Source organism: Xenopus tropicalis, chromosome 5 (assembly GCF_000004195.4).
Source record: "Xenopus tropicalis strain Nigerian chromosome 5, UCB_Xtro_10.0, whole genome shotgun sequence".
In the NCBI taxonomy this organism is placed as follows: domain Eukaryota; kingdom Metazoa; phylum Chordata; class Amphibia; order Anura; family Pipidae; genus Xenopus; species Xenopus tropicalis.
Window position 1 is genome coordinate 159,630,834 of NC_030681.2, and position 144,179 is coordinate 159,775,012.

A 144,179-nucleotide genomic window follows, 5' to 3' on the forward strand; every position below is an offset into this window, starting at 1 on the left:
TGGTGGTGGGTGGGGCAGAGACTCCCAGAAACGGCCTCATATCCAGCGGAGTTTTGAAACACTTGACGCTGATATCGTGCAGGCTCCCACAAAACGCCTCCTAATCCAGGAGGAAGTCACTGGTGCGACTCTCGGCGAGAGACTCCACGAAACCCCGATTACCCAGGATTGGAAACACTGGCTGCTACTCGTACAGAGACTGCGCCACAAACCCTCATATCCAGGAGACAACACTGTGCGTCTCGGCGAGACTCCAAGAACCCTCATATCCAGGAGGACACATGCGCTCATTCGCAGAGACTCGCACAAACACCTCATACCAGCGAGGAAACCTGGCCGCTCTCTTCGCAGAGACTCCCACAAAACCCTCAATACCAGGAGTTTGAAACACTGCGCTTCTCTAGAGACTCCACATTAACCCTCATATTCCAGGAGGAACAATCTGCGCTCCTCGAGAGACTACTCACAAACAGCTCATATCCAGCGAGGAAAAACTGCCGCTCTCGCAGAGACTGACGCACAAATCCTCATATCCGAGGAGGAAACACTGCGCTCTCGAGAAGACTACACAACCCTCATATCCAGGAGTAAAAACTTCTGGCGCTCCGTCGCAGAGACTCCCAGAAACCTCAATCCAGGAGAAACACGTGCGCTCTCTCAGAGACTCCACAAAGACGCTTTATCGCAGGAGGAAGCATGGCGCTCTTCGCATGAGACTCCCAGAAACCCGTCATATCCAGGGAGTTTGAAAAACTCGGCGGACTCTCGGCAGAGACTCCCACAAATCCATCCTATCCAGGAGGAAGCAACTGCGCTCTCCTCGCAGAGACTCCCACAAACCTGCCTTATCCATGGGTGTAGGAGAACATCTGCGCTCTCTCAGAGACTCCCAGCAAACCTCCTTATCCAGGAGGAAGGCACTTGGCTTCTCGGCAGCAGACTGCCACAACGCGCCTCAATACCCAGGAGTTTGATAAGACAGCTGAGCGCTCGTCGCAGAGACTCCAGAAACTCCTCATTATCCAGGAGGAAAACACTGCGGCCTTACTCGCAGAGCTCGCACAAACCCTCATAGCCAGGAAGGAAGCGACTGCGCTCTCGCAGAGACTTCCGCACAAACCCTCATAGTCCCAGGAGAAACACTAGCGCTGTCTTCAGAGACTCCCAAGCCTCATGATTAAGGAGGAAACATGCGCTCTCTCAGAAGACTCCCAAACCTCATATCAGAGGAAACACTGCGCTCTTCTTCAGAGAACGTCCAAAACCTCAGTATTTCCAAGAAAATCACTCGTCTCGCAAGACGACTCACAAACCTCATATCCAGGAGGAAAACACTGCGCCTCTCTCAGAGACTCCCACAAACCCTGGCCTATCCAGTGAGGAAGGCGCTCTGCGGCTCTTTGGTCAAGAGACTGGCCCAGAAGGATCCTTCATATCAGGAGGAAGTCAACGTGGCGCTCTCATCAGAGAGCTCTCCACAAGCGTCTCAATATCCGGAGGAAGCACTGGCGCTCTCTCAGAAGACTGTCCCACAAGAACCTAATATCCAGGAGGAAGCTGCGCTCTCGCGAGATCCCGAAGCCCTCATATCCGGATGGAATGCACTCGGCGCTATCTCAGAGACTCCTCCACAACTCCCTCATACTCAGGAGGAACACTGCGCTCGTCGCAGAGATGCCCACAAACCTCATATCCTAGTGAGTTTGTGAAACTACTTGGGCGGCGCGTCTCGCGAGAGACTCTCCGAGGACTAGTAGCAAGAAATGGGTCTCTGAAACCCACATGTAACGGACCATGTACTTACCTTGGTCTCCGCGTATGCAGGATCCTCGATTCGTCGCTGTTGGTTCGCTTTGTGCGATGGGTTATTTGATGGGGTCTGTGGGTCCCGTGTCCACAGGCGGATGTGACACTTCAGGTAGCCCTTTGAGCTGGCCGGCGTACGTGTCATCAGGGGTGGAGTAGGAGGGGCCAACTTGTGGTGGGGTTGCTCGCTGGGGGCGAGAAAGGGGAAAACGTAAATCAATTTGTGGAATACTGGCTTCCTGCAGTAGTGTCCCTCTTGAACACCGGATAGAACTCTAATGCTTATTGGACCTATTCCCTACATTGGACTGTACAGGTTGTTAGAAGCCCTATTGGCTCTCACACCTTTCTAGGTACTAATGCCTCAAGTTCCTATTGGTCATCATGCTTAGTATTATTTTCGCTCTCCAAGTTCCTATTGGTCGTCATGCTTAGTATTATTTTCGCTCTCCAAGTTCCTATTGGTCGTCATGCTTAGTATTATTTTCGCTCTCCAAGTTCCTATTGGTCGTCATGCTTAGTATTATTTTGACTCTCAAAGTTCCTATTGGTTGTCATGCTTAGTATTATTTTCGCTCTCCAAGTTCCTATTGGTTGTCCTGCTTAGTATTATTTTCGCTCTCCAAGTTCCTATTGGTCGTCATGCTTAGTATTATTTTGACTCTCCAAGTTCCTATTGGTTGTCCTGCTTAGTATTATTTTCGCTCTCCAAGTTCCTATTGGTCGTCATGCTTAGTATTATTTTCGCTCTCCAAGTTCCTATTGGTCGTCATGCTTAGTATTATTTTGACTCTCAAAGTTCCTATTGGTTGTCATGCTTAGTATTATTTTCGCTCTCCAAGTTCCTATTGGTTGTCCTGCTTAGTATTATTTTCGCTCTCCAAGTTCCTATTGGTCGTCATGCTTAGTATTATTTTGACTCTCAAAGTTCCTATTGGTCGTCATGCTTAGTATTATTTTGACTCTCCAAGTTCCTATTGGTTGTCATGCTTAGTATTATTTTGACTCTCCAAGTTCCTATTGGTCGTCATGCTTAGTATTATTTTGACTCTCCAAGTTCCTATTGGTCGTCATGCTTAGTATTATTTTGACTCTCCAAGTTCCTATTGGTCGTCATGCTTAGTATTATTTTGACTCTCCAAGTTCCTATTGGCCGTCGTGCTTAGTATTATTTTCGCTCCCTAAGTTCGCTATTGGTCGTGCATACTTAGTATTGATTTTACACGTTGCGCACGTTCCTATCTGGTTGGTTCGTGCAGTAAGAATTATTGTTCGCGTCCTAAGTTCCGTATAGTTCAGATGGCCAACAAACTACGTAGCTGGTAGTGAGTGGCCGCATGGGGTACTAGTGTTCCATGGCCAACTGGCTTCCACATGGTTGTCACCCAATGGTGAAGAATTGTGGCCCATTTCCGACACTTGACTGGTCTCTTCCCTCATCTCTGTGCTACTTATGGAGGTAGGCCGGTTATGAATATGTTAGATAAGCATATACAGCGTGACTGCCTTGTAGTGTTCAGATCTTACCGGGCTGCGTGATAACAGTGAACATAGCTTAAAAGGAGCCCACTAGAGGTTTCCGCTCCGGGACAGTTTTTGGAATGGATCGAGCCTAGATGGGACATCACAATGGAAATGGACAATGAGGGTGTAAGAACGATGCCGCCCCCGGTACTTTTAAAAGGGCAACTTACAGCAGCCTTTCATCATGAGAAGGGCTCGTACGGAACATACTGTCTGCCTGTTGCTTTCATTAAGCAATATCTATGCCTCTTGTTATCTTTTTGTTCATTTCCCAGTCTGTTGCTCAAGCCAATACCTGGTTACTAGGGGAAGTGGGACCCTAGCAACAAAGAGCATTGTCTTAAAGGGGTGGTTCACCTTTACATTAACTATTAGAATGGCCGATTCTAAGCAACTTTTCAATTGGTCTTCATTATTTATTTGTTATAGTTATTGAATGATTTGCCTTCTTCTTCTGCCTCATTGCAGCTTTCAAATGGGGGTCACTGACCCCGGCAGCCAAACCCTATTGCTCTGTGAGGGTCCAGTTTTATTGTTATTGTTACTTTTTATTCCTTATTTCTATTGGACAGGCCTACCAATTCATAATACCAGTTCTTCATTCAACCAGTGCTGGTTATAAGGTAATATGAGCCTAGCAACAGATACCCTGCTGGAACTTTACTGTCTTCCTGGTAGTCTCCTTTATTTCAGGCCTCAGTATTTCATTCTGTAGGCATAATTAAGGAACCCCCCCGTCAGGCTGCTGTACAGAGACTGTAGATAACAGTAGATAAATGTGGCTGCTATGGAAGCGACTCCCTGGAAATCCAATCGATGGAGATAAAACCCCAAGGAGGTGCCGGGGGGGGGCTATATACAGAGTGGGGGGCAATCACTCAGGGAAAAGCCACTTACCGACAGCTTGATTATCTTGTCAAACATCACGTCGGGGGGGACGTGGAAATCGAAGACAAAGTACTGAAAGGAGAGAATAGGGATTAGAAACTGGGTTTATTGGGCTGGGGGGGGGGCTGTTTAGTGCCTCTGGGTACTGGGAATGCCAGGGGGGCTGTAAGGTGCCACCCAGTCACTAGTATTTAGTGGTGGGCTGGGGGAGGACTGGTTTGTGGCCGTCTGGTATGGGAATTGGGCGCGGGGGGGCTGAAGGGTGCCAGCAATCAGTCTACTGTTTGTTGGGCTGGGGGAAGGTTCCGGGTGCCTTCTGGGGTTATGGGAAGTGGGGCCGGGGGGAGCTGTAAGGTGCCGACGCAGACAGTCATATTTTTATTGGGAGGCTGGGGGGGGGGTGTTTGTGCCTTCTGGGGTACTGGGGAATGCAGGGGGGCTGTAAGTGCCACATGACAGTCCTTATTTTTATTAGTGGCTCGGGGGGGGCTGTTTGTGCCCTCTGGTACTGGAATTGCCAAGGGGGGGGCTGTAAGGTGCGTACAGAATGCAGTTCACTGATGTGATAATTGTGGGGCTCTGGGGGTGGTGAGCTGTGTTAGTGTCTCCTGTCTGGATTACGTGGAATTAGTGGGTGCCAGGGGGGGATTGTAAGTGCCACAGGACAGTCACTATTTATTGGCTGGGGAGGGTGGGGGGCCTGGTCTTGTGCTCTGGGGTTAATTGGGATAATTTCCAGTGGGGGCTGTAAGTGTGGCGCACTCAGACAGTGTCAGCGTATTTCTAGTTGGGGCCATGGGGGGGCTGTTGTGTGGCTCTGGGTCTGGGAATTGTTGTCCAGGGGGGGCTGTTGAAGGTGCACAGACAGTCACTATTTAGGTTTGGGGTCTGGGGGGGGCTGTTGTGTTTGCCTCTGGGTAACTTGGGAATAGTGCCAGGGGGGCTGTAGGTGCCTACACAGTCACTATTTATTGGGCTGGGGGGGGGGGCTGGTTTGTTGCTCTGGGACTGGGGAATCGCCAGGGGGGCTGTAAGGGTACCACAAGCCGTCACGTTATTTATGTGGGCTGGGCGGGGGGGCTGTTTGTGCGCTCTGGGTACTGTGGAAATGCCAGGGGGGGCTGTGAAGGTGCCAAAGAACAGTACTATTTTGTGGACTGGGGGGGGCTGTTTGTGCTCTGGGTATGGGAAAAAAAAAATGCAGGGGGGGGCGTGGTAAGGTGCCAAGACAGTCACTATTTATTTGGGCTGGGGGGGGGCTGTTTGTGGCCTTGGTACTCGGGAATCCAGGGGGGCTGTAAGGTGCCACCAGACAGTCCTATTTATTGGGAATCTGGGGGGGGCTGGTTTGGTGCCTCTGGTACTGGGAATGCAGGGGGGCTGTAAGGTGCCACAGCCAGTCACTATTAATTGGGCTGGGGGGTGTTTGTGCTTGGGTACTGGAAAAAAAAATGGCGGCCCAGGGGGGTGTAGGTGCAACAGACAGTCCTATTTATGGGTGGGGGGGGTGGTTTGTGCCTCTGGGTACTGGGGAATGCAGGGGGGGGCTGTAAGGTCGCCACACGACAGTCACTGATTTATTTGGGGCCTGAGGGGGGGGCTGTGTTGTGCTTGGGTACTGGGAATGCAGGGGGGGCTGTAGGTGCACAGGACGTTCATGACTTTATTGGGGGTGGTTGGGGGGCTGTTTGTGCCTCTGGGGTACTGGAATGCGGGGGGGCTGTTAAGGTGCACAGGACAGTGACTATTTTTGGTGATGAGGAGGCTGTTGTGTGCTCTGGGTACGTGTGAATGTATGCGGGGGGAGTTGGTAAGTGTGCCGACGAGACAGGGTCACTATTTATTGGGCTGTGGGGGGCTGTTGTTGTGCCTCTGGGTACTAGGAGAATGCAGGGGGCTGTAAGGTGCCAAGACAGTCACTATTTATGGTGGGAGGCTGTTTGTTGCCTCTAGGGTATGGGGATGCCGGGGGGGCTGTAAGGTGCACAGACAGTCACTGGTTTATTGGGTTGGGGAGGGCTGTTTGGTGCCTCTGGGTACTGTGGAATGCCGGGGGGGCTGTGATAGGGTGCACAGACAGTCACTATTTATTGGGTGGGGGGGGCTGTTTTGTGCCTCTGGGTACTGGGATTGAGAAGGGGGGTGTAAGGTGCCCACAACAGTCAATAATTTATTGGGCTGGGGGGGGGGGCTGGTTTTGTGCCTCTGGGTACTGGGCGATGCCGGGGGGGGATTAAGGTGCGCACAGACAGTCACTATTTATTGGCTGTGGGGGGGGGCTGTTTGTGCCTCTGGTACTGGAATGCAGGGGGGTGTAAGGTGCCACAGGACCAGTCAATATTTTATTGGGCTGGGGGGGCTGTTTGTGCTTCTGGGTACTGGGAAAGCCAGGGGGGCTGTAAGGTGCACAGACGTCACTAATTTATTGGGCTGGGGGGGGGGGGGCTGTTTGTCGTGGCTCTGGGTAATGGGAATTAGCAGGGGGAGCTGTAAAGGTACGGACAGATCAGTTTCACTATTTATTGGGGCTGGGGTGTGGGGGCTGTTTGTGTCTTGGGTCTGGGAATGCCAGGGGGGGCTGTAAAGGTGCCCAGACAGTCACTTTTATTTGTCTGGGGGGGTGTTTGTCCTCTGGAGTACTGGGAATGCTAAGGGGGGCTGTAAGGTGGCCACAGAACAGTCGACTATTTGATTGGGCTGGGGGGGGGGGCTGTTGTTTGTGCTCTGGGTGGACTGGGAATGCAGGGGGGCCTGTAAGAGTGCCACATGAACGTCCTATTTTTTGGGGCGTGGGGGGGGTGTTTGTGCTCTGGGTAACTGGGGAATGCAGGGCTGTAAGGTGCCAAGACACGTCACTATTTATTGGCTGGGGGGGTGTTGTGCCTCTGGGTACTGGAATGCCAGGGGGGGCTGAAGGTGCCACAGACAGTACTATTTGAATTGGGCTGGGGGGGGCTGTTTGTGCCTCTGGTATTGGGATGGCAGGGGGCTGTAAAGGTGCCACGACGTCTATTTATTGGGGGCTGGGGGGCTGTTTGGTGCCTCTGGGTACTGGGAATGCCGGGGGGGGCTGTAAGGTGCCACAGACAGTCACTATTTATCTAGGCGCTGGTGGGGGGGGGCTTGTTATTGTGCTACTGGGTATCTGGAATGCCAGGGTGGTGGCCTGTAAGGTGCGCACAGACAGGTGCAATCTATTGTATTGGGGTCTGGGGGGCTGTTATGTGCCTCTGTACTGGGAATCCAGGGGGGGGGGCCTGTAAGGTGCCACGACATCACTACTTTAATTGGGCTGGGGGGGCTTTTGTGCGCTTGGGTACGTGGGATGCGAGGGGGGCTGGTAAAGGTGCCTACATACAGTCACTATTTATTGGGTTGGTCTGGGGGGGGCTGGTTATGTGGTGCTTTGGTTACGTTTCTGAAGGTTATGTGTTGGGCGAATTGGACTGCTCAGAGGAGGCTGCCAGTGGGGCTGTAAGAGGTGCCAAAGAACATCACTATTTATTGGGCTGGGGGGGTTTTGTGCCTCTGGGTACTGGGAAGCCAGGGGGGGGTCTTGTAGGTGGCTCAAGTTACAGTCACTATTTATTGGGCTGGGGGGGCTGTTTGTGCTCATGGGTATGGGAATGCCAGGGGGGCTGTGAAGGTGGGGGGGGGGCTGGTTTTTGTGCTGCTGGGTATGGGAATGCCGAGGGGGGCTGTAGAGGTATCCACAGACAGTCACTATTTATGGGGGCTGTGTGGGGGGGGGCGTTTGTTGCCTTGGGTATCTGTGGGAATTCCAGGGGGGGCTGTGAAGGGTGCCATCAGCAGTCGACTATTTATTGGGGTCTGGGGGGGCTGTTTGTATGGCTCTGGGATGGGAATGCCAGGGGGGGCTGTTAAGGTGCCACAGACAGTCACTTTTTTGGCTGGGGGGCTGTTTGTGCCTCTGGTACTGGGAAAATGCAGGGGGGGCTGTAAGGTGCCACAGAACAGTCACATATTTATGGGGCTGGGGGGGGTGTTGGTGCCTCTGTGGGTACTGGGAATGCCAGGGGGGTGTAAGGGTGGCACAGATTCAGTCACTTATTTAGTTGGGACTGGGGGGGGATTATTATTTGTGCCTCTGGGGTACTGGGGAAGGCAGGGGGGCTGTAGAGTGCACAGGAAGTCCTAATTTATTTGGCTGGTGGGGAGGGGTGGCTGTTTTGTGCTCTGGTAAAGTGGGAGATGCCAGGGGGGGGTCTGTTTGAGGTGCCACAGCGAACGAGTCACTATTTATTGGGCTGTGTCGGGGGGCTGTTTGTGCCGTGGTACTGTGGGATGCCAAGAGGGGGGCTGGGTTAGGTGTCACAGACAGTCACTATTATTGGGACTGGGGGGGGTGTTTGTGCCTTGGGTACGGGAATTGCGGGGGGGCTGGGTATAGTGCCAAGACGTCATTATTTATTGGGCTGGGGAGGCTGGTTTGTGCTCTGGGTACTAGGGAATGCCGGGGGGGGCGTGGTGACAGTGTGCGCCTACAGACAGTCCACTATTTATTGGGCTGGGGGGGGGGCTGTTATGTGGCCTCTCGGGTACGGGGAATGCCAGGGGGGCTGTATAGGTACCACAGACAGTCACTATAGTTTATTAGGGCATGGGGGGGGCGAGGGCTGTTTTGTGCCTCTGGGTTACTGGAATTGCCAAGGGGGGCTGTAAAAAGGTGGCCACAGACAGTCAACTATTTATTGGGCCTGGGGGGGTGTTTTGTGCCTCTGGGTACTCTGGGATGCCAGGGCTTGTGTCACGCACAAGTACACTATTTATTGGACTGGAGGGGGGAGCTGTTTGTGCTCTGGGTCTAAACGGGAATGCAGGGGGGATATAAGGTGCCACAAGACCGTCACTATTTATTCGGGCTGGGGGGGCCTGTTGTGCTCTGATACTCCGGGAGAGTGCCAGGGGGCTGTAGGTGCCAAAACGGAGACAGTCAAAATATTTATTGGGCCTGGGGGGGGGTCGGGGGGGGGGGCTGTTGTTGCCTCTGGGTACTGGGACTGCCAGGGGGTGGGGCATGTAACGGTTGGCCACACTAAAAAAAAAAAGAAAAGGTCCGACTATTTATTTGGCTGGGGGGTGGGGGGGGGGGGGGGGCTGTTTGGTGCCTTCTGGGTATTGGGAAAATTCCAGGGGGGCTGTAAGGGGTGCCACAGAGTCACTATTTATATTGGGCTTGTGTGGGGGGGGGGGGGGCTGTTTGTGCCTCATGGGTACCTGAGGGAATGCCAGGGGGTTCTGTAAGGTTGCCCACAGACAGTCACTTATTTAATTTGCTGGGGGGAGGGGGGGTGGCTGTTTGTGCTCTGGGTCTGGGAATTCCAGGGGGGGGCTGTAAGGGTGCCACAGAGTCACTAATTATTGGGTCTGAGGGTGGGGGGGGGGCTGTTTTTTTTTGTGCCTTACTGGGTACTGGGAATGCCAGGGGGGGCTGTAAAAGGTGCCACAGACAGTCACTATTTATTTTGGGCTGGGGGGTGGGCTGTTGTTCGCCTCCTGGGTACTGGGAATTGCCCAGGGGGGCTGTAAGGTGCCACAGACAGTTTCACTATTTATGGCTGGGGGGGGGGGGGCTTGTTTTGTTTGGGCCTCCTTGGGTAACTGGGAATGCCAGGGGGTGTAAGGTGCCCACAGACAGTCACTATTTTTGGGCTGGGGGGGGGCTGTTTTTTGTGCCTCTGGGTACTGGGAATGCCGGGGGGGCTGTAAGGTGCCACAGACAGTCACTATTTATTGGGGGGGGGGGGGGGGGCTGTTTGTGCCTCTGGGTACTGGGAATGCCAGGGGGGCTGTAAGGTGCCAGGGCAGGGACAGTCACTATTTATTGGGCTGTGGGGGGGCTGTTTTGTGCCTCTGGTATGGGAATGCCAGGGGGGCTGTAAGGTGCACAAGAGTCACTATTTATTGGGCTGGGGGGGGCGGGCTGTTTTGTGCCTCTGGGTACTGGGAATCCAGGGGGGCTGTAAGGTGCCACAGAGTCACTATTTATTGGGCTGGGGGGGGGGGCTGTTTGTGCCTCTGGTACTGGGAATGCCCAGGGGGCTGTAAAGGTGCCCACAGACAGTCATATTTTTATTGGGGCTGGGGGGGGGCTGTTTGTGCCTCTGGGTACTGGGAATGCCAGGGGGGGCTGTAAGGTGCCACAGACAGTCACTATTTACATTGGCTCTGGGGGGGGGGGCTGTTTGTGCCTCTGGGTACTGGGAATGCCAGGGGGGGCTGTAAGGTGCCCACAGACAGTCACTATTTATTGGGCTGGGGGGGGGGGGCTGTTTGTGCTCTGGGTTGGAATGCCAGGGGGGCTGGGGTTGCCAATCATATTTATTGGCTGGGGGGGGGGGCACTGGGAAGCCAGGGGGGCTGTAAGGTGCCACAGACAGTCACTATTTATTGGGCTGGGGGGGGGCTGTTTGTGCCTCTGGGTACTGGGGAATGCCAGGGGGGCTGTAAGGTGCCACAGACAGTCACTATTTATTGGGGCTGGGGGGGTGTTTGTGCTCTGGGTACTGGGGAATGCCAGGGGGGCTGTAAGGTGCCACAGACAGTCACTATTTATTGGGCTGGGGGGGCTGTTTGTGCCTCTGGGTACTGGGAATGCCCAGGGGGGGCTGTAAGGTGCCACAGACAGTCAACTATTTATTGGGCTGGGGGGGGGGGCTGTTTGTGCCTCTGGGTACTGGGAATGCCAGGGGGGCTGTAAGGTGCACAGACAGTCACTATTTATTGGGCTGGGGGGGGGGCTGTTTGTGCCTCTGGGTACTGGGAATGCAGGGGGCTGTAAGGTGCCACAGAGTCACTATTTAATTGGGCTGGGGGGGGGGGCTGTTTGTGCCTCTGGGTACTGGGGAATGCCAGGGGGCTGTAAGGTTGCCACAAGACAGCGTCACTATTTATTGGGCTTGGGGGGGGGGGGGTTTTGTGCCTCTGGTAACTGGGAATGCCAGGGGGGGCTGGTAAGGGTGCCACAGACAGGGTCACTATTTATTGGGGACTGGGGGGGGAGGGGGAGGGGGGTGTTTTGGTGCCTCCTGGTACTGGGAATGCCAGGGAATGCCAGGGGGGCCTGTAAGGTGCCACAGACGTCACTATTTATTGGGCTGGGGGGGGGGCTGTTTGTGCCTCTGGGTACTGGGAATTCCCTAGGGGGGCTGTAGGTGCCACAGACAGTCACTATTTTTTTGGCTGGGGGGGGGGCTGTTTGTGCCTCTGGGTACTGGGAATGCAGGGGGCTGTAAGGTGCCACAGACAGTCACTATTTATTGGGCTGGGGGGGGGGGGCTGTTTGTGCCTCTGGGTACTGGGAAATGCCAGGGGGGCTGTAAGGTGCCCAACAGACAGTCACTATTTATTGGGCCTGGGGGGGGGCTGTTTGTGCCTCTGGGTACTGGGAATGCCAGGGGGGCTGTAAGGGTGCCACAGACAGTCACTATTTATTTGGGCTGGGGGGGGGGGCTGTTTGTGCCTCTGGGTACTGGGAATGCCAAGGGGGCTGTAGGTGGCCACAGACAGTCACTATTTATTGGGCTGGGGGGCTGTTTGTGCCTCTGGGTACTGGAATGCAAGGGGGCTGTAAGGTGCCACAGACAGTCACTATTTATTGGGCTGGGGGGGGCTGTTTTGTGCCTCTGGGTACTGGGAATGCCAGGGGGGGCTGTAAGGTGCCACCAGACAGTCAACTATATTTTATTTGGGCTGGGGGGGGGGGGGCTGTTTGTGCCTCTGGGTACTGGGAATGCCAGGGGGGGTGTAAGGTGCCACAGACAGTCACTATTTTATTGGGGCTGGGGGGGCTGTTTGTGCCTCTCTGGGTACTGGGAATGCAGGGGGGCTGTAAGGTGCCACAGACAGTCACTATTTATTGGGCTGGGGGGGGCTGTTTTGTGCCTCTGGGTACTGGGAATGCCAGGGGGGGCTGTAAGGTGCCACAGACAGTCACTATTTATTGGGCTGGGGGGGGGGCTGTTTGTGTGCCTGGTAACTGGGAAAATGCCAGGGGGGGGGCTGTAAGGTGCCACAGACAGTCACTATTTATTGGGCTGGGGGGGGGCTGTTTGTGCCTCTGGGTACTGGGAATGCCAGGGGGGCTGTAAGGTGCCACAGACAGTCACTATTTATTGGGCTGGGGGGGGGGCTGTTTGTGCCCTCTGGGGTACTGGGATGCCAGGGGGGGCTGTAAGGTTGCCACAGACAGTCACTATTTATTTGGCTGGGGGGGCTGTTTGTGCCTACTGGGTACTGGGAATGCCAGGGGGGGCTGTAAGGTGCCACAAGACAGTCACTATTTAATTTGGGGCTGGGGGGGGCTGTTTGGCCTCTGGTAACTGGGAATGCCAGGGGGGCTGTAAAGGTCCACAGACAGTCAACTATTTATCTGGGCTGGGGGGGGGGGGGGGCTGTTTTGTGCCTCTGGTACTGGGAATGCCAGGGGGCTGTAAGGTGCACAGACAGTCACATATTTATTTGGGCTGGGGGGGGCTGTTTGTGCCTCTCTGGTACTGGGAATGCCCAGGGGGGCTGTAAGGTGCCAACAGACAGTCACTATTTTTGGGCTGGGGGGCTGTTTGTGCCTCTGGGTACTGGGAATGCCAGGGGGGCTGTAAGGTGCCACAGACAGTCACTATTTATTGGGCTGGGGGGGCTGTTTTGTGCCTCTGGGTACTGGGAATGCCAGGGGGCTGTAAGGTGCCACAGACAGTCACTATTTTATTGGCTGGGGGGGGCTGTGTTTGTGCCCTCTGGTACTGGGAATGCCAGGGGGCTGTAAGGTGCCACAGACAGTCACTATTTATTGGGCTGGGGGGGCTGTTTGTGCCTCTGGGTACTGGGAATGCCAGGGGGGCTGTAAGGTGCCACAGACAGTCACTATTTATTGGGCTGGGGGGGCTTGTTTTGTGCCCTCTGGGTACGTGGGAATGCCAGGGGGGCTGTAAGGTGCCACACAACAGTCACTATTTATTGGGCTGGGGGGCTGTTTGTGCCTCTGGGGTACTGGAATGCCAGCGGGGCTGTAAGGTGCCACAGACAGTCACTATTTATTGGGCTGGGGGGCTGTTTGTGCCTCTGGGTACTGGAATGCAGGGGGGCTGTAAGGTGCCACAGACAGTCCACTATTTATTGGGCTGGGGGGGGGGGCTGTTGTTGCCTCTGGGGTACTGGGAAATGCCCATAGGGGGGGCTTGTAAGGTGCCACAGACAGTCACCATATTTATGGGCTGGGGGGGGGGGGGGGCGCTGTTTGTGCCTCTTGGGTACTGGGAATGCCAGGGGGGCGGGCGTGCCTGTAAGGTGCCACAGACAGTCACTATTTATTGGGCTGTGGGGGGGGCTGTTTTGTGCTCTGGGTACTGGGAATGCCGGGGGGGGCTGTAAGGTGGCCACAGACATGTCTATTTATTGGGCTGGGGGGGGGGGGCTGTTTGTGCCTCTGGGTACTGGAATGCCAGGGGGCTGTAAGGTGCCACAGACAGTCACTATTTATTGGGCTGGGGGGGTCTGTTGTGCCTCTGGGTACTGGGAATGCCAGGGGGGGCTGTAAGGTGCCACAGTCAGTCACTATTTATTGGGCTGGGGGGGCTGTTTGTGCTCTGGGTACTGGAATGCCGGGGGGGCTGTAAGGTGCACCACAGACAGTCACATTTTAATTATTGGGCTGGGGGGGGCTGTTTGTGGCCCTCTGGGTACTGGGAATGCCAAGGGGGGCTGTAAGGTGGGCCACAGACAGTCACTATTTTATTGGACTGGGCGGGTGTTTGTGCCTCTGGTACTGGGAATGCCAGGGGGGCTGTAAGGTGCCACAGACAGTCACTATTATTGGGCTGGGGGGGCTGTTTGTGCCTCTGGGTACTGGGAATGCCAGGGGGCTGTAAGGTGCCACAGACGGAGTCACTATTTATTGGGCTGGGGGGGCTGTTTTGTGCCCCTGGGTACTACGGGCAATGCCAGGGGAGGGGCTGTAAGGTGCCACAGACAGTCAGCTATTTAATTGGGCTGGGGGGGGGGGCTGTTGTGCCTCTGGGTACTGGGGAATGCCAGGGGGCCTGTAAGGTGCCACAGGACAGTCACTATTTATTGGGCTGGGGGGGGAGGCTGTTTGTGCCTCTGGTAACTGGGAATGGCAGGGGGCGGCTGTAGAGGTCCACAGACAGTCACTATTATTAGGCTCGGGGGGGGGGCGGGGGCTGTTTGGTGCCTACTGGGTATGGGGAAAATGCCAGGGGGGCTGTAAGTTGCCGCACAGACAGTCCACTATTTTATTTTATTGGGCTGGGGGGGGGGAGCGGGGTGGGGGGCTGTTTGGTGCCTCGTGGGGTACTGGGAAAAAATGCCCAGGGGGGGCTGTAAAAGGTGGGTGCCAGCAGACAGTCACTATTTATTGGGGCTGGGGGAAGGGGGCTGTTTGTGCCTCTGGCTACTGGGAATGCCCGGGGGGGCTGTAAGGTGCCACAGACAAGTCACTAATTGTATGGGGCTGGGGGGGGGGGCTGTTTGTGCCTCTGGGTACTGGGAATGCCAAGGGGCTGTAAGGTGCCACAGACATCACTATTTTTATTGGCTGGGGGGGGGGGGGCTGTTTTGTGCCTCTGGTACTGGGAATGAATGCCGGGGGGGGCTGTAAGGTTGCCACAGACAGTCAACTATTTATTGGCTGGGGGGGGAGGGGGGGGGGGCTGTTGTGCTCTGGGTACTCGGGAAATGCCCGGGCGGGTCTGTAAAAAGGTGCCACAGACAGTCACTATTTAATTGGGCTGGGGGGGGGGCTGTTTGTTCTACTGGGTACTGGAAATGCCAGGGGGGGACTGTAAGGTGCCAACAGACAGGCACTATTTTATTGGGCTGGGGGCCGGGGGGGGGGGGGGGGGGGGGGCTGTTTTGTGCCTCTGGGTACTGGGAAATGCAAGGGGGGGCTGTAAGGTGCCACATTGTAGAAGACCAGTCACTATTTATTTGGGCTGGGGGGGGGGGCTGTTTGTGCCTCTGGGTACTGGGAGAATTCCAGGGGGGCTGTAAGGTGCCACAGACAGTCACTTTTTATGGCTGGGGGGGCTGTTTGTGCCTCTGGGTACTGGAAATGCCAGGGGGGCTGTAAAAGGTGCCACAAACAGTCACTAATTTATTGGGCTGGGGGGGGGGCTGTTTGTGGCCTCTGGGTACTGGGAATGCCAGGGGGGCTGTAGTGCCACAGACAGTCAGCTATTTATTTGGGTGGGCTGGGGGGGGGGGCTGTTTGTCCTCTGGTACTGGGAATGCCAGGAGGGATGCTGTAAGGTGCCCCAGACAGTCATCTATTATGGCGGGGGGGCTGTTTGTTGCCTCTGGGGTATGGAATGCCAGGGGGGGCTGTAAAGGTGGCCACATGACAGTCACTATTTTATTGATTGCGGCTGGGGGGGCTGTTTGTGCCTACTGGGTCGGGAATGCGCCGGGGGGCCTGTAAGGTGCCAACAGACACGTCCACGTATTTATTATTGGGCTGGGGGGGGGTGGCTGTTTTGTGCCTCGTGGGTTAACTGGGAATTGCCGAGGGGGGTCTGTTATAAAGTGCCAAGACAGGCCAGTCACTATTTATTGGCTGGGGGGGGGGGGCTGTATTGTTGGTTGTGCCTTTTCTGGGTACCGGGAATTCCAGGGGGGGGGCTGTAAGGTGCCAAAGACAGTCAACTCTATTTTATTGGGGGGCGGGGGTGTGGGGGGGCCTGTTTGTGTGTGCTCTCTGGGTACTGGGAGTGCCAGTGGGGCTGTAAGGTGCCAGACGTCACTGATATTTATTGGCTGGGGGGCCGGCTGTTTGTGGGCCTCTTGGGGTAACTGGGAATGCCAGGGGGGCCTGTAAGGTGCCAACAGACAAGTCACTATTTATTAATTTGATTTCTATATTCTGGGGGCTGGGGCTGTTATGTGTGCTCTGGGTACTGGGAAATGCCAAGGGGGGCTGTAAAGGGTGCCACAGACAGAGTCAACCTATTTATTTGGGGCTTGGGGGGGGGCTGTTTGTTGGCCTCTGGGTACTGGGAATGCCAAGGGGGGCTGTGAAGGTGCCAGCAGCAGACAGTCACTATTTATTGGGCTTGGGGGGGGGGGGCTGTTTGTGCCTCTGGGTACTCCTTTGGGGAAATGCGGGGGCTGTAAGGTGCCACAGACAGTCACAATATTATTTGGCTGGGGGGGGGACTGTTTGTGCCTCTGGGTAACTGGGAATTTGCCAGGGGGCTGTAAGGGTGCCACAGACAGTCCCTATTTTCTATTGGGGACTGAGGGGGGGCTGTTTGTGCCTCTGGGGTAACTGGGAAAAATGCCAGGGGGCGGTCTGTAAAGGTCCACACAGACCAGTCACTATTTATTGGGTGCTGGGGGGGGGGCTGTTTGTGCCTCTGGGTACTGGGAAATGCCAGGGGGCTGTAGGTGCCACAAGACAGTCACCTATTTATTGGGCTGGGGGGGCAGTGTTTGTGCCTTGGGTAACTGGAATGCCAGGGGGGGCGCTGTAAAGGTGGCCACAAACCAGTCATATTTTATTGGCCTGGGGGGGGTGTTTTGTGCCCTGAACTGGGTAACTGGGGATATGCCCCCAGTGGGGGCTGTAAAGAGGCTGGCGCCCACAGACAGCTCACAATTTATTTTGGGGATAGCAGCTGAGGGGGGGGCGATGTTTTGTGGGCCGTCTGGGTACCTCGGGAATGCAGGGGGCTGTAAGGTGCCACAGACAATACAGTTCACTTATTTATATTGGGAGGCGTGGGGGGGGCTGTTTGGCTGCTTCTGGGTAACTGGGAATGCCAGGGGGGGGGCTGTAAGGTTTGTGCACAGACAGTCACTATTTAGTTGGGGACTGGGGGGCTGTTTGTGCCTCCTGCTGGGTACTGTGGGAAAGATGCCAGGGGGGGCTGTAAAGGTGGCCAGCAGACAGTCGACTATTTATGGGGCTGGGGGGGGGGTGGCTGGTTTGTGCCTCTGGGTTACTGGGGAATGCCAGGGGAGGGGGAGGCTGTAAGTGCCACAGACAGATCACTATTTAATTTGGGGCTGGGGGGGGCTGTTTGTGCCACTGGGTACTGGGAATGCCAGGGGGGCTGTAAGGTGCCACAGACAGTCACTATTTATTGGGCTGGGGGGGCTGTTTGTGCCTCTGGGTACTGGGGATGTCGGGACGGTGGCACTTACCTCATTGTAGTAGGGGCAGTTAGTGGATTCCTTCATGGACGTGTACTTCTTCTCGTCCCCCACCTCCACACACACCACCGGGTCCATGTTCAGTCCCACCAGCTGCCGGGCCTCTATGACGGTGATGCTCACCTGGGGAAGGGAAGGGACTGAAGGAACCGGAGTGGGAATAAAGGGGAATAAATAGAGGGAAGGAGGAATAACTTGGGGTTCAGAGAAATGGAAGGTGGAACCTGCTCATCTATTCAGGCCATTCCCTGACTGAGAATGATCAGAATGTACCATCTTACTTACGGGGGAGCGTGTGTCTAAGGCTGGCCAAGCACGGGCTGATATTAGCCGCAGCCTATTGGCCTCCCCATCCGTCCCTTCAAAGGATCAACCACCAATGGATCTGCATAGGCCTCCATTATGACCCAATCATTGGCCTAAAAGCCTCATCTAACCCAAAATTTAGATGGACAAATCAGACAAAGGTTCACCCATTTGTTGGCCTTGGGAAACCAGATCATCTTTACCCATAAGCCCAGCTTAACCCTAGGGTTGTCTTTACTGGGTCCTGTGTTTTCATTGCTACTGGTCCATATGGGCTGCCCGGACCCTATCAGCCTGAGATCAGACTATCAATGTTCCAGCTGGGGCCATGTTTTGCTTTTTTCCCCTACTGGGTTCTATGGTTACTGGTCCATTTGGGCTGCCCGGACCCTATCAGCCTGAGATCAGACTATCAATGTTCCAGCTGGGGCCATTTGCTTTCTTCCCCTACTGGGTTCTATGGTTCCTGGTCCATATGGGCTGCCCGGACTCTGAGATCAGACTATCAATGTTCCACCTGGGGCCATTTGCTTTCTTCCCCTACTGGGTTCTATGTTTACTGGTCCATATGATGTCCTTATGAAGGTAAAGAAAGAGACAATCCAGGAAAAGCATGTGAAGAGGAAGTGAAGAGAAGATGAATGTCCTGGATGGAACATTCCATCTACATCTACACGGGCTTCCCATGACCTACTTGGTAATCCATTGGCCGCCCAGCACTTGGCTCCATTTTGATATCAGGTTTGGACCTATAGAGGCAAGAGACATGAGACAATAATGAGGTTTATATTCTCCGCTCATCAACGGTGTCTTATGTAGTCATTCACTTCCTTACTGAGGAACATCTCAGCCTATGGTGGCTGCTCATAGGCTGCTCTTGACATATCTAGAAGCCCAGCCAGTAGCCAAAGTGGGCAAGGTTTGGACAGAAACACTCCTATAGACAGTACAGGACATTACTCTACCCGGAACCTTCCTAGTGGTTTCTGGTCTCCAATTATGTCCCCATAATAACCGTCACCTTTTATTGGACACATTGGTGGTGACGGCTGTAACGGAGGCCAGAGAGATGGTGTCGGGGTCCAGACCTCCAGCCAATCTGATTGCTTTCCTGTCCAAGTCTTCTGTCTCCAGCACAGCAGGTTCATCTGCAAGGAACCCCAACACCCCCCAATTAGTTGGTCTTTACCACAATTACTGGTTGGCTTGTGTTCTAAGACCCACCGGTCAATCAGACTTGGCCAATGCGTCCCATTACCTTGCTTTCTGCTCTCGTCCTTGGGCGGACGCGTCTTCCCAAGCTTCATGGCTGAAAATACCCCTTTGCCAACTCTGCAAATAAGAGGTAACCTTCTATTAGACAGTGTTCTGTGTGGGGTTGGTACTGGCCAAAGGGGCGTGGCCATAGACTGGGCATCACTTGACCAGCCTTGGAATCTATGGTCAACTGGATGCTGAGTATGGAGGAGGAGAGGAGCCTGGGTAGAGGTGGTATAGGGGGTCCATAAGGCTCATGTGATGCAGTCTGGGAATAGCCAAGTGCCCAAGGGGGGCATTAAGGGCCAGAAATCATCATGCAGCAATGGCATTGGGCAACTGGCAGCGGGAAAGGCCAGTAAGGGCCACCATTAGGGCAACAGAGAAGAATAGTAAGGAGAGATCTCTATGGGTTACTGGTGATGCAGCCATTGGCCGCCCAATAACTCCGGCAGCAGAACATATTGCGGACCTGCCGAGCCCAATGGAAGGAAAGCTGATCCCCGGGCCACCTGTACGTATCTATTACCAGAGTGACGAGCGTTTAATGAAATCCTGTCACATGTCCCTCATTAGCCGCCTGGCCGCCATTACTGATTCATGGTGTGGGGGCACAGTGATCTCTGGGCTACGAGCCGCTCCCTCGGCCAAACAATGGGCTTAGCCATAGAAATCCCTTGTCTATGTCCTCTGCAGGCTTAATGGCACTTACAGGGTTAATTCAGTTGCTCTGCTGTAGGCGGGGTCATAAGTCAGTGACACCCATACAGCCTGCCTTCCCCCCACCCCCAGAGTCATGTGACTTGGTCAGAGCAACATCACAAGACCTTCCTCCTCCTACTAAATTTATTTTCAGCCAAGTGTCGCACAAATGCCCACTAGGTGGAGCTATCAATATATATATATATATACAGGTATCGGATCCCTTATCCGGAAACCTATTATACAGAAAGTTCTCAATTACAGAAAGCCCATCTCCCATAGACTCCATTTTTAATCAAATAATTCACCTTTTTAAAAATGATTCCCTTTTCTCTGTAATAATAAAACAGTACCTGTACTTGATCCCAACTAAGATATAATTACCCCTTATTGGGGCAGAACAGCCCTATTGGGGTTATTTCATGGTTAAATGATTCCCTTTTCTCTGTAATAATAAAACAGTACCTGTACTTGATCCCAACTAAGATATAATTACCCCTTATTGGGGCAGAACAGCCCTATTGGGTTATTTAATGGTTAAATGATTCCCTTTTCTCTGTAATAATAAAACAGTACCTGTACTTGATCCCAACTAAGATATAATTACCCCTTATTGGGCCAGAACAGCCCTATTGGGTTTATTTAATGGTTAAATGATTCCCTTTTCTCTGTAATAATAAAACAGTACCTGTACTTGATCCCAACTAAGATATAATTACCCCTTATTGGGGCCAGAACAGCCCTATTGGGGTTATTTCATGGTTAAATGATTCCCTTTCTCTGTAATAATAAAACAGTACCTGTACTTGATCCCACTAAGATATAATTACCCCTATTGGGGCAGAAACAGCCCTATTGGGTTTATTTAATGGTTAAATGATTCCCTTTTCTTGTAATAATAAAACAGTAACCTGTACTTGATCCCAACTAAGATATAATTACCCCTTATTGGGGCAGAACAGCCCTATTGGGTTTATTAATGCGTTAATGATTCCCTTTTCTCTGTAATAATAAAACAGTACCTGTACTTGATCCCAACTAAGATATAATTACCCCTTATTGGGGGCAGAACAGCCCCTATTGGGTTTATTTAATGGTTAAATGATTCCCTTTTCTCTGTAATAATAAAACAGTACCTGTACTTGATCCCAACTAAGATATAATTACCCCTTATTGGGGCAGAACAGCCCTATTGGGTTTATTTCATGGTTAAATGATTCCCTTTTCTCTGTAATAATAAAACAGTACCTGTACTTGATCCCAACTAAGATATAATTACCCCTTATTGGGGCAGAACAGCCCTATTGGGTTTATTTAATGGTTTAAATGATTCCCTTTTCTCTGTAATAATAAAAACAGTACCTGTACTTGATCCCAACTAAGATATAAATTACCCCTTATTGGGGCAGAACAGCCCTATTGGTTTATTTAATGGTTAAATGATTCCCTTTTCTCTGTAATAATAAAACAGAACCTGTACTTGATCCCAACTAAGATATAATTACCCCTTATTGGGCAGAACAGCCCTATTGGTTTATTTAATGTTAAATGATTCCTTTTCTCTGTAAAATAAAAACAGTACCTGTACTTGATCCCAACTAAGATATAATTACCCCTTATTGGGGCAGAACAGCCCTATTGGTTTATTTAATGGTTAAATGGTTCCCTTTTCTCTGTAATAATAAAACAGTACCTGTACTTGATCCCAACTAAGATATAATTACCCCTTATTGGGCAGAACAGCCCTTATTGGTTTAATTAATGGTTAAATGATTCCCTTTTCTCTGTAATAATAAAACAGAACCTGTACTTGATCCCAACTAAGATATAATTACCCCTTATTGGGCAGAACAGCCCTATTGGGTTTATTTAATGGTTAAATGATTCCCTTTTCTCTGTAATAATAAAACAGTACCTGTACTTGATCCCAACTAAGATATAATTACCCCTTATTGGGGCAGAACAGCCCTATTGGGTTTATTTAATGGTTAAATCATTTTTTTAGTAGACTTAAGGAAGGAGATCTGAATTACAGAATTATCCCTTATACAGTAAAACCCCTGGTCCCGAGCATTCTGGATAATATATTATATATATATGTATGTATAAATATACTGTATATACTGTCTATATATATATATATATATATATATATATATATAAACGCCCAGTAGGTGGCGCTATTCCTTTAATTAGTAAGGGAACCATCAATATCATTAAACAATAAAGCAGGGCAGGACTGCTGCTTTGTACAATAAAAGCATTAGATAACACTTGCCTATACAGGCACAACAATGACCGTAACACTGGTAAAGTTTTATCAAATTTCCAGACACAAGTTAAAGAAAGTTCTAGTAACAGAGAAAGAGGGAGGGTCAGTGGCCCTCGGGGCCCCACACAGGGGCCGCAGCAGTAACAACTGGGACCCCCCAACGTGCAGCCAACAGAACTACAACAATATCCATTCATTAAGCACGTTCAGCCGGTCTGGTATGTGCTGCATTGTTTCAGGAGTCAGAACCAGCAGTGCAGAGAATACAAACAGCCAGACAGATACAGCTTTCAATAGCAATTGGTTAGACTTCCCCTTTAATCCCGGCACACTGGGATTAGTCTCTGTTTGGGTAGCTTGCCAGGATTTAATCGTAAGCTCCCGTGCCCCAGGCCGCAGAGATCACATATAAATAACAACTTTCAGACTTAGGAGGTAAAAAAGTTAAAGGGGAAGTTAAATGGGAACAACTGCCATTCTCAGCTACCGGTGCAGGCAGCATTATCCCAATGTTATTCTCTCTCAGTCTAAGGACCTGGGGTACAGCCTAATTACCCCCCCAGCCATTTGCCCCCTGCCTATCAGCACAATGCCCCCCTTACCTGTGTCAGCTCTTCATTCAGCAAAGTGCCCCCCAGCAGCTCTCGGAGTAATTAGTCCCCAGAGGAGCTTTATCCCATGATGCCGCAGTTTGGGGCCTGTGAGGGAATGAGTGAGGGGCCCGGGAGTTGCCGGGGAGGAGGAGTGTGGCAACGGCTGCCAGCTGATACCCCTATCAATATTGGATGAGGGCGAGTGAACCTGAGACAGGGGGCACCGGACTGTAACGAGGGGCTTCTGGGAAGGAGCAGGGAGGGATCCAAACCCCAAGGGGCACCCAGTAGGGGTAATTAGAGTGTCAGCTCTTCTCCTCCCCAGTGTAAAGCCGGGGGAATGGGGTTTTATTAGCACCAAACTGGGATCTGGGCTGGAGCTTTGGGCTCAGTATCCGGTTCCCTCCGACATATTAAATATTAAGAGGCAGCGGCACAAAGGCGGCTCCGGTTTCCCCTGTTCTATGAGCCTTTTGTGCTCCAGCAGCCAAAGGGGCCGGGTACGTTCTGCCCATCTGCCCCACTACCTGCTAAAGGGGAACTAACCCGCCCAGAGCAGGGCAATTCTATCTGCCCCAGTACCTGCTAAAGGGGAACCAACCCGCCCAGAGCAGGGCAATTCTATCTGCCCCAGTACCTGCTAAAGGGGAACTAACCCGTACTTCCTAATGTTCCCTTTCAGCCCCCTCCCCATTCCATTACTGTATTAGTCCCACCGGCCCTGCTGGGAGGCTGTTCCCTGTACCTACCCCCCTTTCTGTAAAGTAGCACTTCCTTATGTTCCCTTTCAGCCCCCTCCCCATTCCATTACTGTATTAGTCCCACCGGCCCTGCTGGGAGGCTGTTCCCTGTACCTACCCCCCTTTCTGTAAAGTAGCACTTCCCTATGTTCCCTTTCAGCCCCCTCCCCATTCCATTACTGTATTAGTCCCACCGGCCCTGCCTGGGAGGCTGTTCCCTGTACCTACCCCCCTTTCTGTAAAGTAGCATCTTCCTTATGTTCCCTTTCAGCCTTCCCCCCCTATTCCTTTACTGTATTAGCCCCACCGGCCCTGCTGGGAGGCTGTTCCCTGTACCTACCCGCCTTTCTGTAAAGTAGCACTTCCTTATGTTCCCTTTCAGCCTCCCCCCCCATTCCTTTACTGTATTAGTCCCACCGGCCCTGCTGGGAGGCTGTTCCCTGTACCTACCCCCCTTTCTGTAAGAGTAGCACTTCCTTATGTTCCCTTTCAGCCTCCCCCCCCTATTCCTTTACTGTATAGCCCCACCGGCCCGCTGGGAGGCTGTTCCTGTACCTACCCGCCTTTCTGTAAAGTAGCACTTCCTTATGTTCCCTTTCAGCCCCCCCCCCCATTCCTTTACTGTATTAGTCCCACCGGGCCCTGCTGGGAGGCTTGTCCCTGTACCTACTCCCCTTTCTGTAAAGTAGCACTTCCTTATGTTCCCTTTCAGCCCCCCCCCCCCCATTCCTTTACTGTATTAGTCCCACCGGCCCTGCTTGGGAGCTGTTCCCTGTACCTACCCCCCTTTCTGTAAAGTAGCACTTCCTTATGTTCCCTTTCAGCCCCCCCCCCCTATTCCTTTACTGTATTAGTCCCACCGGCCCTGCTGGGAGGCTGTTCCCTGTACCTACCCCCCTTTCTGTAAAGTAGCACTTCCTTATGTTCCCTTTCAGCCCCCCCCCTGAATGTAAAGGCAATTTTTACAGTTAAGAATAGAAAAGTTACACAGTGTGTGGGTCACACTCAGTGAGTAGAGAGAGGTGAGTCCCACTCAGTGAGTAGAGAGAGGTGAGTCCCACTCAGTGAGTAGAGAGGCGAGTCACACTCAGTGAGTAGAGAGAGGTGAGTCCCACTCAGTGAGTAGAGAGGCGAGTCACACTCAGTGAGTAGAAAGAGGTGAGTCCCACTCAGTGAGTAGAGAGGTGAGTCACACTCAGTGAGTAGAGAGGTGAGTCACACTCAGTGAGTAGAAAGAGGTGAGTCACACTCAGTGAGTAGAGAGGTGAGTCCCAATCAGTGAGTAGAGTGAGTCAGTGAGTAGAGAGGTGAGTCACACTCAGTGAGTAGAGAGGTGAGTCACACTCAGTGAGTAGAGAGGTGAGTCACACTCAGTGAGTAGAGAGGTGAGTCACACTCAGTGAGTAGAGAGGTGAGTCACACTCAGTGAGTAGAGAGGTGAGTCCCACTCAGTGAGTAGAGAGGTGAGTCCCACTCAGTGAGTAGAGAGGTGAGTCCCACTCAGTGAGTAGAGAGGTGAGTCCCACTCAGTGAGTAGAGAGGTGAGTCACACTCAGTGAGTAGAGAGGTGAGTCCCACTCAGTGAGTAGAGAGGTGAGTCACACTCAGTGAGTAGAGAGGTGAGTCCCACTCAGTGATTAGAGAGGTGAGTCACACTCAGTGAGTAGAGAGGTGAGTCCCACTCAGTGAGTAGAGAGGTGAGTCACACTCAGTGAGTAGAGAGGTGAGTCCCACTCAGTGAGTAGAGAGGTGAGTCACACTCAGTGAGTAGAGAGGTGAGTCCCACTCAGTGAGTAGAGAGGTGAGTCACACTCAGTGAGTAGAGAGGTGAGTCACACTCAGTGAGTAGGGGGGTACCATGCAGCCACACAGCACCTACTTTTCCTTCCCTTCCTTGGTGCCTTTATTCTTCTCCTTGTTTTTGCTGCTGGGTCAGCGCCGCAGGGACAAACAGAACAAACGGATCAGAACCAGGGGGCACAGAGTAACTATATCCATATGTGTGTCCCCTTGTGCCCCGGGGGTAATGTACCTGTGTATAATGTACCCCCGGGCTGGGTATTAGGGAATGTACCTGTGTATAATGTACCCCCAGCTGGGTATTAGGGAATGTACCTGCGTATAATGTACCCCCGGGCTGGGTATTAGGGAATGTACCTGCGTATAATGTACCCGGGCTGGGTATTAGGGAATGTACCTGTGTATAATGTACCCCCGGCTGGGTATTAGGGAATGTACCTGTGTATAATGTACCCCCGGGCTGGGTATTAGGGAATGTACCTGTGTATAATGTACCCCCAGCTGGGTATTAGGGAATGTACCTGCGTATAATGTACCCCCAGCTGGGTATTAGGGAATGTACCTGTGTATAATGTACCCCCGGGCTGGTTATAGGGAATGTACCTGCGTATAATGTACCCCCGGGCGGTATTAGGGAATGTACCTGTGTATAATGTACCCCCGGGCTGGGGTATAGAATTGTACCTGTGTATAATGTCCCCCGGGCTGGGTATTAGGGAATGTACCTGCATATAATGTACCCCCGGGCTGGGTATTAGGGAATGTACCTGCATATAATGTACCCCGGGCTGGGTATTAGGGAATGTACCTGCGTATAATGTACCCCCGGGCTGGGTATTAGGGAATGTACCTGTGTATAATGTACCCCCTGGCGTATTAGGGAATGTACCTGCGTATAATGTACCCCCGGGCTGGGTATTAGGGGAAATGTACCTGCGTATAATGTACCCCGGGTGGGTATTAGGGAATGTACCTGTGTATAATGTACCCCAGCTGGGTATTAGGGAATGTACCTGCGTATAATGTACCCCCAGCTGGGTATTAGGGAATGTACCTGCGTATAATGTACCCCCAGCTGGGTATTAGGGAATGTACCTGTGTATAATGTACCCCCCTGGGTATTAGGGAATGTACCTGCGTATAATGTACCCCCAAGCTGGGTATTAGGGAATGTACCTGCGTATAATGTACCCCCGGGCTGGGTATTAGGGAATGTACCTGTGTATAATGTACCCCCGGGCTGGGTATTAGGGAATGTACCTGTGTATAATGTACCCCCGGGCTGGGTATTAGGGAATGTACCTGCGTATAATGTACCCCCGGGCTGGGTATTAGGGAATGTACCTGCGTATAATGTACCCCCGGGCTGGGTATTAGGGAATGTACCTGCGTATAATGTACCCCCGGGCTGGGTATTAGGGAATGTACCTGTGTATAATTACCCCCGGGCTGGTATTAGGGAATGTACCTGTGTATAATGTACCCCCCGGCTGGGTATTAGGGAATGTACCTGCGTATAATGTACCCCCGGGCTGGGTATTAGGGAATGTACCTGCGTATAATGTACCCCGCTGGGTATTAGGAATGTACCTGTGTATAATGTACCCCCGGGCTGGGTATTAGGGAATGTACCTGTGTATAATGTACCCCCGGGCTGGGTATTAGGGAATGTACCTGCGTATAATGTACCCCCGGGCTGGGTATTAGGGAATGTACCTGCGTATAATGTACCCCCGGGCTGGGTATTAGGGAATGTACCTGTGTATAATGTACCCCCGGGCTGGGTATTAGGGAATGTACCTGCGTATAATGTACCCCCGGGCTGGGTATTAGGGAATGTACCTGCGTATAATGTACCCCGGCTGGGTATTAGGGAATGTACCTGCGTATAATGTACCCCCGGCTGGGTATTAGGGAATGTACCTGCGTATAATGTACCCCCAGGGGGGTATTAGGGAATGTACCTGTGTATAATGTACCCGGGCTGGGTATTAGGGAATGTACCTGCGTATAATGTACCCCCGGGCTGGGTATTAGGGAATGTACCTGCGTATAATGTACCCCCGGGCTGGGTATTAGGGAATGTACCTGCGTATAATGTACCCCCGGGTGGTATTAGGGAATTACCTGTGTATAATGTACCCCCGGGCTGGGTATGTGAGGGAATGTACCTGTGTATAATGTACCCGCCGGGCTGGGTATTAGGGAATGTACCTGTGTATAATGTACCCCCGGGGGCTGGGTATTAGGGAATGTACCTGCGTATAATGTACCCCCAGCTGGGTATTAGGGAATGTACCTGTGTATAATGTACCCCCGGGCTGGGTATTAGGGAATGTACCTGCGTATAATGTACCCCCGGGCTGGGTATTAGGGAATGTACCTGTGTATAATGTACCCCCGGGCTGGGTATTAGGGAATGTACCTGCGTATAATGTACCCCCGGGCCTGCGTAGGTATAGGTGAATTTACGCTGTGATAATGTACCCCCAGCGGGGATGGTATTAGGAATGTACCGGGTCTGGTTGCATAATGTACCCCGGTGGCGTGCTGGTGCAGCGAGTGTGATCCTAGTAATTAGGGAGGAGTTTTAATGTAGCCTGGTGTTGTCTATAAGTGTTTACCCCTTCGGGGCTGCGGCTATGTAGGGAACTGTACCGTGCATATAATGTACCCCCGCGGCTGGTATGTAGGGAAACTGGTACCTGGCATTAATGTTACCCTCCGGTTCTGGGATTTCTGTATTAGGGAATGACCTGTGTGATTATAATTGTACCCCCGGTCGTGTGTCGGATTCTCCGATCGTGTTGATGATGTACTTAGGTATTGAAGATTGATTGTGGTGGTGGTTTCTGGCTTCTGCTGGATGTTTATGTGTTATTATTATTCGTGATGTGAATGTGTACGCTGTGAAGTGTTCGTGTGCGTTTCGGTATTTGATTAGTGATATGATCGAGTTGTTGATGAAGTGTTGTATTGTGACCTCGTATGGGCATCTGGGAATTAGGTAGAGATGATGAGTTAGCCTGCCCTGTTATTAAATTCTGTGGTGTACGGCGTGGTCTCATGGGTAGTGTCGTCTTGTCTATTAGGTGTGGAAGATCGTACCTGGTGTTATCAATGTACCCCCGGCCTGCGCTATATAGAGATACGCTGGTGATTGTATATACCTGAGCGTCATATATGTACTCACCTCTGTGCTGAGCTTAATAGGGTGGTTTATTTGAGGGAATTTAGCCTGTTCTAAGAAGTACCCCCGGTGTCTGGGTGTTCGTGTGTTTATTTAGTATGTGGAATTGGTTGGTACCTGGAGTCTTAGGAGATATTACCGCCGCGGCTGGTGGTATTAGGAATGACCCTGTGTATAATGCTACGCCCCGGTCTGGGTACTTTATGTGAATTGACCTGTTGTTTATAATGTGTACCCCTAGTCTTGAGTGGCGGGTATAGGAATGGTACCTGATGTGTGTAATGTACCGCCGCGGCTGGATGTTATTATGGGTTGTTGTAAACCTGTTAGTGGGGTTAATTTTTATAATGTACCCCCGGCTGACTGGTCATTCTCTCGGTGTTGAGTTTATGTGTTCATGGTTACAGTGGCTCGACGGATCGATCGTGTATTAGGGAATGTACCGTGTATAATGGTACCCTCCGGGGTGGGTATTAGGAATATGTTGGTACCTGTGATGAATGTTCCTGGGCTTTAACGCGCCAGCGTTTCTGAGGTGGCGCTAGTTACTATTATCTGGTGTCGCTGTGGTATTAGGAAGTTGTACCTGTGATAATGTACCCCGGACTGCGTATTAAGGAAGTGTACCTGTGTATAATGTATACCTCCCTGGGTGGCTGTCTGGTTATAGCGTGAGATGACTACTGCGTATAATGTGATCCCCCGGCTGTGTGTATTAGGGAATGTACGTGGTTCAGAGAAGTGTACCCCCGGCTGGCGTATTAGGAAGTGTTTACCTGCGTATAATGTACCCCCGGGCTGGGTATTAGGAATGTACCTGTGTATAATGTACCCCCGGGCTGGGTATTAGGGAATGTACCTGTGTATAATGACCCCCCGGGTTGTGGGTATTAGGGAATGTACCTGTGTATAATGTACCCCCGGGCTGGGTATTAGGGAATGTACCTGTGTATAATGTACCCCGGGCTGGGTATTAGGAATTGTACCTGCGTATAATGTACCTCCCGGGGTCTGTGGCAGAATACTCTTCTGGTGCTCTTGCTATTTAGTGTGGTTACTGTTAGTATCCGATAGGTAGTGTGGTAGTGTCGGTTCTTGAGTACGTTGTCGTTCGCTGATAGACGTTATCCTCCCATGTGGTCTGTGTCTTATGTCTGATCCTGGGCTATTAGTGGGTAATCTGATGATACCGCGTGTGATATTAAGGTGAGAGTACCGCTGCCGGTGACATGTTATGCTTATGTAGGCAGTGTAGATGTACCTCGGCATGGTATGTGATTAGAGAAGCTGGTACCCCTCATTGGGTTTTGGTCATAATATAGGATAACGTTTCTTGACCTGTGGTGTATCTAATGTACCCCTGTGGTAATGGCATGAAGGTGTCTTTTGGCATTGTGATCGCGCTTGTGGAGTGTATTAGGATTGTACCTCGTGTTGTCTATAAGGTGCTTACCGCGTCGTCCCTTGGGGCTGGGTTAATTAGGAATGTACCTGTGATAATGATCACCCGCCCTGCGGGGTGTCGGGAATTAGGAACTGTACCTGTTGTGTATATATGTACCCCTCGGGCGCTTGGGGTTATCTACCGGAAGTGTACCTGGTGTTATGAATTACCCCCGGGCTGGGTATTAGGGAAGTGTACCTGCTTTATAATGTACCCCGCGGCTGGGTATTAGGAAATGTACCTGTTGTATAATGTACCCCCGGCTGGGTATTAGGGCAAGTACCGTGTTATAATTACCCCGTGGGTATAGGAATGGTGTGTACCTTGATAATGCTACCCGCCGGGTCTGGGTATTAGTAAGGAGAATCGTGACCTGTGTATAATGTACCCCGCTGGGTATAGGGGAATGTAACCTGCGTGTATAAATGTACCCCCGGGCGCGGTATTAGGAATTACCTGTGCTATAAGTGTACCCCCCCCGGGCTGGGTAGTTAGGGAATGTACCCTGTGTGAGTGTTATAATGACCCCCGGTGTGGGTGATTAGGAATGTACCTGTGGATAATGTGACCCCGGGCTGGGGTATTAGGGAAGTAACCGGTGGTATAAGCACCCCCGGGCTGTCTGGGTGTGTTACTAGGGGAACGTATACCGTGTATAATGTACCCCCGGGTGGTTATTAGGAATTACCGTGCACTTATAATCTGTTGCCCCGGGCTGTGGCTGTATTAGGGAATGTACCTGTGTAGGTAATTGGGTACCGCCTGCTGGGGTGTGATCGTAATCCGATCGTCGTGTAGTAGGGTATAGGGATGTACCGTTGATGTCGTATAATGGTACCCCGGGTGTCTGGGTATTAGGGAATTACGCAATGCATATAATTGCTACGGACTTTTCTCCTTTCCTTTATGATCCTGCTCTCTGAACCAAGGACAACTAGCGTTACAGGCTAGCGCTTGGTGTGGCAGAATAGGGAAAGGGGCAAGTAACCAAACACCAAGCATCCATGCAATATTGCTGTACCTACTTGTTACCACCCCGCTGGAGTCTACTTTCGCCTTACAGTCCCCTCTGTATAATAAACTCCTTATTATGCCTGCCTGAGAGCACTCAAGCGATCACGAGTCTCACTAATCTTAGATTCATATTGGTCATCCTGAGCACCAGAGACTATTGCCGCATGTGGGTCGGATTAGGGTAATTATCACAAAGCCGTCGCCTCTCTTCCTGTTCACATGTAGTGACTCCCCAGAGCCCACGAGGGGCAGTTACTGAATCCCTGGTCCATTTACAGGTACAAAAGCCAACAGGTAGAACATAACCCAGTTATATATGTGTGTGATAGTCCTGTGGCACGTGGGTAGGTAGGTATGAGTAGATACGCGGGTAGGTATATAGGTAGATACGCGGGTAGGTCTATAGGTAGATACGCGGGTAGGTCTATAGGTAGATACGCGGGTAGGTATATAGGTAGATACACGGGTAGGTCTATAGGTAGATACGCGGGTAGGTCTATAGGTAGATACGCGGGTAGGTCTATAGGTAGATACGCGGGTAGGTCTATAGGTAGATACGCGGGTAGGTCTATCAGCAGATACACGTTGAGCGAGGGTAGGTATATAGGTAGATACGCAGGTAGGTCTATAGGTAGATACACGGGTAGGTCTATAGGCTGATACGCGGGTAGGTATATAGGTAGATACGCGGGTAGGTCTATAGGCAGATACGTGGGTAGGTCTATAGGCAGATACACGGGTAGGTATATAGGTAGATACGCGGGTAGGTATATAGGTAGATACGCGGGTAGGTATATAGGTAGATACACGGGTAGGTCTATAGGTAGATACGCGGGTAGGTCTATAGGTAGATACGCGGGTAGGTATATAGGCAGATACACAGGTAGGTCTATAGGCAGATACGCGAGCAGGTCTATAGGTAGATACGCGGGTAGGTATGTGGGTGGATATGTAGGTGGCATACATCCAAACATTTGAAAAATGTAAAGAGGGGAAAAAATTGTGACCACACCCACTTTTGTGACCACACCCCCTAAATACCACTCCCATTTGACTAAATCTGGCAGGTTATATAAAGTTTGAACACATTTCTGGGGGTTTTGGGGTCTTGTTTTATGTGTTATTACAGCTTTTCTTATGAAGGTGAAGTTGCCCTTTAAACTGTGAGTCTCAGTTCCCCCAAGAGACCTGTTTAGCTTATTAGTTACACTTGTATCTCAGTGCAGGTGTAGCTTGTTGAGTTTCTGGGCTCTCTGTCAAAAGCTACTTTTTTAATTAAGTTTGAGAAACATTGTATCTAAGTGCAGGTGCAGCTTGTTGAGTTTCTGGGCTCTCTGTCAAAATTCTGATCCCAGAATATATAAACTTCACACATCACACAGGGTCAAACTTCTTATTGGTCTTTATTGGCCAATCAGTGCCCCCAAACACAATGCAACTCCTGAATAGATTCACCCCCCCCCCTTAGTCACATGGTACCTGGGCTCCTCGTCGCCTCTGCTGGGGAAAGAGCAGACACAGTGAGATGAGCAGAGTTGCCATATTGCTTTCCCCGCACCCCCACAGCACACAGACTGCCTGTAATATACCCCCCCAGCACCCCCCCACAGCACACAGACTGCCTGTAATGTACCCCCACAGCACCCCCCCACAGCACACAGACTGCCTGTAATATACCCCCCAGCACCCCCCCACAGCACACAGACTGCCTGTAATGTACCCCCACAGCACCCCCCACAGCACACAGACTGCCTGTAATATACCCCCCCAGCACCCCCCCACAGCACACAGACTGCCTGTAATGTACCCCCACAGCACCCCCCCACAGCACACAGACTGCCTGTAATGTACCCCCCCCAGCACCCGCCCCACAGCACACAGACTGCCTGTAATGTACCCCCCCAGCACCCCCCCCACAGCACACAGACTGCCTGTAATATACCCCCCCAGCACCCCCCCACAGCACACAGACTGCCTGTAATGTACCCCCCCAGCACCCCCCCACAGCACCACAGACTGCCTGTAATATACCCCCCAGGCACCCCCCACAGCACACAGACTGCCTGTAATGTACCCCCCCAGCACCCCCCCACAGCACACAGACTGCCTGTAATATACCCCCCAGCACCCCCCACAGCACACAAACTGCCTGTAATGTACCCCCACAGCACCCCCCCACAGCACACAGACTGCCTGTAATGTACCCCCCAGCACCCCCCCACAGCACACAGACTGCCTGTAATGTACCCGCCCCAGCACCCCCCACAGCACACAGACTGCCTGTAATGTACCCCCCCAGCACCCCCCACAGCACCACAGACTGCCTGGTAATGTACCCCCCAGCATCCCCCCACAGCACACAGACTGCCTGTAATGTACCCCCCCAGCCAGCACCCCCACAGCACACAGACTGCCTGTAATATACCCCCCCAGCACCCCCCCCACAGCACACAGACTGCCTGTATGTACCCCCCCCAGCACCCCCCCACAGCACACAGACTGCCTTAATATACCCCCCCAGCACCCCCCCACAGCACACAGACTGCCTGTAATGTACCCCCCAGCACCCCCCCCACAGCACACAGACTGCCTGTAATATACCCCCCCAGCACCCCCCACAGCATACAGACTGCCTGTAATGTACCCCCCCAGCACCCCCCACAGCATACAGACTGCCTGTTAATGTACCCCCCCAGCACCCCCCACAGCACACAGACTGCCTGTAATATACCCCCCCAGCACCCCCCACAGCACACAGACTGCCTGTAATGTACCCCCCCAGCACCCCCCACAGCACACAGACTGCCTGTAATATACCCCCCAGCACCCCCCCACAGCACACAGACTGCCTGTAATGTACCCCCCCAGCACCCCCCCACAGCACACAGACTGCCTGTAATATACCCCCCCAGCACCCCCCCACAGCACACAAACTGCCTGTAATGTACCCCACAGCACCCCCCCACAGCACACAGGACTGCCTGTAATGTACCCCCCCAGCACCCCCCCACAGCACACAGACTGCCTGTAATGTACCCCCCCAGCACCCCCCCACAGCACACAGACTGCCTGTAATGTACCCCCCAAGCACCCCCCCACAGCACACAGACTGCCTGTAATGTACCCCCCAGCACCCCCCCACAGCACACAGACTGCCTGTAATATACCCCCCCAGCACCCCCCCCACAGCACACAGACTGCCTGTAATGTACCCCCCCCAAGCACCCCCCCACAGCACACAGACTGCCTGTAATATACCCCCCCAGCACCCCCCCACAGCACACAGACTGCCTGTAATGTACCCCCAGCACCCCCCCCACAGCACACAGACTGCCTGTAATATACCCCCCAGCACCCCCCCACAGCATACAGACTGCCTGTAATGTACCCCCCCAGCACCCCCCCACAGCATACAGACTGCCTGTAATGTACCCCCCCAGCACCCCCCCACAGCACACAGACTGCCTGTAATATACCCCCCAGCACCCCCCCACAGCACCCCCCCCCACAGCACACAGACTGCCTGTAATGTACCCCCCAGCACCCCCCCACAGCATACAGACTACCTGTAATGTACCCCCCAGCACCCCCCCACAGCATACAGACTGCCTGTAATGTACCCCCCCAGCACCCCCCCACAGCACACAGACTGCCTGTAATATACCCCCCCAGCACCCCCCCACAGCACACAGACTGCCTGTAATATACCCCCCAGCACCCCCCCACAGCACAGCACACAGACTGCCTGTAATATACCCCCCAGCACCCCCCACAGCACACAGACTGCCTGTTAATGTACCCCCCCAGCACCCCCCCCACAGCACACAGACTGCCTGTAATATACCCCCCAGCACCCCCCACAGCACACAGACTGCCTGTAATATACCCCCCCAGCACCCCCCCACAGCACAGCACACAGACTGCCTGTAATATACCCCCCAGCACCCCCCCACAGCACACAGACTGCCTGTAATATACCCCCCCAGCACCCCCCCACAGCACACAGACTGCCTGTAATGTACCCCCCCAGCACCCCCCCACAGCACAGCACACAGACTGCCTGCAATGTACCCCAGCACCCCCCCCACAGCACACAGACTGCCTGTAATATACCCCCAGCACCCCCCCACAGCACCCCCCCCCACAGCACAGCACACAGACTGCCTGTAATATACCCCCCAGCACCCCCCACAGCACACAGACTGCCTGTAATATACCCCCCCAGCACCCCCCCACAGCACAGCACACAGACTGCCTGCAATGTACCCCCCCCAGCACCCCCCCCCCCAGCACCCCCCCAGCACCCCCCCACAGCACCCCCCCCACAGCACAGCACACAGACTGCCTGTAATATACCCCCTGCCCCCCCCCACAGCACACAGACTGCCTGCAATGTACCCCCCCAGCACCCCCCCACAGCACAGCACACAGGACTGCCTGTAATATACCCCCTGCCCCCCCCCCCACAGCACACAGACTGCCTGCAATGTACCCCCCCAGCACCCCCCCACAGCACAGCACACAGACTGCCTGTAATATACCCCCTGCCCCCCCCCCCACAGCACACAGACTGCCTGTAATATACCCCCAGCACCCCCCACAGCACCCCCCCCACAGCACAGCACACAGACTGCCTGCAATATACCCCCCCAGCACCCCCCCACAGCACAGCACACAGGACTGCCTGCAATGTACCCCCTGCCCCCCCCCCACAGCACACAGACTGCCTGTAATATACCCCCAGCACCCCCCCACAGCACCCCCCCCACAGCACAGCACACAGACTGCCTGCAATATACCCCCCAGCACCCCCCACAGCACAGCACACAGACTGCCTGCAATGTACCCCCCCAGCACCCCCCCCGCACCCCACAAACTGCCTGTAACAGACACTGACGTGCAGAAATATTATTATTTGGGTTGACTTCCCCTTTAAAGTGAGTGTCATTAGTGAGGGCGGGGCCAGCACTTGCCTTGGGACCGCCTTATATCCGTCGTTCATCTTACTGCGCATGTCCGACACCTTGCTGTGTGCCCCCCGGGGGGGTGGGAGAGAAGAGAGCACAATATTATCCTCTTGGTACCAGTCCCTGTTGGTTCTGGGAGGGACGGGTCAGTACAAAGGCAATGGGTCCTGTTATTAGACATAAGGGCACCCATGGCGGCTGCTGATTGGCTGGAGGGGGACTTGGAGGAATTTTTTTTAATACTAAAATTGGAATTTTTCTTAAATTATGTCAGACAGTTCTGATTGGCCATTCAGCACTGGAGGGCGGAGCTTATGATGATACATATCCATTATCTCCACCCATATAGCAAACTGCTCAGGCTCCATTTCTGTTGGTCTGTGACATCACCAGGGGGTGGAGCATTAAGGGGAGGGGCCATACACAAGGCTGGGAGGCAAATGGAGCTCTGCTCCTTATAATGTAGTGGTGTTACGGGGGTCACAGGAACAACCATTTTGCCCCTGGGGCATTAAAGCGGGAGAGTCACCTTTAAGTTAACTATTAGTATATTACAGAATGGCCAATTCTGTGCAACTTTTCAATTGGTCTTCATTATTTATTTGTTATAGTTCTTGCATTATTTGCCTTCTTCTTCTAACTGGGGGTCACTGACCCCGGCAACAAACCCTATTGCTCTGTGAGGCTCCAGTTTTATTGTTATTGTTACTTTTTATTCCTTTCTTTTCTATTCAGCCCCTCCCTCTATTCATATACCAGTCTCTTATCCAAACTACTCCCTGGTTGCTAAGGTAACTTGGACCCTAGCGATCAAATCGCTGCTGAACTGAAAATGAAATAACTAAAATAAATAAATAAATAAATAATGAAGACCAATTGCAAATTGTCTCAGAATATCACTCTCTACCTCATACTAACAGTTACACCCCCCCCATTGTGACCTCAGCCCAGCAGTGACGTCACTATTATCAGTTCCTATAGGAAAAGGATAGGGGCAGGAATATTTACCCAGCAAGGCGCTTATTCTCCTCCTGGCGATCATCATCGTGGCTGTGCGGGTACAAAACATTGGGTGTGAGTGGGACATTTCTGGGGGGCATAGCCGGGGGCACATTGCCAAATCCTGTGCCTATTCCCTATGCTGAATGTGTCCCAATGACTGGTGCCCAATTATATCCCATCAAACCCTTTATCTGCACAAACCCCGCCCACTACCAAAGCAACCCCAGAGCTGCGACCAATACAGGAGATGCTGCGCCCCCATTGTGGCGTCACCTCATTGGCCCCAGTGCTGTCAGTCATGCATTTAAAGCGACGGCGCAGTCACACACATGCACAGGGCAAATCCATGAAGGAATACAGAGATAGGATGAAAGAGGAAAAAGTGCCCCCCTGGGTACAAATGTGCCATACAATAGTATCTTGGGGGTTAGAGTTGGCACCTGGGGGCATTGGGGGTTCCTTAAATACATGTGTCCCTTGGTTAGTGCCCCCGTCATTCATTCTCCTGCCCCCCCCCCCATCACTATGGGAACGACAGGGGCATTTCCTTAGGGAGCGGCAGTTTGGTTTCCCAGGCAACCAGTGATCCCTTGCACATGAGAGCGGTTCCCACGGCGGCGATGGATTCAGCGGAATGTTCTGCCGTCTCTCCCCTCCCTGCGCGGATACATTATTTATCTGAGTGAATAATTCAGGCGTTTACCTGCGGAACAGATCTAATATTTATCCTTCTGTCTGCCCCGCATGTCAGTATCCCTACACAGCGACCTGGAACTGCCCCCCCGGGGGCAAATATACACAGCAGGGGTTAAAGGTCACATATAAAAGACAGTAATGCTGCCCCCAATGGGAGGCAAATAGGGAAACTGCCCTGGGACAATTACACCTGCACCTGAAGGCATGGGGCACAGCAGGTACAGGGGGCAAGTTACTGACTGGGGGGCAAGTTACTGACTGGGGGGCAAAATGCAGTAGGACATGAGGGTTGCACTAGGGAAAAGATGGAGACACTAGGACAAAAGTATGGCAGAAGGGCAGAATGGAGACTGTGGGGCAAATAGACAGTAGGAAAAGATGGAGCCATTAGGACAAGCTGGAGACAGTAGGGCAAGATGGAGACAGTAGGGTAAGATGGAGACAGTAGGGCAAGATGGAGACAGTAGGGCAAGTTGGAGACAGTAGGGCAAGTTGGAGACAGTAGGGCAAGATGGAGACAGTAGGGCAAGATGGAGACAGTAGGACAAGATGGAGACAGTAGGGTAAGATGGGGACAGTAGGACAAGATGGAGACAGTAGGACAAGATGAAGACAGTAGGACAAGCTGGAGACAGTAGGGTAAGATGGTGAAAGTAGGACAAGATGGAGACAGTAGAGAATAATGGAGACAGTAGGGCAAGATGGAGACAGTAGGACAAGATGGAGACAGTAGGACAAGATGGGGACAGTAGGGCAAGATGGAGACTGTAGGGCAAGATGGAGACAGTAGGGCAAGATTGAGACAGTAGGGCAAGATGGAGACAGTAGGGCAAGATTGAGACAGTAGGGCAAGATGGAGACAGTAGGGCAAGATGGAGACAGTAGGGCAAGATGGAGACAGTAGGACAAGATGGAGACAGTAGGGCAAGATGGAGACAGTAGGACAAGATGGAGACAGTAGGACAAGATGGAGACAGTAGGACAAGATGGAGACAGTAGGGCAAGATGGAGACAGTAGGACAAGATGGAGACAGTAGGACAAGATGGGGACAGTAGGGTAAGATGGAGACAGTAGGACAAGATGGAGACAGTAGGGTAAGATGGAGACAGTAGGACACGATGGAGACTGCAGGGCATGAGAGTGTCAGTACTCAGGTTGTACTCACAGTACAGCTGGAGGGACACAGGTTGGATAAAACCAATAATACTAAGATCTCTGCCCTGAGCCCATTCAGCCAGTCTGTATCTGCAGCTCAGCTCTTTAGCTCCCCCTGCTGCCCCATCTAGGGAAATGCCACAAGATGGAGACAGTAGAGAATAATGGAGACAGTAGGGCAAGATGGAGACAGTAGGGCAAGATGGAGACAGTAGGGCAAGATGGAGACAGTAGGGCAAGATGGAGACAGTAGGGCAAGATGGAGACAGTAGGGCAAGATGGGGACAGTAGGGCAAGATGGAGATGGTAGGACAAGATGGAGACAGTAGGACAAGATGGGGACAGTAGGGCAAGATGGAGACAGTAGGGCAAGATGGAGACAGTAGGGCAAGATGGAGACAGTAGGACAAGATGGGGACAGTAGGGCAAGATGGAGACAGTAGGGCAAGATGGAGACAGTAGGGCAAGATGGAGACAGTAGGACAAGATGGGGACAGTAGGGCAAGATGGAGACAGTAGGGCAAGATGGAGACAGTAGGGCAAGATGGAGACAGTAGGGCAAGATGGAGACAGTAGGGCAAGATGGAGACAGTAGGACAAGATGGAGACAGTAGGGTAAGATGGGGACAGTAGGGCAAGATGGAGACAGTAGGGCAAGATGGAGACAGTAGGGCAAGATGGAGACAGTAGAGAATAATGGAGACAGTAGGGCAAGATGGAGACAGTAGGGCAAGATGGAGACAGTAGGACAAGATGGGGACAGTAGGGCAAGATGGAGACAGTAGGGCAAGATGGAGACAGTAGGGTAAGATGGAGACAGTAGGACACGATGGAGACTGCAGGGCATGAGAGTGTCAGTACTCAGGTTGTACTCACAGTACAGCTGGAGGGACACAGGTTGGATAAAACCAATAATACTAAGATCTCTGCCCTGAGCCCATTCAGCCAGTCTGTATCTGCAGCTCAGCTCTTTAGCTCCCCCTGCTGCCCCATCTAGGGAAATGTCACAAGATGGAGACAGTAGAGAATAATGGAGACAGTAGGGCAAGATGGAGACAGTAGGACAAGATGGAGACAGTAGGACAAGATGGGGACAGTAGGGCAAGATGGAGACAGTAGGGCAAGATGGAGACAGTAGGGCAAGATGGAGACAGTAGGACAAGATGGAGACAGTAGGGTAAGATGGGGACAGTAGGGCAAGATGGAGACAGTAGGGCAAGATGGAGACAGTAGGGCAAGATGGAGACAGTAGGGTAAGATGGGGACAGTAGGGTAAGATGGAGACAGTAGGGCAAGATGGGGACAGTAGGGCAAGATGGAGACAGTAGGACAAGATGGAGACAGTAGGAGAAGATGGAGACAGTAGGACAAGATGGGGACAGTAGGGCAAGATGGAGACAGTAGGACAAGATGGGGACAGTAGGGCAAGATGGAGACAGTAGGGCAAGATGGAGACAGTAGGGCAAGATGGAGACAGTAGGGCAAGATGGAGACAGTAGGGCAAGATGGAGACAGTAGGACAAGATGGAGACAGTAGGGTAAGATGGAGACAGTAGGGCAAGATGGGGACAGTAGGGCAAGATGGTGAAAGTAGGACAAGATGGAGACAGTAGAGAATAATGGAGACAGTAGGGCAAGATGGAGACAGTAGGACAAGATGGAGACAGTAGGACAAGATGGGGACAATAGGGCAAGATGGAGACAGTAGGGCAAGATGGAGACAGTAGGGCAAGATGGAGACAGTAGGGCAAGATGGAGACAGTAGGGCAAGATGGAGACAGTAGGGCAAGATGGAGACAATAGGGCAAGATGGAGACAGTAGGGCAAGATGGAGACAGTAGGACAAGATGGAGACAGTAGGGTAAGATGGAGACAGTAGGACACGATGGAGACTGCAGGGCATGAGAGTGTCAGTACTCAGGTTGTACTCACAGTACAGCCGGAGGGACACAGGTTGGATAAAACCAATAATACTAAGATCTCTGCCCTGAGCCCATTCAGCCAGTCTGTATCTGCAGCTCAGCTCTTTAGCTCCCCCTGCTGCCCTATCTAGGGAAATGCCACATGAATGATATATCTTTTTGCTCTTTGCCCAGTTGTTCCATCTTGCAGGTCACATGAAGAAAACATGGGGAAAGGGGGCATAATTGGCAGGGAAAGGGGGCATAATTGGAAAGGGGGCATAACTCTCAGGGAAAGGGGGCATAATTGGCAGGGAAAGGGGGCATAATTGGCAGGGAAAGGGGGCATAATTGGAAAGGGGGCATAACTCTCAGGGAAAGGGGGCATAATTGGCAGGGAAAGGGGGTATAACTAATAAGTATAAATACCCCACCTTTCTCCTGACACTTCAGGACCAGTTCTAATGCAGTGCTGACATTATTTGGGGTAAAATGTCCCACTGATGGTACTGAGGCCTGTGAGGGGGAGAGGGGGGTAAGTGTAGGAGAGCAGAGCAGACAGAGGGGGCGCCACAGCACACCATGCACATCACCCCTGTGCAGCACTGCTACCTGGAGAGCAGCGAACACTGGCTGTTATTATCCCCCTCGCCCACATCTTCTTCGCTGTTATAGTAATCCCCCTCTTCTTCATTCCTAGGGGCAGCAACACAGAGAAAGGCATGAGCGCCCCCTTCAGGAGTGTGGGGCTCAAACAGTTACCCCCTGGTTCCAAGAGCCCCCCTTGAGGAATGTAGGACCCCCAGTTATAGCAACGACTCCCGTTCTGTATTGCTGGGCACATTGGGAAGGCAAGAGCCCCCCTTGAGGAACGTAGGACCCCCAGTTATAGCAATGACTCCCGTTCTGTATTGCTGGGCACATTGGGAAGGCAAGAGCCCCCCTTGAGGAATGTAGGACCCCTAGTTATAGCAATGACTCCTGTTCTGTATTGCTGGGCACATTGGGAAGGCAAGAGCCCCCCTTGAGGAATGTAGGACCCCTAGTTATAGCAATGACTCCTGTTCTGTATTGCTGGGCACATTGGGAAGGCAAGAGCCCCCCTTGAGGAATGTAGGACCCCTAGTTATAGCAATGACTCCTGTTCTGTATTGCTGGGCACATTGGGAAGGCAAGAGCCCCCCTTGAGGAATGTAGGACCCCCAGTTATAGCAACGACTCCCGTTCTGTATTGCTGGGCACATTGGGAAGGCAAGAGCCCCCCTTGAGGAATGTAGGACCCCCAGTTATAGCAACGACTCCTGTTCTGTATTGCTGGGCACATTGGGAAGGCAAGAGCCCCCCTTGAGGAATGTAGGACCCCCAGTTATAGCAACGACTCCCGTTCTGTATTGCTGGGCACATTGGGAAGGCAAGAGCCCCCCTTGAGGAATGTAGGACCCCCAGTTATAGCAACGACTCCTGTTCTGTATTGCTGGGCACTTTGGGAAGGCAAGAGCCCCCCTTGAGGAATGTAGGACCCCCAGTTATAGCAATGACTCCTGTTCTGTATTGCTGGGCACATTGGGAAGACAAGAGCCCCCCTTGAGGAATGTAGGACCCCCAGTTATAGCAATGACTCCTGTTCTGTATTGCTGGGCACATTGGGAAGGCAAGAGCCCCCCTTGAGGAATGTAGGACCCCCAGTTATAGCAACGACTCCCGTTCTGTATTGCTGGGCACATTGGGAAGGCAAGAGCCCCCCTTGAGGAATGTAGGACCCCCAGTTATAGCAATGACTCCTGTTCTGTATTGCTGGGCACATTGGGAAGGCAAGAGCCCCCCTTGAGGAATGTAGGACCCCCAGTTATAGCAACGACTCCCGTTCTGTATTGCTGGGCACATTGGGAAGGCAAGAGCCCCCCTTGAGGAATGTAGGACCCCCAGTTATAGCAACGACTCCTGTTCTGTATTGCTGGGCACTTTGGGAAGGCAAGAGCCCCCCTTGAGGAATGTAGGACCCCCAGTTATAGCAATGACTCCTGTTCTGTATTGCTGGGCACATTGGGAAGACAAGAGCCCCCCTTGAGGAATGTAGGACCCCCAGTTATAGCAATGACTCCTGTTCTGTATTGCTGGGCACACTGGGGAGACAAGAGCCCCCCTTGAGGAACGTAGGACCCCCAGTTATAGCAATAACTCCCGTTCTGTATTGCTGGGCACATTGGGAAGACAAGAGCCCCCCTTGAGGAATGTAGGACCCCCAGTTATAGCAATGACTCCTGTTCTGTATTGCTGGGCACATTGGGAAGGCAAGAGCCCCCCTTGAGGAACGTAGGACCCCCAGTTATAGCAATGACTCCCGTTCTGTATTGCTGGGCACATTGGGAAGGCAAGAGCCCCCCTTGAGGAATGTAGGACCCCCAGTTATAGCAACGACTCCTGTTCTGTATTGCTGGGCACATTGGGAAGGCAAGAGCCCCCCTTGAGGAATGTAGGACCCCCAGTTATAGCAATGACTCCTGTTCTGTATTGCTGGGCACTTTGGGAAGGCAAGAGCCCCCCTTGAGGAATGTAGGACCCCCAGTTATAGCAATGACTCCTGTTCTGTATTGCTGGGCACTTTGGGAAGGCAAGAGCCCCCCTTGAGGAATGTAGGACCCCCAGTTATAGCAATGACTCCTGTTCTGTATTGCTGGGCACACTGGGGAGACAAGAGCCCCCCTTGAGGAACGTAGGACCCCCAGTTATAGCAACGACTCCTGTTCTGTATTGCTGGGCACATTGGGAAGGCAAGAGCCCCCCTTGAGGAATGTAGGACCCCCAGTTATAGCAACGACTCCTGTTCTGTATTGCTGGGCACTTTGGGAAGGCAAGAGCCCCCCTTGAGGAACGTAGGACCCCCAGTTATAGCAACGACTCCTGTTCTGTATTGCTGGGCACTTTGGGAAGGCAAGAGCCCCCCTTGAGGAATGTAGGACCCCCAGTTATAGCAATGACTCCTGTTCTGTATTGCTGGGCACATTGGGAAGGCAAGAGCCCCCCTTGAGGAACGTAGGACCCCCAGTTATAGCAATGACTCCCGTTCTGTATTGCTGGGCACATTGGGAAGGCAAGAGCCCCCCTTGAGGAATGTAGGACCCCCAGTTATAGCAATGACTCCTGTTCTGTATTGCTGGGCACATTGGGAAGGCAAGAGCCCCCCTTGAGGAACGTAGGACCCCCAGTTATAGCAACGACTCCTGTTCTGTATTGCTGGGCACATTGGGAAGGCAAGAGCCCCCCTTGAGGAACGTAGGACCCCCAGTTATAGCAACGACTCCTGTTCTGTATTGCTGGGCACATTGGTAAGGCAAGAGCCCCCCTTGAGGAATGTAGGACCCCCAGTTATAGCAACGACTCCTGTTCTGTATTGCTGGGCACATTGGTAAGGCAAGAGCCCCCCTTGAGGAATGTAGGACCCCCAGTTATAGCAACGACTCCTGTTCTGTATTGCTGGGCACATTGGTAAGGCAAGAGCCCCCCTTGAGGAATGTAGGACCCCCAGTTATAGCAACGACTCCTGTTCTGTATTGCTGGGCACATTGGGAAGGCAAGAGCCCCCCTTGAGGAACGTAGGACCCCCAGTTATAGCAACGACTCCTGTTCTGTATTGCTGGGCACGAGAGCTTCACATAAGGGAAGATACTGCCCCCTGCAGGCCATGTGTTGGTACAGAACCAAGAAACAGAGGGCGATATAGAAAGCACCTATCTCATTCTCACATCTTTGTCGAAAAGAACAAAAAAGTCAAAGTTTCCCTTTAATTTGAGCAAAGATTTATATTCCTGGCAGCGAGCAGAACATTAAGGTTCTGGCCCAGAGATCCGTATGGAAAGTGCTGCCTGTAATTAACTCTCAGCATTGGTCAGTTCTCTTAACGAGCGGCACTCAGGGCTCATTAGCTTCCCAGCTGTATATTGTGTATATACTGGTCTGTACTGTGTGTATACTGGTCTGTACTGTGTGTATACTGGTCTGTACTGTGTGTATATACTGGTCTGTACTGTGTGTATTCTGGTCTGTACTGTGTATATACTGGTCTGTACTGTGTATATACTGGTCTGTACTGTGTGTATACTGGTCTGTACTGTGTATATACTGGTCTGTACTGTGTATATACTGGTCTGTACTGTGTATATACTGGTCTGTACTGTGTATATACTGGTCTGTGCTGTGTATATACTGGTCTGTACTCTGTGTATACTGGTCTGTACTCTGTGTATACGGGTCTGTACTGTGTGTATACTGGTCTGTACTGTGTGTATACTGGTCTGTACTGTGTGTATACTGGTCTGTACTGTGTATATACTGGTCTGTACTGTGTATATACTGGTCTGTACTGTGTATATACTGGTCTGTACTGTGTATATACTGGTCTGTGCTGTGTATATACTGGTCTGTGCTGTGTATATACTGGTCTGTACTCTGTGTATACTGGTCTGTACTCTGTGTATACGGGTCTGTACTGTGTGTATACTGGTCTGTACTGTGTATATACTGGTCTGTACTCTGTGTATACGGGTCTGTACTGTGTGTATACTGGTCTGTACTGTGTGTATACTGGTCTGTACTGTGTGTATACGGGTCTGTACTGTGTGTATACTGGTCTGTACTGTGTGTATACTGGTCTGTACTGTGTGTATACTGGTCTGTACTGTGTGTATACTGGTCTGTACTGTGTGTATACTGGTCTGTACTGTGTATATTCTGGTCTGTACTGTGTGTATACTGGTCTGTACTGTGTGTATACTGGTCTGTACTGTGTGTATACGGGTCTGTACTGTGTGTATATACTGGTCTGTACTGTGTGTATTCTGGTCTGTACTGTGTGTATACTGGTCTGTACTGTGTGTATACTGGTCTGTACTGTGTGTATTCTGGTCTGTACTGTGTGTATACTGGTCTGTACTGTGTATATACTGGTCTGTACTGTGTATATACTGGTCTGTACTGTGTGTATTCTGGTCTGTACTGTGTATATACTGGTCTGTACTGTGTATATACTGGTCTGTACTGTGTATATACTGGTCTGTACTGTGTGTATACTGGTCTGTACTGTGTGTATACTGGTCTGTACTGTGTGTATTCTGGTCTGTACTGTGTGTATTCTGGTCTGTACTGTGTATATACTGGTCTGTACTCTGTGTATTCTGGTCTGTACTGTGTGTATACTGGTCTGTACCCTGTGTATTCTGGTCTGTACTGTGTGTATACGGGTCTGTACTGTGTGTATACGGGTCTGTACTGTGTGTATACGGGTCTGTACTGTGTATATACTGGTCTGTACTGTGTGTATTCTGGTCTGTACTGTGTGTATACTGGTCTGTACTGTGTATATACTGGTCTGTACTGTGTATATACTGGTCTGTACTGTGTGTATACTGGTCTGTACTGTGTGTATTCTGGTCTGTACTGTGTGTATACTGGTCTGTACTGTGTATATACTGGTCTGTACTGTGTATATACTGGTCTGTACTGTGTGTATTCTGGTCTGTACTGTGTATATACTGGTCTGTACTGTGTATATACTGGTCTGTACTGTGTATATACTGGTCTGTACTGTGTATATACTGGTCTGTACTGTGTATATACTGGTCTGTACTCTGTGTATTCTGGTCTGTACTGTGTGTATACACAGACAGGCAGCCCCCCAGCCCCTCTGGGAGTTCCTCGCACAGACAGGCAGCCCCCCAGCCCCTCTGGGAGTTCCTCACACAGACAGGCAGCCCCCCCAGCCCCTCTGGGAGTTCCTCACACAGACAGGCAGCCCCCCCAGCCCCTCTGGGAGTTCCTCACACAGACAGGCAGCCCCCCCAGCCCCTCTGGGAGTTCCTCACACACACAGGCAGCCCCCCAGCCCCTCTGGGAGTTCCTCACACAGACAGGCAGCCCCCCCCAGCCCCTCTGGGAGTTCCTCACACAGACAGGCAGCACCCCCGGCCCCTCTGGGAGTTCCTCACACAGACAGGCAGCCCCCCAGCCCCTCTGGGAGTTCCTCACACAGACAGGCAGCCCCCCCCAGCCCCTCTGGGAGTTCCTCACACAGACAGGCAGCCCCCCAGCCCCTCTGGGAGTTCCTCACACAGACAGGCAGCCCCCCCCCCAGCCCCTCTGGGAGTTCCTCACACAGACAGGCAGCCCCCCCAGCCCCTCTGGGAGTTCCTCACACAGACAGGCAGCCCCCCAGCCCCTCTGGGAGTTCCTCACACAGACAGGCAGCCCCCCGGCCCCTCTGGGAGTTCCTCACACAGACAGGCAGCCCCCCCCCAGCCCCTCTGGGAGTTCCTCACACAGACAGGCAGCCCCCCAGCCCCTCTGGGAGTTCCTCACACAGACAGGCAGCCCCCTAGCCCCTCTGGGAGTTCCTCACACAGACAGGCAGCCCCCCCAGCCCCTCTGGGAGTTCCTCACACAGACAGGCAGCGCCCCCAGCCCCTCTGGGAGTTCCTCACACAGACAGGCAGCCCCCCAGCCCCTCTGGGAGTTCCTCTCACAGACAGACAGCCCCCCAGCCCCTCTGGGAGTTCCTCACACAGACAGACAGCCCCCCAGCCCCTCTGGGAGTTCCTCACACAGACAGGCAGCCCCCCCAGCCCCTCTGGGAGTTCCTCACACAGACAGGCAGCCCCCCCAGCCCCTCTGGGAGTTCCTCACACAGACAGGCAGCACCCCCAGCCCCTCTGGGAGTTCCTCACACAGACAGGCAGCCCCCCAGCCCCTCTGGGAGTTCCTCACACAGACAGGCAGCCCCCCAGCCCCTCTGGGAGTTCCTCACACAGACAGGCAGCCCCCCAGCCCCTCTGGGAGTTCCTCACACAGACAGGCAGCCCCCCCCCCAGCCCCTCTGGGAGTTCCTCACACAGACAGGCAGCCCCCCAGCCCCTCTGGGAGTTCCTCACACAGACAGGCAGCCCCCCCCCCAGCCCCTCTGGGAGTTCCTCACACAGACAGGCAGCCCCCCAGCCCCTCTGGGAGTTCCTCACACAGACAGGCAGCCCCCCGGCCCCTCTGGGAGTTCCTCACACAGACAGGCAGCCCCCCCCCAGCCCCTCTGGGAGTTCCTCACACAGACAGGCAGCCCCCCAGCCCCTCTGGGAGTTCCTCACACAGACAGGCAGCCCCCCCAGCCCCTCTGGGAGTTCCTCACACAGACAGGCAGCCCCCCCAGCCCCTCTGGGAGTTCCTCACACAGACAGGCAGCACCCCCAGCCCCTCTGGGAGTTCCTCACACAGACAGGCAGCCCCCCAGCCCCTCTGGGAGTTCCTCACACAGACAGGCAGCCCCCCAGCCCCTCTGGGAGTTCCTCACACAGACAGGCAGCCCCCCCAGCCCCTCTGGGAGTTCCTCACACAGACAGGCAGCCCCCCAGCCCCTCTGGGAGTTCCTCACACAGACAGGCAGCCCCCCAGCCCCTCTGGGAGTTCCTCACACAGACAGGCAGCCCCCCAGCCCCTCTGGGAGTTCCTCACACAGACAGGCAGCCCCCCAGCCCCTCTGGGAGTTCCTCACACAGACAGGCAGCCCCCCCCCAGCCCCTCTGGGAGTTCCTCACACAGACAGGCAGCCCCCCAGCCCCTCTGGGAGTTCCTCACACAGACAGGCAGCCCCCCCAGCCCTCTGGGAGTTCCTCACACAGACAGGCAGCCCCCCAGCCCCTCTGGGAGTTCCTCACACAGACAGCCCCCCCCAGCCCCTCTGGGAGTTCCTCACACAGACAGGCAGCCCCCCAGCCCCTCTGGGAGTTCCTCACACAGACAGGCAGCCCCCCAGCCCCTCTGGGAGTTCCTCACACAGACAGGCAGCCCCCCAGCCCCTCTGGGAGTTCCTCACACAGACAGGCAGCCCCCCAGCCCCTCTGGGAGTTCCTCACACAGACAGGCAGCCCCCCAGCCCCTCTGGGAGTTCCTCACACAGACAGGCAGCCCCCCCCCAGCCCCTCTGGGAGTTCCTCACACAGACAGGCAGCCCCCCAGCCCCTCTGGGAGTTCCTCACACAGACAGGCAGCCCCCCAGCCCCTCTGGGAGTTCCTCACACAGACAGGCAGCCTTCCAGCCCCTCTGGGAGTTCCTCACACAGACAGGCAGCCCTCCAGCCCCTCTGGGAGTTCCTCACACAGACAGCCCCCCCCAACCCCTCTGGGAGTTCCTCACACAGACAGGCAGCCCCCCAGCCCCTCTGGGAGTTCCTCACACAGACAGGCAGCCCCCCCCCAGCCCCTCTGGGAGTTCCTCACACAGACAGGCAGCCCCCCAGCCACCCTGTATCTCACTGTATCAGGGGTGCCGTCGGGTCAGTAGGTGCCGCTCAGTTACTCCGTTACATTCATTGATCCGACCCGGGCGAGTAGCGCTCTTTTATTTATCTCTTCCGACAGCCAAAATAGCAAATCAATGCTCCCGACACTCAGCACCATTTGTATTTCTCTGGATAAACGGCTCAAAAATCACAATTTTATTGAAGTCAAGAGATGTCCAATCAATAACCTCCCTCCCCCGCAGCCTCGTTAGCTCTCCCTCTCCCAGAAACCCAAATTCTACATTCATGGACCTGGAGGAGAAGTGACTTCAGCTGCATTTATTCAGGAGTCAGAACCAGCAGTGCAGAGAATATAAACAGGTCAGGTAGCTTTTTAGGCCGCATTCTGTTTTGGGAATTAACAAAGAGATACCATAAAACTATGGCACATAGGGATTCCCCTGTACTAAGCACAATTCAGCAGGAACAGCCCCCTAAGTTTGCCCATAGCCTGTACAGAGAGATACCATCAAACTATGGCACATAGGGATTCCCCTGTACTAAGCACAATTCAGCAGGAACAGCCCCCTAAGTTTGCTCATAGCCTGTACAGAGAGATACCATAAAACTATGGCACATAGGGATTCCCCTGTACTAAGCACAATTCAGCAGGAACAGCCCCCTAAGTTTGCTCATAGCCTGTACAGAGAGATACCATAAAACTATGGCACATAGGGATTCCCCTGTACTAAGCACAATTCAGCAGGAACAGCCCCCTAAGTTTGCCCATAGCCTGTACAGAGAGATACCATCAAACTATGGCACATAGGGATTCCCCTGTACTAAGCACAATTCAGCAGGAACAGCCCCCTAAGTTTGCTCATAGCCTGTACAGAGAGATACCATAAAACTATGGCACATAGGGATTCCCCTGTACTAAGCACAATTCAGCAGGAACAGCCCCCTAAGTTTGCTCATAGCCTGTACAGAGAGATACCATAAAACTATGGCACATAGGGATTCCCCTGTACTAAGCACAATTCAGCAGGAACAGCCCCCTAAGTTTGCCCATAGCCTGCACAGAGAGATACCATCAAACTATGGCACATAGGGATTCCCCTGTACTAAGCACAATTCAGCAGGAACAGCCCCCTAAGTTTGCCCATAGCCTGTACAGAGAGATACCATAAAACTATGGCACATAGGGATTCCCCTGTACTAAGCACAATTCAGCAGGAACAGCCCCCTAAGTTTGCCCATAGCCTGTACAGAGAGATACCATAAAACTATGGCACATAGGGATTCCCCTGTACTAAGCACAATTCAGCAGGAACAGCCCCCAAAGTTTGCCCATAGCCTGTACAGAGAGATACCATAAAACTATGGCACATAGGGATTCCCCTGTACTAAGCACAATTCAGCAGGAACAGCCCCCTAAGTTTGCCCATAGCCTGTACAGAGAGATACCATAAAACTATGGCACATAGGGATTCCCCTGTACTAAGCACAATTCAGCAGGAACAGCCCCCTAAGTTTGCTCATAGGTTGCTCTGTTTGTTTGTTGGATTTGGTATCCAGAGAGGGAAACACTGTGTAACAGACACATTATTTCATATTTGCTGTTATACTGGGATCTCAAGCAGGAACACCATGGAACTGAATGGAATGTTCTAGAAAGCACCAACTTACCTTTTAAAGGCTCTCTCCCCTGAGTGCAAGCTCTGTGATCTCCCGGGGGACACGGCTGAATTGTGGCTCTGGCCGGAGAGCAGACTTTCCGTCTCAAAGTGGAAATTCCCAACTGCCTCGCTCTGCAGGTTGGTACCGTCCATAAATTCTCCATCGTTCCAGGCACCGACGGAACCGTCCATGGTCTGGTACCGGAGCTCAATGCTGACGCTCGTCTGGCAAAGAAATACAAATATAATTATCAAATGATAATAACTGGGAGTTACTGGGCCCCTAAGCAAAATGTTTGGGGCCCTTTAGTCCCTGGGGAGGAGATCTGCCTAATGGTATATACTAATATTGTGCAGCAGTAAGGGCCCCAACGGGGGGGCATATGTGCACCCCTCCAAACATTCACTATATTTGTGCCCAAAATACAGGCCCTTTGCTTGGAAACTGCATTATTAGGGCAGATCTTCGTCTAGTGCCCCCTAGAGGGCAAGTTATGAGTTGGAAAGTGAGGGTTTGGGAAGCAGAGGGACCACTGGGAATTGTCCTGTTACTATGGTGGGCTACTCTGACCCTGGCAGTTCAGTCTTAACCAACAGTTCCTTCTGGTTGCTAGGGTAAGTGACGCCAGCAACCACAAAGGACATTGTTAGGAAAGTGCTCATCCCCTGTGCTGGAATTCCCATAGACTTGCACTGAGAGCAATGACAAAAACTTTTTTGGACCTTATTCCTTTTTATACCCCCCCCCCCCCACACCCACTGCCATGATGTGATCTCCAACGCTCATGTACCATCGTGTCTAATTCCAATTAAAGTGAGGGGAGGAAACGAGATCCATAAAGCCCAATAACCGCCACAAAATGTCATATTTCATGTTCTCTCCCCGTTCCCTCATTATTTTCCGGCAGACGCGTTCAGCCCCCGGCGGCACTAATGGGATTTCCATAAGGACAGAATTCTTTTAATGAAGCACAATATTAGCATTTAAATACAATGTAATTGGTGCAATGTGTCAGAGCCGACGGGGTGTCGTTTATTCTGAGCTCCCGGTCGGATCACAGTGGGGTGTATAGAGGGACCCCAGACTCACGGAGTTGTGATTTAATGCAAAAAACTTCAAAAAATCAAATGTTTCATCCAGTATCTGTTACTGAGTTCTGGCCCATATACCGAATGCCTGTACATACTGGATACGTAAAGAGCTGTTACTATGGAAACAATAAGGGAGCTGAACATCAGCCTGCGGGGGGGTCTCGTCTCTCTGGGGCGGTCCGGCTGCTTCTCTTTAAAGAGGAGGTTCACCTTTACATTAAATTTCAGTATATTATAGAATATCCTATTCCTAGCGACTTTGCAATTGGTCTTCATTATTTATTTTTTTGTCGTTTTCATTTTTCCAGCTTTCAAATGGGGGTCACTGACCCCGGCAGCCAAACCCTATTGCTCTGTGAGGCTCCAGTTTTATTGTTAGTGTTACTTTTTATTCCTTATCTTTCTATTCAGCCCCTCCCCTATTCATATATCAGCCTCTCTTTCAAACAGCTCCCTGGTTGCTAAGGTAATTTGAGCCCTAGCAACAGTATATCTGCCCCCGGCAGCCAAACCCTATTGCTCTGTGAGGCTCCAGTTTTATTGTTATTGTTACTTTTTATTCCTTATCTTTCTATTCAGCCCCTCCCCTATTCATATTCCTGTCTCTCATTCAACCAACTGGCTGGTTGTTAAGATATAGACGACCCTAGCAACCAGATAGCTGCTGAAACGCCAAACTGGAGAGCTGCTGAACAAAAAAACGAAATAACTGAGCCGGTTCTGAAACCCTGAGGCTGAAGAAACAGAAACTGACCCCCCCCCCCCCCCCCGACTGGGGCAGCAGGAAATGCATGGGGATGTGCAAATAAAGGGGAAGCAAAATGGGAAAGGTGCTAGGGAATCCCAACATTTCAATAATGGAAAGAGGGACATTGGCCACGCCCCCTAAATACCACTCCCATTTTACTAAATTTGGAAGGTTATTTAAGTTTGAACACATTTCTGGGGGTTTTGGGGTCGTTTTATGTGTTATTACAGTTTTACTAATGAAGGTTAAGTTGCCCTTTAAGCTGTGAGTCTCAGTTCCCCCAAGAGACCTGTTTAGCTTATTAGTTACACTTGTATCTCAGTGCAGGTGTGGCTTGTTAAAGTTCTGGGCTCTCTGCCAAAAGCCCACTTATTTAATTAAGTTTGGGAAACATTGTATCTAAGTGCAGGTGTAGATTGTTAAGATTTCTGGGCTTTCTGCCAAAAGCTACTTTTTTTTAATTACGCTTGAGAAACATTGTATCTAAGTGCAGTTGTAACTTGTTAAGATTTCTGGGCTTTCTGCCAAAAAAAACTATTTTTTTAATTACATTTGAAAAACATTGTATCTAAGTGCAGGCGTAGCTTGTTAAGATTTCTGGGCTGTCTGCCAAAAGCTACTTATTTAATTAAGTTTGAGAAACATTGTATCTAAGTGCAGGTGTAGCTTGTTAAGATTTCTGGGCTGCCTGCCAAAAGCTACTTTTTTAATTAAGTTTGAGAAGTAATTGTTTCTAAGTGCAGGTGTAGCTTGTTAAGATTTCTGGGCTGTCTGCCGAAAGCTACCTATTTAATTAAGTTTGAGAAACATTGTATCTTTTTCAGTGTTCAGTGCAGGAGATCAAAGGGTAATGTGGGACTTTTCAGTCTGAGCTGTTAAAAGAGGGGCTGTTCTATGAAATTGGGGCAGTTGGGAGGTATGAGTTCCAGAACAGATAACTGGGAAGGGCAGAGGAGGAGAGAAATGATTGGCTGGAGAATAAGCCCCATTATCCCAGGTGGCACATAATGGGCGGGGCGGTACCTACCCGGATTGCCGAGTTATTGTCATCGATGAGTGTGTCTGTCACTTCCAGCTGGGCCTCCTCCACCACCTGCTGCAGAACCATCCGGAACGTCCCGATCAGCCTGGCACCGAAACGAAGGAACACACAGTAAGCACCGGTTCTGGTTCTAAGTGGTTCTCCTGGCACCACCCGTGGATCACTGGGCCGAGGGCTGGAGGGAATTCTGAATTTGCCCAGACTGGGGCAGTTATTTTCTTATTGGCTCAACCAATTCAGCTATGACGGCCACGTTGAAGCTCAGACTGTTACCCCAGATACAGTCATATCTACTGGTTCCAGAACAGGACCAGAAGTACCAGAACCAGTAGTAGCAGTATCAGAACCAGTAGTAGCAGTATCAGAACCAGTAGTACCAGTATCAGAACCAGTAGTACCAGTATCAGAACCAGTAGTACCAGTATCAGAACCAGTAGTATCAGTACCAGAACCAGTAGTATCAGTACCAGAACCAGTAGTATCAGTACCAGAACCAGTAGTATCAGTACCAGAACCAGTAGTATCAGTACCAGAACCAGTAGTATCAGTACCAGAACCAGTAGTACCAGTATCAGAACCAGTAGTACCAGTACCAGAACCAGTAGTATCAGTACCAGAACCAGTTCCCCTTTTGAGGATGCTCCCTGAGTCCCTACCAGCAGTCTGTAACCCTTTCAGGCTGGGAGTAAAGGCTTCAGAGAGATGAGTGCAGCCAATAAAACATCCCCTTGGAGAGAACAAGCAAGGGGGGTGCAACGAGTTACGACAAGGGGGGGGGGGAAGAATGTAAAATCTACATTTTAGAAAAAAATTAACCGTTAAAAAAAAAAAAATATATATATTATTAGATATTGTGTAGTACTTGAATATAACAAGTGAGTGTGAAGTTGAACTTCCCCTTTAATTTGCTGTTCTGTGGGAGGAAGAGAAAGGAAGGTGGGACTGAAATATACAGGGTGGCACTCAGATTCACAGTGCCTGGGGGCAGGGGCAATAGATGCCAGTCGGTGCGTTGCGCTGGGTGGGTACTTGGTGCTGTGCCATGGTATAAGCCTGGTTTATCTGGGTACTGTGTGCCCCACTGCAGGGCATGAGAGGCAATAGGGGCATTTATCAAGTGCAGGGTGCAAAATGCAAAAAGTGGGTGCTACTTTCCAGCACTGCCCCATTCAGCAGGATGATACGTGGGCGGGGGGCGACACTGAGCTGTACCCCTTCCCACCCCCTGTCTGTCGCCCAATTTGTGCCCCATACAGTAACTCAGGTTAGGGAGCAATGGCGGGTACAGCCCAGAGCCGAGCCCTGTGCTTACTGCCATATGGAGCTTTATTTGGCCCCAGGCCAAGCTCTCTTTTGCCCCCCATTAGTGTTATTGCACTTGTGTCTGGGGTATCTGTAAATGACCCCCACTCAGAACTACAGCAGAGGTACAGGGGTCTGAGCCAACCCAAGGAGCAGTGACACTGTGGGGGGGTCTGGGTAATGCAATGGGGGGGATACTGGGGTGGGCAAACCATATCAGTGGCATTGGGTCAATTGCCAGGGTCTTAGGGGGCAAATAATTGTATTGGCAAAGTGCTTGTAACCTACAATGGTAGGAGCAAAGTACTATGGGATACCGAGGGGGGGGGCAGAGTATTTGAGATGTTCTGGGGTCTGAGCACTGAAGGAAGGAGTCTTCAGTTTGGGGGGTACTTCAGGGACACGGAGAATTCTGTAGGTTTACTAGCACCCTACAAGTATGGCACCCTATAATCATTTGTTCCAAAGGGAGGGTGTTATGTCTGGGGGCGGAGCCTTTGAGTCGAGAGCATATGGACAGGCAGAAGGAATGAGACACCAGATCCAAAATAACAACAACAGGAATAGTCTGGGTGATAAAATATTAATTGCCCCCCCCCCCCCCCCCCCACCAGGGTTTCTTATCAGGTGCTCATCAGAGAGTCAGAGAGAGTCAGAGAGCAACGCCCACTCCGCCAACTCCGCCCACATCTAATGCTGTATTTTGATTGGTTGTTTCAGCCTTAAATACAGCTGAGTCAGGAGTCACACTATCAGGCAGATCTGGAATGATGTTGCTTAGCCTCCCGCAGTCACTAGCCAATGTGGCCACCGGCCAATCAAATTACGGAAATACAGTTTATGGGCAAGTCTTGCAGAGGATGATGGGAAAGGTACTGCAGCTGCTGGAGCCCCGGGGGCCCACTGGCCCAGACCATGGCCGCTGCATGGAATCTGGAAGTCAATGATTGGTGGGTTTGGCCATAAAGCTGATAGTTGTGCCGCTGGTGTCAGACAGTTTCCATTCAAGTAAATGCCAGGCTGGGCGGCCGGGTTTGGGCACTACCCCTGTGCCAGGGCCTTTAGTGCACCATTGTTATTAATTGCACCATAAAGGTGCCCTGGGTTCTGCTGAGCACAATGAGCAGAGCTGGAACTAATTAGCGCCCTGCTGATTGATAGGCGCCGCCCCCTGCTGATTGATAGGCCCCGCCCCCACCGCCACACAAGTCCCTATCCCCTTTCCTATCTGTTTTATTGTAAATAATTCAGCTTTATTCATTGTAACACGGAGTTAATATCAGATGTCGCTGGGGCCGCGCGGCTTTATTATCGGCTCCATCTCAGCCTCCTCGGGTTTCCCCTGTCTGATCCGAGCGCCGTTATTCATTGGCGCCGCTGTCTCCCGGGGCATCGGGCAGGAATACGGGCAGATCTCCAGCTCACACTCAATGAAACGACTTTATAGCCATCAAACGTGGCTTCAGAAAACAACTCTAGGGCCTGGGGTATCACTTTGGCCTGGGGTATGAGCAGGGCCGCCATCAGATATCACGGGGCCCCTCACAACAACATTTTCTGTTGTACAGTACAAAGGATACACAGACATTGGTAGCCAGGGCCCCCTAAAACATTGGTAGCCAGGGCCCCCCTAAAACATTGGTAGCCAGGGACCCCCTAAAACATTGGTAGCCAGGGCCCCTCTAAAACATTGGTAGCCAGGGCCCCCCAGCATCCTCCAGTTACCCCTCTCCCGGTCCTCCAGCTCCCCCCCAGAGTCCTTCCCAGCATCCTCCAGCTCCCACCCCCCCCAAGCATCGTCCGGCTTCCCCCCAGCTCCCACCAGAAACCTCCAGCTCCCCCCCAGAGTCCTTCCCAGCATCCTCAAGCTCCCACCCCACCCAAGAATCCTCCGGCTTCCCCCCAGCTCCCACCAGAATCATCCAGCTCCCCGCTGCATCTGCACAGCACCCTCCCAGCGTCCTCCTGCGGCTCCCCCCAGTATCCTCCAGCTCCACCCCCAGTGACTTCCTCCGGCTCCCCCCCTTCACCCCAGCTACTTCCTCTGGCTCCCCTGCGGCTTCCTCCCCTACACCCCAGCTACTTCCTCCGGCTCCCCTCCCTCCAACCCAGCTACCTCCTCCGGCTCCCCTACGGCTTCCCCCCCTCTACCCCAGCTACCTCCTCTGGCTCCCCTCCCTCCACCCCAGCTACCTCCTCCGGCTCCCCTCCCTCCACCCCAGCTACCTCCTCCGGCTCCCCTCCCTCCAACACAGCTACCTCCTCCGGCTCCCCTACGGCTTCCCCCCCTCTACCCCAGCTACCTCCTCTGGCTCCCCTCCCTCCACCCCAGCTACCTCCTCCGGCTCCCCTACGGCTTCCCCCCTCTACCCCAGCTACCTCCTCTGGCTCCCCTCCCTCCACCCCAGCTACCTCCTCCGGCTCCCCTCCCTCCACCTCAGCTACCTCCACTGGCTCCCCTACGGCTTCCCCCCCTCCACCCCAGCTACTTCCTCCGGCTCCCCTGCGGCTTCCCCCCCTGCACCCCAGCTACTTCCTCCGGCTCCCCTGCGGCTTCCCCCCCTGCACCCCAGCTACTTCCTCCGGCTCCCCTGCGGCTTCCCCCCCTCCACCCCAGCTACTTCCTCCAGCTCCCCCACCGGCGACTTCCTTCATCCTCGTCTGGAGTTCTTTAAAGGGGGCCCGAGCTAAAAAAGTGTATCATGGCCGGGCCCCCTTTAAAGCAACCATCGTCCGGGCCCAGGACATCTGTCCCCCCTGTGCCCCCCTGATGGCAGCCCTGGGTGTGAGTTAGAGATATCTCTGGCTACGGCCCTATAGCGCAGGCCAAGTTGGACAGAGAGAGAATGGCCAATACTATAAATGGGGCGATAGGTCGGGTCGGCAGGTACAACCGAGGGTTAATGGGGCGCCGGGTTCTGACCTGTTAGTGAAGACTTTGCTGTAGTTAAACACTTGGATCTCCAGCATTTCATTCCCATCGATGTTACTGGCAATCGGCCATCGGAACGTCTGTGGGGAAGAGAATCGATGGGTTAATAAATGATATTTATAGGGGGAAGGGCAAAAAAGAGAAAAACTGCACCTCAAAAATGTGGGCGGGTTGGGTATTTCCTTATTGCTCCACTTTGGGGCCACAGCCCCCCCAATTCCATTGGCTGACCCCATTGTGCCCCCCCAGGAATGGCGCCTCCAGCTGTAATACCCTATCCCTCGCTGCTTATTGGCTCTACAGCTCCCATGTGATCTGCCCAGCAGAACCAACTCCATCAATATTTCCAGTTATTTTCCCTGAGTGCCCCCCCCCGCCCAATAACCCCCAGCGCTATATATCTCCAGTACACACACCTATATATACGGCAGGGATTAGAGCCCTGAATGCCAAGGGGATTTACTCGGCTGAGAGAGAGAAAAGGTCAACTTATTGCTCTGTGGCTCTTAATTAAATGATGGGAGAATTAAGAAAACTCGTTATTCTTGGAAGATAACGAGCCTGACGCAAAGGTTCCTTTAATGAACTCACACAGTCGTTTATCAGATATTATTCAAGTACTGGGGACATTGCTTTATACAGTCGGCTCGGTACCGGCCCAATACTGAGCCCAATAACAGTTATTAAAGGGCACAATGAATCTACAGCCGAACTGCTGGGATATTAATGGAAAAGGAAGGCCAATTCCGGGTAGGTGGGAGTTGTAGTTTAACAACAGCATCATAAATGCTTTATACTCACACCCCTACATTAGCTCTATCTGCCCTGGCACAGCTTCCAGAGAGGAGGCCCAGTCAGTGCAGCCAATGGATAACAGCGCCACCCATAGGATAAAGGTGACATTGCTGAACTTCCACTCTCCTGCACCCACATATCCAGCGGGGGGGGGGGGGGGGGGTTAGTGGGGTAGGGAGACCTCACATCAGTAATTATAAGGAATTGCTGGTTTGCAGCAGGCAAGTCAGTGTCAGGAGTCTTATAGGGTAGGATATAGGGGGCAGGTAGGGTAGGGTATAGGGGGCAGGTAGGGTAGGATATAGGGGGCAGGTAGGGTAGGATATAGGGGGCAGGTAGGGTAGGGTATAGGGGGCAGGTAGGGTAGGGTATAGGGGGCAGGTAGGGTAGGATATAGGGGCAGGTAGGGTAGGATATAGGGGGCAGGTAGGGTAGGATATAGGGGGCAGGTAGGGTAGGATATAGGGGGCAGGTAGGGTAGGATATAGGGGGCAGGTAGGGTAGGATATAGGGGGCAGGTAGGGTAGGGTATAGGGGGCAGGTAGGGTAGGGTATAGGGGGCAGGTAGGGTAGGGTATAGGGGGCAGGTAGGGTAGGATATAGGGGGCAGGTAGGGTAGGATATAGGGGGCAGGTAGGGTAGGGTATAGGGGGCAGGTAGGGTAGGGTATAGGGGGCAGGTAGGGTAGGATATAGGGGGCAGGTAGGGTAGGATATAGGGGGCAGGTAGGGGTAGGGTAATAGGGGGCAGGTAGGGTAGGATATAGGGGCAGGTAGGGTAGGATATGGGGGCAGGTAGGTAGGGTTAGGGGCAGGTAGGGTAGGATATAGGGGGCGGGTAGGATAGGATATAGGGGGCGGGTAGGGTAGGGTAGGGTATAGGGGGCAGGTAGGGTAGGATATAGGGGGCGGGTAGGATAGGATATAGGGGGCGGGTAGGGTAGGGTAGGGTATAGGGGGCAGGTAGGGTAGGATATAGGGGGCGGGTAGGATATAGGGGGCAAGTAGGATAGGGTATAGGGGGGGGCGGGTAGGGTAGGATATAGGGGGCAGTTGGGCAGTTAGGATAGGATATAGGGGGCAGACACAGGGTGTTTATGGGGCCAGTCACTGAGAGGAGGGTACAGCAGACAAGGGGCCACTAATATAAAGCTCTGAACCCCCCAGGCTGGGGCTAATTAGTCTCCTCTCTGGGCAGCAGAATTGTGTGACTAACAAAGCCAAATACAGACACAAAGCAAGTAAAATCCCCTAAAGGATTAATTTATATTTAATCTCCAGCGTGAAACAGCGACAGCGGGGAGAATGGCCCGGAACGCTTGGCATTCGCTGCACGTCTGATCCTTCAGCAACAACGGCACCTTGTGGGGAGCGTCGGGCAGAACCCCCCCGGGTATGGGGCCCCTCTCACTAACTGCACCAATTCTCTATGGGTAACGGGTCTCTTACCCCTCCCTCTCTGCCCCCCCCCCCGGGTATGGGGCCCATTTGGCCCAATGCTGGGATATTTACCCCCCCAGTAATACCCCGCTTACTTGGCCTTTAGATATTCAGCAGCCCCTCTGTCACAGCTGTGGCCCCCGTAGCACCCACGATATGAGAGGCCACGTCACTGGGAGCAGCTGGGCCCCCAGTTCACTCTCAGCCACTTAATTAATGTCATTGCTGTGCGGATCCAATTTAGTCAGAAAGCTCGATGTTCTGCTGAAATTCACTGGGAAGGTTGTACACTAATTGGCTGCCAGAGGGAAATCAGACTTTGTAGCGCAACTAATAAAGGTGGCCATACACGGGCCGACTATAGCTGCCGATATCGGTCCCTTGGACCGATTCGGCAGCTAATCGGCCCGTGTATGGGGAGAGCAGATCGGCCTGGCCGACCGATATCTGGCCTGAAATTGGCCAGATCTCGATCGGCCAGGTTAGAAAATCTGGTCGGATCGGGGACCGCATCGGCTCGTTGATGCGGTCCCCGATCCGACTGCCCCATTGCCGCCCACATAATCCGATCGTCTGGCCCCAGGGCCAAACGATCGGATTATTATTTTTTTTACCTAAATGGTCCCCGATATCGCCCACCCGTAGGTGGGGATATCGGGGGAAGATCCGCTCGCTTGGCGACATCGCCAAGCGAGCGGATCTGCTGGTGTATGGCCAGCTTAACACTATGGCACATAGGGATTCCCCTGTACTAAGCACAATTCAGCAGGAACAGCCCCCTAAGTTTGCCCATAGCCTGTACAGAGAGATACCATAAAACTATGGCACATAGGGATTCCCCTGTACTAAGCACAATTCAGCAGGAACAGCCCCCTAAGTTTGCCCATAGCCTGTACAGAGAGATACCATAACACTATGGCACATAGGGATTCCCCTGTACTAAGCACAATTCAGCAGGAACAGCCCCCTAAGTTTGCCCATAGCCTGTACAGAGAGATACCATAAAACTATGGCACATAGGGATTCCCCTGTACTAAGCACAATTCAGCAGGAACAGCCCCCTAAGTTTGCCCATAGCCTGTACAGAGAGATACCATAACACTATGGCACATAGGGATTCCCCTGTACTAAGCACAATTCAGCAGGAACAGCCCCCTAAGTTGCCCATAGCCTGTACAGAGAGATACCATAAAACTATGGCACATAGGGATTCCCCTGTACTAAGCACAATTCAGCAGGAACAGCCCCCTAAGTTTGCCCATAGCCTGTACAGAGAGATACCATAAAACTATGGCACATAGGGATTCCCCTGTACTAAGCACAATTCAGCAGGAACAGCCCCCTAAGTTTGCTCATAGCCTGTACAGAGAGATACCATAAAACTATGGCACATAGGGATTCCCCTGTACTAAGCACAATTCAGCAGGAACAGCCCCCTAAGTTTGCTCATAGCCTGTACAGAGATATACCATAACACTATGGCACATAGGGATTCCCCTGTACTAAGCACAATTCAGCAGGAACAGCCCCCTAAGTTTGCTCATAGCCTGTACAGAGAGATACCATAAAACTATGGCATATAGGGATTCCCCTGTACTAAGCACAATTCAGCAGGAACAGCCCCCTAAGTTTGCCCATAGCCTGTACAGAGAGATACCATAAAACTATGGCACATAGTGATTCCCCTGTACTAAGCACAATTCAGCAGGAACAGCCCCCTAAGTTTGCTTATAGCCTATTAGCCTGTACAGACCTTTAATACAGGATTATGATACAGAAGAGGTAGGTGCTGCTAGTAACTGTGCACAAAAACTCCTTGGAAATGTCTCTCAGTAGCTGCTACAGACACAACTGCTGCTGCGCTGCCTGCAGGCTGCCCTCTCTCTGTTCCCCAGGGTGCCGGGTGCCTTCTGAGCAGATATTGAAGCTGCATCCCTTTCCTGCGTTGTTATTCTCTCATTCAGTTGCAGTGGGACTGAGCATGGTAACCCCCGGCTTGCTGTGATTCTGTTTGTACTGTGCGCTGCCCCCTGGCACGGGACCCCCTGTATTACACACAGATCTATATCTAGCTCCGGACTGCACAGCCTTATTGCTTGTCTCAGAGAGCAGGGGGGAGCAGTGAGAGGATTATGGGTAATAAGCCTGAATCTAAGCCTGCCACCATAATGGCACAGCCATTTTTTGTTGAAGGTTTTTGTGAAAACCAAGAGATCCATGCAACTGAAACCCCGCCTACTGCAGCGCCTCACAAACCAAGAGATCCATGCAACTGAAACCCCGCCTACTGCAGCGCCTCACAAACCAAGAGATCCATGCAACTGAAACCCCGCCTACTGCAGCGCCTCACAAACCAAGAGATCCATGCAACTGAAACCCCGCCTACTGCAGCGCCTCACAAACCAAGAGATCCATGCAACTGAAACCCCGCCAACTGCAGCGCCTCACAAACCAAGAGATCCATGCAACTGAAACCCCGCCTACTGCAGCGCCTCACAAACCAAGAGATCCATGCAACTGAAACCCCGCCTACTGCAGCGCCTCACAAACCAAGAGATCCATGCAACTGAAACTCCTCCTACTGCAGCGCCTCACAAACCAAGAGATCCATGCAACTGAAACCCCGCCTACTGCAGCGCCTCACAAACCAAGAGATCCATGCAACTGAAACCCCGCCTACTGCAGCGCCTCACAAACCAAGAGATCCATGCAACTGAAACCCCGCCTACTGCAGCGCCTCACAAACCAAGAGATCCATGCAACTGAAACCCGCCTACTGCAGCGCCTCACAAACCAAGAGATCCATGCAACTGAAACTCCTCCTACTGCAGCGCCTCACAAACCAAGAGATCCATGCAACTGAAACTCCTCCTACTGCAGCACCTCACAAACCAAGAGATCCATGAAACTGAAACCCCGCCTACTGCAGCGCCTCACAACCAAGAGATCCATGCAACTGAAACCCCGCCTACTGCAGCACCTCACAAACCAAGAGATCCATGCAACTGAAACCCCACCTACTGCAGCGCCTCACAAACCAAGAGATCCATGCAACTGAAACCCGCCTACTGCAGCGCCTCACAAACCAAGGGTTCCATGCAACTGAAACCCCGCCTACTGCAGCGCCTCACAAACCAAGAGATCCATGCAACTGAAACCCCGCCTACTGCAGCGCCTCACAAACCAAGAGATCCATGCAACTGAAACTCCTCCTACTGCAGCGCCTCACAAACCAAGAGATCCATGCAACTGAAACCCCGCCTACTGCAGCGCCTCACAAACCAAGAGATCCATACAACTGAAACCCCGCCTACTGCAGCGCCTCACAAACCAAGAGATCCATGCAACTGAAACCCCGCCTACTGCAGCGCCTCACAAACCAAGAGATCCATGTAACTGAAACTCCTCCTACTGCAGCGCCTCACAAACCAAGAGATCCATGCAACTGAAACCCCGCCTACTGCAGCGCCTCACAAACCAAGAGATCCATGCAACTGAAACCCCGCCTACTGCAGCGCCTCACAAACCAAGAGATTCATGCAACTGAAACCCCGCCTACTGCAGCGCCTCACAAACCAAGAGATCCATGCAACTGAAACCCCGCCTACTGCAGCGCCTCACAAACCAAGAGATCCATGCAACTGAAACTCCTCCTACTGCAGCACCTCACAAACCAAGAGATCCATGAAACTGAAACCCCGCCTACTGCAGCGCCTCACAAACCAAGAGATCCATGCAACTGAAACCCCGCCTACTGCAGCACCTCACAAACCAAGAGATCCATGCAACTGAAACCCCGCCTACTGCAGCACCTCACAAACCAAGAGATCCATGCAACTGAAACACGCCTACTGCAAGCGCCTCACAAACCAAGAGATCCATGCAACTGAAACCCCGCCTACTGCAGCACCTCACAAACCAAGAGATCCATGCAACTGAAACACGCCTACTGCAGCGCCTCACAAACCAAGGGTTCCATGCAACTGAAACCCCGCCTACTGCAGCGCCTCACAAACCAAGAGATCCATGCAACTGAAACTCCTCCTACTGCAGCGCCTCACAACCAAAGAGATCCATGCAACTGAAACCCCGCCTACTGCAGCGCCTCACAGAAACCAAGAGATCCATGCAACTGAAACTCCTCCTACTGCAGCGCCTCACAAACCAAGAGATCCATGCAACTGAAACCCCGCCTACTGCAGCGCCTCACAAACCAAGAGATCCATGCAACGAAACCCCGCCTAACTGCAAGCGCCTGCACAAACCAGGATCCATGCAATTCTGAAACTCCTCACTCTGCAGCGCCTTCACAAACCAAGAGATCCATGCAACTGAAACCCCGGCCTACTGCAGCCGCCTCACAAACCAAGAGATCCATGCAACTGAACCCCGCCTACTGCAGCGCCTCACAAACCAAGAGATCCATGCAAACTGAAACCCCCCTACTGCACGCCTCACAAACAAGAGATCCATGCAACTGAAACCGCCTACTGCAGCGCACTCACAAACCAAGAGATCCATGCAACTGAAACCCCGCCTACTGCAGCACCTCACAAACCAAGAGATCCATGCAACTGAAACCCTGCCTACTGCAGCACCTCACAAACCAAGAGATCCATGCAACTGAAACCCGCCTACTGCAGCGCCTCACAAACCAAGAGATCCATGCAACTGAAACCCCGCCTACTGCAGCGCCTCACAAACCCAAGAGATCCATGCAACTGAAACCCCGCTACTGCAGCACCTCACAAACAAGAGATTCCATGCAACTGAAACCCCGCCTACTGCAGCGCCTCACAAAACCAAGAGATCCATGCAACTGAAACCCCGCCTACTGCAGCGCCTCACAAACCAAGGTTCCATGCAACTGAAACCCCGCCTACTGCAGCGCCTCACAAACCAAGAGATCCATGCAACTGAAACCCCGCCTACTGCAGCGCCTCACAAACCAAAAAGATCCATGCAACTGAAACCCCGCCTACTGCAGCGCCTCACAAACCAAGAGATTCATGCAACTGAAACCCCGCCTACTGCAGCAACTCACAAACCAAGAGATCCATGCAACTGAAACCCCGCCTACTGCAGCGCCTCACAAACCAAAAGATCCATGCAACTGAAACCCCGCCTACTGCAGCACCTCACAAACCAAGAGATCCATGCAACTGAAACCCCGCCTACTGCAGCGCCTCACAAACCAAGAGATTCATGCAACTGAAACCCCGCCTACTGCAGCAACTCACAAAACCAAGAGATTCATGCAGCTGAAAACCCCGCCTACTGCAGCGCCTCACAAACCAAGAGATCCATGCAACTGAAACCCCGCCTACTGCAGCGCCTCACAAACCAAAAGATCCATGCAACTGAAACCCCGCCTACTGCAGCGCCTCACAAACCAAGAGATCCATGGAACTGAAACCCCGCCTACTGCAGCACCTCACAAACCAAGAGATCCATGCAACTGAAACTCCTCCTATGCAGCGCCTCACAAACCAAGAGATCCATGCAACTGAAACCCCGCCTACTGCAGCCGCCTCACAAACCAAGAGATCCATGCAACTGAAACCCCGCCTACTGCAGCACCTCACAACCAAGAGATCCATGCAACTGAAACTCCTCCTATTGCAGCGCCTCACAAACCAAGAGATCCATGCAACTGAAACCCCGCCTACTGAAGCACCTCACAAACCAAGAGATCCATGCAACTGAAACCCCGCCTACTGCAGTGCCTCACAAACCAAGGAGATCCATGCAACTGAAACTCCTCCTATTGCAGCGCCTCACAAACCAAGAGATCCATGCAACTGAAACTCCTCCTACTTGCAGCGCCTCACAAAACCAAGAGATCCATGCAACGGAAACCCCGCCTACTGCAGCGCCTCACAAACCAAGAGATCCATGCAACTGAAACTCCTCCTACTGCAGCGCCTCACAAAACAAAGAGATCCATGCAACTGAAACCCCGCCACTGCAGTGCCTCACAAACCAAGAGATCCATGCAACTGAAACTCCTCCTATTGCAGCGCCTCACAAACCAAGAGATCCATGGCAACTGAAACTCCTCCTACTGCAGCGCCTCACAAACCAAGAGATCCATGCAACGGAAACCCCCGCCTACTGCAGCGCCTCACAAACCAAGAGATCCATGCAACTGAAACTCCGCCTACTGCAGCGCCTCACAAACCAAGAGATCCATGCAACGGAAAAATCCCGCCTACTGCAGCGCCTCACAAACCAAGAGATCCATGCAACTGAAACTCCTCCTACTGCAGCGCATCACAAACCAAGAGATCCATGCACCTGAAGTCCCGCCTACTGCAGCACCTCACAAACCAAGAGATCCATGCAACTGAAACCCCCGCTACTGCAGCGCCTCACAAACCAAGAGATCCATGCAACTGAAACCCCGCCTACTGCAGCGCCTCACAAACCAAGAGATCCATGCAACTGAAACTCCGCCTACTGCAGCGCCTCACAAACCAAGAGATCCATGCAACTGAAACCCCGCCTACTGCAGCGCCTCACAAACCAAGAGATCCATGCAACTGAAACTCCTCCTATTGCAGCGCCTCACAAACCAAGAGATCCATGCAACTGAAACTCCTCCAACTGCAGCACCTCACAAACCAAGAGATCCATGCAACTGAAACTCCTCCTACTGCAGCGCCTCACAAACCAAGAGATCCATGCAACTGAAACTCCTCCTATTGCAGCGCCTCACAAACCAAGAGATCCATGCAACTGAAACTCCTCCTACTGCAGCGCCTCACAAACCAAGAGATCCATGCAACTGAAACTCCTCCTATTGCAGCGCCTCACAAACCAAGAGATCCATGCAACTGAAACTCCTCCAACTGCAGCACCTCACAAACCAAGAGATCCATGCAACTGAAACCCCGCCTACTGCAGCGCCTCACAAACCAATGAGATCCATGCAACTGAAACTCCTCCTATTGCAGCGCCTCACAAACCAAGAGATCCATGCAACTGAAACTCCTCCTACTGCAGCGCCTCACAAATCAAGAGATCCATGCAACTGAAACTCCTCCTACTGCAGCGCCTCACAAACCAAGAGATCCATGCAACTGAAACTCCTCCTATTGCAGCGCCTCACAAACCAAGAGATCCATGCAACTGAAGTCCCGCCTACTGCAGCGCCTCACAAACCAAGAGATCCATGCAACTGAAACTCCTCCTACTGCAGCGCCTCACAAACCAAGAGATCCATGCAACTGAAACTCCTCCTACTGCAGCGCCTCACAAACCAAGAGATCCATGCAACTGAAGTCCCGCCTACTGCAGCGATCTACAAATATACCATTGAACAGAAACCCCGCCTACTGCAATGCTTTACACACCAGCACAACACTATGTATCACATTAAACAAACCTCTCATTTGCTCTGATTGATCTCTTTCTGTTCTGTACTCTTGACCTCTCCTGTAGTCAGGAGTCAGAACCAGCACTGCAGATAACCAAACTACTGTCAGGAGCAAATACACTCACAAATAACTGTAAAACTGTAAAATGAGAGCGGTTATTGTTCCCCATGCTAGCTCCCAGGGGATGCTGGGAAATGTAGTTCAACGACAGCCCTAATATCTTGCAGGCAAAGCCTCTCTCCATTTCTCTATGGTTTGGAACCTGCAGTTTCCCGAATGGATCAATTTGCAGTTCATTAGCGCTGGAGCTGCCGTAGTGCCGGCTCATGAAACATTAAGCGCTCGTTTACTAAACAAAAGGCACGGGAGTGAGTGACTCAGTAGCCGGCGCAATTACATCTGCCCCTCGCTGTGTGACTGATGCCCCTGTCACATTCCCCATTTTCCCTCTCCCAAAGTAAAAAGACTTAACGAAGGGGAACTAAAATCATTACCAATAAACATGCCCATATTTCCCCATTAGCGATTGGTTCGTTATGGCGGATGGAACTGCTAATCAGCACTTTGTGCCGCCGCTCGATCCTCAGCCCCAGGGGGGTGGTAATTTATGAGGGTGTGGGTTAAATAAACATTGATCGAAGGGAGAACGCACAGTGATAAGCACTGGTACTCTCTATTACTCTATCTCTGCTGCTATTGGCTGCTTATTTACATAATGCAAATATTGCTCCCAGAATCCATTGGCACTATAGGCTACTGGAATGAAAGAGCCCTGGGACTGAGCCTGCAAAGCATTGTGGGTATTGGCTGAGGAGAGCAGCAGCTACACTGATTCTAGAGCCAGAGGCAACATAAGTTGTAGCTACATTAAAGGGAAACTAAACCCCCAGAATGAATACGTAACCAACAGACAGATTATATTATGTTATGTGACCCATTAAAGAATCTCCCCAAACTGGAATATATATATCAGTAAATATTGCCCTTTTACATCCTTTCCCTTCAGCCGCCATTTTGTGATCGGCTGTGATCACCTGACAGGAAGTGATGCAGCTCTAACTGTAACAGGAAGTAGTGTGGGAGTAAAAGACAGAACTCTGCCCATTCATTGGCTGATGGGGCCTAGCATGTATGTGTGCCTTGGCTTGTTTGTGTGCACTGTGAATCCTATGATCCCAGGGGGCGGCCCTTAGTACTTAAAATGGCAGTTTTCTATTTAGGATTAACCAATGGCATTACATATTTATATTTTTATAGAGACCTACATTGTTTGGGGGTATAGTTTCCCTTTAAAGGGGAACTGTCACCCTAAAAAATAATATCAAATCCTTTTCTATCATGTTAGTTGAGCAAAATAAACTTTACTTACTCTATATAAATTATTTCATTTTTATTCCCTTCAGTGTTGGAATTCACAATCACAGCCAGCCGGCCGGCGCCATTTTGTGAACACTGTTATTAAGGCGGAGCTTTGTATCACCCCAAAATCATCTAGGAAGTGCTGAATGGAAAGTGAAAGTAATAGTAATTAAAAATCTGAGCTGTCAATCATATATTGCCTGCCCCGCCTCTATGCCGCAGGCATAGAGGCGGGGCAGGCAATATATGATTGACAGCTCAGATTTTTAAATCCATTTACAACAGGTATGGGCGATTTAATAAAAAAAAAGAATTTGGGTTCCATGTTTCATTTTTAGGGCCATGATCAGTGGTGGGAGTCTATGGATTCTGTATAGTGTGGGAATACTATAGAAATGGATCGTTTTATTGCCCAATGGGATCATTACAAGCTGCACATATACAGCCCTATATATATATATATATATATATATAATATTGAATTTTTTTTTTTAAACTTTGCTAATAGCAATACAGTTCCCCCCCAGGCCGGCATATAATCTGTTTGTATTACTTAATATCAGTAGATTTTGTGATTGACTACAGAGGTGCCGACCCGTTACCGACTGGTGATCAGAACCAGCGAGCGCCCTTAGTGCTACTGAGGATCCAATATAAAGGCAGCGTTTCCGCTCAGTGCCTGGGAGCCCAAACAGCCAAAGTGCTTACTCAGTTCTCTGTGCGGCTGGGAGAGAGCAGGAAATAATGATAATAGTATGTGCCGGATGCTGAGTGCAAAGCCTGGGCTGCTTAATAATAAATGATTTAACCCGTATGTAAGAAACAGCCCCAATCTCCCTGTGATCCGGCTCTCCCCTTCCTGCTTGTATAAGGGCATTGGCACTTATTGCCCCGACCCTTCCCTGTACAATCAAGTTTCCAAGTCATAATCATTAAACATTAGAACTGCTTTCAGCTAACCTATTGTTTCTCCTACCCCCATGTAACTGGAGGAGTCCCAAGCCGGACTTGGATTTCTTACTATTGAGTGCTATTCTGATACCTACTGGGAGCTGCTATCTTGCTCCCTTCCCATTGTTCTGCTGATTGGCTGCTGGGGGTGAGGGGGGGGTATCACTCCAACTTGCAGCGCAGCAGTAAAGTGTGCCTGAGTCTGAGATTTCAGAAGGAGCCAGCGCTACACATTAGAACTGCTTTCAGCTAACCTATTGTTTCTCCTACTCCCATGTAACTGGAGGAGTCCCAAGCCGGACTTGGATTTCTTACTATTGAGTGCTATTCTGATACCTACTGGGAGCTGCTATCTTGCTCCCTTCCCATTGTTCTGCTGATCGGCTGCTGGGGGGGGGGGGGATATCACTCCAACTTGCAGCGCAGCAGCAAAGTGTGCCTGAGTCTGAGCTTTCAGCCAGCACTACACAGTAGAACTGCTTCCAGCTAACCTATTGTTTCTCCTACTCCCATGTAACTGGAGGAGTCCCAAGCCGGACTTGGATTTCTTACTATTGAGTGCTATTCTGATACCTACTGGGAGCTGCTATCTTGCTCCCTTCCCATTGTTCTGCTGATCGGCTGCTGGGGGTGAGGGGGGGTATCACTCCAACTTGCAGCGCAGCAGTAAAGTGTGCCTGAGTCTGAGATTTCAGAAGGAGCCAGCGCTACACATTAGAACTGCTTTCAGCTAACCTATTGTTTCTCCTACTCCCATGTAACTGGAGGAGTCCCAAGCCGGACTTGGATTTCTTACTATTGAGTGCTATTCTGATACCTACTGGGAGCTGCTATCTTGCTCCCTTCCCATTGTTCTGCTGATCGGCTGCTGGGGGTGAGGGGGGGGGGATATCACTCCAACTTGCAGCGCAGCAGTAAAGTGTGCCTGAGTCTGAGCTTTCAGCCAGCGCTACACATTAGAACTGCTTTCAGCTAACCTATTGTTTCTCCTACTCCCATGTAACTGGAGGAGTCCCAGAGCCAAATACTGAAGTCAGGGATTCGCTATTGCAGAACTACAGTTCCCAGTGTTGCAGAGGATGCTGGGAGTTACAGTAAATGAGCTTATACATGATGCTTTACTGGGTGTTAGAGCCCCCCCGGCGTTACATAACGCTCAGCCCCACAGCTCATTATTATTCCGCTATTGACTCAGCTTTGAATATTTCAGCCCAGATCTGAGGCGCCGGCCCCCCCTTCCCTGCCGCTCCCGTAAGATCAAGGCAAACAGCAGCTGCTCTCGTGGCTCCTACTTGTCACACGTGGTGCCGCCTTGGTGCCATCCTGGCCACTAGGGACCTTGCCTTGTATTTAAAAATCTGAGCCGTCAATCATATATTGCTTGCCCCGCCTCTATGCCGCAGGCATAGAGGCGGAGCAAGCAATATATGATTGACGGCTCAGATTTTTAATTACTTTCACTTTCCATTGAGCACTTCCTAAATAGCACCCAGATGGCAAATGTATAAGATTATGGGCTGACACAAAGCTCCGCCTTAATAACTGTGTACACAAAATGGCGCCGACCTGCTGGCTGTGACTGTAAATCCCAAAACTAAAGGAAAACGAAATTAAATAATTTATACAGTGTAAGTAAAGTTTATTTTCCTCTACTAACCTGATACCAAAGGATTTCTTAAGGTGACAGTTCCCCTTTAATACATACTGTCAGTATATACAGGCGCCACCCTGTGGATTCTCAGCTGTAGGTGGCATTTAAAGACTCCCCAATGTTCAGCTAAAACCCAAAGGATCCCCCAATTTATACACCCCCCCCCCATGAGACTGCGGAGCAATTACCCAGGGCCCCAATAACTCTGTAGGGCCACAGAGCATAGAAAGAGCTCGGTAAATTTTAACTAGGGGTGCACCGAACCCACTTTTTTGGGTTCGGACGAACCCCTGAACCCACCCGCACCCACCCATTCGGCCGAATCCCGAACCCACCCATTCTGGCAAATCCCGAACCCACCCATTCTGGCAAATCCCGAACCCACCCATTCTGGCAAATCCCGAACCCACCCATTCTGGCAAATCCCGAACCCACCCATTCTGGCAAATCCCGAACCCACCCATTCGGCCAAATCCCGAACCCACCCATTCGGCCAAATCCCGAACCCACCCATTCTGGCAAATCCCGAACCCACCCATTCGGCCAAATCCCGAACCCACCCATTCGGCCAAATCCCGAACCCACCCATTCTGGCAAATCCCGAACCCACCCATTCTGGCAAATCCTGAACCCACCCATTCGGCCAAATCCCGAACCCACCCATTCTGGCAAATCCCGAACCCACCCATTCTGGCAAATCCCGAACCCACCCATTCTGGCAAATCCCGAACCCACCCATTCTGGCAAATCCCGAACCCACCCATTCTGGCAAATCCCGAACCCACCCATTCGGCCAAATCCCGAACCCACCCATTCGGCCAAATCCCGAACCCACCCATTCTGGCAAATCCCGAATCCACCCATTCGGCCAAATCCCGAACCCACCCATTCGGCCAAATCCCGAACCCACCCATTCTGGCAAATCCCGAACCCACCCATTCGGCCAAATCCCGAACCCACCCATTCGGCCAAATCCCGAACCCACCCATTCTGGCAAATCCCGAACCCACCCATTCTGGCAAATCCCGAACCCACCCATTCGGCCAAATCCCGAACCCACCCATTCGGCCAAATCCCGAACCCACCCATTCGGCCGAATCCTGAACCAAATCCGAATCCTAATTAACATTTGTTAATTAGGATCGGAAGGGGTTAAAAATCGGCACGTGCTGCATTGAAATTTTTTTACCCCTGACCATTAACCCTTTCCAAATGCTAATTAGCATATGCTAATTTATGCTAACTAGGATTCGGTTCGGCCGGGTCCGCGGATTCGGGGCCAAATCCGGGATTGGGTGCATCCCTACTTTTAACACTTGATTTATCAACGGTTGAGTTTCGAGTTTGAAACTCGAATATTCGAGTATTCGACTTTTTTTTTATTACATGGGATTGCCACTTTAAAAAATAAGCGAGCGTTCGGTATACGAGTTTAATCAATTTAGAAAAACAAACTCGCATTCACAAATTGGAAAATGGATAAATAAGCCCCTTAATTACAACTAGCGATGCGCGAATGTTTTCGCCAGGCGTGGATTCGCAGCGAATTTCTGCATTGCGACATCGGCGAATTGTTTTCGAGAAACTTCGCCGCAAGGAAAAATTTGTCGCAAACAAAAAAATGGGAGTGGTCATGCCAAGAATGGGCGTGGTCACGGCAAATCGGGCACGGTCGCATCAAAATTGGGCGCACTCATGTCAAAAAAAGACGCGGGTGACAAAAAAAGTCGATTTTTCACCGTTTCACAAATTTTCTTGTTGTTTCATGAATTTTATGACAAAGCGAAACGGGATTCACTCATCACTAATTACAAGTCCTCACTAAATACAATTATTGTTCCGCTGCCTCCATCATGCCAACCAATAAGCAGGCAGCTCTCACTTTAATCATATTGCCGCTTGTGCAGAGAAACTCCAGGGAGCAGTAATGCAACCCATGGGAAAATGAAAATAAAGGGCAAGTGCAACTAATTTATTATTTATGTGGGTTCAGCTGAGTGCTGTCCATATCTCCAAGCCCTGCTCCATATCAGAACTGATCAGAACATTCTGTCGTTGTGATAAGAACATCCCAGAACCAGCCTAGTTCTCTCTGTCTCCTCTGCAGGGTCAGACTGACCAATGAGGCACACTCCTGGATTTCCCAGGTATCAGTGGGGCCATCTGTTCCCCTATGTTTAAGCTGCGGAGAACCATTGAGCCCTATGGAGGCTTAGAATTGAGGAATAGAATAGTCAGTGACAGCCTGGCTTTGGCACATTTTCAAGGGGAAGTTAAATGCATAATTGTTTTTTATTTCACACACATTCAAAGGGATGTAGATGCAATCATTGTTTTCTATATCACCCAGTTTCAAGGGGAAGTTAATCTCATCACTTTGTAAGCTCTACGGGGCAGGGACCTCCTTCCTACTGTGTCTCATACCACATGGCACTTACTCCCTGTGTATTTATACTTATTTATTGTATTTATAATAACACTTGTCCTCCCTGTGTGTAATTGTGTATATTGTAAGATTGTACAGCACTGAGAACCCTTGTGGCACTTTATAAATAAAGTTATACATACATACATCATTGTTTTCTATTTCACCCAGTTTGAAAGGGAAGTTGTTTTCTATTTCACCCACTTTCAAGGGGAAGTTAATCCCATCATTGTTTTCTATTTCACCCACTTTCAAGGGGAGGTTAATCCCATCATTGTTTTCTATTTCACCCAGTTTGAAAGGGAAGTTGTTTTCTATTTCACCCACTTTCAAGGGGAAGTTAATCCCATCATTGTTTTCTATTTCACCCACTTTCAAAGGGAGGTTAATCCCATCATTGTTTTCTATTTCACCCAGTTTGAAAGGGAAGTTGTTTTCTATTTCACCCACTTTCAAGGGGAAGTTAATCCCATCATTGTTTTCTATTTCACCCACTTTCAAGGGGAAGTTAATCCCATCATTGTTTTCTATTTCACCCAGTTTGAAAGGGAAGTTGTTTTCTATTTCACCCACTTTCAAGGGGAAGTTAATCCCATCATTGTTTTCTATTTCACCCACTTTCAAAGGGAGGTTAATCCCATCATTGTTTTCTATTTCACCCAGTTTGAAAGGGAAGTTGTTTTCTATTTCACCCACTTTCAAGGGGAAGTTAATCCCATCATTGTTTTCTATTTCACCCAGTTTCAAGGGGAAGTTAATCCCATCATTGTTTTCTATTTCACCCACTTTCAAAGGGAGGTTAATCCCATCATTGTTTTCTATTTCACCCAGTTTGAAAGGGAAGTTGTTTTCTATTTCACCCACTTTCAAGGGGAAGTTAATCCCATCATTGTTTTCTATTTCACCCAGTTTCAAGGGAAAGTTAATCCCATCATTATTTCCTATATCACCCACTTTCAAAGGGAAGCTGTTTTCTATTTCACCCAGTTTCAAGGGAAAGTTAATCCCATCATTGTTTTCTATTTCACCCACTTTCAAAGGGAGGTTAATCCCATCATTGTTTTCTATTTCACCCAGTTTGAAAGGGAAGTTGTTTTCTATTTCACCCACTTTCAAGGGGAAGTTAATCCCATCATTGTTTTCTATTTCACCCAGTTTCAAGGGGAAGTTAATCCCATCATTGTTTTCTATTTCACCCACTTTCAAAGGGAAGTTGTTTTCTATTTCACTCACTTTCAAGGGGAAGTTAATCCCATCATTGTTTTCTATTTCACCCACTTTCTAGGGGAGGTTAATCCCATCATTGTTTTCTATATCACCCAGTTTCAAAGGGAAGTTAACCCCATCATTGTTTTCTGTTTCACTCAGTTTCAAGTGAAACGTAAACACATTATTGCATTCCAGTGCACCTAAAATGGCTGCTGGAGCACTTCCTGTTTGGGAAAAATAAAGAGGATTCATGGAAACGAACAGCCGTTTCAATTTCATGAATTTCTCTAATTTTTTGCCTCCAAGTTTATACGAGTTTCAATAGCTTGGGGCAATAGCAAATTGATATAATGGGGGGGGGGGATAACAATGAAAGATCCTAAAGTCAAACCCATTGTACTGTACCTCATCGAACCGGGCCTCATCCTCACAGTTCTCCAGCACCCGCGTGTAGAACGACAGTCCTGTAATGACACAATGACACTTGTTAATGGGACGTATGTGTGTGTGGGGGGGATGTTCCTACAGAATCATTCCTACAGAATGTTCCGTCCATTATCACATGATCACCGTCACCTTAGCGACCAGAATTATAATTAGATGTATATATACACATACAGCACCCACTCATTATACACCCCCCTCTAACAAACACACACGAGGGTAAATAAAGGAATAACCTGAGGGCCCGCGGCAGTGGCCCTACCTACCTTGATTTTCTATCTAGATACAGGTAAAGCACCCGTTATCCAGAATGCTCAGGACCAAGGGTATTCCAGATAAGGGGTCTTTCCGTAACTTAGATCTCCATACCTTAAGTCTACTAAAAAATCAATAAACCGTTAAATAAACCCAATAGGGCTGTTCTGCCCCCAATAAGGGGTAATTATATCTTAGTTGGGATCAAGTACAGGTACTGTTTTATTATTACAGAGAAAAGGGAATCATTTAACCATTAAATAAACCCAATAGGACTGTTCTGCCCCAATAAGGGGTAATTATATCTTAGTTGGGATCAAGTACAGGTACTGTTTTATTATTACAGAGAAAAGGGAATCATTTAACCATTAAATAAACCCAATAGGGCTGTTCTGCCCCAATAAGGGGTAATTATATCTTAGTTGGGATCAAGTACAGGTACTGTTTTATTATTACAGAGAAAAGGGAATCATTTAACCATTAAATAAACCCAATAGGGCTGTTCTGCCCCAATAAGGGGTAATTATATCTTAGTTGGGATCAAGTACAGGTACTGTTTTATTATTACAGAGAAAAGGGAATCATTTAACCATTAAATAAACCCAATAGGGCTGTTCTGCCCCAATAAGGGGTAATTATATCTTAGTTGGGATCAAGTACAGGTACTGTTTTATTATTACAGAGAAAAGGGAATCATTTAACCATTAAATAAACCCAATAGGACTGTTCTGCCCCAATAAGGGGTAATTATATTTTAGTTGGGATCAAGTACAGGTACTGTTTTATTATTACAGAGAAAAGGGAATCATTTAACCATTAAATAAACCCAATAGGACTGTTCTGCCCCAATAAGGGGTAATTATATCTTAGTTGGGATCAAGTACAGGTACTGTTTTATTATTACAGAGAAAAGGGAATCATTTAACCATTAAATAAACCCAATAGGGCTGTTCTGCCCCAATAAGGGGTAATTATATTTTAGTTGGGATCAAGTACAGGTACTGTTTTATTATTACAGAGAAAGGGAATCAGTTTGAAAATCCTGAATTATTTGATTAAAATGGAGTCTATGGGAGACGGGCTTTCTGGATAATGGGTTTCCGGATAAGGGATCCCATACCTGTATTATGTTTTATTTGTACCATTTGTAATATGTTTCTGCCCCAATGCTATGCTGCGTGTCTGTGTATGACAATCTCTATAGATCTCAGCACAACATGGGAAATTAAAAAGGCCAAGGAAGCTGAGCAGGCAATAAGGCGGCTCCGTATTATATATATTGGGGCAATTAAGGAGCCAGTGTGTTGTGTACATAAATCTGCAGCCGGGGCAATCTCACATTAATTGGCCGTTTGTGGGAAATCCATGGCAGATCATCTCAACTCACACCATTAATTTCATGCTTTATGTTGCCTTGACCCGTATTCCGGCACCACATTTACCCTTCCAGCCTGTGTTACCCCGAGGGAGGAATTCCCCTTCCCACCCCCATGCCTTTCCCCATATAATTAGCAGGAAACACTGGCGCTGCTATCTGTCTCCGCAAACCCACATAAAGGGCAGTTTTACTTCCCGGCTTCATTAGTAAAAAAGCTTGAAGTAGAAATGTTCCGTAACAGCAGCGATTCCATTTCAGCAACAGCTTTATTTGTCAGATATGGCTAATCCTGCTGTAATGGGGCCAAACACAAACCGTATCCCTCTCTGCCACCCTAGGGGCAACTGTCACCTGCTGAAATAATTAATTCTGAATTAAACAGAATAATGTGCTGCAGTTATTCTGCAATATTCCAATATAACTCTGGCATAACTCTGGCTACATCTGTTGATATCTGGGATATCCTACAATATTACTTTGGCATAACTCTGGCTACATCTGTTGATATCTGGGATATCCTACAATATTACTTTGGCACAAGTCTGGCTACATCTGTTGATTTCTGGGATATCCTACAATATTACTTTGGCATAAGTCTGGCTACATCTGTTGATATCTGGGATATCCTACAATATTACTTTGGCATAAGTCTGGCTACATCTGTTGATTTCTGGGATATCCTACAATATTACTTTGGCACAAGTCTGGCTACATCTGTTGATATCTGGGATATCCTACAATATTACTTTGGCACAAGTCTGGCTACATCTGTTGATATCTGGGATATCCTACAATATTACTCTGGCATAACTCTGGCTACATCTGTTGATATCTGGGATATCCTACAATATTACTCTGGCATAACTCTGGCTACATCTGTTGATATCTGGGATATCCTACAATATTACTCTGGCACAAGTCTGGCTACATCTGTTGATATCTGGGATATCCTACAATATTACTCTGGCATAACTCTGGCTACATCTGTTGATATCTGGGATATCCTACAATATTACTTGGGCACAAGTCTGGCTACATCTGTTGATATCTGGGATATCCTACAATATTACTTTGGCATAACTCTGGCTACATCTGTTGATATCTGGGATATCCTACAATATTACTTTGGCATAAGTCTGGCTACATCTGTTGATATCTGGGATATCCTACAATATTACTTTGGCATAATTCTGGCTACATCTGTTGATATCTGGGATATCCTACAATATTACTTTGGCACAAGTCTGGCTACATCTGTTGATATCTGGGATATTCTTCAATATTACTTTGGCACAAGTCTGGCTACATCTGTTGATATCTGGGATATCCTACAATATTACTTTGGCATAAGTCTGGCTACATCTGTTGATATCTGGGATATCCTACAATATTACTCTGGCATAACTCTGGCTACATCTGTTGATATCTGGGATATCCTACAATATTACTCTGGCATAACTCTGGCTACATCTGTAGTAAACAATATTTTTATTACTATTATTTACCAATGAATGGATGCATACACTCAACATACAGATTTACATACAAAAACAACCAATGAACGATACAAGAGGTAAAGAGGGCCTTGCCCAAAGAGCTTACTTACACTGGAATAACTATGGCTACATATCCTACTATATACACTGTGTATCAGTACGTGATTCAGCTCCCCAGTGTACCCAGGAGTAACCAGTAAACTCCGTGAACCCCACAATCCCTGCCATATTAACCCAGTAAACAATGTGCAGATCAATAGAGAGAGCCGAGTAATCAGCCTTGAGCGGAACATTGATGCTGCGGAGATGCCACGCGGCTGCAACACGGAGGGATTGAGAATGAACCAATCTGACTCCGCTGCGGCGCCCGAGGGTTTAGCCAACGTGAGAGCGATTCCGGCTCTGACATCCATTAATAGTATTGTGTCTCGCTCCCCCCTGGCAAGGAGAGAATTTGGTTGAATCCTAAATTGATGCTTCTCTTGTGAGACATAAAGGATGAAATAAAGGAGGGAGGCAAATAAACAGCAAATGGAGCAGATGATTCAACGTTTGGACTGTTTTTTCCCCAAAACCTGGAACTTTAAAGGGATATTCCCATAATTTGTTGTGCCAGTTCTTTGGTATTTAGCAATACAGCCCTGCACACTGCATTTCCCATAAGCCCCTATATAAAGGGGAATGTTGGGGGGATACACCTAATGTGGGGGCAGAGATTTCAGCACAGCCCTGCACAGTACATTTCCCATAAGCCCCTATATAAAGGGGAATGTTGGGGGGATACACCTAATGTGGGGGGCAGAGATTCCAGCACAGGGACTTATGGGAAATGCACTGTGCAGGGCTATGCTGAAATCTCTACCCCCCTCATTAGGTGTATCCCCCACCTAATGTGGGGGGCAGAGAGTTCAGCACAGCCCTGCACAGTGCATTTCCCATAAGTCCCTATATAAAGGGGAATGTTGGGGGGATACACCTAATGTGGGGGGCAGAGAGTTCAGCACAGCCCTGCACAGTGCATTTCCCATAAGTCCCTATATAAAGGGGAATGTTGGGGGATACACCTAATGTGGGGGAAGAGAGTTCAGCACAGCCCTGCCCAGTGCATTTCCCATAAGCCCCTATATAAAGGGGAATGTTGGTGGATACACCTAATGTGGGGGGGCAGAGAGTTCAGCACAGCCCTGCCCAGTGCATTTCCCATAAGTCCCTATATAAAGGGGAATGTTGGGGGGATACACCTAATGTGGGGGGCAGAGAGTTCAGCCAAGCCCTGCACAGTGCATTTCCCATAAGTCCCTATATAAAGGGGAATGTTGGGGGGGATACACCTAATGTGGGGGGCAGAGAGTTCAGCCAAGCCCTGCACAGTGCATTTCCCATAAGTCCCTATATAAAGGGGAATGTTGGGGGATACACCTAATGTGGGGGGCAGAGAGTTCAGCACAGCCCTGCACAGTGCATTTCCCATAAGTCCCTATATAAAGGGGAATGTTGGGGGATACACCTAATGTGGGGCGCAGAGATCCCAGCCAAGCCCTGCACAGTGCATTTCCCATAAGTCCCTATATAAAGGGGAATGTTGGGGGGATACACCTAATGTGGGGGGCAGAGAGTTCAGCACAGCCCTGCACAGTGCATTTCCCATAAGTCCCTATATAAAGGGGAATGTTGGGGGGATACACCTAATGTGGGGGGCAGAGAGTTCAGCTCAGCCCTGCACAGTGCATTTCCCATAAGTCCCTATATAAAGGGGAATGTTGGGGGGATACACCTAATGTGGGGGCAGAGAGTTCAGCTCAGCCCTGCACAGTGTATTTCCCATAAGTCCCTATATAAAGGGGAATGTTGGGGGGATACACCTAATGTGGGGGGCAGAGAGTTCAGCACAGCCCTGCACAGTGCATTTCCCATAAGCCCCTATATAAAGGGGAATGTTGGGGGGATACACCTAATGTGGGGGGCAGAGAGTTCAGCACAGCCCTGCACAGTGCATTTCCAATAAGTCCCTATATAAAGGGGAATGTTGGGGGGATACACCTAATGTGGGGGGCAGATAGTTCAGCACAGCCCTGCACAGTGTATTTCTCATAAGTACCTATATAAAGGGGAATGTTGGGGGGGATACACCTAATGTGGGGGGCAGAGAGTTCAGCACAGCCCTGCACAGTGTATTTCTCATAAGTACCTATATAAAGGGGAATGTTGGGGGGGATACACCTAATGTGGGGGGCAGAGAGTTCAGCACAGCCCTGCACAGTGCATTTCTCATAAGTACCTATATAAAGGGGAATGTTGGGGGGGATACACCTAATGTGGGGGGCAGAGAGTTCAGCACAGCCCTGCACAGTGTATTTCTCATAAGTACCTATATAAAGGGGAATGTTGTGGGGATACACCTAATAGACAGTACTGTTTCTATTTTTGCTGATGACACTAAATTGTGCAAAACTATAAGTTCCATGCAGGATGTGTATTTCTCATAAGTACCTATATAAAGGGGAATGTTGGGGGGGATACACCTAATGTGGGGGGCAGATAGTTCAGCACAGCCCTGCACAGTGTATTTCTCATAAGTACCTATATAAAGGGGAATGTTGGGGGGGATACACCTAATGTGGGGGGCAGAGAGTTCAGCACAGCCCTGCACAGTGTATTTCTCATAAGTACCTATATAAAGGGGAATGTTGGGGGGGATACACCTAATGTGGGGGCAGAGAGTTCAGCACAGCCCTGCACAGTGTATTTCTCATAAGTACCTATATAAAGGGGAATGTTGGGGGGGATACACCTAATGTGGGGGCAGAGAGTTCAGCACAGCCCTGCACAGTGTATTTCTCATAAGTACCTATATAAAGGGGAATGTTGTGGGGATACACCTAATAGACAGTACTGTTTCTATTTTTGCTGATGACACTAAATTGTGCAAAACTATAAGTTCCATGCAGGATGTGCCGCTTTGCAGAGCGATTTGACAAAATTGGAAAACTGGGCAGCAAACTGGAAAATGAGGTTCAATGTTGATAAGTGCAAAGTTATGCACTTTGGTAGGAATAATATAAACGCAAACTATCTACTGAATGGGAGTGTGTTGGGGGGATCCTTAATGGAGAAGGATCTGGGGGTTTTTGTTGATAACAAGTTGTCTAATGCCAGGCAGTGTCATTCTGTGGCTACTACAGCAAATAAAGTGCTGTCTTGTATAAAAAAGGGCATTGACTCAAGGGATGAGAACATAATTTTGCCCCTTTATAGGTCCCTGGTAAGGCCTCACCTTGAGTATGCAGTGCAGTTTTGGGCTCCAGTCCTTAAGAAGGATATTAATGAGCTGGAGAGAGTGCAGAGACGTGCAACTAAACTGGTAAAGGGGATGGAAGATTTAAACTATGAGGTTAGACTGTCGAGGTTGGGGTTGTTTTCTCTGGAAAAGAGGCGCTTGCGAGGGGACATGATTACTCTGTACAAGTACATTAGAGGGGATTATAGGCAGTTGGGGGATGTTCTTTTTCCCCATAAAAACAATCAACGCACCAGAGGTCACCCCTTTAGATTAGAGGAAAGGAGCTTCCATTTGAAGCAGCGTAGGGGGTTCCTCATGGTGAGGGCAGTGAGGTTATGGAATGCCCTTCCTAGTGATGGGGTAATGGCAGATTCTGTTAATGCCTTTAAGAGGGGCCTGGATGAGTTCTTGAACAATCAGAATATCCAAGGCTATTGTGATACTAATATCTACAGTTAGTACTAGTGGGTGTATATATAGTGTATGTATGTGAGTGTATAGATTGGTAGGTGTGGGTTAGGTGTGCTGGGTTTACTTGGATGGGTTGAACTTGATGGACACTGGTCTTTTTTCAACCCTATGTAACTATGTAACTATGTAACTATGTAACTATGTAATGTGGGGGCAGAGATTACAGCACAGCCCTGCCCAGTGCATTTCCCATAAGTACCTAAATAAAGGGGAATGTTGGGGGGGATACACCTAATGTGGGGGGCAGAGAGTTCAGCACAGCCCTGCACAGTGTATTTCTCATAAGTACCTATATAAAGGGGAATGTTGGGGGGGATACACCTAATGTGGGGGCAGAGATTACAGCACAGCCCTGCCCAGTGCATTTCCCATAAGTCCCTATATAAAGGGGAATGTTGGGGGGATACACCTAATGTGGGGGGCAGAGAGTTCAGCCAAGCCCTGCACAGTGCATTTCCAATAAGTCCCTATATAAAGAGGAATGTTGGGGGGATACACCTAATGAGGGGGGTAGAGATTTCAGCATAGCCCTGCACAGTGCATTTCCCATAAGTCCCTATATAAAGGGGAATGTTGGGGGGATACACCTAATGTGGGGGCAGAGAGTTCAGCACAGCCCTGCACAGTGCATTTCCCATAAGTCCCTATATAAAGGGGAATGTTGGGGGGGATACACCTAATGTGGGGGGCAGAGAGTTCAGCCAAGCCCTGCACAGTGCATTTCCCATAAGCCCCTATATAAAGGGGAATGTTGGGGGGATACACCTAATGTGGGGGGCAGAGAGTTCAGCACAGCCCTGCACAGTGTATTTCTCATAAGTACCTATATAAAGGGAAATGTTGGGGGGGATACACCTAATGTGGGGGCAGAGATTACAGCACAGCCCTGCCCAGTGCATTTCCCATAAGTCCCTATATAAAGGGGAATGTTGGGGGGATACACCTAATGTGGGGGGCAGAGAGTTCAGCCAAGCCCTGCACAGTGCATTTCCCATAAGTCCCTATATAAAGGGGAATGTTGGGGGGATACACCTAATGTGGGGGCAGAGAGTTCAGCACAGCCCTGCACAGTGCATTTCCCATAAGTCCCTATATAAAGGGGAATGTTGGGGGGGATACACCTAATGTGGGGGGCAGAGAGTTCAGCCAAGCCCTGCACAGTGCATTTCCCATAAGCCCCTATATAAAGGGGAATGTTGGGGGGATACACCTAATGTGGGGGGCAGAGAGTTCAGCCAAGCCCTGCACAGTGCATTTCCAATAAGTCCCTATATAAAGAGGAATGTTGGGGGGATACACCTAATGTGGGGGGCAGAGATTTCAGCCAAGCCCTGCACAGTGCATTTCCCATAAGCCCCTATATAAAGGGGAATGTTGGGGGGATACACCTAATGTGGGGGGCAGAGAGTTCAGCCAAGCCCTGCCCAGTACCTTTCCCATAAGCCCCTATATAAAGGGGAATGTTGGGGGGATACACCTAATGTGGGGGGCAGAGATTTCAGCACAGCCCTGCACAGTGCATTTCCCATAAGCCCCTATATAAAGGGGAATGTTGGGGGGATACACCTAATGTGGGGGGCAGAGATTTCAGCACAGCCCTGCACAGTGTATTTCCAATAATCCAGGCTTTATAAATGGGTATATGTGAACTAACCAGTTTAACTAGCAGCAGCTGACTAGTCTGGGACCCCCCCCAGCACACAACGTTACACACTCAGTAAAGTTCCAGTGAAACATTTGCCACAGATGAGCGACTGTGTTTAGCCGGATGATAACCAGGCCACTCACCTATATGCTGTTTTATAACTGGCCTTTGTTGCCATAGTAACCCCTACCTTTAGCCGTCACTCTTAACAGTTGTATTCAGTTAGAAATGTAAAACAAATCTGTTGAGCCAGTGGCGTAACTATAAAGGATGCAGACCAGGTAGGAACAAGCACAGGTAAGTACTAACCGGCAGGGCTAGCTCAGACAGGTAGGAACAAGCACAGGTAAGTACTAACCGGCAGGGCTAGCTCAGACAGGTAGGAACAAGCACAGGTAAGTACTAACCGGCAGGGCTAGCTCAGACAGGTAGGAACAAGCACAGGTAAGTACTAACCGGCAGGGCTAGCTCAGACAGGTAGGAACAAGCACAGGTAAGTACTAACCGGCAGGGCTAGCTCAGACAGGTAGGAACAAGCACAGGTAAGTACTAACCGGCAGGGCTAGCTCAGACGGGTAGGAACAAGCACAGGTAAGTACTAACCGGCAGGGCTAGCTCAGACGGGTAGGAACAAACACAGGTAAGAACTAACCGGCAGGGCAGGCTCAGACAGGTAGGAACAAGCACAGGTAAGTACTAACCGGCAGGGCTAGCTCAGACGGGTAGGAACAAGCACAGGTAAGTACTAACCGGCAGGGCTAGCTCAGACTGGTAGGAACAAGCACAGGTAAGTACTAACCGGCAGGGCTAGCTCAGACAGGTAGGAACAAGCACAGGTAAGTACTAACCGGCAGGGCAGGCTCAGACTGGTAGGAACAAGCACAGGTAAGTACTAACCGGCAGGGCAGGCTCAGACGGGTAGGAACAAGCACAGGTAAGTACTAACCGGCAGGGCTAGCTCAGACGGGTAGGAACAAGCAAAGGTAAGTACTAACCGGCAGGGCTAGCTCAGACTGGTAGGAACAAGCACAGGTAAGTACTAACCGGCAGGGCTAGCTCAGACGGGTAGGAACAAGCACAGGTAAGTACTAACCGGCAGGGCTAGCTCAGACGGGTAGGAACAAGCACAGGTAAGTACTAACCGGCAGGGCTAGCTCAGACGGGTAGGAACAAGCACAGGTAAGTACTATCCGGCAGGGCTAGCTCAGACGGGTAGGAACAAGCACAGGTAAGTACTAACCGGCAGGGCTAGCTCAGACGGGTAGGAACAAGCACAGGTAAGTACTAACCGGCAGGGCTAGCTCAGACGGGTAGGAACAAGCACACGTAAGTACTAACCGGCAGGGCTAGCTCAGACAGGTAGGAACAAGCACAGGTAAGTACTAACCGGCAGGGCAGGCTCAGACAGGTAGGAACAAGCACAGGTACATACTAACCGGCAGGGCTAGCTCAGACAGGTAGGTCTCTTGGTTTGGCAATGCCACCAAATGAGCAGATCTTTCCCCAATATGTCCACCTTGAGGCGGCCGATATGGGATTGGTCTGATTGTTTGACCCATATCGGCCCATATTGGCCACTACAGGGCTCACGGAATGTCAGCAGTTCTAGGGCACCATAGAGCACAGGTATGGGGGTGCTAGTTAGCCCCATTGCATCCTGGGTACAATAAAAGCACAGTCTGATTATGCTCGGTCTCTCTGGTACCCATCCAGTGATTGGGCCACTTGTTTTCATTAGCCCAATAGCCCCTAGTTAGTCCCCCTGTAATGTGCTGGTACTTCCAGCTATAGAGATAACAAACCTGAGGCACTTTATTAGCCTTTCCCCCTAGTATGTTCCCCAGCTGCCCCATAACCCTACTCTGTGTATTAGCCAACCTGCTTGTGCCTGTAGTAAGGCTACTGATTGGTCAGTACAGCCGTCTGACTAACCTACCAACCGGGCCGGCTCTGGTATCTCAGTGTCAGTCCGGAACAGACCTCAGCTCATTTCCCTCATGATTACGAAGGAAGAGTTTGTTCTGCTAATTTGGTTCTGTAAAACTCAATTAACAATGAACAGCAGGAAGTGGGGAAAAATAAACAGGAAGTAGGAAAGGAACAACAGGAAGTGAGAAGGAAATAGCAGGAACTAAGGGAATGTGCAAGACAGATTCATCCCCCAGATTCCTCCCAAGCTCTTATCATCCTTCCCCAGTTCCTTAATGGCTCCAGCACCAGCCCTGATAGCGATAAAGCCTTAAACCCATTATCCTACTGCATTATGTGTCCCCCCCCCCCCATCTGCACTCTGACCCCCTTTCCTTTATATGTGCCTATATATTATACAGTTACTGTGTGTATAGGATATGGGGGTTACACCGTGCCTATATATTATACAGTTACTGTGTGTATAGGATATGGGGGTTACACCGTGCCTATATATTATACAGTTACTGTGTGTATAGGATATGGGGGTTACACCGTGCCTATATATTATACAGTTACTGTGTGTATAGGATATGGGGGTTACACTGTGCCTATATATTATACAGTTACTGTGTGTATAGGATATGGGGGTTACACTGTGCCTATATATTATACAGTTACTGTGTGTATAGGATATGGGGGTTACACTGTGCCTATATATTATACAGTTACTGTGTGTATAGGATATGGGGGTTACACTGTGCCTATATATTATACAGTTACTGTGTGTATAGGATATGGGGGTTACACCGTGCCTATATATTATACAGTTACTGTGTGTATAGGATATGGGGGTTACACCGTGCCTATATATTATACAGTTACTGTGTGTATAGGATATGGGGGTTACACCGTGCCTATATATTATACAGTTACTGTGTGTATAGGATATGGGGGTTACACTGTGCCTATATATTATACAGTTACTGTGTGTATAGGATATGGGGGTTACACCGTGCCTATATATTATACAGTTACTGTGTGTATAGGATATGGGGGTTACACTGTGCCTATATATTATACAGTTACTGTGTGTATAGGATATGGGGGTTACACTGTGCCTATATATTATACAGTTACTGTGTGTATAGGATATGGAGGTTACGCCTATATATTATACAGTTACTGTGTGTATAGGATATGGGGGTTACACCGTGCCTATATATTATACAGTTACTGTGTGTATAGGATATGGGGGTTACACCGTGCCTATATATTATACAGTTACTGTGCGTATAAAATATGGGGGTTACACCGTGTGTGTGGGGGGGTTACTGCGTATATGATATGGGGGTTACTGTGTGTATGGTATGGGGGTTACTGTGTATATGATATGGGGGTTACTGTGTATATGATATGGGGGTTACTGTGTATATGATATGGGGGTTACTGTGTGTATGATATGGGGGTTACTGTGTATATAATATGGGGGTTACTGTGTATATGATATGGGGGTTACTGTGTGTATGATATGGGGGTTACTGTGTATATAATATGGGGGTTACTGTGTATATGATATGGGGGTTACTGTGTATATGATATGGGGGTTACTGTGTGTATGATATGGGGGTTACTGTGTGTATGATATGGGGGTTACTGTGTATATAATATGGGGGTTACTGTGTATATGATGTGGGGGTTACTGTGTATATGATGTGGGGGTTACTGTGTATATGATTTGGGGGTTACTGTGTATATGATGTGGGGGATTGCAGGGTAGTAACTGCATTATTGGCCCCCAGCCTCACAGGTGGCGGGGGTGTGAGTTGCGGGGGGCCGGGGGGCTCACATTACACGCACTATTTAATACCTTCACTCGTGTTTCTCACAAGCAGCTTCTCTATGAATAATTGAAATGCCCTGAGATACAGTTTCCTTGCAGTTCCTTTCTGCCCCTGACAGCACCGCGTCCCCCCGTACGTGACTGCCGCCCCATGTTTACATGGTGATTGTTTGCTGTGTGACACGGGAGCCGCAACGGCAACAGCCAAACCCCACGCTCAGGCGTATCAGTGGAACCGCACAACTAATACATAGGAAAATATATATATAATAAGGGGATGGTGCAGCCACTCTCAGCACTTGCACTTGAATGCACAATGTTTGTTTTAGACTGCATAAAAAACAACATAATAGTCTGCAGTGTATCTCTCTGTACAGGCTATGAGCAAACTTAGGGGGCTGTTCCTGCTGAATTGTGCTTAGTACAGAGGAATCCCTATTTGCCATAGTTTTATGGTATCTCTCTGTACAGGCTATGAGCAAACTTAGGGGGCTGTTCCTGCTGAATTGTGCTTAATACAGGGGAATCCCTATGTGCCATAGTTTTATGGTATCTCTCTGTACAGGCTATGAGCAAACTTAGGGGGCTGTTCCTGCTGAATTGTGCTTAGTACAGGGGAATCCCTATGTGCCATAGTTTTATGGTATCTCTCTGTACAGGCTATGAGCAAACTTAGGGGGCTGTTCCTGCTGAATTGTGCTTAGTACAGGGGAATCCCTATGTGCCATAGTTTTATGGTATCTCTCTGTACAGGCTATGGGCAAACTTAGGGGGCTGTTCCTGCTGAATTGTGCTTAGTACAGGGGAATCCCTATGTGCCATAGTTTTATGGTATCTCTCTGTACAGGCTATGAGCAAACTTAGGGGGCTGTTCCTGCTGAATTGTGCTTAGTACAGGGGAATCCCTATGTGCCATAGTTTTATGGTATCTCTCTGTACAGGCTATGAGCAAACTTAGGGGGCTGTTCCTGCTGAATTGTGCTTAGTACAGGGGAATCCCTATGTGCCATAGCTTTATGGTATCTCTCTGTACAGGCTATGAGCAAACTTAGGGGGCTGTTCCTGCTGAATTGTGCTTAGTACAGGGGAATCCCTATGTGCCATAGTTTTATGGTATCTCTCTGTACAGGCTATAAACAAACTTAGGGGGCTGTTCCTGCTGAATTGTGCTTAGTACAGGGGAATCTCTATGCTGCCATAGGGCAGTGCTTTGAAGCAGGTGATTCAGCCAATCACTTTGAGCCTGACATCACTGAGGGGACTTACCTCCATTGAAACCCCCAGTGCAGGTAGTGTTGCCTGGTACAGTAACCCATAGCAACCGACCAGCAGTTTCCTATTCCATGTTCAGTGACAGTTAAAACAGACAAGTGACTGACTGGCTCCCTGGGCTGCTAAGGTCCCTTGCCCCTCCGGCCCCATACCCAGGGCAATCATTAGGCAGTAGGGGACCTGGGGGCACACAGTAGGGCAAACCAACCCCTAGGCAGAACAGGGGGATATTTTCCTCCCACCGTGCAAATGGTGCCTATTGGTCTGACCCACTTGGGCACAGAATTAGATATTATCAAGATTGGGAAATGTTGCCTTTTGTCTGATCCGGTTTCCCCTTCGTTAGTGCAGGGACGTCATTAACTGTCCTAGAAAACGAGCCTCAGCCCATTAATAACTAACGATCCCCCTCATGTGTGACCGGCACTGAGGTCACAAAGCAAATGTCCCTAATTCTCCTCTCTACTGGCCCAGGGGGTCAGTAAGGGGCCCCCCAGCTTTCCCTCCTGCCCTGCCAGGGTAACTTGGCTGCTTCTAGTAATGCAGGGGCCCAGGGGGGTAAAATAATCTGCGGGGGTCCCACATTTATAATCCAACCCACAGCTGTCAGGGGATGATGGGAGTTGTAGTTTAATAACTAAAGCAAGTTGCAGATTGGATATCCCTGTTTATGAGGCTATTGCCCGGGGCCCCCCGTATGGGCCCAAGCTGGTTCTGTTGCTGGTTCTCCCCTCGCTTACTTGGCACCATTGGGCTCTCAGTACCAGCCCCTGATGAACTCCGGCCATTACAGGAACACTGGGCAATAAAGGAGATTTAGTTCTTTAATTAACTACTGAGCGAGACGTTTTGCCTCATTCTGGCGCTTTGATCGTTACAGGCTGCGGCGCTCACATCTTCCATAGGGAATGTAATTAATATCCCGCCTCCTGCATAGAGAATCCCACCGATTATCCCATAATTCTACTCTCCTGCAGTTACACACAGGGACCCCCCATTATATCCACTCCTGTAACCCCCTGTCATATCCACTCCTGTAACCCCCAATTATATACACTCCTGTATAATATATAGGCACAGTGTAACCCCCATATCCTATACACACAGTAACTGTATGATATATAGGCACAGTGTAACCCCCATATCCTATACACACAGTAACTGTATAATATATAGGCACAGTGTAACCCCCATATCCTATACACACAGTAACTGTATAATATATAGGCACAGTGTAACCCCCATACCCTATACACACAGTAACTGTATAATATATAGGCACAGTGTAACCCCCATATCCTATACACACAGTAACTGTATAATATATAGGCACAGTGTAACCCCCATACCCTATACACACAGTAACTGTATAATATATAGGCACAGTGTAACCCCCATACCCTATACACACAGTAACTGTATAATATATAGGCACAGTGTAACCCCCATACCCTATACACACAGTAACTGTATAATATATAGGCACGGTGTAAACCCCATATCCTATACACACAGTAACTGTATAATATATAGGCACAGTGTAACCCCCATATCCTATACACACAGTAACTGTATGATATATAGGCACAGTGTAACCCCCATATCCTATACACACAGTAACTGTATAATATATAGGCACGGTGTAACCCCCATATCCTATACACACAGTAACTGTATAATATATAGGCGTAACCCCCATATCCTATACACACAGTAACTGTATAATATATAGGCACGGTGTAACCCCCATATCCTATACACACAGTAACTGTATAATATATAGGCGTAACCCCCATATCCTATACACACAGTAACTGTATAATATATAGGCACGGTGTAACCCCCATATCCTATACACACAGTAACTGTATAATATATAGGCACAGTGTAACCCCCATATCCTATACACAGTAACTGTATAATATATAGGCACGGTGTAACCCCCATATCCTATACACACAGTAACTGTATAATATATAGGCACGGTGTAACCCCCATATCCTATACACACAGTAACTGTATAATATATAGGCACAGTGTAACCCCCATATCCTATACACACAGTAACTGTATGATATATAGGCACAGTGTAACCCCCATACCCTATACACACAGTAACTGTATAATATATAGGCACAGTGTAACCCCCATATCCTATACACACAGTAACTGTATAATATATAGGCACAGTGTAACCCCCATATCCTATACACACAGTAACTGTATAATATATTGGTGTAACCCCCATACCCTATACACACAGTAACTGTATAATATATAGGTGTAACCCCCATACCCTATACACACAGTAACTGTATAATATATAGGCGTAACCCCCATATCCTATACACACAGTAACTGTATAATATATAGGCACAGTGTAACCCCCATATCCTATACACACAGTAACTGTATAATATATAGGCACGGCGTAACCCCCATACCCTATACACACAGTAACTGTATAATATATAGGCACAGTGTAACCCCCATATCCTATACACACAGTAACTGTATAATATATTGGTGTAACCCCCATATCCTATACACACAGTAACTGTATAATATATAGGCACGGTGTAACCCCCATACCCTATACACACAGTAACTGTATAATATATAGGCACGGCGTAACCCCCATATCCTATACACACAGTAACTGTATAATATATAGGCACGGTGTAACCCCCATATCCTATACACACAGTAACTGTATAATATATAGGCACAGTGTAACCCCCATATCCTATACACACAGTAACTGTATAATATATAGGCACGGCGTAACCCCCATATCCTATACACACAGTAACTGTATAATATATAGGCACAGTGTAACCCCCATACCCTATACACACAGTAACTGTATAATATATAGGCACGGCGTAACCCCCATATCCTATACACACAGTAACTGTATAATATATAGGCACAGTGTAACCCCCATATCCTATACACACAGTAACTGTATAATATATAGGCACGGTGTAACCCCCATATCCTATACACACAGTAACTGTATAATATATAGGCACAGTGTAACCCCCATATCCTATACACACAGTAACTGTATAATATATAGGCACGGTGTAACCCCCATATCCTATACACACAGTAACTGTATAATATATAGGCACAGTGTAACCCCCATATCCTATACATACAGTAACTGTATAATATATAGGCACAGTGTAACCCCCATATCCTATACACACAGTAACTGTATAATATAAAGGCACAGTGTAACCCCCTTATCCTATAAGAGCAGTGCCAGTTAGGGATACTCAGTGCCAGGCTGTGCCGCTGCTGCCTGGGTATAATTAACCGTATCCTGGAATGCCCAGGACATGTGAATCCGATGGAATGGAGTGAAGCTGTAAGTACATCAGGTTACAATGCACTAAGAGCGGGGAGTCCTGTCTGGGAGCCAAATGTTAACCTGACCCCTTCCCTGATATGTCATTATAGGGCACCTTGTGTGTGTGCAACTGGCACAGCTCTCTCATGTATTTTATGGGATAATGTACCCCCTACTTTAAATGATAAGGATATTAGCAGTCACTGAGGGGTTCTGTGCCCCCCATATAAAGGCACAAGGCTGCAGGCTGAGTTATACAGGGAACTCTGAGTATCACTCATGTATTATAAGGGATAATGTACCCCCTACTGTATATGATAAGGATATTAGCAGTCACTGAGGGGTTCTGTGCCCCCCATATAAAGGCACAAGGCTGCAGGCTGAGTTATACAGGGAACTCTGAGTATCACTCATGTATTATAAGGGATAATGTACCCCCTACTGTAAATGATAAGGATATTAGCAGTCACTGAGGGGTTCTGTGCCCCCCATATAAAGGCACAAGGCTGCAGGCTGAGTTATACAGGGAACTCTGAGTATCACTCATGTATTATAAGGGAAAATGTACCCCCTACAGTATATGATAAGGATATTAGCAGTCACTGAGGGGTTCTGTGCCCCCCATATAAAGGCACAAGGCTGCAGGCTGAGTTATACAGGGAACTCTGAGTATCACTCATGTATTATAAGGGATAATGTACCCCCTACTGTATATGATAAGGATATTAGCAGTCACTGAGGGGTTCTGTGCCCCCCATATAAAGGCACAAGGCTGCAGGCTGAGTTATACAGGGAACTCTGAGTATCACTCATGTATTATAAGGGATAATGTACCCCCTACTGTAAATGATAAGGATATTAGCAGTCACTGAGGGGTTCTGTGCCCCCCATATAAAGGCACAAGGCTGCAGGCTGAGTTATACAGGGAACTCTGAGTATCACTCATGTATTATAAGGGATAATGTACCCCCTACTGTAAATGATAAGGATATTAGCAGTCACTGAGGGGTTCTGTGCCCCCCATATAAAGGCACAAGGCTGCAGGCTGAGTTATACAGGGAACTCTGAGTATCACTCATGTATTATAAGGGATAATGTACCCCCTACTGTAAATGATAAGGATATTAGCAGTCACTGAGGGGTTCTGTGCCCCCCATATAAAGGCACAAGGCTGCAGGCTGAGTTATACAGGGAACTCTGAGTATCACTCATGTATTATAAGGGATACTGTACCCCCTACTGTAAATAATAAGGATATTAGAAGTTTCCCATAAGCTCTGTCAGGATGCAAGGCTTCACATATATTGTTCCATTATTAAGCAGTAGTACATTGGTTCACGTGTCTGTAAGTCATGTGACACAAGTTACATTATGTAGTAGTGAGTATAGGGAAAGGCAGCACTATATATATATAACGATACAGATTTATTTAAAGGTTATTCTATAGTATATGTATTTATTGCATAGAAGACAGTGAGAGCTCATTGAGGTAAGGGCCCATTTGCTATATTATATTTGTGATGGTGATGCCATCCCTTAGACATAGCTCCACCCCTACATTTGGCATTGCTCCGCCCCTTCAGTTACCATGCTGTATAAAAGACATTACAGGGGGGTGCCTATTATACACATTTATAGACCCCCCCCAATATGTACAAACTGCCTGTGTGTTTGCCATACAGTTGTATAGCCAGTCTGTCTGTACCCCCAATAGTGCGTGCCAAGGGCCTTGTTAATAGTGTGGCCATGAATACACAGCCCAATTGGAGCCCAGTTGTACTTGTTGGCAGGAGCTCAGGTGACCAATGGGTTAATAGTTGGGAATCCCTGGGGGCTGCTAACCCCGTGATTCCCAATGGGGGCCCTGCATACTACAGAATCAAAGAATGTTCTACCCGGTTACATTGAGCTATTCCGCTGCACGTGGGGCAGAACAGAGGGGCACTTAATCAGAATTTCCCTATAGATCAGCTTTATCCAATCACATAACAGGGGTCTCCTACCCCCAGGCGATCTATACAACCTGCTGTACAAATATATATATATATAAATTATAGCAGCAAACAGATTATATCATCAATTCAGTAAAACCCAGATTAGGGTACAGACCTTGGGCCCCCCAGCAGCATCTCCCATGTTCCGTGGCCCTTTATCGAATCCACACGTGTTACAGAATCCAGGGACACTGCATTCATTATAACATACGCCACTCATTAATTTAGTTGCTTGCCTCTGTACACTTTCCAGCCCACAAATACCCTTCCTGTAAGCTGTGGGGGTGAGTGTAACTGATCTACAGGAAGGGGAAAATGGCATTCATTGGCTTGTGTGGGTACAGGCAGCAGCCTCGAATGGGCATTCATTGGCTTGTGTGGGTACAGGCAGCAGCCTGGCATGGGCATTCATTGGATTGGCTTGTGTGGGTACAGGCAGCAGCCTGGCATGGGCATTCACTGTCTTGTGTGGGTACAGGCAGCAGCCTGGCACAGGTATTCACTGGCTTGTGTGGGTACAGGCAGCAGCCTGGCACGGGCATTCACTGGCTTGTGTGGGTACAGGCAGCAGCCTGGCACGGTCATTCACTGGCTAGTGTGGGTACAGGCAGCAGCCTGGCACGGGCATTCATTGGCTTGTGTGGGTACAGGCAGCAGCCTGGCACGGGCATTCATTGGCTTGTATGGGTACAGGCAGCAGCCTGGCATGGGCATTCATTGGCTTGTGTGGGTACAGGCAGCAGCCTGGCATGGGCATTCATTGGCTTGTGTGGGTACAGGCAGCAGCCTCGAATGGGCATTCATTGGCTTGTGTGGGTACAGGCAGCAGCCTCGAATGGGCATTCATTGGCTTGTGTGGGTACAGGCAGTAGCCTGGCATGGGCATTCATTGGCTTGTGTGGGTACAGGCAGCAGCCTGGCATGGGCATTCAATGGCTTGTGTGGGTACAGGCAGTAGCCTGGCATGGGCATTCATTGGCTTGTGTGGGTACAGGCAGCAGCCTGGCATGGGCATTCACTGTCTTGTGTGGGTACAGGCAGCAGCCTGGCACGGGCATTCACTGGCTTGTGTGGGTACAGGCAGCAGCCTGGCACGGGCATTCACTGGCTTGTGTGGGTACAGGCAGCAGCCTGGCACAGGCATTCACTGGCTTGTGTGGGTACAGGCAGCAGCCTGGCACGGGCATTCACTGGCTTGTGTGGGTACAGGCAGCAGCCTGGCACGGTCATTCACTGGCTTGTGTGGGTACAGGCAGCAGCCTGGCACGGGCATTCACTGGCTTGTGTGGGTACAGGCAGCAGCCTGGCACGGGCATTCACTGGCTTGTGTGGGTACAGGCAGCAGCCTGGCACGGGCATTCACTGGCTAGTGTGGGTACAGGCAGCAGCCTGGCACGGGCATTCATTGGCTTGTGTGGGTACAGGCAGCAGCCTGGCACGGGCATTCATTGGCTTGTATGGGTACAGGCAGCAGCCTGGCACGGGCATTCATTGGCTTGTGTGGGTACAGGCAGCAGCCTGGCATGGGCATTCATTGGCTTGTGTGGGTACAGGCAGCAGCCTGGCATGGGCATTCATTGGCTTGTGTGGGTACAGGCAGCAGCCTGGCATGGGCATTCATTGGCTTGTGTGGGTACAGGCAGCAGCCTCACATAGGCATTCATTGGCTTGTGTGGGTACAGGCAGCAGCCTCACATAGGCATTCATTGGCTTGTGTGGGTACAGGCAGCAGCCTCACATAGGCATTCATTGGCTTGTGTGGGTACAGGCAGCAGCCTGGCACGGGCATTCATTGGCTTGTGTGGGTACAGGCAGCACCCAGGCCCATTTAATGGATAGAATACCAATTCCAATATGTAAGCCTAGTGTACCCTACTCTAACTTACCAGGCTGCCCCCCCATTCTGATTCATCAGGCTGCACCCTCTTATAAGTTATTGGACATCACCCCATTGTAATTGATCAGGCTGTACCCCACTGTAGGTTTGGGGGCCAGAGAGGCCAGGACAGGGCAATACAATGAACGGAATGATGAAGTTACCCAGTGGATCTATAGGGGGGCAGGTACCGAGCGGCCAAACACCCAGCCTACTGGCTATGGAACCGTACAGTGAGATGCTAATATACAGTAATATACAGTAATGTGCCTAATATACAGTAATGTACCTAATATACAGTAATGTGCCTAATATACAGTAATGTACCTAATATACAGTAATGTACCTAATATACAGTAATGTACAGTAATGTGCCTAATATACAGTAATGTACCGTAATATACAGTAATATACCTAATATACAGTAATGTACCTAATATACAGTAATGTACAGTAATGTGCCTAATATACAGTAATGTACCGTAATATACAGTAATGTACAGTAATGTGCCTAATATACAGTAATGTACCATAATATACAGTAATATACAGTAAGGTGCCTAATATACAGTAATGTACCTAATATACAGTAATGTACCGTAATATACAGTAATGTACCTAATATACAGTAATATACAGTAATGTGCCTAATATACAGTAATGTACCTAATATACAGTAATATACAGTAATATACAGTAATGTGCCTAATATACAGTAATGTACCTAATATACAGTAATATACAGTAATGTGCCTAATATACAGTAATATACAGTAGTATACAGTAATGTGCCAAATATACAGTAATGTACAGTAATGTGCCTAATATACAGTAATATACAGTAATGTACCTAATATACAGTAATATACAGTAATGTACAGTAATGTGCCTAATATACTGTAATATACAGTAATGTACCTAATATACAGTAATGTACCTAATATACAGTAATGTGCCTAATATACAGTAATGTACAGTAATGTGCCTAATATACAGTAATGTACCTAATATACAGTAATGTACAGTAATGTGCCCAATATACAGTAATGTACCTAATATACAGTAATGTACAGTAATGTGCCTAATATACAGTAATGTACAGTAATGTACCTAATATACAGTAATGTACAGTAATATACAGTAATGTACCGTAATGTACTGTAATATACAGTAATGTACCTAATATACAGTAATGTACCGTAATGTACTGTAATATATACAGTAATATACAGTAATATACAGTAATGTACCTCATATACAGTAATATACAGTAATATACAGTAAAGTACCTTAATAACAGGCAGGGGAATCACAGCAGAGAGAGCATCACATTCCCTAACAGCACATCTTATAATCCTGTATGGGCATCTGCTGGTACCACATGCCTACCTGCCCCACTGAGACCCCAGGTCATGCCACCCTGCCTGCTCCACTGAGACCCCAGGTCATGCCACCCTACCTGCTCCACTGAGACCCCAGGTCATGCCACCCTACCTGCTCCACTGATACCCCAGGTCATGCCACCCTGCCTGCTCCACTGATACCCCAGGTCATGCCACCCTGCCTGCTCCTATGATACCCCAGGTCATGCCACCCTGCCTGCTCCACTGAGACCCCAGGTCATGCCACCCTGCCTGCTCCTATGATACCCCAGGTCATGCCACCCTGCCTGCTCCACTGAGACCCCAGGTCATGCCACCCTGCCTGCTCCACTGAGACCCCAGGTCATGCCACCCTGCCTGCTCCACTGAGACCCCAGGTCATGCCACCCTACCTGTGCCACTAAGACCCCAGGTCATGCTGCCCTATCTGTGCCACTGGGACCCCAGGTCATGCTGCCCTATCTGTGCCACTGGGACCCCAGGTCATGCTGCCCTATCTGTGCCACTGAGACCCCAGGTCATGCTGCCCTACCTGCCCCACTGAGACCCCAGGTCATGCTGCCCTATCTGCCCCACTGAGACCCCAGGTCATGCTGCCCTATCTGTGCCAATGAGACCCCAGGTCATGCTGCCCTATCTGTGCCACTGAGACCCCAGGTCATGCTGCCCTACCTGCCCCACTGAGACCCCAGGTCATGCTGCCCTATCTGCCCCACTGAGACCCCAGGTCATGCTGCCCTATCTGTGCCAATGAGACCCCAGGTCATGCTGCCCTATCTGCCCCACTGAGACCCCAGGTCATGCTGCCCTATCTGTGCCACTGGGACCCCAGGTCATGCTGCCCTATCTGTGCCACTGGGACCCCAGGTCATGCTGCCCTACCTGCCCCACTGAGACCCCAGGTCATGCTGCCCTACCTGCCCCACTGAGACCCCAGGTCATGCTGCCCTATCTGTGCCACTGGGACCCCAGGTCATGCTGCCCTATCTGTGCCACTGGGACCCCAGGTCATGCTGCCCTACCTGCCCCACTGAGACCCCAGGTCATGCTGCCCTACCTGCCCCACTGAGACCCCAGGTCATGCTGCCCTATCTGTGCCACTGGGACCCCAGGTCATGCTGCCCTACCTGCCCCACTGAGACCCCAGGTCATGCTGCCCTATCTGTGCCACTGGGACCCCAGGTCATGCTGCCCTATCTGTGCCACTGGGACCCCAGGTCATGCTGCCCTATCTGTGCCAATGAGACCCCAGGTCATGCTGCCCTACCTGCCCCACTGAGACCCCAGGTCATGCTGCCCTATCTGTGCCAATGAGACCCCAGGTCATGCTGCCCTACCTGCCCCACTGAGACCCCAGGTCATGCTGCCCTATCTGTGCCACTGAGACCCCAGGTCATGCTGCCCTACCTGCCCCACTGAGACCCCAGGTCATGCTGCCCTATCTGTGCCAATGAGACCCCAGGTCATGCTGCCCTACCTGCCCCACTGAGACCCCAGGTCATGCTGCCCTATCTGTGCCACTGAGACCCCAGGTCATGCTGCCCTACCTGCCCCACTGAGACCCCAGGTCATGCTGCCCTACCTGCCCCACTGAGACCCCAGGTCATGCTGCCCTATCTGTGCCACTGAGACCCCAGGTCATGCTGCCCTATCTGTGCCACTGAGACCCCAGGTCATGCTGCCCTATCTGTGCCACTGAGACCCCAGGTCATGCTGCCCTACCTGCCCCACTGAGACCCCAGGTCATGCTGCCCTATCTGTGCCAATGAGACCCCAGGTCATGCTGCCCTACCTGCCCCACTGAGACCCCAGGTCATGCTGCCCTATCTGTGCCACTGAGACCCCAGGTCATGCTGCCCTACCTGCCCCACTGAGACCCCAGGTCATGCTGCCCTACCTGCCCCACTGAGACCCCAGGTCATGCTGCCCTATCTGTGCCACTGAGACCCCAGGTCATGCTGCCCTACCTGCCCCACTGAGACCCCAGGTCATGCTGCCCTACCTGCCCCACTGAGACCCCAGGTCATGCTGCCCTATCTGCCCCACTGAGACCCCAGGTCATGCTGCCCTATCTGTGCCACTGAGACCCCAGGTCATGCTGCCCTATCTGTGCCACTGAGACCCCAGGTCATGCTGCCCTATCTGTGCCACTGAGACCCCAGGTCATGCTGCCCTATCTGCCCCACTGAGACCCCAGGTCATGCTGCCCTATCTGTGCCACTGAGACCCCAGGTCATGCTGCCCTATCTGTGCCACTGAGACCCCAGGTCATGCTGCCCTATCTGCGCCAATGAGACCCCAGGTCATGCTGCCCTATCTGCCCCACTGAGACCCCAGGTCATGCTGCCCTATCTGTGCCACTGGGACCCCAGGTCATGCTGCCCTACCTGCCCCACTGAGACCCAGGTCATGCCACCCTGCCTGCCCACTGAGACCCCAGTGCCACCATAGGGGCAATTAGTGCACTACTTGGCAGCAGCCACCCCAGTCACTGTATTATGTTCTCGGGGCAAACACTGCGGCTGCCCGTACCCAGCATTCTGCCCTCACTTACTATCATATAACAGGCTGGCAGCAGTGCCAAGGGGCTGGCAGCAGTGCCAAGGGGCTGGCATAGGATCAGAGAGAGTTAAGGATGCAACAAAAAGCAATAGACTATACACAACTCCTGGGGCCCCTCACTCACACACACTGCATGGCCAGGGGCCCCCCTGCCCCAACTCCAGCTACGGGCACAGACTTTATTTAACCCTTCCACTGCCAGTGACCTTATTGCCTACATCTTGGTGAATCCCACCAGCAACTCCCTGCACCAAAGCTGCACAGAAGTTTTCCCACTCCATCCCCAACCTGCAGAGCCTCCCCCCCAGCACAGCCCCCCACAATCACTGTACCTCTGAACGTCACTTTGGCGATCCGGTCCCCTTTCCCCCGCAGGTCGGTGACAGTCCTGAGATGCACTATTAGGGCCATGGCGCTGGGCAGATGAGGAGTGAGTGGTACCCAGCGAGCGGTCAGACTGCTGAGCTGCTCTCAGTCTCTCTCATTCAGCAGAGGAGGGGGCTGTCACGGTAATCTCCTCCTCCCTCTGTCACTCAGCAGCTCCATTCTCTGGCCCCTTCCCTCTCCTTCCTATTGCAGATACCTCTGGCTCAGCCCCTGCCTGTCGGCCCCCCAGGATCACCCCCACTTGCACAAGGATCAGAATTGGGCAGAACCAATACCCCCCAACACTATGGCATTATCACACCGCAGCAGGGAAGGGGTTAATATGGTGGGGTTGTTCCTTGGATAGTGGGGGGTCAGCCAGCTGCAGGTAAAACAATGACTGCAACAATCTGATTGGTCGCCATGGGTAGCTGCCCAAGGGCAAATTGGCCCAGTGTTGATAAATGCCCGCCCCCCCCCCATTGTGTATAGTAAGGCAAGGTGGCATCAAGGGTAGGGGCTTTAATTGTGGGGTAGTGTTTATAGTAATGCAAGATGGTGCCAGGAGAGGGGTACAACTGGGGGATACCATAATTATTAGGGTACAGTGGGGTCTAGGGAAGGGGGTGCAACTTTAGGATAGTGTTTAGTAGGACAAAAGAGTGGGATCATCAGCGTTGGACTGGGGAGTGCAGGGCCCCCCGCCTCCACCCCCCCCCAGGGTACCCTCACCATGGTCTTCACACTGCCCCCCAGCTCCCACCACCTACCCAACCCCCCTCCCCCGAGTGTGCATACTTAGGCGTGTTAGTAGAGAGGGACCAGCCCAGGGTCGGACTGGGGGGTAAAGGGCTCATTGGGGCTTCTGCCTCAGGGGCCCCTACAACCCCCAATGGCCCTGCCCCCAACACCCTCCGACGCCCTCCCCCAATTGCTCCTTAAAGAAATTTACCTGCGGCATGTCGGGGGAGGGGGATGGAGGATTGTGGGAGCACCTTGGGGGGGATCAACAGGATTTTTCCCAGTACCCCGGTGGCCCAGTCCGAAGCAGGACCTGGTATTGCAAGGTGGGGCCAATTGAGGGGACAGCAAGTGTAGGGCAGTCTCAGTGTGTATAATAAGTGTGTATAATAAGGTCCTTGCCTTACTATACACACTGCCCTACACTTACTGTCCCCTCAATTGGCCCCAGTAAGGGGCAGTAAGGGTGGAATAGTGAGTACAGTAGTCGGACATATATTATAGGGATAAGAGGAGCGGAGCCAATTAGGGTAACTGTGGGGCAGTGTGTATAGTAAGGCAACTGTATAGCGGCTTCTATTGGTCCATTGAATGGAGGGGGGCGGGGCTGTGATGGGAGTGACAGCTGTTCCCTCAGCTAGTACCTGATATAAAGAAGCTGCTGCCCAGGTACAAGGAGAGGTCCTGTGCGGCTGTGGGGCAATACTGGCTCTTGGGATAGAGGAGCCTATTCCTTACCAGCTGATTCACTGGCCAACGTACTGCACTGACCTGCCCAATAATCAGCTCAACCAATATCCCTGCACAATGATATATATATATGGGAATCTTCATGCAGCTTATATGTGTTTACTGATAAACACTCGGCTATTTAATTGCCCAACTGGACTTAATGACTGGTGATGTTGTCTTAAATGGCCAGTGTTAGCCAGTGAGTTGGCCAGTTACTCAGCTTAGCAAACGTGGCCCCTGTGTGCATCATTCCATGAATTCCATTGAATTAGTCGGATTATTATTTCCCTTATATAAATATTTCTATTTCCAGATGCCATTCCCCGAGTGCCCAAAAGGTGGCAGTAATGCGCAAAGGCCCAAATTGTCAGATTTACCTTCTTCTTTTTGCAAAATAATTTAACCCTTTAGTAACAGTCAAGAGTGGAGCCCAATGGTCTGTCTACTAACATCTGTCCCATAGCAACTGTTACAGTCGGTACATTAGTTGGTCCATTTCCCAGCAGCACCTTCAGCCCCTACTGAGCATGCTCCCTGAGCGTTACTAACGTCTGTCCCATAGCAACTGTTACAGTCGGAACATTAGTTGGTCCATTTCCCAGCAGCACCTTCAGCCCCTACTGAGCATGCTCCCTGAGCGTTACTAACGTCTGTCCCATAGCAACTGTTACAGTCGGAACATTAGTTGGTCCATTTCCCAGCTGCACCTTCAGCCCCTACTGAGCATGCTCCCTGAGCGTTACTAACGTCTGTCCCATAGCAACTGTTACAGTCGGTACATTAGTTGGTCCATTTCCCAGCAGCACCTTCAGCCCCTACTGAGCATGCTCCCTGAGCGTTACTAACGTCTGTCCCATAGCAACTGTTACAGTCGGAACATTAGTTGGTCCATTTCCCAGCTGCACCTTCAGCCCCTACTGAGCATGCTCCCTGAGCGTTACTAACGTCTGTCCCATAGCAACTGTTACAGTCGGTACATTAGTTGGTCCATTTCCCAGCAGCACCTTCAGCCCCTACTGAGCATGCTCCCTGAGCGTTACTAACGTCTGTCCCATAGCAACTGTTACAGTCGGTACATTAGTTGGTCTATTTCCCAGCAGCACCTTCAGCCCCTACTGAGCATGCTCCCTGAGCGTTACTAACGTCTGTCCCATAGCAACTGTTACAGTCGGTACATTAGTTGGTCCATTTCCCAGCAGCACCTTCAGCCCCTACTGAGCATGCTCCCTGAGCGTTACTAACGTCTGTCCCATAGCAATTGTTACTGCACCCCTTTTCCACAGGCATTTATCAGGCAAAACAGACCCCTATGAGGGGACTCTCCCTATTGGCTGGCAGCAGTGTGCGACTCAGTAGGTGCCTATGTGGGGGCTCAGTGCTACTTTGTTACATTACAAACAAGTCGGTGCCGTATGTGTCTCCCATCTGGGCTCAGCTTGTGTCTTGGCTCCGAGTCCCTGAGTGCTGAGCCGTGGGCCCCGCGTTGGGTCGGTTACAGGGCAGAACCGGCGCTGGCGGATCAGGTAGAAATACCCGGGGCCCTTACATACTATAACCAGAGGGCCCTATTATATTACATCGTAAAAGTTCAGTGGTTTTAGTTTCCCTGCCACAGCCAAGCTCTCTCTTTGCCTTTCCTCCTAGTGTTTGGCTTTAGTTCCCCTTTATCAGGAAGGATTTGCCCCCCCCCCCCAAGCCTTGTAGCCTGAGCAGCATTATATATATATATATATACAGATATATCTACAGAACTATATTCCATCTGTTTCCCTGGCCTCGTTATTATTCTCGTTACTGGTCACGTGACTCGTTACAGTCCCTAATTGCAGACACAGATGGTGCGGAGCTTTATTGGGATCCTTTCTATTCCCTGTCTCTGTGTTGGGGAGCAGATAGGGGGGGGCACACACGCAATGCATGCTGGGTATGGGCCTCAGTGACTGTTCATGGCTCATAGTGCCCCGGCTGGGAATTTGGGGGCTTCTGGTTGGACGATCATTACTGGGCCCCATTGGTAAATCCGGTGCCAGCGCTACAGAGGGCGGGGCAAATGAGTACCTACTTGCTCTTCCTATTGGATCTCTGTGACTACCGCCTTGGGGAGGTGGAGCTGGAGGAGGAGCCTGGTCCCCCCACCCCAGAGGAACTGATTATGAGCCGCCATGTTTCCCCGGGGGGGGGGCACAGAGACATCTCACTGGCAGCTGTAACCGACTCTATTCATGGCTGATAAATGGTGCATTGATGTGTAACCAGCCCGTCACATCCCATAATAACTGCGCCTGTCACTTCCCTGTCAGCCGCCCATCAGCTCCCACTGTAAACACATAATAACTCCCCCCCCCCGACCGGCCCCCACTCATCTATCAGCCTGCAGCCTGCGTTATACAGGGAACTCTGGGATAATGTACCCCCTACTGTAACTGATAAGGATATGAGCAGTCACTGAGGGGTTCTGTGCCCATATAAAGGCACAAGGCTGCAGGCTGAGTTATACAGGGAACTCTGAGTATCACTCATGTATTATAAGGGATAATGTACCCCCTACTGTAAATGATAAGGATATTAGCAGTCACTGAGGGGTTCTGTGCCCCCCATATAAAGGCACAAGGCTGCAGGCTGAGTTATACAGGGAACTCTGAGTATCACTCATGTATTATAAGGGATAATGTACCCCCTACTGTAACTGATAAGGATATGAGCAGTCACTGAGGGGTTCTGTGCCCATATAAAGGCACAAGGCTGCAGGCTGAGTTATACAGGGAACTCTGAGTATCACTCATGTATTATAAGGGATAATGTACCCCCTACTGTAAATGATAAGGATATTAGCAGTCACTGAGGGGTTCTGTGCCCCCCATATAAAGGCACAAGGCTGCAGGCTGAGTTATACAGGGAACTCTGAGTATCACTCATGTATTATAAGGGATAATGTACCCCCTACTGTAAATGATAAGGATATTAGCAGTCACTGAGGGGTTCTGTGCCCCCCATATAAAGGCACAAGGCTGCAGGCTGAGTTATACAGGGAACTCTGAGTATCACTCATGTATTATAAGGGATAATGTACCCCCTACTGTAAATGATAAGGATATTAGCAGTCACTGAGGGGTTCTGTGCCCCCCATATAAAGGCACAAGGCTGCAGGCTGAGTTATACAGGGAACTCTGAGTATCACTCATGTATTATAAGGGATAATGTACCCCCTACTGTAAATGATAAGGATATTAGCAGTCACTGAGGGGTTCTGTGCCCCCCATATAAAGGCACAAGGCTGCAGGCTGAGTTATACAGGGAACTCTGAGTATCACTCATGTATTATAAGGGATAATGTACCCCCTACTGTAAATGATAAGGATATTAGCAGTCACTGAGGGGTTCTGTGCCCATATAAAGGCACAAGGCTGCAGGCTGAGTTATACAGGGAACTCTGAGTATCACTCATGTATTATAAGGGATAATGTACCCCCTACTGTAAATGATAAGGATATTAGCAGTCACTGAGGGGTTCTGTGCCCATATAAAGGCACAAGGCTGCAGGCTGAGTTATACAGGGAACTCTGAGTATCACTCATGTATTATAAGGGATAATGTACCCCCTACTGTAAATGATAAGGATATTAGCAGTCACTGAGGGGTTCTGTGCCCATATAAAGGCGTGAGGCTGCAGGGAACTCATTGCCAGTAGGAGGAGACAGTTAGAAGGAGACGGGTGCAGTCAGGGGAGTGGTTGCCGGGCTACTGGCCGTTTGTTGTGACTCCCAGGGACACGGGCCGGGGCAGGAGTCAGACAGTTGCCGTCGCTCTTGGGTTTCCCTGAGGATCACGTAACCAGAGCGGAGGGGACAGATGGCGAGTAGGAGCGCGGGCACCCTGATCACCCACAATAATGCCACCTACATCCCACCGGCCCTCATGCCTGGGTAAGCCTCTCACTGGGTGTGGCCTCAGGGTTAACCCTTCTCTTACTGGGACAGATTAGACTTCCTTTCAGCCTCAGATAAGGCTTTTCTACAATGAGTCTCTGGCCCACTGAGCTTACAATCTACCTGCCTCCGTGTGTCCTTAAAGGGGATGTTCATCTTTGAGTATGATGTGATGTTCTGATACAATTTGCAATTGGTCTTTTTTTTTTAAAATTATTCTATTTGTTTGGCAACTTTGTTAGCTGGTTGCTAGGGTCCGTCTTACCATAGCAACCAGGGACTTGCAAAGGTCGAGTTGCAGCGAGAGACAGGAATATGAATAGATGAAGGACTGAATAGAAAAAAAAAGAAGGGAAATAATCCAAAAACTGTACAAAACAAATAATGAAGACCAATTGAAAAGTTGCTTGGAAAGTTAAAAAGTTAACTGAAAGGTGAACCGGCCCTTTAAGGGAAAGAGGATTTAGATACAAACTCAGTGTAACCCTAATTAGAACAAGGGGATATTAGAAATCAGTGGCTGCTGTTGTTGGACTACAAATCCCAGCATTCCCAGTCACATTGAATGACTGGAGCAGTAATTGTGTAGTTGTACCTTTAGGCCTGAATCTGGCAAGTGGTGCTAAGGTTTAACCATTTCATAGCAGGGAACCTGTTCTACTGATCTGACTGCAGGGAAACAGCGCCCCCTGGGGGAAACCCTATTCATTCCAGCTTTTTCCTATTACTGTGAGGGGCCTGACCCCCCCCCCCCCATCCCTAGCAATAAATAAAGCCCCGCCCCTGTGACCTACATTTAAACGTGGCCCCCAGGGGACAGATAAGGGCCCCCCCCCTTGGGGAATCCCATTCACAGACACATTAGTGTTCTCTATTGCTATTGTGCCAGTAACAGATGGGACACAGAGGGTAACAGCATGTACAGGGGCCTAATGAGCCTCGGAGAATCTGCCCCCCCCGGGGGTATTATACATTAGTTCTGCCCCGGGGCCCCTGCGTGGGGCTCTAACACTGACAACGAAGCATCTGCTCCCAGCAGCCCCTGGGATAGAGCAGCCCCCTTGTGCTACGGATTGGGGACATTCCTCATGAATTAAGGTCCGGTGATCCAAATTATGGAAAGATCCCTTATGCAGAAAACTCCAGGTATTGGGGATAATAGATCCTACAGCTGCAAAGGGGAATAAGGTTCCTACGGTAACTCCCCTCTCCCACAGCCCCACCTAGTGTTCCCCAACAGAACCACATGGGTCGGTACCTATGTCTCTATATCTGTATTTGTACAGTGGGACCAACAGAACCACACGGGTCGGTACCTATGTCTCTATATCTGTATTAGTACAGTGGGACCAACAGAACCACACGGGTCGGTACCTATGTCTCTATATCTGTATTAGTACAGTGGGACCAACAGAACCACATGGGTCAGTACCTATGTCTCTATATCTGTATTTGTACAGTGGGACCAACAGAACCACATGGGTCGGTACCTATGTCTCTATATCTGTATTTGTACAGTGGGACCAACAGAACCACACGGGTCGGTACCTATGTCTCTATATCTGTATTTGTACAGTGGGACCAACAGAACCACATGGGTCGGTACCTATGTCTCTATATCTGTATTTGTACAGTGGGACCAACAGAACCACATGGGTCGGTACCTATGTCTCTATATCTGTATTTGTACAGTGGGACCAACAGAACCACACGGGTCGGTACCTATGTCTCTATATCTGTATTTGTACAGTGGGACCAACAGAACCACACGGGTCGGTACCTATGTCTCTATATCTGTATTTGTACAGTGGGACCAGCAGAACCACACGGGTCGGTACCTATGTCTCTATATCTGTATTTGTACAGTGGGACCAGCAGAACCACACGGGTCAGTACCTATGTCTCTATAGCTGTATTTGTACAGTGGGACCAGCAGAACCACATGGGTCGGTACCTATGTCTCTATATCTGTATTTGTACAGTGGGACCAGCAGAATCACACGGGTCGGTACCTATGTCTCTATATCTGTATTAGTACAGTGGGACCAACAGAACCACACGGGTCGGTACCTATGTCTCTATATCTGTATTAGTACAGTGGGACCAACAGAACCACATGGGTCGGTACCTATGTCTCTATATCTGTATTAGTACAGTGGGACCAACAGAACCACATGGGTCGGTACCTATGTCTCTATATCTGTATTTGTACAGTGGGACCAAGAGAACCACACGGGTCGGTACCTATGTCTCTATATCTGTATTTGTACAGTGGGACCAACAGAACCACACGGGTCGGTACCTATGTCTCTATATCTGTATTTGTACAGTGGGACCAACAGAACCACACGGGTCGGTACCTATGTCTCTATATCTGTATTTGTACAGTGGGACCAACAGAACCACATGGGTCGGTACCTATGTCTCTATATCTGTATTTGTACAGTGGGACCAACAGAACCACATGGGTCGGTACCTATGTCTCTATATCTGTATTTGTACAGTGGGACCAACAGAACCACACGGGTCGGTACCTATGTCTCTATATCTGTATTTGTACAGTGGGACCAGCAGAACCACACGGGTCGGTACCTATGTCTCTATATCTGTATTTGTACAGTGGGACCAACAGAACCACACGGGTCGGTACCTATGCTATGTCTCAATATCTGTATTAGTACAGTGGGACCAACAGAACCACATGGGTCGGTACCTATGTCTCAATATCTGTATTTGTACAGTGGGACCAACAGAACCACATGGGTCGGTACCTATGTCTCTATATCTGTATTTGTACAGTGGGACCAACAGAACCACATGGGTCGGTACCTATGTCTCTATATCTGTATTTGTACAGTGGGACCAACAGAACCACACGGGTCGGTACCTATGTCTCTATATCTGTATTAGTACAGTGGGACCAACAGAACCACATGGGTCGGTACCTATGTCTCTATATCTGTATTTGTACAGTGGGACCAACAGAACCACATGGGTCGGTACCTATGTCTCTATATCTGTATTTGTACAGTGGGACCAACAGAACCACACGGGTCGGTACCTATGTCTCTATATCTGTATTTGTACAGTGGGACCAACAGAACCACACGGGTCGGTACCTATGTCTCTATATCTGTATTAGTACAGTGGGACCAACAGAACCACATGGGTCGGTACCTATGTCTCTATATCTGTATTTGTACAGTGGGACCAACAGAACCACACGGGTCGGTACCTATGTCTCTATATCTGTATTAGTACAGTGGGACCAACAGAACCACACGGGTCGGTACCTATGTCTCTATATCTGTATTAGTACAGTGGGACCAACAGAACCACACGGGTCGGTACCTATGTCTCTATATCTGTATTTGTACAGTGGGACCAACAGAACCGCATGGGTCGGTACCTATGTCTCTATATCTGTATTAGTACAGTGGGACAAACAGAACCGCACGGGTCGGTACCTATGTCTCTATATCTGTATTTGTACAGTGGGACCAACAGAACCGCATGGGTCGGTACCTATGTCTCTATATCTGTATTAGTACAGTGGGACAAACAGAACCGCACGGGTCGGTACCTATGTCTCTATATCTGTATTAGTACAGTGGGACCAACAGAACCACATGGGTCGGTACCTATGTCTCTATATCTGTATTTGTACAGTGGGACCAACAGAACCACATGGGTCGGTACCTATGTTTCTATATCTGTATTTGTACAGTGGGACCAAGAGAACCACATGGGTCGGTACCTATGTCTCTATATCTGTATTTGTACAGTGGGACCAACAGAACCACATGGGTCGGTACCTATGTCTCTATATCTGTATTTGTACAGTGGGACCAACAGAACCACATGGGTCGGTACCTATGTCTCTATATCTGTATTTGTACAGTGGGACCAACAGAACCACACGGGTCGGTACCTATGTCTCTATATCTGTATTTGTACAGTGGGACCAGCAGAACCACACGGGTCGGTACCTATGTCTCTATATCTGTATTTGTACAGTGGGACCAACAGAACCACACGGGTCGGTACCTATGCTATGTCTCAATATCTGTATTAGTACAGTGGGACCAACAGAACCACATGGGTCGGTACCTATGTCTCTATATCTGTATTTGTACAGTGGGACCAACAGAACCACATGGGTCGGTACCTATGTCTCTATATCTGTATTAGTACAGTGGGACCAACAGAACCACATGGGTCGGTACCTATGTCTCTATATCTGTATTTGTACAGTGGGACCAAGAGAACCACATGGGTCGGTACCTATGTCTCTATATCTGTATTTGTACAGTGGGACCAACAGAACCACACGGGTCGGTACCTATGTCTCTATATCTGTATTTGTACAGTGGGACCAACAGAACCACACGGGTCGGTACCTATGTCTCTATATCTGTATTTGTACAGTGGGACCAACAGAACCACATGGGTCGGTACCTATGTCTCTATATCTGTATTTGTACAGTGGGACCAACAGAACCACATGGGTCGGTACCTATGTCTCTATATCTGTATTAGTAGAGTGGGACCAACAGAACCACATGGGTCGGTACCTATGTCTCTATATCTGTATTAGTACAGTGGGACCAACAGAACCACATGGGTCGGTACCTATGTCTCTATATCTGTATTAGTACAGTGGGACCAACAGAACCACATGGGTCGGTACCTATGTCTCTATATCTGTATTTGTACAGTGGGACCAAGAGAACCACATGGGTCGGTACCTATGTCTCTATATCTGTATTTGTACAGTGGGACCAACAGAACCACACGGGTCGGTACCTATGCTATGTCTCAATATCTGTATTAGTACAGTGGGACCAACAGAACCACATGGGTCGGTACCTATGTCTCAATATCTGTATTTGTACAGTGGGACCAACAGAACCACATGGGTCGGTACCTATGTCTCTATATCTGTATTTGTACAGTGGGACCAACAGAACCACATGGGTCGGTACCTATGTCTCTATATCTGTATTTGTACAGTGGGACCAACAGAACCACACGGGTCGGTACCTATGTCTCTATATCTGTATTAGTACAGTGGGACCAACAGAACCACACGGGTCGGTACCTATGTCTCTATATCTGTATTTGTACAGTGGGACCAACAGAACCACACGGGTCGGTACCTATGCTATGTCTCAATATCTGTATTAGTACAGTGGGACCAACAGAACCACATGGGTCGGTACCTATGTCTCTATATCTGTATTTGTACAGTGGGACCAACAGAACCACATGGGTCGGTACCTATGTCTCTATATCTGTATTAGTACAGTGGGACCAACAGAACCACATGGGTCGGTACCTATGTCTCTATATCTGTATTTGTACAGTGGGACCAAGAGAACCACATGGGTCGGTACCTATGTCTCTATATCTGTATTTGTACAGTGGGACCAACAGAACCACACGGGTCGGTACCTATGTCTCTATATCTGTATTTGTACAGTGGGACCAACAGAACCACACGGGTCGGTACCTATGTCTCTATATCTGTATTTGTACAGTGGGACCAACAGAACCGCACGGGTCGGTACCTATGTCTCTATATCTGTATTTGTACAGTGGGACCAACAGAACCACATGGGTCGGTACCTATGTCTCTATATCTGTATTTGTACAGTGGGACCAAGAGAACCACATGGGTCGGTACCTATGTCTCTATATCTGTATTTGTACAGTGGGACCAACAGAACCACACGGGTCGGTACCTATGTCTCTATATCTGTATTTGTACAGTGGGACCAACAGAACCACACGGGTCGGTACCTATGTCTCTATATCTGTATTTGTACAGTGGGACCAACAGAACCACACGGGTCGGTACCTATGTCTCTATATCTGTATTTGTACAGTGGGACCAACAGAACCACATGGGTCGGTACCTATGTTTCCATATTTTGTACCTGGGGAAATTATAAACGACTGTTGGTAATGGAGCCCAGTAACGATACAAAGGAAGTTGCACTAATTAACCTCAATTAACAACCCCCCCCCCCCCCCCGCGTGGCTCATTAGCAATTCATGTGGGCGTGGCTGAGTAGACACCAGTGCAGTCTGCGGCAGGCATCTGACCAATCACACAGGATGTGGATTCACTTTGCCCTAAAGGGATAAAAAAAACTCCATTTCCCAGCATCCCCCGCAGCCAGTAGGAAACAGCAGCAGCCCCAGTGACACCCCTGGGCCAAAGAGCTCACATTCCCTTTGACAATAGCTCATGTGGAACCAGGGAAGAAAAGCCTTATTATCCCGGAATAAATACTTAATGGCGGCGGTTACACAATAGGAGCAGGGTAACCTTACCCCCTCAGCCTTGTATTTAGCTGCTCTGTGCTAACGCCACGGCAACGGGGAGAAACTCACATGGCCTCAGGGGGCGGTTCCCCTTTAAATTAACCTTTCGTTATGTCATAGAATGTTCTTACTTTCAATTGGTCTTCATTATTGATTTTTTTTTTTTATAGTTCTTGAATTATTTTCCTTCTTCTTCTATTTCCGGTTTTCAAATGGGGGTCACTGACCCCGGCAGCCAAAACCTACTAACTGGTTGCTAAGGAAATTTGAACCCTAGCAACCAGATAACTACCAAAATTCCAAATTGAAAATTCCAATAATAATTGAAAAGAAACTACAATTGAAAATTATATCATATACAGTATATTGGTGGGCACCATTCCCCAGGGGTCGCCCCATTGTGAGGAGGGAATGGTGCCCACCCATGGGTGCCCACTCCATATGGGACTGTGGGAAAGTTCCTGGGCATGGAGATGGGCAAATTAACTACCCCATGTGTTGCAGGTACCGGGGCCACATCCCCACGGCTTCTTTCACCTACGGCGACACCTATGGCAGCACCAGCGCCCGCTGCTTCCAGGATTTCCGCTCTACGGTTCTGAATTCCAGCCGCAGCCCCTACTGCCAGGGGGGCCAGTTCCCTACGGGCAATGCAAGCGACCCGGCTCTGGTGATTGGGCACAGGGCCCGGGGGTGGGACCGATTCCTGCACTCGCCCAGCTGGTCGCGGTATAACGGGGACTTTAAGCGGGCCCAAGAGCTGACACAGTTCCACAAGGTGGGTAAATGCTCTGAGCAGGAAGCGGCTGTGCCAACTGTGCCAATTGTACTAATGGTGCCAACTGTGTCAATTAATCCAACTGTGCCAACTGTGCCAATTGTACTAATGGTGCCAACTGTGTCAATTGTGTCAATGGTGCCAACTATGCCAATTGATCCAACTGTGCCAAATAATCCAACTGTGCCAATTGTGTCAATGGTGCCAACTATGCCAATTGATCCAACTGTGCCAAATAATCCAACTGTGCCAATTGTGTCAATGGTGCCAACTATGCCAATTGATCCAACTGTGCCAATTGATCCAACTGTGCCAATTGTGTCAATGGTGCCAACTATGCCAATTGATCCAACTGTGCCAATTGATCCAACTGTGCCAAATAATCCAACTGTGCCAATTGTGTCAATGGTGCCAACTATGCCAATTGATCCAACTGTGCCAAATAATCCAACTGTGCCGATTGTGTCAATTGATCCAACTGTGCCAATTGTGTCAATGGTGCCAATTGATCCAACTGTGCCAGTTGTGCCAACTATGCCAATTGATTCAACTGTGCCAACTATGCCAATTGATTCAACTGTGCCAACTATGCCAATTGATCCAACTGTGCCAAATAATCCAACTGTGCCAATTGTGTCAATTGATCCAACTGTGCCAATTGTGCCAGTCTGAGCAAACTCTCTCAAATGGCATTTAGGGCTCTTCAGGTGCCAGGGTCGCCTGGGTCTACAAAACCCAGGTGGGAGGCGGAGCAGTGACATTATGGGGCGGGGTGATGTTGGGGGGCGTGGTCAATTATGTCTGGGGCGGGGTTATGACACAGTGATCTAATAGAGTCCTGCAACCCTATCAACTATTCTTGATGCCAAGACTAGAGTATAAAGGGTTAATAGAGCAGCCAGGGTTCTCATTGGAGGATACAGTCCCACTGATTGGACTATTGGCCCTGGGGGGCTTATTATAGTGCGTTGTTGCTATACAGGGGTAGTTCACCTTTGAATTAACTTTTAATATGATGTAGACCAGTGGTCCTCAAACTAGGGCCGCGGGCCAGATGGGGCCCTCCATGGCCATTTACCCCCCCCCCCCCCCCGGCCCCACTCCCTGCTCCCTAGTTACATTTTCTATTTTTTAGTAGGTTTTTTAGTTTTATTCAGCAGCTCTCCATTTTAGCAGCTATGTGGTTGCTAGGGTCTTATTTACCCTAGCAACCAGGCCAATGGAGACCGATTGAAAATCTGCAAAAGGGCATTCCATAACATACTAAAAGTTAATTTAAGGTGAACCGCCCCTTTAAGTACGGTTGCTGCACTACAACTCCCATCATGCCTTACTGACTAACAGACTGGGGAATGCTGGGAGCTGTAGTTCAGCGCTGCTATGGGAACCTGTATGCCCCCTTATTCCTGTTACTTGGGGGGGGGGGTGTTGGGGCAGATAAATAATATTCAGAAGGTTCAGTTGGATCCAAATATCCCAGAACATTTTGGCATTTGGATCATTTAGACAGGGGGGGGGGGGGCAGAAGGGGCCCCATAACATGAACATAATCAGTAAATGCAGTTTTTGCCCCTCTCTCCCCCTACTTGCCCCTGGCAGGCAGCCGAGCAGCACCGGGACCATTACAGGGACAAATCTGGTTCTGTCCATCAGGTTCCGCACTTTATTGTTCCAGTGAAGAACCCGGAGACCTTCCCGCTGCCCCAGCAAGTGTGAGTATTGCCCTTATTGCCCCCATCATGTGACCCCCCAGCCCATTAGTGGAGTCTGCCTGATGGGCCCAATTGCTTTCCTGCTGATCCAGTCCCCCCTCCACGTATCTGCCCAGTGATGGGGTCTCCTAGTGGGCCCTGCCGACCCCGACCCCTCCCAGGTGCCTCAGCGCCCCCTGCTGGCCCCCCTCCCCCAATAGCACCTAGGGAAGTATGAGATATGCACCCGGAAGGGGGGGGGGGGCTAGTCCGACCCTGACCCCAAGTATTCCCCTTACTGTACTCTGAGTGTATGGCCCCAGGGCCACATGTTCCCCATTAAATGTCTAATGATACATATCATCTTCAGCTTGCACCCCTCCATTTTCTACTTGCACCCCTCTATTTTCTACTTGCACCCCTCCATTTTCTACTTGCACCCCTCTATTTTCTACTTGCACCCCTCCATTTTCTACTTGCACCCCTCCATTGTCTACTTGCACCCCTCTGTTTTCTACTTGCACCCCTCTGTTTTCTACTTGCACCCCTCCATTTTCTACTTGCACCCCTCTATTTTCGACTTGCACCCCTCCATTTTCTACTTGCACCCCTCCATTTTCTACTTGCACCCCTCTATTTTCTACTTGCACCCCTCCATTTTCTACTTGCACCCCTCCATTTTCTACTTGCACCCCTCCATTGTCTACTTGCACCCCTCTGTTTTCTACTTGCACCCCTCCATTTTCTACTTGCACCCCTCTATTTTCTACTTGCACCCCTCCATTTTCTACTTGCACCCCTCCATTTTCTACTTGCACCCCTCCATTTTCTACTTGCACCCCTCTATTTTCTACTTGCACCCCTCCATTTTCTACTTGCACCCCTCCATTTTCTACTTGCACCCCTCCATTGTCTACTTGCACCCCTCTGTTTTCTACTTGCACCCCTCCATTTTCTACTTGCACCCCTCTATTTTCTACTTGCACCCCTCCATTTTCTACTTGCACCCCTCCATTTTCTACTTGCACCCCTCCATTGTCTACTTGCACCCTCTGTTTTCTACTTGCACCCCTCCATTTTCTACTTGCACCCCTCTATTTTCGACTTGCACCCCTCCATTTTCTACTTGCACCCCTCCATTTTCTACTTGCACCCCTCTATTTTCTACTTGCACCCCTCCATTTTCTACTTGCACCCCTCCATTTTCTACTTGCACCCCTCCATTGTCTACTTGCACCCCTCTGTTTTCTACTTGCACCCCTCCATTTTCTACTTGCACCCCTCCATTTTCTACTTGCACCCCTCCATTTTCTACTTCCACCCCTCCATTTTCTACTTGCACCCCTCCATTTTCTACTTGCACCCCTCTATTTTCTACTTGCACCCCTCTGTTTTTTACTTGCACTTGAACTAGTGGGTGGAGCTAGAGAAGTCTAATGGCAGCCTACAGGGGAAGGGGCGGGGAGTCACTGGGACAAGTAACATGGCAGCAGGCGGGGTAAGTAGAACACACGGGGGTAGCTGGGGGTAGTTGGCAGGGGTAAGTAGAACACACGGGGGTAGCTGGGGGTAGTTGGCAGGGGTAAGTAGAACACACGGGGGTAGCTGGGGGTAGTTGGCAGGGGTAAGTAGAACACACGGGGGGTAGCTGGGGATAGTTGGCAGGGGTAAGTAGAACACACGGGGGTAGCTGGGGGTAGTTGGCAGGGGTAAGTAGAACACACGGGGGTAGCTGGGGGTAGTTGGCAGGGGTAAGTAGAACACACGGGGGTAGCTGGGGGTAGTTGGCAGGGGTAAGTAGAACACACGGGGGTAGCTGGGGGTAGTTGGCAGGGGTAAGTAGAACACACGGGGGTAGCTGGGGGTAGTTGGCAGGGGTAAGTAGAACACACGGGGGTAGCTGGGAGTAGTTGGCAAGGGTAAGTAGAACACACGGGGGGTAGCTGGGGGTAGTTGGCAGGGGTAAGTAGAACACACGGGGGGTAGCTGGGGGTAGTTGGCAGGGGTAAGTAGAACACACGGGGGTAGCTGGGGGTAGTTGGCAGGGGTAAGTAGAACACACGGGGGTAGCTGGGGGTAGTTGGCAGGGGTAAGTAGAACACACGGGGGTAGCTGGGGGTAGTTGGCAGGGGTAAGTAAAACACACGGGGGTAGCTGGGGGTAGTTGGCAGGGGTAAGTAGAACACACGGGGGTAGCTGGGGGTAGTTGGCAGGGGTAAGTAGAACCCACGGGGGGTAGCTGGGGGTAGTTGGCAGGGGTAAGTAGAACACACGGGGGTAGTTGGCAGGGGTAAGTAGAACACACGGGGGTAGCTGGGGGTAGTTGGCAGGGGTAAGTAGAACACACGGGGGTAGCTGGGGGTAGTTGGCAGGGGTAAGTAGAACACACGGGGGGTAGCTGGGGGTAGTTGGCAGGGGTAAGTAGAACACACGGGGGTAGCTGGGGGTAGTTGGCAGGGGTAAGTAGAACACACGGGGGTAGCTGGGGGTAGTTGGCAGGGGTAAGTAGAACCCACGGGGGGTAGCTGGGGGTAGTTGGCAGGGGTAAGTAGAACACACGGGGGTAGCTGGGGGTAGTTGGCAGGGGTAAGTAGAACACACGGGGGTAGCTGGGGGTAGTTGGCAGGGGTAAGTAGAACACACGGGGGGTAGCTGGGGGTAGTTGGCAGGGGTAAGTAAAACACACGGGGGTAGCTGGGGGTAGTTGGCAGGGGTAAGTAGAACACACGGGGGTAGCTGGGGGTAGTTGGCAGGGGTAAGTAGAACACACGGGGGTAGCTGGGGTAGTTGGCAGGGGTAAGTAAAACACACGGGGGTAGCTGGGGGTAGTTGGCAGGGGTAAGTAGAACACACGGGGGGTAGCTGGGGGTAGTTGGCAGGGGTAAGTAGAACACACGGGGGGTAGCTGGGGGTAGTTGGCAGGGGTAAGTAGAACACACGGGGGGTAGCTGGGGGTAGTTGGCAGGGGTAAGTAGGACACACGGGGGGTAGCTGGGGGTAGTTGGCAGGGGTAAGTAGAACACACGGGGGGTAGCTGGGGGTAGTTGGCAGGGGTAAGTAGGACACACGGGGGGTAGCTGGGGGTAGTTGGCAGGGGTAAGTAGAACACACGGGGGTAACTGGGGGTAGTTGGCAGGGGTAAGTAGAACACACGGGGGTAGCTGGGGGTAGTTGGCAGGGGTAAGTAGGACACACGGGGGGTAGCTGGGGGTAGTTGGCAGGGGTAAGTAGAACACACGGGGGTAGCTGGGGGTAGTTGGCAGGGGTAAGTAGAACACACGGGGGGTAGCTGGGGGTAGTTGGCAGGGGTAAGTAGAACACACGAGGGTAGCTGGGGGTAGTTGGCAGGGGTAAGTGCAACACACGGGGGTAGCTGGGGGTAGTTGGCAGGGGTAAGTAGAACACACGGGGGGTAGCTGGGGTAGTTGGCAGGGGTAAGTAGAACACACGGGGGGTAGCTGGGGGTAGTTGGCAGGGGTAAGTAGAACACACGGGGGTAGCTGGGGGTAGTTGGCAGGGGTAAGTAAAACACACGGGGTAGCTGGGGGTAGTTGGCAGGGGTAAGTAGGACACACGGGGGGTAGCTGGGGGTAGTTGGCAGGGGTAAGTAGAACACACGGGGTAGCTGGGGGTAGTTGGCAGGGGTAAGTAGAACACACGGGGGTAGCTGGGGGTAGTTGGCAGGGGTAAGTAGAACACACGGGGGTAGCTGGGGGTAGTTGGCAGGGGTAAGTAGAACACACGGGGGGTAGCTGGGGGTAGTTGGCAGGGGTAAGTAGGACACACGGGGGGTAGCTGGGGGTAGTTGGCAGGGGTAAGTAGAACACACGGGGGTAGCTGGGGGTAGTTGGCAGGGGTAAGTAGGACACACGGGGGGTAGCTGGGGGTAGTTGGCAGGGGTAAGTAGAACACACGGGGGTAGCTGGGGGTAGTTGGCAGGGGTAAGTAGAACACACGGGGGGTAGCTGGGGGTAGTTGGCAGGGGTAAGTAGAACACACGAGGGGTAGCTGGGGGTAGTTGGCAGGGGTAAGTGCAACACACGGGGGTAGCTGGGGGTAGTTGGCAGGGGTAAGTAGAACACACGGGGGGTAGCTGGGGGTAGTTGGCAGGGGTAAGTAGAACACACGGGGGGTAGCTGGGGGTAGTTGGCAGGGGTAAGTAGAACACACGGGGGTAGCTGGGGGTAGTTGGCAGGGGTAAGTAGAACACACGGGGGTAGCTGGGGGTAGTTGGCAGGGGTAAGTAGAACACACGGGGGTAGCTGGGGGTAGTTGGCAGGGGTAAGTAGGACACACGGGGGGTAGCTGGGGGTAGTTGGCAGGGGTAAGTAGAACACACGGGGGTAGCTGGGGGTAGTTGGCAGGGGTAAGTAGAACACACGGGGGTAGCTGGGGGTAGTTGGCAGGGGTAAGTAGAACACACGGGGGTAGCTGGGGGTAGTTGGCAGGGGTAAGTAGAACACACGGGGGGTAGCTGGGGGTAGTTGGCAGGGGTAAGTAGAACACACGGGGGTAGCTGGGGGTAGTTGGCAGGGGTAAGTAGAACACACGGGGGTAGCTGGGGGTAGTTGGCAGGGGTAAGTAAAACACACGGGGGTAGCTGGGGGTAGTTGGCAGGGGTAAGTAGGACACACGGGGGGTAGCTGGGGGTAGTTGGCAGGGGTAAGTAGAACACACGGGGGGTAGCTGGGGGTAGTTGGCAGGGGTAAGTAGAACACACGGGGGGTAAGTAGAGAGAGCATATATGCCACACAGCTCACAATCTAATGACCCAGTGGGTGGAGCTAGAGGAATCTCACTGCTATACTGTATATACTGTATATATATATATATTTATCCTGCAGCCTGTGACGCCGCGCTGCCGGGAATACGGAATCGGCAGGAACCCCAGTGGGACGGGCGGCCGTGCCCTGTGATTGGTGCCAAGTGCAGAATATGAAGCAGGGGGCGTGGCCCCAGGAACATCACTGTGGCCCCCCGTGCCCATATAGAACCCCCCCGGATATCTGCTCTCTCATTCGCTCTCTTATAAACCAACCAATCTGCTCTACTGCTCCTGTCTCTTTATTCATCACCAATAATGGGGATCTCTTATCCAGAACCCCCACAATAGGAGATGTTTCCCAGAATGCTCAGTGAGGGTCTAAGCACAGCAGCTGGGTCTCACTTATCTGCAGTCTTGCAATTGGTCTTCAGTTTTTAATGTGTGTATTTGTTTAGTTATTTCACTTTTTGCCCAGCGGCTCTTCAGTTTGGAGTTTCAGCAGTTATCTGGTTGCTAGGGTTCAAATGACCTTAGCAACCAGGGAGTGGTTTGACCGAGAGACTGGTATATGAAGGAGAGGGGCTAAATAGCCTCACAGGGCAATACTATTATGGCTGCCGGGGTTTCCAGGGCCCCCTATAGTTGTATCCCCCCCCCCCCCCCCCGGCTGCCCTGCTACTAATAGCCCTGTAACATGTGTTTATAAAAAGGAAGATAAAAACTGGGAATATTAAAGCGCTAAAATATAATGACCCCCTTTATCTGTTGGATTGTGCGGCCCCCCCGGACCCCCCTCCCCACTAATCAGCGGCTTTATAACGACACAAAGCCAATTCCCTGAGCAGCAAGTCATTAGTCGGCGCATTATTTCTGCATTAGTGCGAATCCATTAAGGGAATAAAGGAATAATGGGGGGGGTCTGCGCCCCCCGGCGAGGAGGGAACATCGCATTCGCTCATACACAACCCGACACATCATTTCATTACAATTTAATTGCAGACTGAGGGGGCGCGGGGGGGATAATGAATTGGGCTTTGTGTTTTTTAGTTATTTCCCTTCTTCTTCTCTTTCCAGCTTCCAAATGGGGGTCAGTGACCCCGGCAACCAAACCCTATTGCTCTGTGAGGCTCCAGTTTTATTGTTATTGTTACTTTTTATTCCTTATCTTTCTATTCAGCCCCTCCCCTATTCATATACCTGTCTTTCATCCAAACCACTCCCTGGTTACTAAGGTAATTTGGACCCTAGCAACCAGATAGCTGCTAAAAATTCCAAAAAGTTCCTGAACAAAAACTGAAATAATTAAAAAAAAAACACACATAAAAAATGAAGACCAATTGCAACAGCAGCTAAAACCGGGGTGACATTTAGACGGATATAACGACCCAGTATCAGTCACTCTTACTGCCCAATCAAATTGCAGCAATGACAATGGGGCCCCGCAGGAACCGGGATGAAACAAGAGCCGAAATAAAAAGGAAAAGGTCCATAAGGAGGGAATTGTGTTGCACCGACGCCCCCTTGTGTTCAGCTGAGGTTACAGCTCATATTTATATTTGCAGTAAATACCGGGGTCACTGCCAGGCCCCCCACTAACAGTTTGTTGGTTAAAGTGGAGGAAAAATATGTAAATTCAGTCAGTAGCCTCCAGCCAATCACAGCCAATGTCATGGGACAGATTCACTCATCACTACTAATTACTGTAACTCACCGCTTTCAGCCAATCACAGCCCTCCCAGGTAACCCCCTAATTGCTGTAACTCTCTGCCTTCAGCCAATCACAGCCCTCCCAGGTAACCCCCTAATTGCTGTAACTCTCTGCCTTCAGCCAATCACAGCCCTCCCAGGTAACCCCCTAATTGCTGTAACTCTCTGCCTTCAGCCAATCACAGCCCTCCCAGGTAACCCCCTAATTGCTGTAACTCTCTGCCTTCAGCCAATCACAGCCCTCCCAGGTAACCCCCTAATTGCTGTAACTCTCTGGCTTCAGCCAATCACAGCCCTCCCAGGTATCCCCCTAATTACTGTAACTCTCTGCCTTCAGCCAATCACAGCCCTCCCAGGTAGCCCCCTAATTGCTGTAACTCTCTGCCTTCAGCCAATCACAGCCCTCCCAGGTATCCCCCTAATTACTGTAACTCACCGCCTTCAGCCAATCACAGCCCTCCCAGGTATCCCCCTAATTGCTGTAACTCTCTGCCTTCAGCCAATCACAGCCCTCCCAGGTAGCCCCCTAATTACTGTAACTCACCGCCTTCAGCCAATCACAGCCCTCCCAGGTATCCCCCTAATTGCTGTAACTCTCTGCCTTCAGCCAATCACAGCCCTCCCAGGTAACCCCCTAATTACTGTAACTCGCCGCCTTCAGCCAATCACAGCCCTCCCAGGTAACCCCCTAATTACTGTAACTCTCTGCCTTCAGCCAATCACAGCCCTCCCAGGTAACCCCCTAATTACTGTAACTCTCTGCCTTCAGCCAATCACAGCCCTCCCAGGTAACCCCCTAATTACTGTAACTCTCTGCCTTCAGCCAATCACAGCCCTCCCAGGTAGCCCCCTAATTGCTGTAACTCTCTGCCTTCAGCCAATCACAGCCCTCCCAGGTATCCCCCTAATTACTGTAACTCACCGCCTTCAGCCAATCACAGCCCTCCCAGGTAACCCCCTAATTGCTGTAACTCTCTGCCTTCAGCCAATCACAGCCCTCCCAGGTAACCCCCTAATTGCTGTAACTCTCTGCCTTCAGCCAATCACAGCCCTCCCAGGTATCCCCCTAATTACTGTAACTCTCTGCCTTCAGCCAATCACAGCCCTCCCAGGTAGCCCCCTAATTACTGTAACTCACCGCCTTCAGCCAATCACAGCCCTCCCAGGTATCCCCCTAATTGCTGTAACTCTCTGCCTTCAGCCAATCACAGCCCTCCCAGGTAACCCCCTAATTACTGTAACTCTCTGCCTTCAGCCAATCACAACCCTCCCAGGTAACCCCCTAATTACTGTAACTCGCCGCCTTCAGCCAATCACAGCCCTCCCAGGTAACCCCCTAATTACTGTAACTCTCTGCCTTCAGCCAATCACAGCCCTCCCAGGTAACCCCCTAATTACTGTAACTCTCTGCCTTCAGCCAATCACAGCCCTCCCAGGTAACCCCCTAATTACTGTAACTCTCTGCCTTCAGCCAATCACAGCCCTCCCAGGTAACCCCCCAATTGCTGTAACTCACCGCCTTCAGCCAATCACAGCCCTCCCAGGTAACCCCCTAATTGCTGTAACTCACCGCCTTCAGCCAATCACAGCCCTCCCAGGTAACCCCCTAATTGCTGTAACTCACCGCCTTCAGCCAATCACAGCCCTCCCAGGTATCCCCCTAATTACTGTAACTCTCTGCCTTCAGCCAATCACAGCCCTCCCAGGTAACCCCCTAATTACTGTAACTCTCTGCCTTCAGCCAATCACAGCCCTCCCAGGTAGCCCCCTAATTACTGTAACTCTCTGCCTTCAGCCAATCACAGCCCTCCCAGGTAACCCCCTAATTACTGTAACTCTCTGCCTTCAGCCAATCACAGCCCTCCCAGGTAACCCCCTAATTACTGTAACTCTCTGCCTTCAGCCAATCACAGCCCTCCCAGGTAACCCCCTAATTACTGTAACTCTCTGCCTTCAGCCAATCACAGCCCTCCCAGGTAGCCCCCTAATTACTGTAACTCTCTGCCTTCAGCCAATCACAGCCCTCCCAGGTATCCCCCTAATTACTGTAACTCACCGCCTCCAGCCAATCACAGCTCTCCCAGGTAACCCCCTAATTACTGTAACTCTCTGCCTTCAGCCAATCACAGCCCTCCCAGGTATCCCCCTAATTGCTGTAACTCACCGCCTCCAGCCAATCACAGCTCTCCCAGGTAACCCCCTAATTACTGTAACTCTCTGCCTTCAGCCAATCACAGCCCTCCCAGGTATCCCCCTAATTACTGTAACTCACCGCCTCCAGCCAATCACAGCTCTCCCAGGTAACCCCCTAATTACTGTAACTCTCTGCCTTCAGCCAATCACAGCCCTCCCAGGTAACCCCCTAATTACTGTAACTCTCTGCCTTCAGCCAATCACAGCCCTCCCAGGTATCCCCCTAATTACTGTAACTCACCGCCTCCAGCCAATCACAGCTCTCCCAGGTAACCCCCTAATTACTGTAACTCTCTGCCTTCAGCCAATCACAGCCCTCCCAGGTAACCCCCTAATTGCTGTAACTCGCCACCTTCAGCCAATCACAGCCCTCCCAGGTAACCCCCTAATTACTGTAACTCGCCGCCTTCAGCCAATCACAGCCCTCCCAGGTAACCCCCTAATTGCTGTAACTCTCTGCCTTCAGCCAATCACAGCCCTCCCAGGTATCCCCCTAATTACTGTAACTCTCTGCCTTCAGCCAATCACAGCCCTCCCAGGTATCCCCCTAATTACTGTAACTCACCGCCTCCAGCCAATCACAGCTCTCCCAGGTAACCCCCTAATTACTGTAACTCTCTGCCTTCAGCCAATCACAGCCCTCCCAGGTAACCCCCTAATTGCTGTAACTCGCAGCCTTCAGCCAATCACAGCCCTCCCAGGTAACCCCCTAATTACTGTAACTCGCCACCTTCAGCCAATCACAGCCCTCCCAGGTAACCCCCTAATTACTGTAACTCGCCGCCTTCAGCCAATCACAGCCCTCCCAGGTAACCCCCTAATTGCTGTAACTCTCTGCCTTCAGCCAATCACAGCCCTCCCAGGTATCCCCCTAATTACTGTAACTCTCTGCCTTCAGCCAATCACAGCCCTCCCAGGTAACCCCTTAATTACTGTAACTCTCTGCCTTCAGCCAATCACAGCCCTCCCAGGTAACCCCCTAATTACTGTAACTCTCTGCCTTCAGCCAATCACAGCCCTCCCAGGTATCCCCCTAATTACTGTAACTCACCGCCTCCAGCCAATCACAGCTCTCCCAGGTAACCCCCTAATTGCTGTAACTCGCAGCCTTCAGCCAATCACAGCTCTCCCAGGTAACCCCCTAATTACTGTAACTCGCCACCTTCAGCCAATCACAGCCCTCCCAGGTAACCCCCTAATTACTGTAACTCTCTGCCTTCAGCCAATCACAGCCCTCCCAGGTATCCCCCTAATTACTGTAACTCACCGCCTCCAGCCAATCACAGCCCTCCCAGGTAACCCCCTAATTGCTGTAACTCGCAGCCTTCAGCCAATCACAGCCCTCCCAGGTAACCCCCTAATTACTGTAACTCGCCGCCTTCAGCCAATCACAAGCCATAAATAAACACAGCATTAAAGTAACAAATATCTGTAAACTTTATTTCGTGTTTATTTGGCTACAGGAGCGGAACCAGCACCAGGGCCCAGTGGTACCAGCCGGTCCGTTCCCATAGAACAGTTTCCCTTTATCAGCAGTATCAGAACCAGGGCCCAGTGGTACCAGCCGGTCCGTTCCCATAGAACAGTTTCCCTTTATCAGCAGTATCAGAACCAGGGCCCAGTGGTACCAGCCGGTCCGTTCCCATAGAACAGTTTCCCTTTATCAGCAGTATCAGAACCAGGGCCCAGTGGTACCAGCCGGTCCGTTCCCATAGAACAGTTTCCCTTTATCAGCAGTATCAGAACCAGGGCCCAGTGGTACCAGCCGGTCCGTTCCCATAGAACAGTTTCCCTTTATCAGCAGTATCAGAACCAGGGCCCAGAATTCCCTTATTTGCTACACAGGAAAGTGGCCCAGGGGGGACGTGTGGCCCTCGGGCAGTTACACAGCAGGCACTTATATATATATATAATGTTATATAATATTAATATCATCTCAGTACTGCCTCTCGGTTCTGATACATTTGGGTTCATCTCTGTCCGTCCTATGAATTATTATTATTTTGTGCATCGGGGCGTCTGGTCGGTACTGACCCATTCCCTGCACGGGACATTGGGGTAACTGTGCATCATCCCCACCTGGCCTTTTCCCCATGGAGCTTACAGTCTAATCCTTCAACCTGGGACACAAGGAGATTAAGTGATTTGTCCAAAGACACAAGGAAATAACTAACAGCCAATCACAGGCCGCGCTGAGCCAAAGTGCAGTCACATGAACACTGAGTGACCAGCGCTAAATGCAGCATATGGGGAAATATGGGGGCACATGGGGGAAGATGGGGGACATGTGGGGGTATCTGGGGGCACAAGAGGGCAGATGTGGGTACCTGGGGGCACATGGGGGTACCTGGGGACACATGGGGGTACCTGGGGAAACATGGGGGTTAATGGGATGTGCATGGCAAGAGCAGAAGGAGACACAAAGTGGTTGGATCCCGGGGTTCGATGCCCACTCGGGGCGGGGGTTAATGGGGGGCACCCTAGTGCTGCTCTCACCCCCCAATTCTCAGTCCAGTGCAACATGCAGAGTCCGATGCAAGTGCTTTGTGTATGGGTCCTGGGGGGCCCAGTTCTGTGCTTTGGGGGCCCCTGAAGTGCCAGTCATTATGAGCACAAGGGGTCACATATAAATATTGGGGTGATCCGAATCAAGGTCCCAAGAGAGAGGCAGCTTTAACTGCAGAGATTTCAGGGTTCAGCGAGTTGCGTTGGATTAACGTTGCCCCATTCTGTACCCCCAGCCTATATATGAGGGATATGGGAGCCACATGAACAACCCCCCCCCCCCCAGAGTTCTCTGTGCTATATGTTCCCATACCCAGTGCCAAGGGGGGGCCCCGACTTTCAGCAGTCGGCATTGATGGGGGCGCGTTCCCCCTGCAGAAGCCCCTGAGTCTCCTCGCTCTGCTCCCGGCACCGCCGGCACATTAGGGGCTTGTGAAGTCCGTTGTACAGGGCGGTCCCCAACAACAAGACTATGAACCCCAAGATCTGCAGAGCGTGGAAGCTCTCCCAGCCCAGCGCCAGGCTCACCACCCAGATGACGATGGTTCTGAGACTGTCCAAGACCATGCGGGTGGTGGCGCTGATCTCCTTGGTGACGCTGATGCCGGCGAAGTTGAAGAAGGCGATGCTGATGATGTTGCCCAGCAGGGCGAGGATGATGAGGGGTTGGTGGCCAATCTGGCAGAAGGCATCTAGGGAGTCCTCCAGTACGTGGCGCTCCGTGTTGCCGAGACCCCCGGCCGGGATGTAGTAGAACGGGATGAGCAGCAACGAGAGGATAACGAAGCCGAAGAGACCTGCGGGGCAAATGGGTCAGTGAGGAACTGGTACCGAGGCCCAGTATCCCTTCTGCCCCATGTAACTGGGGGGCAACTACAGGAAGGAATTACCCCCCGGAAACATACGAGTAAATAGTAAGTTGGATTCCCAGTTACTTACCCTTAGTGCCAACCAGATACCCAGTTACTTACCCTCAGTGCCAACCAGATACCCAGTTACTTACCCTTAGTGCCAACCAGATACCCAGTTACTTACCCTCAGTGCCAACCAGATACCCAGTTACTTACCCTCAGTGCCAACCAGATACCCAGTTACTTACCCTCAGTGCCAACCAGATTCCCAGTTACTTACCCTCAGTGCCAACCAGATACCAAGTTACTTACCCTCAGTGCCAACCAGATTCCCAGTTACTTACCCTCAGTGCCAACCAGATACCCAGTTACTTACCCTCAGTGCCAACCAGATACCCAGTTACTTACCCTTAGTGCCAACCAGATTCCCAGTTACTTACCCTTAGTGCCAACCAGATACCCAGTTACTTACCCTTAGTGCCAAGCAGATACCCAGTTACTTACCCTCAGTGCCAACCAGATACCCAGTTACTTACCCTCAGTGCCAACCAGATTCCAGTTTACCTCAGTGCCAACCAGATTCCCAGTTACTTACCCTCAGTGCCAACCAGATTCCCAGTTACTTACCCTCAGTGCCAACCAGATTCCCAGTTACTTACCCTCAGTGCCAACCAGATCCCAGTTACTTACCCTCAGTGCCAACCAGATACCCAGTTACTTACCCTCAGTGCCACCAGATACCCAGTTACTTACCCTCAGTGCCAACCAGATACCCAGTTACTTACCCTCAGTGCCAACCAGATACCCAGTTACTTACCCTCAGTGCCAACCAGATACCCAGTTACTTACCCTCAGTGCCAATCGGATACCCAGTTACTTACCCTCAGTGCCAACCAGATTCCCAGTTACTTACCCTCAGTGCCAACCAGATACCCAGTTACTTACCCTCAGTGCCAACCAGATACCCAGTTACTTACCCTCAGCGCCAACCAGATACCCAGTTACTTACCCTCAGTGCCAATCAGATACCCAGTACCCTTAGTGCCAACCAGATACCCAGTTACTTACCCTCAGTGCCAACCAGATACCCAGTTACTTACCCTCAGTGCCAACCAGATACCCAGTTACTTACCCTCAGCGCCAACCAGATACCCAGTTACTTACCCTTAGTGCCAACCAGATACCCAGTTACTTACCCTCAGTGCCAATCAGATACCCAGTTACTTACCCTCAGTGCCAACCAGATACCCAGTTACTTACCCTCAGTGCCAATCAGATACCCAGTACCCTTAGTGCCAACCAGATACCCAGTACCCTTAGTGCCAAACAGATACCCAGTTACTTACCCTCGGTGCCAACAGCCCGCAGTGGGTGCACATTGTGCTTGTAGACAAACTTCTCCTCCAGAACCATCTGAATGGACACGATGATCTGAGCCATAATGATCAGCAGGTCCCCTGCGCGGGCAGAAACAATAGGGGTTAGAGCGCCAGGCTAGAGGCGCGGGCAGAAACAATAGGGGTTAGAGCGCCAGGCTAGAGGCGCAGGCAGAAACAATAGGGGTTAGAGCGCCAGGCTAGAGGCGCAGGCAGAAACAATAGGGGTTAGAGCGCCAGGCTAGAGGCGCAGGCAGAAACAATAGGGGTTAGAGCGCCAGGCTAGAGGCGCAGGCAGAAACAATAGGGGTTAGAGCGTCAGGCTAGAGGCGCAGGCAGAAACAATAGGGGTTAGAGCGCCAGGCTAGAGGCGCAGGCAGAAACAATAGGGGTTAGAGCGCCAGGCTAGAGGCGCAGGCAGAAACAATAGGGGTTAGAGCGTCAGGCTAGAGGCGCAGGCAGAAACAATAGGGGTTAGAGCGCCAGGCTAGAGGCGCAGGCAGAAACAATAGGGGTTAGAGCGCCAGGCTAGAGACGCAGGCAGAAACAATAGGGGTTAGAGCGTCAGGCTAGAGGCGCAGGCAGAAACAATAGGGGTTAGAGCGCCAGGCTAGAGGCAATGAACAGCAGTTTGGCTCCTCGGGGGTGTGGCTAAGTGGTCACATGTTCAGAATAATAAAACAGCTAGAAAATGAGTTAATTAACTCCCAATCATTCCCTTATGATTCACCTGACTGAGCACAGACTCATGGGTTACATTGTACACACAGGCACCTCCAGGCAGCAGTGCTGCATAAACTGCCATTTGATCATTTGTCATTGGGATTAAATGAACCTTATAAATATGTTTATTGTGTGGGACATAATGAGGCCCAGTTGGTGTTGCCATACTCCTCCCCCCCAGGACATTATGGGGGCCACAGGCAGCTGTCAGCTTCCAAACACCAACACCCCCCCCCCATAGTGCAGTACCGTTTCTGCCACCAGGTGGCGCTGCATTAATATAGAAACAGCAGAAACCCTGTGAGTGAAGTTAATTAACCCCTGGAATACAGTTTATAACTAATCAGAACTCTCTCTCTAAATTAACCACTTGTTGGGGTCGACACATGGGCCCTATAATTACAGGAGCCAATAGAAAGTCGTTACCAGTAATGATATCACTGAGATTTTTCCCAGTTGCGGGGCCACTGAGGAGATCGGCCAACCCCACGACCACCAGGCCGGCTATGGTGACAGCGATGCCCAGCCATTGGCTCCACTCCAGCTTGCGGCCCAGGAAGGCCACGGACAGGAGCCCCGTGAAGATAATAACTGCCCCTCGGAGCATCTGGAAGCTGGAGGCGCTGGTCATGTTCAGGGCTGGAATAATGGGGGAGACAGTGGCAATGAGTCAGTGTGGGCGGCATTGGGCAAGTCAGTTGGGCACATCATGTGTCACTTACCCACATACATGATACTGGTCCCAGTCATGTCACACAGGGCGGGTGGGAGGAACAGCAAAGGGTTAAACGGCTGCGAGGGTTCAATGGTCGGAACCGGGGAACTTCTGCTCCTCCAGGTCAGGAGGTAGAAAACTGCCAGGCAGGAAAGTTCTCCCAGGAACATGCCCACCGCCTGCAACACATACACATTGGGGGTCACCCACAGCCCCCCGGGGTGGGCACGGGGAAAGGGCAGTCAGGTTATGGGGTTCCCTACCCAGAGAGGGGGAATGAGTGATACATTGGGGGTGGGGAGGAAAGGGGATCTCACCATCAGCATAGGAAGGGGTTCCTTACTGTAAGGGCAGTCAGGTTATGGGATTCCCTACCCAGAGAGGGGGAATGAGTGATACATTGGGGGTGGGGAGGAAAGGGGATCTCACCATCAGCATAGGAAGGGGTTCCTTACTGTAAGGGCAGTCAGGTTATGGGATTCCCTACCCAGAGAGGGGGAATGAGTGATACATTGGGGGTGGGGGGGAAAGGGGATCTCACCATCAGCATAGGAAGGGGTTCCTTACTGTAAGGGCAGTCAGGTTATGGGGTTCCCTACCAAGAGAGGGGGAATGAGTGATACATTGGGGGTGGGGAGGAAAGGGGATCTCACCATCAGCATAGGAAGGGGTTCCTTACTGTAAGGGCAGTCAGGTTATGGGGTTCCCTACCCAGAGAGGGGGAATGAGTGATACATTGGGGGTGGGGAGGGAAGGGGATCTCACCATCAGCATAGGAAGGGGTTCCTTACTGTAAGGGCAGTCAGGTTATGGGGTTCCCTACCAAGAGAGGGGGAATGAGTGATACATTGGGGGTGGGGAGGGAAGGGGATCTCACCATCAGCATAGGGAGGGGTTCCTTACTGTAAGGGCAGTCAGGTTATGGGGTTCCCTACCAAGAGAGGGGGAATGAGTGATACATTGGGGGTGGGGAGGAAAGGGGATCTCACCATCAGCATAGGAAGGGGTTCCTTACTGTAAGGGCAGTCAGGTTATGGGATTCCCTACCCAGAGCGGGGGAATGAGTGATACATTGGGGGTGGGGAGGAAAGGAGATCTCACCATCAGCATAGGAAGGGGTAAAAACTCCCAGCATTCCCCCAAGCCACGTTGGCTCCGCTGGGCACAATGTTACAGTTCTGACACACCCCAGGGCACAGACACTCACCTGTAGGAACGGGTGCTGGAACTGGTGACTCTGGGACTCTTTGCACCCTTTGGCATCAAAGTTATCTGCCCACCTGTGAGACAGAGACACCCGGTTACCCACACGCTGCTGCTGCCATAGCGCCGGGCACTGCCCTACTGAGCCTGTGACACCAACCTCGTTGCTAGGCTCAGTTACCCTAGCAACCATTAAGCTATTTGATTGCCAGGCTAATAGAAGACACACGGCTGAGCCTTTTTATCCAGATCAGAGAACTCAGATACAGAGCAAGAAACCTTCAGTGACTCCCTATCCCGGGCAGAGGGTGCGGGGAGTTGGGCAGCTAACGAGGCCTCACCCCATTAATGAGCACTAATTACCTCCCTGGCATTCCGGCCAAACCTGAGCCCCAATGTGGCTGGGAGTCTGGGCCTTGCTGGGATTCCTTAAACTGGGGCTAATTACCCCAGGGGGTGGGGCAGGAACCAGTTTCTTATTGACTTACTGCCACAAAGGCACCCAAGCACCCAAACCCTCCTATGGATCTATGGGTGGCACCTTGCCCAGGGGAATGGGGGGGGCAGGGCTGCAGGGAGTGGCACTCTGGGCAAATGCATTGGACTCTATCTTCACCCTGATACATATACCCACACACTAGGGGGCAGATTTTGCGACTCCCTGCCCCCCCCCCCATTCCCCTGGGCAAGGTGACATTACGGTGAGTTCAGGGAATGGGGGGGTCACACTAGGGGGCAGATTTTGTGACTCCCTGCCCCCCCCCCCCCCCCTGGGCAAGGTGACATTACGGGGAGTTCGGGGAAGAGAAACCTGTAACTTCTTCCTCTGCTTTCACTTTTGTTTCTGGGCCAAGTTTGGGCAGGTTTGGCCGCTCCGGGCCCCTGGGATTCCTGGCAGGGCAACTGGCGGGGCAGATAAGTGTTAATAGTGGGGTCAGGTTACTCACAGTCATGCACGGCTGCTATTGGCTGGCACTGCGCCATTGTGCTAATACACCACTTAACTGCCCCGGGGCGCCCAAGGAATGTGACTGAGACTGGGGGGGGGGGGGCAATTGTGAGACTGGGGGGGGGGGGGCAATTGTGAGACTGGGGGGGGGGGGGGCAATTGTGCAGCTGATTTCATGGCTAAACCTGAACTTCTGCACAGAAACAACTCGCTGCTCCCTCACCCACATTCTGCCCTGCTGAGTCCTATATATATTCCTTCTGCCTCAGCAAGAGCTGGGGGGGGGGGTTCTGCCCTAGTCATGTGACCCTTAACCCCTTTCCTTCCCCCCCCCCCTCACATGACCAAGTGCAGAGGAACCGGCGTGTCCTTGTGGTTTCAGAAGTGCCCGACTCGGCTCTTTTCTACGTGACAGGTCCCTCCCTGGTCCCAAGAGCTCACGTGTTTGACGTTTAAAGGGCAACTAAAGCCGCCGTCATTATATTTGTGTTCTGCTTAGAAGCTATTAGTATGTTATAGAATGATCCATTCTAAGCAGCGTTTCAATTGGTCATTGTTTTTGAATTATTTCCCCTTCTCCTTCTGACTCCGTATAGATTTCAAATGGGGGTCACTGACCCCGGCAACCAAAACCCTATTGCTCTGTGAGGCTCCAGTTTTATTGTTATTGTTACTTTTTATTCCTTATCTTTCTATTCAGCCCCTCCCCTAGTCATATTTCAGCCCCTCATCCAAACTACTGCCTGGTTGCTAAGATAACTTGGACCCTAGCAACCAAACAGCTGCTGAAACTGAAAAAGTGAAAACTGAAATATCTAAAAAACTACAAATAATAAAAAATGAAGACCAATTGCAAATTGTCTCAGAATATCACTCTCTACATCATAGTAAAAGTTAAATCAAACCGTCTAAGTATAAATCTTTATAAATATCTATAGATATCAGATAACGGTGGGGAAAGTTCCCCTTTAATCCGACTCCAGTAGGAGGAGAGACAGGGGGGCCGTCTGGGCTATACACGGATACAATAGAATGGGAATGCCAAGTGCAAGGATAGTTTGTATCAAGCCGGGCCCCGGGGCCCCAGGCCATTGGCTGCTGCTCTGGAACAGACACAACAACTGCCCCTCCCCCGCTGCCCCCCCCCCCCCCCAGTCACAGGGGAACAGGGTGCCATTCACTTCCCCCTGTCACTCAAGGGAATTATAGTGGCGGCAGCGTCAGGGGGGCCCCAAGCAGTGCAGCAGGGACGGGGCCCCCCCATGTGTATAATGTATAATGATGCCTATGAATGGGTGAGGGGGGGCATGGAGGGGCAGTAATGGCATTGGGTCACTGTGGGGTTCTGTGATACTCTCCAGCCCCCCCATATTTCCTATCAGGCTACTAAAGACAATGATTTAAAAAAATAAATAAAGGGGAAGCAAACCCTTACACTGCAAAGTGTCATTTCTGTACATAGTTACATAGAGTTGAAAAAAGACCATCAAGTTCAACCCTTCCAAGAAAACCCAGCACCCACACCCTATACTTACCCATCTATACACTCACAAACTATATATACACCCAATAATACTAAATAGTTACATAGGGTTGAAAAAAGACCAGAGACCATCAGGTTCAACCCTTCCCAGTAACCCAGCACTACATACAGTACATACTTAGCTGAGAGGGTATTGATGGAGCCGGTCGTCAGCATCATCCCTGCCAGGAGCAGCTGGTACGAGGTCCAGGCCATGGTGCCAAGGGGGTCCCTGTGCCCGTTGCTATGCCCGTTGCTATGCCCGTCGCTCGGCAGAAGCGCCCGGTGCCCCTTGTTGTTGCTCAGGGAAAGGCTCACAGGCTGCAATGGGGTTTCCTGTACAGGCAAATATGGAATCATGTGACCTGTTAGTCAGCTGCTGGGAGGGGGGGGGAGGGAGCTGTCATCCCGGCAAATCCTATAGGCTGGGGAGCGGCCGGGGGCAGGAGTCTGGCACTGAGGGGAAAACAACCGCAGCCGGGAAATGTCTGGCACTACAACTCCCAGCATCCCCTGCAGGCTAGGGCTTGTAGTTCAGCAACAACCGACATGCTAAGCTGATAAAGGGAATGGGCTCAGTTATGGGGAAAGGCTGGCCCAGTTGGGATTGGTTACACTGGGGAGGGGGGTCACTATATATAAATATATAAGGGGGGGCAGTAATGAAATAGAGAAAGTACAGGGAAGAGCGACTAAGCTGATAAAGGGAATGGGCTCAGTTATGGGGAAAGGCTGGCCCAGTTGGGATTGGTTACACTGGGGAAGGGGCAGTTAAGGGGGGGGTCACTATATATAAATATATAAGGGGGGGGCAGTAATGAAATAGAGAAAGTACAGGGAAGAGCGACTAAGCTGATAAAGGGAATGGGCTCAGTTATGGGGAAAGGCTGGCCCAGTTGGGATTGGTTACACTGGGGAAGGGGCAGTTAAGGGGGGGGTCACTATATATAAATATATAAGGGGGGGGCAGTAATGAAATAGAGAAAGTACAGGGAAGAGCGACTAAGCTGATAAAGGGAATGGGCTCAGTTATGGGGAAAGGCTGGCCCAGTTGGGATTGGTTACACTGGGGGGGGGGGGGGGCAGTTAAGGGGGGGTCACTATATATAAATATATAAGGGGGGGCAGTAATGAAATAGAGAAAGTACAGGGAAGAGCGACTAAGCTGATAAAGGGAATGGGCTCAGTTATGGGGAAAGGCTGGCCCAGTTGGGATTGGTTACACTGGGGGGGGAAGGGGCAGTTAAGGGGGGGTCACTATATATAAATATATAAGGGGGGCAGTAATGAAATAGAGAAAGTACAGGGAAGAGCAACTAAGCTGATAAAGGGAATGGGCTCAGTTATGGGGAAAGGCTGGCCCAGTTGGGATTGGTTACACTGGGGGGGGAAGGGGCAGTTAAGGGGGGGTCACTATATATAAATATATAAGGGGGGGCAGTAATGAAATAGAGAAAGTACAGGGAAGAGCGACTAAGCTGATAAAGGGAATGGGCTCAGTTATGGGGAAAGGCTGGCCCAGTTGGGATTGGTTACACTGGGGGGGGGCAGTTAAGGGGGGGTCACTATATATAAATATATAAGGGGGGGCAGTAATGAAATAGAGAAAGTACAGGGAAGAGCGACTAAGCTGATAAAGGGAATGGGCTCAGTTATGGGGAAAGGCTGGCCCAGTTGGGATTGGTTACACTGGGGGGGGGGGGGGGCAGTTAAGGGGGGGTCACTATATATAAATATATAAGGGGGGGCAGTAATGAAATAGAGAAAGTACAGGGAAGAGCAACTAAGCTGATAAAGGGAATGGGCTCAGTTATGGGGAAAGGCTGGCCCAGTTGGGATTGGTTACAACTGGGGGGGGGGGGGGGGCAGTTAAGGGGGGGGTCACTATATATAAATATATAAGGGGGGGGCAGTAATGAAATAGAGAAAGTACAGGGAAGAGCAACTAATCTGATAAAGGGAATGGGCTCAGTTATGGGGAAAGGCTGGCCCAGTTGGGATTGGTTACACTGGGGAAGGGGCAGTTAAGGGGGGGGGGGGTCACTATATATAAATATATAAGGGGGGGGGCAGTAATGAAATAGAGAAAGTACAGGGAAGAGCGACTAAGCTGATAAAGGGAATGGGCTCAGTTATGGGGAAAGGCTGGCCCAGTTGGGATTGGTTACACTGGGGGGGGGGGGCAGTTAAGGGGGGGTCACTATATATAAAAATATAAGGGGGGCAGTAATGAAATAGAGAAAGTACAGGGAAGAGCAACTAATCTGATAAAGGGAATGGGCTCAGTTATGGGGAAAGGCTGGCCCAGTTGGGATTGGTTACACTGGGGGGGGGGGGCAGTTAAGGGGGGGGTCACTATATATAAATATATAAGGGGGGGGCAGTAATGAAACAGAGAAAGTACAGGGAAGAGCGACTAATCTGATAAAGGGAATGGGCTCAGTTATGGGGAAAGGCTGGCCCAGTTGGGATTGGTTACACTGGGGGGGGGGGGTCACTATATATAAATATATAAGGGGGGGGGCAGTAATGAAATAGAGACCCCCCTGTGTTTCCCTTCACACATTACAGAGCTATGGAACCCAAACCCCTACACTAACTGGATCCCGACCCCACAGGGGCCTATAGGAAACAAGGTAATCAAGCCCCTCCCAGTTGCATAATCAGATCTGTTGGATTTAATACCAGAATCCCAACATGGGAACCTTCTATTCCCTACTCACTCCCCTACTCACTCCCCTACTCACTCCCCTACTCACTCCCCCACTCACTCCCCCACTCACTGCCCGACTCACTCCCCTACTCACTCCCCCACTCACTGCCCGACTCACTCCCCTACTCACTCCCCCACTCACTCCCCTACTCACTCCCCTACTCACTCCCCTACTCACTCCCCCACTCACTGCCCCACTCACTGCCCCACTCACTCCCCTACTCACTCCCCTACTCACTCCCCTACTCACTCCCCTACTCACTCCCCCCACTCACTGCCCCCACCTCACTGCCCCACTCACTCCCCTACCTCACTCCCCTACTCACTCCCCCACTCACTGCCCCACTCACTCCCCTACTCACTCCCCTACTCACTCCCCTACTCACTCCCCCACTCACTGCCCCACTCACTCCCCTACTCACTCCCTACTCACTCCCACTACTCACTCCCCCTACTCACTGCCCCACTCACTCCCCTACTCACTCCCCCCTCATCCCACTCACTGCCACTCACTCCCCTACTCACTCCCCTACTCACTCCCCCACTCACTGCCCCACTCACCCTACTCACTCCCCTACTCACTCCCCTACTCACTCCCCTACTCAGTCCCCCACTCACTCCCCTACTCACTCCCCTACTCACATCCCACTCACTGCCCCACTCACTTCCCTACTCACTCCCTCTACACTCACTCGACTCACTCCCCTACTCACTCCCCACTCACTATCCCCCACTCACTCCCCTACTCACTCCCCTACTCACTGCCCCACTCACTCCTACTCACTCCCCTATCACTCCCCACTTCCCTACTCACTCCCCTACTCACTCCCCTACTCACTCCCCCACTCACTGCCCCACTCACTCCCCTACTCACCTACTCACTCCCCTACTCACTCCCCCACTCACTGCCCCACTCACTCCCTACTCCCCTATCATCCTACTCACTCCCTACTCACTCCCCACTCACTCCCATCCCCTACTCACTCCCCCACTCACTGCCACTCACTCCCCTACTCACTCCCCTACTCACTCCCCCACTCACTGCCACTCACTCCCCTACTCACTCAACCCCTACTTCATCCCCTACTCACTCCCCTATCTCCCCCACTCACTCCACTCATCCCCTACTCACCCAACTCACTGCCCCACTCACTTCCCTACTCACTACCCCCCCTCACTGCCCGACTCACTCCCCTATCACTCCCCTACTGCACTCACCCCACTCACTCCCCTACTCACTTCCCCTACTCACTGCCCCACTCACTTCCCTACTCACTCCCTACTCACTCCCCACTCACTCCCCACTCACTCCCTACTCACTCCCCCACTCACTGCCCCACTCATTCTACTCCCTACTCACTCCCCCACTCACTGCCCGACTCACTCCCCTACTCACTCCCACTCACTGCCCGACTCACTCCCCTACTCACTCCACTCACTGCCCGACTCACTCCCCTACTCACTCCCACTCACTGCCCGACTCACTCCCCTACTCCCCTCTCACTGCCTACTCACTCCCCTACTCACTCCCCCACTCACTGCCCGACTCACTCCCCTACTCACTCCCCCACTCCAGTGCCCGGACTCACTCCCCTACTCACTCCCCTACTCACTCCCCACTCACTGCCCAACTCACTCCCCTACTCACTCCCTACTCACCTCCCCCACTCACTCCCCCACTCACTCCCCCACTCACTGCCCAACTCACTCCCCTAACTCACTCCCCAACTCACTCCCCTACTCACTCCCCTACTCACTCCCCAACTCACTCCCCTACTCACTCCCCCACTCACTCCCCTACTCACTCCCCCACTCACTCCCTACTCACTCCCCCAACTCACTCCCCCACTCAGTGGCCCGACTCACTCCCCTACTCACTCCCCTACTCACTCCCCCACTCACTCCCCCACTCACTGCCCCAACTCACTCCCCCTACTCACTCCCCCACTCAGTGCCCGACTCACTCCCCTACTCACTCCCCTACTCACTCCCCCACTCACTGCCCAACTCACTCCCCTACTCACTCCCCCACTCACTCCCCTACTCACTCCCCCCACTCACTGCCCGACTCACTCCCCTACTCACTCCCCCACTCAGTGCCCGACTCACTCCCCTACTCACTCCCCTACTCACTCCCCCACTCACTGCCCAACTCACTCCCCTACTCACTCCCCTACTCACTCCCCCACTCACTGCCCAACTCACTCCCCCACTCACTCCCCCACTCACTCCCCCACTCACTGCCCAACTCACTCCCCTACTCACTCCCCAACTCACTCCCCTACTCACTCCCCTACTCACTCCCCAACTCACTCCCCTACTCACTCCCCCACTCACTCCCCTACTCACTCCCCCACTCACTCCCCTACTCACTCCCCAACTCACTCCACCTCACAATGCTAAAAACAATGCAAAACCTGCCCCCATATTATTATTATTATTATTATTATTATTATTATTATTATTACACGCCTGTAATTCAGCCAAACACAGACACATTAGGGGAATGTACAACTGTTCCTCCCAACGTGGGGTTAATACAGGGCACTGGGTGCCCAACAGGGGGGCTGTATATAGGGGAGACCGGCCAAAGAGAAAGAGAAATACCCCCCCCCCGCTTTACTATAACAAACAACCGGACACCCCAGTAGGAACCAGAGTAACAGCCCCCCCCCCCCCCTCTATAAACCATTTAAGAATCTTATTTTTTATTTCAAAACATTTACCCCATAACTTTCTGTAGGGAAAGCGCTGTGTCTGTTACAGGAACTGCCCAGCAGGTGGCGCTGTTGTTACACAATTCATTATATTGGAAGTAAATAAAAACTCAAATAGCTCAAAATAAAGTCATATAAATTGCAGAAATGCATAGAAAAGCAATTTGGCATTTATTTGCCCTTTAAAACAGGTAAAGAATAGTATTGGGAATATCACTTGCAGCTTTACACTGAGACGGGGGGGGGGGGGGTTGGCACAAACACAAGGTGCCCGGCGCGTTCATCTCTGCCAGGCAGCACCCAAGGCACAGCCCAAGCACTTTTGCTGTCCCCCCCCCTAGCAGCCATGGAAAGTGGCACCCCCTACAGGTCACCCCCCCTGGAACCAAATCCCCAACTGACTGCTTGAAAGGCATTTAGGCTCCCACTGTACCACCAATGCCAACTGAGCCAGGGGGGCACTTGCTCTCTAACTGCCAGCTCACTAGAATAATGTCGCTTAGGCATCACATCTGCTCCTGGTTTTTCCACGTTTTCCACCCCCCATAGACTTTAATTGCACCAAAGCCCAAGTTGCTCGGCCGACCTTGGCACAATGGGCAAAAAAAGCCTCAAAGGAACAGCTGGCACTGAATCCATCAAATGGGCAGAGTTCCCATTCTGGGAGTTGAACCCAGGGGCCCTAACTGCTAGACCCTAAGTGCCAGCTTCCCTGTGTCTATTTACCTGCTAAGGAGCCACATTTCCCATGGGGCAGTTCTACCCCAGGTGCAGATGATGTTGGGGGGCCTTTGCCTCCGGGATCAGCGATACCCCTAAATAGGAGCTGCCTTGGCCTTTGTTAGAGATCAACTGAAGCGACTTCTACACTGTCTACACAACTTTATCCAGTTCCACAGTGTGGCAGGGTGGGGTTCAGCCCACAGGCCCCTCTTTATTTTGTAAGTAAAGCTATTGGGGCTTTGTAAATACATGTTAATAATTGTAATGGGGATAAGGGGAATATTGTACAGGGAGTGTAATGTGGTACAGCGTCCAGCAGATGGCGATGTGCACACAGGGATATTTCAGAATGGCAGGTTCTTCCCTATGGCACAGGTACATTGGCACCAGTAACATTTTATTTCCACACCACTGGCATCTCTGGGGTTAATTCCTCTGTTGGCTTTGTAGTGTTGCTTCATGGGAGTCTTAAAGGGGCAGTCCACCTTTTAGTTAACTTTCAGTATGATGTAGAGGGTCATTTGCAATTGGTCTTCATTTTTTTATTAGTTGTAGTTTTTTCAATTATTTCAGTTTTTGTTCAGCAGCTCTCTGGTTTGGAGTTTCAGCAGCTATCTGGTTGCTAGGATCCAAATGGCCTTAGCAACCAGGGGGGTCCCTATTATCTGCAGCCACATGAAACAGAGACTGGGGGGGGGGGCAGATGTGAGGGCAATACAGCTGGGGGGCACCAGGGGGCAGCAGAGACTGCCGTTCCTGTGCCAATTCCCTGTCCTTACTCTCTGCCTCCTCCCCCTTCACATCTGCCTCTTCCTATTAATCAGCGGCAGCTCTGCCCGGTGCCCACGGTGCCCACGGTGCCAAAGCAAATCTGTGTCAGCGTCGGGTTTGGGCCCAGCTGGGCCGGTTCTGTTTATTTCTTAGTGTTTATCTGAATTATGGGAAATACAGGGAAGTGATTGGGGCTGTGATGAGCAAACGTAGGGGGCTGTTCCTGCTGAATTGTGCTTAGTACAGGGGAATCCCTATGTGCCATAGTTTTATGGTATCTCTCTGTACAGGCTATGGGCAAACTTAGGGGGCTGTTCCTGCTGAATTGTGCTTAGTACAGGGAATCCCTATGTGCCATAGTTTTATGGTATCTCTCTGTACAGGCTATGAGCAAACTTAGGGGGCTGTTCCTGCTGAATTGTGCTTAGTACAGGGGAATCCCTATGTGCCATAGTTTTATGGTATCTCTCTGTACAGGCTATGAGCAAACTTAGGGGGCTGTTCCTGCTGAATTGTGCTTAGTACAGGGAATCCCTATGTGCCATAGTTTTATGGTATCTCTCTGTACAGGCTATGGGCAAACTTAGGGGGCTGTTCCTGCTGAATTGTGCTTAGTACAGGGGAATCCCTATGTGCCATAGTTTTATGGTATCTCTCTGTACAGGCTATGGGCAAACTTAGGGGGCTGTTCCTGCTGAATTGTGCTTAGTACAGGGGAATCCCTATGTGCCATAGTTTTATCTCTATTTCATGAGCCAATAAAACACAATTAAACAGGTACAATTCCGTCGTTGGTTCATAGGTCGTTCCCGCTTATCAGTAAATGAGTAATTAATAACACTATTGGTACCATAGGGAGCGGCTACAGGAGGTTGGATGGGTGCCCGGCGCCCGCGCCAGATGGTGCCTCTGTTCCCACCCCGGCCAATAGCAGGTCAGATAAAGGGAAAGAACATTTAATTAATGGCGGTTTCACTTACATCAAATAAATCTATTTCTCCGGCCGGAGGAATAAACCCATTAGAGGAGACGGTCGGAACCAACCGCAGGCAATCGGGTCACGTGACCAACTCTGTTTTACCCAGAATGCTAAATTACAGTATAAGGACAATATTTATACTCAGGAGCTGCCATAGTGTTTCACAGTGGGGCTCATTTAGCAACTCTGGGCAAATTTGCCCATGGGCAGTAACCCCTGGCAACCAATCAGCGGTTGGCTTTTTTCAGCCAGCTGCATGTAGAACCGCGGATGCAGCAATTTCATTGGTTGCCATTGGTTACTGCCCATGGGCCAATTTGCCCAGTGTTGATAAATGACCCCCAGTGTGAGTATTTTGTAGGCGCAATTGTTTTTGGGAGGTTTAGTTCCCCTTTAGAACATTACACGCCCATATAAGGAGATGTACAGTCTATGGATACAGAGGCGACACAAGGGGTTCCCATAGACATAAAGATTCAATTCTTTTTTCAAACTACGCTGCTATGCTACAATGTATATATATACCATGAAATAAATGGATTTTTATTTTTATTGAGGAAATGATGAATAATTGAACCCAATCGAGCGGAATAAAGGGGAGATCCTGATATAAATTCCAGCCCTTTGGCTCCGCCCCCCCCCCCCCCGGCCCCCGTTCCATTATTAATCAGGGCACATTGAACTCCGGCGCAGGCGTCACAGCCGGGGGGGGTCATTGTCATTCACATGGGAACGGGCTCTTATGAGCCATTATTTATTCATGGGTAAATGAGTTGTTATTATAGATGAGACCAAGCGCATAAGTGTCGCGGCCACACAGACTGGGAGTTACTAAGCGCGGGCAGCTAAGGCTGCTGGGAGTTACTAAGCGCGGGCAGCTAAGGCTGCTGGGAGTTACTAAGCGCGGGCAGCTAAGGCTGCTGGGAGTTACTAAGCGCGGGCAGCTAAGGCTGCTGGGAGTTACTAAGCGCGGGCAGCTAAGGCTGCTGGGAGTTACTAAGCGCTGGCAGCTAAGGCTGCTGGGAGTTACTAAGCGCGGGCAGCTAAGGCTGCTGGGAGTTACTAAGCGCGGGCAGCTAAGGCTGCTGGGAGTTACTAAGCGCGGGCAGCTAAGGCTGCTGGGAGTTACTAAGCGCGGGCAGCTAAGGCTGCTGGGAGTTACTAAGCGCGGGGCAGCTAAGGCTGCTGGGAGTTACTAAGCGCGGGCAGCTAAGGCTGCTGGGAGTTACTAAGGCGGCGGGGCAGCTAAGGCTGCTGGGAGTTACTAAGCGCGGGCAGCTAAGGCTGCTGGGAGTTACTAAGCGCGGGCAGCTAAGGCTGCTGGGAGTTACTAAGCGCGGGCAGCTAAGGCTGCTGGGAGTTACTAAGCGCGGGCAGCTAAGGCTGCTGGGAGTTACTAAGCGCGGGCAGCTAAGGCTGCTGGGAGTTACTAAGCGCGGGCAGCTAAGGCTGCTGGGAGTTACTAAGCGCGGGCAGCTAAGGCTGCTGGGAGTTACTAAGCGGCGGGCAGCTAAGGCTGCTGGGAGTTACTAAGCGCGGGCAGCTAGGCTGCTGGGAGTTACTAAGCGCGGGCAGCTAAGGCTGCTGGGAGTTACTAAGCGCGGGCAGCTAAGGCTGCTGGGAGTTACTAAGCGGGGCAGTAAGGCTGCTGCTAGCTGCTGGGAAGTTACTCGCGGGCAGCTAAGGCTGCTGAGGCTATAGGTGCTGGGATTACTAAGCGCGGGCAGCTAAGGTGCTGGGAGTTACTAAGCGCGGGCAGCTAAGCTTGGAGTTACTAAGCGCGGGCAGCTAAGGCTGCTGGGAGTTACTAAGCGGGGCAGCTAAGGCTACTAAGCGCGGGCAGCTAAGGCTGCTGGGAGTTACTAAGCGCGGGCAGCTAAGGATGCTGGGAGTTACTAAGCGCGGGCAGCTAAGGCTGCTGGGAGTTACTAAGCGCGGGCAGCTAAGGATGCTGGGAGTTGTAATAAAAGCAGCAAACGCAATTTTCATCTTCCATTTTTCTTTCATGAGATGTTACACAGATAATTAGCGTTTCAGCTGGTAAATAGGGCAATAAATATTAATGTACCAATTACTAATGTCTCACTGCCGCCCACGGAGGGCTCAGTGCCGCCTGATAAACCCCAAAGTCCTGTAGTAAAGTCATTATAGTAACGGCTTATTATGTGTAATATCCCAACATCTGCTCCATTGTGTAACATTACAGGGGCCCAACAGTGTCTCATTGGCTCTAACTACTCCTGTGTTACACCTAGTATTAATGTTACTATAGGCACCATCTCTCCCTACTATACCTGCTATCCCACAGCCCCAGTCCCTTCCCAGAGGCTATTATCCCCCCACTGCTACTATAGGCACCATCTCTCCCTACTATACCTGCTATCCCACAGCCCCAGTCCCTTCCCAGAGGCTATTATCCCCCCACTGCTACTATAGGCACCATCTCTCCCTACTATACCTGCTATCCCACAGCCCCAGTCCCTTCCCAGAGGCTATTATCCCCCCACTGCTACTATAGGCACCATCTCTCCCTACTATACCTGCTATCCACAGCCCCAGTCCCTTCCCAGAGGCTATTATCCCCCACTGCTACTATAGGCACCATTCTCCCTACTAATACCCTGCTTATCCCCAGCCCCAGTCCCCTTCCAGAGGCTATTATCCCCCCACTGCTACTATAGGCACCATCTCTCCCTACTATACCTGCTATCCCCACAGCCCCCAGTCCCTTCCCAGAGCTATATCCCCCCACTGCTACTATAGGCACCATCTCTCCTACTATACCTGCTATCCCACAGCCCGCAGTCCCTTCCCAGAGGCTATTATCCCCCCACTGCTACTATAGGCACCATCTCTCCCTACTTACCTGCTATCCCACAGCCCCAGTCCCTTCCCAGAGGCTATTATCCCCCACTGCTACTATAGGCACCATCTCTCCCTACTATACCTGCTATCCCACAGCCCCAGTCCCCTTCCCAGAGGCTATTATCCCCCCAACTGCTACTATAGGCACCTCTCTCCCTACTATACCTGCTATCCACAGCCCCAGTCCCTTCCCAGAGGCTATATCCCCCCACTGCTACTATAGGCACCATCTCTCCTACTATACTGCTATCCCACAGCCCCAGTCCCTTCCCAGAGGCTATTATCCCCCCCACTGCTACTATAGGCACCATCTCTCCCTACTATACCTGCTATCCCACAGCCCCAGTCCCTTCCCAGAGGCTATTATCCCCCCCACTGCTACTATAGGCACCATCTCTCCCTACTATACCTGCTATCCCACAGCCCCAGTCCCTTCCCAGAGGCTATTATCCCCCCACTGCTACTAT

At 50.8% G+C, this 144,179-nt stretch overlaps 3 protein-coding genes and 1 pseudogene across 3 annotated transcripts; 2 read left to right on the plus strand and 2 right to left on the minus strand.

The window, feature by feature from the left end:
- Positions 1 to 1,865: 1,865 nt before the first annotated feature.
- LOC116411043 (otoferlin-like) lies at positions 1,866 to 100,372 on the minus strand. The gene is made up of 11 exons (XM_031902816.1): positions 100,204 to 100,372; positions 75,113 to 75,171; positions 57,491 to 57,579; positions 53,251 to 53,350; positions 50,394 to 50,608; positions 18,971 to 19,044; positions 18,734 to 18,860; positions 18,407 to 18,461; positions 17,398 to 17,529; positions 4,228 to 4,290; positions 1,866 to 1,994 (listed from the first exon to the last, which is right to left on the minus strand). The coding sequence occupies exons 1-11, from the start codon at positions 100,280 to 100,282 to the stop codon at positions 1,866 to 1,868; spliced, it is 1,122 nt and encodes a 373-aa protein (XP_031758676.1). The 5' UTR covers positions 100,283 to 100,372.
- A 5,108-nt stretch (positions 100,373 to 105,480) lies between these two features.
- fam166c (uncharacterized LOC100124944) lies at positions 105,481 to 119,485 on the plus strand. Its single transcript, NM_001102884.1, is given in 4 exon segments — positions 105,481 to 105,633; positions 112,471 to 112,744; positions 114,344 to 114,456; positions 119,280 to 119,485. Coding segments are annotated over 4 exon segments (468 nt in total). The 5' UTR covers positions 105,481 to 105,559; the 3' UTR covers positions 119,287 to 119,485.
- Positions 119,486 to 124,519: 5,034 nt separating this feature from the next.
- slc35f6 (solute carrier family 35 member F6) lies at positions 124,520 to 133,252 on the minus strand. The gene is given in 6 exon segments (NM_001114029.1): positions 124,520 to 126,402; positions 127,803 to 127,913; positions 128,982 to 129,194; positions 129,278 to 129,449; positions 130,478 to 130,550; positions 133,084 to 133,252. Coding segments are annotated over 6 exon segments (1,104 nt in total). The 5' UTR covers positions 133,161 to 133,252; the 3' UTR covers positions 124,520 to 125,944.
- A 2,924-nt stretch (positions 133,253 to 136,176) lies between these two features.
- On the plus strand, positions 136,177 to 138,060 carry LOC116411044 (annotated as a pseudogene).
- Positions 138,061 to 144,179: the final 6,119 nt, after the last annotated feature.

What these genes read in the sequence shown, in the direction of transcription:
- LOC116411043 (XM_031902816.1), bottom strand. Translation starts at nt 100,282, where the DNA reads ATGGCCCTAATAGTGCATCTCAGGACTGTCACCGACCTGCGGGGGAAA. An exon ending in CGCCAAAGTGACGTTCAGAG is followed by an intron (nt 75,172 to 100,203) that starts GTACAGTGATTG and finishes GTGTCATTACAG; the next exon opens with GACTGTCGTTCTACACGCGG. An exon ending in GGGGAGAGAGCCTTTAAAAG is followed by an intron (nt 19,045 to 50,393) that starts GTAAGTTGGTGC and finishes TCTTATTTGCAG; the next exon opens with AGTTGGCAAAGGGGTATTTT.